The 144,179-nt window shown below is 42.4% G+C and overlaps 1 protein-coding gene across 1 annotated transcript; it reads left to right on the top strand.

Annotated features, from left to right (window-relative positions):
- Nucleotides 1-71,628: 71,628 nt before the first annotated feature.
- LOC116511777 (IQ motif and SEC7 domain-containing protein 3-like) lies at nucleotides 71,629-139,283 on the top strand. Its single transcript, XM_032221965.1, has 11 exons — nucleotides 71,629-72,719; nucleotides 82,873-83,034; nucleotides 108,195-108,317; nucleotides 110,627-110,793; nucleotides 116,051-116,190; nucleotides 120,781-120,906; nucleotides 125,048-125,147; nucleotides 133,384-133,545; nucleotides 137,584-137,676; nucleotides 139,082-139,125; nucleotides 139,209-139,283. The coding sequence occupies exons 1-11, from the start codon at nucleotides 71,629-71,631 to the stop codon at nucleotides 139,281-139,283; spliced, it is 2,283 nt and encodes a 760-aa protein (XP_032077856.1).
- The last annotated feature ends 4,896 nt before the right edge of the window (nucleotides 139,284-144,179 follow it).

The following is a 144,179-nucleotide window of genomic DNA, read 5'->3' as shown; positions in this document are numbered from 1 at the left end:
TCTTCCTTCCTTCCCTCCTTCCTTCCCTCCTTTCTTCTCTCCTACTCTCCTTCCCTCCCTCCTTCCTTCCCTCCCTCCTTCCCCCTTCCCTCCTTCCCTCCCCCTTTCTTCTCTCCTTCTCTCCTTCCCTCCTCCTTCCCTGCTTCCTTCCCTCCTTTCTTCTCTCCTCCTCTCCTTCCTTTCCCCCTTCCTTTCCTCCTACCTTCCCCCCTTCCTTCTCTCCTACATTATTCTCACAGTAACATCACTCTGCTTTTCAGTTCTCTCCTCTTTCCTTCTCAGCATCTCTTCAAGTTTAAATGTATGGCGTTTTGCCCGTGCACTTTGACTGTTACTTGCTAAACATCGAAGTGCTTCGCAGAGCTTTCTCCAGGCCGTTCCTGCGGAGGTGGGTGTCATTGGTCATATATTCACCCTGTTGCCTTGTTAAACAAATACAGGGCGAGCTGCTGTAAACTCAGCCATTACAACAAACTGTTATTGGGTTTAAGAGTAAGTGAATGAGATTTTGAGTAGCGCGTCTCATTAAAAACAGAAAAATCAATCAAATGTTGGGGTTTGTGTTTGATTGGAGTCCTTATTCCTCCTCCTTGTCTATCCTGGTGAAGTATATTTAATAAGGGAAGCAACAGCTTTAAGAGGAGCACTTCCCACCCACACCTATCATGCAAAATGTCAGGGGGAGGGTTGCTATAACACCTGCAATGTGTTATTGCTAAGAACAGAAAGAAGCAAAGGCAGGTTTTACACATTTTCTTGCTCACTTTCTGCACTAAAAGCTACATACCTATATAAGCTTGTAGGCATGCGGTACCTGTCCATCACACAGTCTAGCTGTCCAGCTTCAGTTGGAATTCCAGAACAATTAAGATAGGGAAGCTTTCAATTTGCTTGACAGCTTCAAAGGCTTGGCCAGGAAAGTAATACTTTTTCTCCTTCTTCTAAGTACCTTTTCCTTTTGAGGACCATTGCCTCATCCAGTTCAAATGGAGTTTACCGCTTGATTTGGGAATCATTTAATGTTTGGGGAATGATTTTTTTTTTTAAGTCTAAGAATCATATTTTGTTTCAAATTCCTAGAAGTGCTTAGTCTGGAATGTTTCTGCATGCTGCATAGGGTGAATCCTACTGCCTCTATGCCAGGGGTGGGTTTCAGGCGGTTCACGGCGGTCCCCGCGAACCGGTTGGTCGGCGAACCCGGAAGTAAGTAACTTCCGGGAACGCCGAAGGATCCACCCGCCCGCCCGCGTTTTTACCTGGTTTTGACGAGTTCTGCGCTTCCACGCATGCACAGAACACATACAGCGCCTGCGTGATCCTCCAGGAGCAGCTGGAGCATCGCACAGGTGCTAGTACGCATGCGTGCACTGCGCGCGTGCACGAGGACGCCGCCAGCCCCGTTCCAACCGAACCGGTTGGAACGGGGCTAGAAACCCACCCCTGCTCTATGCCATGCTTTGGGTGGGTCTCATAGTCTGTCTTTATATGTACGCGTGTGTACATACATGTCTACCGTCACATAAATACACGGAATACGAAATGTATATAGGAACCAAACAGATGCAAATCAGTATCTATGATATAACTGCATAGGAATACTTGCGGAGGCATGGCGTTTTCAAATGTGAAGTAGAAAACAGTTCCACTGTTTAGGCCAAGCACATCATTCATACTTTGGATCCAAAGACTGTACCTCTTTAAAGGGTGATGATCAAAGGTGTATGCTGCCCATTTGCCCCAGTTCAGGTGAACCAGTAGTGGCGGGGGTGCGAGGCCCCGCCCATCCACCCACCCACCCAGACATCATCAAGGACCTTCTGCGCATACGCAGAAGGATCTGTGCTTGCCCAGACATGCGCACTCCCACTACCGAACTGGTAGTGAAGAAAATAGAATACCATTACTGGTGATGATGTGGTGCCATGCCTAGAAAATTTTCCAGAAGTTAAAACGAACAGAAATAAATCTTTAAATGACTATAAGGAAGAGAATGGAGGGAGATATTCTGCCCTGGGGTTTTGCATGTGTTAACTTCCTTTTGAAGTTTAATTTTCTCATGTATGAAATGTTGCTTAGATCAGAGTTGAAACATGTTCAATGCAACTGGCAAGTGTTTGCTCTGTGATTATGGAGCAATTAAATTCCAACTCAATGCAGTTTAGGCATCATACAGCTGTACACTCATTTCTAAGTGCCCACTAGATTATTCATCTCAACAACAGACGGCTTGCCTGCTACCTCAGTACCAATTAGTGGTTGGGAAGCATAACCTAATCAATCTTTTGGGGCCTCATCCTTGAACTACTTCCACGTACAGTTTAGAGCTTCCTGAATATTGTTTTGGCCTGTGACATGCTTCTAATATGTGACTGCAAACCCATTCTCTTGTAGCTGGTGAAAGTTGGTTTTGATCCTTCAAGGAATTAGGAGTTACAAACGTCTATGGAGATTCTCAATCAACCAGGTTGTCCCAAAGGTGTTTTTCCCACAAGGCAGCTGGATTTTCTTGGGTTTTCCCCCCGCTTTGACAACATTTCGCTTCTCATCCAAGAAACCTCTTTAGTTCAATTCGGTTCTCTGAAGCTTCTTCGAAGAGAAGTGAAAGATTTTCAAAGAAAAGAACCAAGAAGGTCCAGTTGCTTTTTGGAAAAAGCACCTTTAGGATGTTGTTGGTGGTGTTAGTTGTGAAGTCGTGTCCAACCTATCACGACCCCATGGACAATGTTCCTCCATGCCTTCCTGTCCTCTACCATCCTCCGGAGTCCATTTTTTAAAACAAGATTTTTATTAACAAACATGTAAAGTACACACACACAAAAATTAGACGTACACCACATTTATACAATACACTACGAATAGGAACTTCCTGTTTTGTATAATAGCAATCATCAATCGATACCGCTCACCTTATATTATTTCCCCTTCTATTGTAGTTCATTTGGATTTCACCATTCTTAACCCTCTTATTTTACTCATAACTATTATTTTTGAGTTTCGTTATATTCTTTCATTGATTTTTGTTTCTTTCCTCCATCCACCTATACCGTTTATCCCATATCTGGTAGAATTCTGATTCTTCCTTTCCCTGGATTTCTTTAGTTAGTTTATCCACTTCGGCACAGTCCATAATCTTTCTTATTGTTTCATCTTCATTTGGGATTAATTTGTTTTTCCATTTCTGGGCAAAGGCAATCCTTGCCGCTGTAAGTATATGTAGTATTAAGTACTGGATTTCTTTTTTGTATTTCACCGACATAATTCCTAATAAAAAAACTTCAGGTTTCCATTCTATTTTAACCCCTGTTATTGCCTCCAGCCAATTTTTGATCCTTTTCCAAAAAATTTTTGCTTCCTCACAGGTCCACCATAAATGGTTCTGGAGTCCATTTAAGCTCACACCTACTGTTTCAGGGACTCCATCCAGCTGCCTCATTCTCTCTCGTCCCCTTTTCTTTTGCCCTCCATCTTTCCCAGCATTAGGCTCTTCTCCAGTGAGTCCTTCCTAAAGTGAGGGACTCTAGTGAGTCCTTCCTTTGAGTCCAGAGTCCGCTGGACCTGGACTCACAGAAAGGAGCTTTAGGATACAAGTCAATTAAAGGAGACACTTGAGGTGAGAAGCAAAAATAAAATATCAACAGATTCTCAGAAGAATAAGATGGATCTGAAATGCGCCCACCAGCACAACAGCAGGTTCATCTTTCATTAATGAGCTGAAAAGGAATTTCTACATTTGAAGGGGTTGAGCCCCTAAAACTGAATGGAAACTCCATTTTTATACATTCCATTTGGTTATATTTTAGTTGGAGGCAAATTATTTTTCCCCAATTAATTGAGAAGAGACCTCTTCCTGTCTCTTCCCTTGAGTATAATTTATAAAGTCCAGCACTGTATGTCAAAATTTCACTTTAACGGAGCAATAGTCATCAGCTCCCCTAAATTGTAGACTTCATCTCTTGCTGTACAGGGATGGAGAACAGTGGTGGGATGCTGCCAGTTTAACAACTGGTTTAATGAGTGCGTGCTTTGTGTGTGCACACAACATTAAAAATGGAGCATTTAGAAGCTCAGCTGCTAACCTTCCAAGTCAGCAACAGTAAGTAAAACAGTGAGGTGGGGAAAATCAGCTGTGCTGCGCGATTGAGATGAGCTAGAAAGCAGGAAATGAAGGATAAAGGAGGGATGGGTGGGTGGGGCCAATTGATTGTCGGAGCTACTGCTTCGCCTGAACCAGTCCGAACTGGCTGAATCCCACCTCTGATGGAGAAGGTAGATTTTAAACTTCGGGGTGAGAGAATAAAGATACTTAAGAGTATAAGGTAGCCCTTGACTTACAACCATTTGTTTAGTAACCTTTCAAAGTTACAAGAACACTGAAAAAAGTGATTTATAACCACTTTTCACACTTAACAACCATTGCAGCATCCCCATGGTCACATGATCAAAATTAGGATGCTTGGCAACTGATTCATACTTATGACGGTTGCAGTGTCCCGGGTCACGTGATCTCCTTTTCTTTTTCTTTTTTCTTTTTTTTCTTTTTTTTATTGAAAATTTTAAAGAAAAAAGTTTTACAAATATATACCTCCCCTCCCCCCCAAACTCGCCCCCAACCCCCCCTCCCAACCTCCCAGAGCAAATACAGGGTATAGACATTAACATCCATATTCTAAAATAAGCTAACAGACTTTAGCATCATCCCTCACTTGGGTTCACCGACAAAAGGGTGAACGACAAAACCGCGCCCGACTAAACCGCGGTGACAAAACCGCGTGTTCTAAAGTGCTCCAACGAATGAGCACTGAATCGCGGCAACAACAGCGCGGCAACAGAAGCGCGCTGTAAAACTAAACCTAACCCTAACCCTAAACCTAACCCTAAACGTAATGCTAAACGTAACCCTAACCCTAACCCTAACCCTTAAACTAACCCTTAACCTAACCCTAAACCTAACCCTAAACATAATGCTAAACGTAACTCTAAACCTAACCCTAACCCTAACCCTAAACCTAACCCTAAATGTAACGCTAACGCTAACCCTAACCCTAACCCTAAACCCAACCCTAAACCTAACCCTAAACCTAACCCTTGCCTTAACTTAAATCACCCCTTTGTTGACTGAAATCGCCCTTCTGTCTCCGCGCTGTTGTCACCGCGCTGTTGTCGCCGCGTTGATGACGTCGCAGTCTTAGCGACGCGGTTTAGTCGGGCGCGGTTTTGTCGTTTGCCCTTTTGTCGGGTCACGCCTCACTTGTACTTTAACTCCTCTTTTGTAAAGCTAACTTTAAGCAAATTCCTTGCTCATTCACTCATAAACTATCTGGAATTTCTTAGTCCCATATTTATTCTGAATATAATCAATCCATCTTCTCCATTCCAGCTTGTATTTCTCATCTGAATGGTCCTTAAGATATGCTGATATTTTAGCCATTTCTGCTAAGTTTGTTACATTTAGTCTCCATTCTTGAATAGTAGGTGATCTCCTTTTGAGACCTAACAATCAAAGTCAGTGGAGAACCAGATTCACTTAACAACTGTGTAGAGACTCACTTAACAACCGTGGCAAGAAAAGTCATAAAATGGCAAAACCCATTTAACAACTCTCTTGCTTAACAACATAAATTTTGGGCTGAATTGTGACCGAGGACTACCTGCATGACTCAGTGAAATTGCTTGGGGGAAGTCCTCAATGAGTCTTCTCTCATATCAGTGTCATTGTTTTTAAACCACCTGATAACACTGCTCTGCGTCCCCAAATCGATTCAATTTGATTCCTCCAACTGCCATGGTTATTGCCATTTTTATATATTTCTGCTGAGACAAAACATTGCCGCCACTTCGAAATCCCTTGCATTGAGTAATGGAAGAAATTAGTCTGGATGCTCACTTTTGGAAAGAGAATCTTCGGCTACTTTTTATGCAAGCTGCAATTCTTCCATTTCCTGGCTAGTGATATGTGATTGGCAGGACTTGGCAGCCAGCAAGCTCAATCTCTTAGCAGCTGGTGTGCCACCATATGTGCTCATTTTTGCAAGAGTCAGAGACAACTTGGGAACAGTGAAATGAAAACATGCTTCACGCTCTTTCACCGCTCAAGTAGGGACCGGCAAATAGGAAAGGGCAGTGAAGTGGACATTAATAGAGGCATACTACATACCAACATGTGTCCCACTTCTGTTGCGCCTTTCTCTTTCCACACTCATATGCTTGCAGTGCTCACAAAGTAACCAACAGCCTACTTCCGCCAACTTGGAGTGCATCTTTTGTGATTATTTATTGCTTCCCCCCCCCCTTTTTTTTGCAAGAGTACTTACTAAGTGCTTTACTGTACATTCATTACCAAGAATCTGTGACTAGTGAACTGTAAGCCTTGAGTCAGACTCAAAGGTTCTTTGTCTGGTAAATCAGCTGCAAGTTATTGAAGAGGCTGCCCCCCCCCCACCTCACTTTAGAATAATGCCTTCCCTCCCCGCCATTTCATGCATCATCGTACTGATGCTGTTTTAATTTTCTAATTCTCTGGTGGAAAATTGTACACTGGTTCTTCTTAAACCAATTACTACCTGCCTGTTTTCCATACAGTTTAGCTAAAGGCTATCAACATTTTTAACCAATTAAAACACAGTAGGGCACAAGATCTTTTTAAGACAAGTAATTCTGAACAGGCCTGCCTGGTTAATCCAGGGGTGGGCTGCTGGGGATTCGCAAGGGTTCGGGAGAACCTTTAGATAAGATTCTATGCAGTTTGGAGAACCCCCAAATCCCACTCCTGGCTGGCCCCGCCCACCCTCCCCCCCAGGAGTCCCCACACGGCCCATTTTTGATGCATCTAAGTGCAGGGAGTGCTCGGAGGCTTGGGTAGGATGAAAAACAGGCCTACTGGAAGACGGGAAGGGTCTCCGGAACCTGGGGAGGCCGTTTTCGTCCTCCTGGAGGCTCAAGGAAAGCCTTAGATCACACAGGGTAGGCGTCCTCCGGGTTCCGTCTACCAGCCAATGTCATCTGGCTATTACCTGGGGGAGGGCCTTCTCTGTGGCAGCTCCGGCCCTTTGGAACGATCTCCCCGCAGAGATTCGGACCCTCACCTCTCTCCAGGCCTTCCGAAAAGCCGTTAAAACCTGGCTGTGTCGGCAGGCCTGGGGTCGATGAGTTCCCTTCCCCTCTCGAATCGTGTGGCTGTTGGTTGTTTTTTAAATGCCCTGTACTTTTCTATTTTTTGTGTTTTTTCCCTTCCCCTCCTTCGGGTTTGTGCGCTGCCCTGAGTCCCGTAGGGAATAGGGCGGCATATAAATAAAATGAAACTCAAACTCAAACTTCTGGACCCAGGAAGGGCAAAAATGCCACCACCACCCCCAGCCATGGTGCAGGAGGCTGACTAGGCCATGCCCACCATGGCCATGCCCATCCAGCAACTGGGCAGAGAACCCCTTGCTAAAATTTTTGAAGCCCACCCGTGAGCAAATCCTTCACGACACTGCAGTTACTTCTTTTCAAAAGGCAAATACCCAATTGCTCTGGAGGTCATTTGCAGAGAGTGGCTTTGTTTTACTATAGCCTATGGCCCACCGAAGTATTTCCAAATATTACGAATAAACAGCCCAGGTCCCACAGCGTGTGTTGTGGCCCGGTTGCACAATCTTGATAAAAACCGCTCTTATTTTTTAATTATTATTTATGTATTTTATTTAATGTATATCCTGCCTTTTCTAATGTTTGAAATGACTTAAGGTGGCAAACACATTCAACACTTTTTCCTCCTCTTATTTTCCCCACAACAACAGTCCTGTGAGGTGGGTTGGGTGGAGAAGAAAAATGAGTGGCCCAAAGTCAACCAGCTGATTTTCCTGGCCATGATGGGACTTGAACTCATAGTCTCCCGCTTTCTAGCCTGGGGCCTCCTTAACCACTAGATCAGGGGTGTCAAACTCGATTTCATTGAGGGCCGCATCAGGGTTGTGTTTAACCTTGAGGGGGCAGAGTGCGTGTGGCCAGGGTGGGCATGGCCAGTTTCACGTCACTCGTGTCGGCCGGTGAGATCCCACAGGGTTGGCCTCCTTCAGATGCCGTCAGCCAGACAATGTCGGCTGGCGGCTCCCCGGAGGAGAGCCTTCTCTGTGGCTGCCCTGACTCTTTGGAACGAACTACCCCCAGAAATCCGGACCTCACCCACTCTCATGGCCTTCAGAAAAGCTGTCAAGACCTGGCTTTTCCGGCAGGCCTGGGGCTGTTGACCTCATTGTTGAGGTCCAGCCCCGATTGAAATGAATGTATCTGTGTCGTTTTAACTTGTCTTATTTTATTTTTATTTTCTTTTATTTTCTTTCTTTCCCTTCTGTAAGCCGCCCAGAGTCCTTCGGGATTGGGCGGCCTATAAATAAAATTAAACTTACAAACTTACAAACTTACTTACTCGTGTCGGGGGTGCCTGTGGTGCCCCAAGTGCTCTGCCTGAGAAAATGGGCTCCCGAGCTCCGTTTTTGGCTGCTATGACCTCCTGCAACCCTTTGACAGTGAAAACTGAGCTCAGGAGAGCCCAATGCTGCCTTCCCGAGGTCTGTTTTTGCTGTCAGAGGCACCACAGGCTAGTCCTTTGCTGTTTCCAGAGCAGCCCTGTGTGCCCCACAGGCCAGATCTGGCCTCCGGGCCCTGAGTTTGACAGTCCTGCTAGACCAAACTAGTTCTATTAGATCAAACTGGTTCTTAAAACAAGCATCTTTATTCCAGGCATGCTAAATGTTTTAGAAATAATATTTTCTGAAAAGAAAAATTCTCAATACCAAATGGTATTTCTCATTTCCCCTCCCTCCCTCCCTCCCTCCCTCCCTCCCTCCCTCCCTCCCTCCCTCCCTCCCTCTCTCTCTGTGCAATAAATTCATGTACTTAATGGTTGCTGCTGTAATGTTAAAGGATGGGATAAAATGTTGATGCAAGAAGTAAGGGCATGCTTAAGCACATATCCTGAATTCTCAGCTGAGCTGAAATTTAGTGTGAATCCCTCAAGACAAAGTTCAGCTCCTGAAAGAGATTTTTACAACAGGCGGATGTCTATTTTTTAATCTCTGAAGACACTGCCTTCTTTATAATGGCTGTTTAGTGTATCTACTGTATCTCATACAGATTACTATTAGGTTATAAATCACTAATATTCTTTAATTTTTCCTTGTAGGGATTCAAGACAAGAATTCGGAGGGGTGGCTATATCCTTATTACTGTTTAAGAGAGCCAAGATGTTATATCAATTCTGACAGGGGTGGGATCCGGATTCTTTTACTGCCGGTTGGCTCAGGGGTGCACTTTGGGCACACGTGTGCTTGATGCACGATATGTGCGCACGTACAGTAGTGAAAAAAACAAGATGGCGGCACCTATGATGCCGCCGATAGAACCAGTTCGGGGGCATGGTCCAAACTGGTCCAAACCAGTAGGAACCCACCTCTGAGTTCTGAATGTTTTTGTTTCTTCTATTGACTTTTTGCATGAGTTGTGTCTTAATATGTATACTTTAGATTTAATTGCTTATTGATTGATTGATTGATTGATTTTATTTCTTTAGTTTGTCAAACATGTACAAGATAACGGGGATAAATATAAACATGAACATGAACAAAAGAAATGAGTACAAATAAATGTGGAAAATAGGACAGGGACAGTAGCAGTAGTGGCGTCCTCCACATGAATGCACGTGGTGCATGCATGCATGCATGGCACGCCATGCATCTTACCTTCCAGTGACACCTCTGCAAGCCTCTGCAATGCTCCAGCTGCTCGGTGGAGCATTGCGCAGGTGCTGTACGCGCCATGCATGTCCATGGAAGCATCGAAGACTTTAAAGGACAGGTAAGGAATGAGGGCGGGCGGGTGGGCCCTCCAGAGTACCCAGTGCTCTGGGTAGGCTCCGGTACGCCTGTACCGGGGCGTACCATCTGCAACCCACCACTGGACAGTAGACACGTTGGTGCGCTTATGCACGCCCCCTTTCAGACCTCTTAGGAATGGGGTGAGGTCCACGGTAGATAGTTTAAGGTTAAAGCTGTGGGAGGTTGAGGATGTAACAACAGAGTCAGGTAGAGCATTTTAGGTGTTGTCCATTGGTATTTTCTGCAATCGAGTTTGGAGCGGTTAACCTTGAGTTTGTATGCATTGTTTGCTCGTGTATTATTGTGGTTGAAGCTGAAGAAGTCATTGACAGGTAGGATGTTGTAGCAGACAATTTTGTGTACTATACTTAGGTCAGACCATAGACGGTACAGTTCCAGATTGTCCAAGCCCAAAATTTCGAGCCTGGTGGCATAATATGGATAATATTATTCATATTATGAAGGATTTTGGAGGATGAAGGATGTTGCTTCTTCCCTGACCATTTTAAGCCACTTTTTATCCCCAAAGGTAGTTTGTTACATTTTGAAATCCCTACATATAGCCCACACATAAAATCTGTGGTCTTTCTGAAGCTTGATCTCATTGTGCTAATGAGAAACTCAGGAACCTAGCAAGCTGTTTTGGACCAAATTCTGGTTTCATTTCTATCTCTTTGTACTATTAAGGTAAAGGTTCCCATCACACATATGTGCTACTCGTTCCCGACTCTAGGGGGCGGTGCTCATCTTCGTTTCAAAGCCGAAGTGCCAGCGCTGAACGAAGACGTCTCCGTGGTCATGTGGCCGGCATGCCGAGGTGGTGCAGTGGTTAAATGCAGCACTGCAGGCTACTTCAGCTGACTACAGTTCTGCAGTTCGGCTGTTCAAATCTCACCGGCTCAGGGTTGACTCAGCCTTCCATCCTTCCGAGGTCGGTAAAATGAGGACCCGGATTGTTGTTAGGGGCAATATGCTGATTCTGTAAACCGCTTAGAGAGGGCTGAAAGCCCTATGAAGCGGTATATAAGTCTAGCTGCTATTGCTATTGCTATGACGAAATGCCGAAAGGTGGTTCCTATTTTTCTTCTTGCATTTTTACGTGCTTTCAAGCTGCTAGGCTGGGAGAAGTTGGGACAAGTAACAGGAGCTCAGTCTGTTACGCGGCACTAGGGATTCGAACCACCAAACTGCTGACCTTTCTGATTGACAAGCTCAGCATCTTAACCACTGAGCCACCACGCCCCTTTTTGTACTATTAGAGGTATTTTATTTTTTAAGAAGAGAGAATGTGGCATGTCACAAAGGAAAGCAACAAAAATGAGCTTTCCTAGAAAATAAAAATGGCAGATGCTTACAGATAGGTGGCAGGGGGCCTCCTACAATGGGAATTGGGCTAGGGGAGATGACAGTAACATGGTAGAACTTTTTGCTAGATCTTCCTCCCTTGGGAGCCAGTTTGCCAGAATTCCCGCAGCTGTTTCTAAATTCTACTAGTTTTCATTCCCCAAGATGCTTTCAGAGTCCAGCACTGCTCTCTGATTCCCATCTATTCCATCTTGATACTATCGGATGCAAAATTCAGCAGAAATCTGTTTTGCAAAGTTCTCCTTAATAAGGAGATTTAATTGTCCTGACTACTTTTTTCCCCCTGACCAGAAAGAGCTGAAATGACGTATTTATTTACCTACTCTTGTATTCTGCCACTTCTAGCAATTTCGGGCGGTTTACAATAAAGACAGCTAAAAACACCCATAAAATCATCATAAAAACAATCCACAATAAATAAACCCGTAAATACTCTTAATAAAAATGATTGCTGCCAGTTACGTTTATGTAAAAATCCCATCCAAAGTACATAATTTGTACTGATTGAAAGATTCAGCTTTTCTTGGTCTGAATGGGCTCCTTCAGAGAATGTTAAAAAATGATACATATAGCGCACTGGATATAAAACTCCTGCAGATGGCTAACCTGCAAATCGCTGTTTGATACGTTTCTACGGGAAGCTGTGAAACGGCTTTTCTTTCATGCAATAATAGGGAATGTATAAGTCCTCCAGATGTTGGACCTCGCCAACTGTACCTTTTCAATGATTTGGCTGGAGCTGCTGGAAATAGCTTTCACAGAACACCCAACTGAGCGTGCTTAAATGGTCTTTTGTGTTAGGGCGTTTAATGCATGTTTTGATCCTAGGCCTGGTTTCAAATAAAAAAATCTGCCAGCTAGCAAAAAAAGAAAGCAACCCCTCCCATTGGAAAAGAACAGAGCTTGAATAATTTCTCAAGGGATTCTGAAGCTTCAGAAAATTATTCTAAATTCGGGAACCTTTTCCTTTCATTGCCATAAGAGCTAATGAAGTTGTTGGCTTAAACGCATACGGTGTAAGAACATGGGTGCAACTCCTGCTGAGTCCCAGCTGGATCTGGTCTTTCTTTCAGCGCGCTTTGATTTCATCACCGCGGGTGAACCCAATACATGAAGGAATGGCATTCTTGCTCATCCTTGCGCTCTGGGAGGGTGGAGTAGATTTCCTTTCTATTTTCTCCTATAGGATCTCGTCGCTTGGCTCCATCAATTCCCTCGAGGGAAGACTAAAGACATGAAGTGAATTAATTGGATCACTGTTGTAGTGAAGCACGATCTGAATTGGAATCTGATGCTGAGGTCCTAGAACCATGACGGCAAACCTATGGCACATGTGATTGAAGTGGCACCCAGAGACATGTCGCCTGGCATGTGTTGCATCACCCATTCCTCTTCCGGGTTTCTGGCGCACATGCACAGGCGATGATCAGCTGGCCTTTGTACATGTGGCAGTGCCGGAAATCGGAAGAGCTGGTCTTATTTTTTCCTAGATTGATCTGCATTATTATATGTTCTTGGGTCCCAGAAATATTCATATAAATGAGGATAATGTCAGAATCTGGTACTTTGCTTTGCATTATGCCAGCATTTCATTTTTCTAATAGTTGGATGCAACCAGAAGACAAAGGCCAGGGGATATGATCCAGGATATTTTTTATGTCCATGGATACCTCATTACAGAGGGATAGAATCAAGATCATGTGAAGTGTTAATATCACTTTATAATGCCTTGGTAAGGCCACACTTGGAATACTGCATCCAGTTCTGGTTGCCACAATGTAAAAAAGATGTTGAGACTCTGGAAAGAGTGCAGAGAACAGCAACAAAGATGATTAGGGGACTGGAGGCTAAAACCTATGAAGAACGGTTGCAGGAACTGGGTATGTCTAGTTTGATGAAAAGAAGGACTAAGGAGACATGATAGCAGTGTTCCAATATCTCAGGGGTTGCCACAAAGAAGAGGGAGTCAAACTATTCTCCAAGGCACCTGAGTGTAGAACAAGAAGCAATGGGTTTAAACTAATCAAGGAGAGAAGTAACTTAGAACTGAGGAGAAATTTCCTGACAGTTAGAACAATTAATTCAGTGGAACAGCTTGCCTCCAGAAGTTGTGAATGCCCCAACACTGGAAATCTTTAAGAAGATGTTGGATAGCCATTTGTCTGAAACGATATAGGGTTTCCTGCCTAGGGAGGGGGTTGGACTAGAAGATCTCCAAGGTCCCTTCCAACTCTGCTATTGTATTGTATTGGATTCCCTACCTAAATGTACTGGATTCCATCACATAATGTCTGTGGGAAAGTTACTGTGGCTAATTTCCAGTTCAGTTTGCATCCATTAAGTGAATTCCCGTACCCACATTAGGACAAACACCCCTCAGGGCCCCCGTTCTGTTCTTTTAGGGAAAATATAGCTTGATGTTAATTTATCAAATAATAGCAAACATCAAAACACTGAAGTGGCACAAACAGGAGACAAGACAGGTAAAAGTAGGGAGAACAAAAGACACAATCAAGAGGCAAAAAAAATCTCGTTACTTATTTATGGTTCTATATGAAAAGGCACAGAATTTTCCAGCACCACTGCAAATAATACTGGATGGTATTGCATGCATACGATTGCCAGCATTGCAATCTGAGCATGGATGGTAGTTTTATATCAGGGGTATCAAACTGGATTTCTTCGAGGGATGGATCAGCATTATAGTTGTCCTCTGTGGGCCGGCTTGGGGGGGGGGGAGAAGATAGGACGGACGCTTTCTTCAGCACTTTCCTGGCCAAAATGGGCCACGGAGGGGCCATGTGACATCCCGGTGCCCCATTTTGCCAGCAGAGTGCTGCAGGAAGCCATCCTGGCTGAAAATTGGGCGTGGAGGGGCACACATGCTCCCCTATGCCCCATTTTGGCTGCCACAGGCACCATGGGCCAATCCTTTGCTATTTCCAGGGAGGTCCTGTGGGCCACATTTAAGCACCCCCATGGGCCAAATCCAGCCTGCAGGCCTTGAGTTTAACACCCCTGTTTTATGTACTTTTATAGAGGTATAAAGTAAGACTCCAGGCGGTGGTGCGTTGCAGGCGGTATGACCTGGTATGAGCGTACCGGAGCCTGCCCGGAGCAGTGGGTACCGTTCCTGTACCGCCCTCCTCCCCGGAGGGCCCACCCACCAATCCTCGCCCCTTACCTGTCTTTAAACTCTTCAGTGCTTCCGTGCACGTGCATGGCGCGAGGCTCTGCTGAGCAGCTGGAGTGTCACGGAGGCGTCGCTGGATGGTAAGACGCATGCACGCGCTGCGTGCCTTCATGTGGAGGACACCGGGCCCCGTTGCAACTGTACCTGTTGCAACGGGATCCGGAACCCACCACTGACTCCAGGTGACTCTTCCTGTATTCTGCCCCATAAGGAAGCCATTTAATGGCATAGTTGATACCTAGCCACCACACCCTCAAGGCCATTTTACTGTATTTTCTTTTGTGTGTCTCCCTTTGAGTCAGCTTTTCTGAAATAAATCAAGTTCGAAAGAGTGCCTAGGAGAGGAACCAATTATTTGAGGCTGGAGCAGCAGGGTACCCATGGAGCTGAGTAAGTCACTGAATCGTAACATATACAGCTTGATCACCACTGTGCCTCACCCAGCGATTTGCCGGTAGACACGATTGCCGGGAACTGATATTTCAGCACAATATTATGTAAGGAGCTTGCATCATCACATTCATATAAACAATTCCCTGAAGACAAGGCAGAGGATGCAGATTAGCGTGTTTCTCGGTTGCCATTAAATTAATGCGAACGCCATACATTTGCGTCTGCCCACGCACCCTCACCCACAGACCTACTTATTTCTGAAAGATTTCTGCTTTTGCTGCAAAGATACTCTTTGCAGATCTCGATTCTCAACTCTTTTGAGGCCATATGTCCAAAATACCAAAAAAAACCACTCCACTGTTGTTTTTAAGAAGTTTATCTTTTTAAAAATTATGCTTTCCTCATTCTTGCAGATGTCATAATCCCAAGGTTTTTTTTTCCAGTTTTGTTTTTTGTGTGTGCGTGCATTGGTGTCATTTGCACATCACCATAGGATCAACCCAGCAATTTATGAATTTTTCCCAATGCCAATTATGTACATTTTCCTGATGCCAAGGGAACGGGAATGTAAAACCTCAGTTAGGGCAATCTTTCTAGAACAAGGGTCTCCAACCTTGGCAACTTTAAGCCTGGCGGACTTCAACTCCCAGAATTCCCCAGCCAGTAGGCTGGGGAATTCTGGGAGTTGAAGTCCACCAGGCTTAAAGTTGCCAAGGTTGGAGACCCCTGTTCTACAGCCACAGGAGGCTGACCTATAATAGCTCAAACTGCCTGACCATTTTCCTTTCCCAATTACCTGCTACTTGACTGCCATCGTTGCAGATGTCAGAGAAGGATGCCTTGGTCTCTCTGCATGTAACTCAAATGCAATCGATCTTACATGGTGTGGGCTGCAGAACTTCCATTTGGTTGATCTGTTTGGTTGTCTCCTCGTTTTGTCATGATTCTTATGCTGCATTAATAGTATTACCAGCATAGTTGGTAATCTTTGGCATAGTTAAGGATGAAGGATGTTTAAACAACTGTAGTCAACTAAAAGTGGAGGTATGATGATGTTAATATGGTAAACATTTGAGTTAAGATATTTGAATTAATATGAATAAATGGAAGAGATGCACAAAAACTTGTTGTAACCAGCTGATATACTTTTTTATAACATATACCTGTGTTCTTTTTTTGGGGGGTTTTTTTCTCTGCCTTGTTTTTTGTTTTTCTTGTGTTTTGATTTTTTTTTCCCCACTGTTGTGGGCATGTGTTGTTTATGTAACAAAATAATAATTTTTTTTAAAAAAATAGTATTACCAGCAGTCTAAATCCATGGCTTATATGGGAAGTGTGGAGCCCTTGGTGGTCTCTGAGCTTGGTTGTTTTCCCACGGACATTTCATTACTCAACTAGATAACGTCATCAAGAACATCGGCAGAAAGATCTGCAAGGAAGCAATCGAGCTCTAAGACCACCAAGGATCCTACAGTTCAACCCTGAGCTACAAATATATTCTTTTCTATTGTTACTCGGGAAAGATGGATACTAATAGCATGCGGGAATATGTCCATCCTACTGGAATTTGTTCCACAGATTTAATGGATGAGTCTGAGATCTAATATTTTGAGCACATGAGCAAATTTTTTCATTAAGATTACCGTACTAGGCATTGTTTTATATACTTTGCATGCAGTGGTGACATTCAAATTATTTTTACTACCAGTTCTGTGGGCGTGGCTTGGTGGGCGTGGCTTGGTGGGCATGGCTTGGTGGGCGTTGCATTGCATGGCTTGGTGGGCGTGGCAGGGGAAGGATATTGCAAAATCTCCATTCCCTCCCCACTCCTGGGGCCAGCCAGAGGTGGTATTTGCCAGTTCTCTAAACTACTCAAAATTTCCGCTACCGGTTCTCCTGAAGCTGCTGAATTTCACCCCATTGGGATGTCTTTTCTTGGCCGCTTTTCATTCCAATCTATAATTCTGTTGTAGCCCCTAAAGCTTTTCCATCTTAGCCACTGAGCCACCTTCCCTACCGTTTTGCAATTGTAGGGGTGCGCATGTGTGGAAGGCTGAGCGCATGTGCGGACGGGTGGGCGCGCACACTTACATTTGCGAACTGGTAGGGAAGGTAGCTCAGGTTGTTGATCAGAAAGTTTGACAGTTTGGCGGTTTGAATCCCTAGCCCCACATAACAGAGTGAGCTCCTGTTACTTGTCCTAGCTTCTGCCAACCTAGCAGTTCAAAAACATGTAAAAATGCAAGTAGAAAAATAGGAACCACCTTTGGTGGGAAGGTAACATGGTGGGTTTCAAAAAATTTTCAAATCTTCTGTGGCTGTGGCCTCCTTTGTGGGAGTGGCTTGCCGGCCACGTGTTTTCTTTCTTTCTTTCTTTCTTTCTTTCTTTCTTTCTTTCTTTCTTTCTCTCTCTCTCTCTCTCTCTTTCCTTCCTTTTGTCTCTCTGTCCCTTTTTCCTTTTTCCTTTCATCTCTCTCTCACTTTTCTTTCTTTTCTTTCTTTCTTTCCTTTCTTTCTCTCTCTCTCTCTCTCTCTCTCTCTCTCTCTCTCTCTCTCTCTCTCTCTCTCTCTCTCTCTCTCTCTCTCTCTGTTTGTGTGTCAGTGTCACCTCTTCTGTAGGTGTGGCCTGCTTTCTGGTGGAACCTCTTCTAACTGGTTCAGTAGATTTGACGAACTGGTTCTACCGAACTGGTAGGAACCCACCTCTGGAAGGTAACAACGTTCTGTGTGCCTTTGGCATTGAGTCATACCAGCCACATGACCACTGAGGCATCTTTGGACAGTGCTGGCTCTTTGGCTTTGAAATGGAGATGAGCACTGCCCCCTAGAGTCAGGAATGACTAGCACATATGTGCGAAGGGAACCTTTGCCTTTAAGGAAGGTAAGTGAATACCACTCCTGCGAACAGCCATGTTACTGATGTATCAACTGCAGTGATTCACTTAAGAACTGAGGCAAAAAAAGGTTGTAAAAAACTCACTCAACCAATGTCTTACTTAGCAACAAAAATGTTGGGCTCCATTGAGAAAAGAGGTTGAAGACCACCTATATTTCCAAAAGTCCTGTTAACTAAGAGTAGTGGTAGGAAAATACTTCATTTGTCTGTCTGAAGATTAGGACTCCTGCACTCTGTTTGAGAGAGTCTGTACCTTTCCTGTTCCACTGCAGAAATAGTTGAAGCTATTTTCATCCAACCTGCTAAAGAATTCAGTGCCTGCCCTCGGGGAATAGAAAGCGGCTTGCGAACAAGCTAAGGAGTTTTCAACAGGAAAGGAAAAGAGAGAGGCTTGTCAACAACTGGTTGCAGGCAGAGTTCAGTTCTCTCCCACATTCTCAAAAGTGAAGCTGAGTTTCTTCCTGGTAAAAGAGACCAATTTCAAAGAGAGTCAGAACACATTTGTCTCTCCTAAGCAACTCAGGTCAAAAGCTGCAGGCTGATAAACCGAGAAAGAAAACATGTTGTGGCTTTGAATTTGATCCTTTTTCACTTCATTCCTTCTTTGCCTGGTTGAAGGTTTTAACATCTCTGTGCTCTAATTTGGGGGATCACCTGTTGTAGTCTTTCCCATCTCACAACTTCTATTTTATTTGGGTGCCGGCCAACTTGTCAGTCAAAATTTGTCTCTGTGCGTCATGAAGTTGTACATTATAGATGACAGACAAATAGATTGTCATGCCATTTGTTCTCTCTCTCTCTCTCTCTCTCTCTCTCTCTCTCTCTCTCTCTCTCTATCTATCTATCTATCTATCTATATCTATATCTATCTATCTATCTATCTATCTATCTATCTATCTATCTATCTATCTATCTATCTATCTATCTATCTATCTATCTCTATAGCTATCTAGCTATCTAGCTATCTAGCTATCTAGCAATCTAGCTATCTAGCTATCTAGCTATCTAGCTATCTAGCTATCTAGCTATCTAGCTATCTAGCTATCTAGCTATCTAGCTATCTAGCTATCTAGCTATCTAGCTATCTATCATCTATCTATCTATCTATCTCTATTTCTCTCTCTCCTACAACTTTTAAAAAACTATTCTGTGCTTTTAAGTTCTGTCCTGCATTTCTTTCAGAGCAGGGTTGCTCATGGTTTGGCTGAACCGGTAGTGGAATTCAGGCCTGGGGTGCAGAACCGGCAGCGACTCAAGCCTGCCACGCCCCTGAACTGGTTCCACCATGACCGCCATTTTGGTTTTTAGTAACTGCGTGTGCACAGTTCACTGTAAATTGAACAGTGCATGCACACACAGCACGCGGGTTGCGAACCTGCATTTCTTTCCATATCTTGAGAAACGTGTTCAGCAGTTGCCCCTCCCCACCCACTTCCTTTGATGGGGCAAATGTTGCTGACAGAAATTCTGGTTTCTAGTTACCAATGGGAGTACTGTTCTAAGTGGACCTGCATTCTCTAAAGCCAATATTCATATTCTCTCTCTCTCCCTCCCTCTCTCTTCTTCCTCCCTCCCTCCCTCCCCCTCTTCTCCCTCCCTCCCTCTTCTTCCTCCCTCCCTCTTCTCCCTCCCTCTCCTTTCCTCCCCCTCCCTCTCCCTCCCTCCTTCCTTCTCCTCCACCCCTCCTTCCTTCCCTTTCTTCTTCCATTCATCCCCCCCTCTCCCTCTCGTGTTATTTGTATAAAGGTCTACCCAATCCTTTAAAATAAGAGGAGAAAGAAGCAGAAATGCTGCTGCAGTGTGAACTGTTTAATCAGTTAGATTAATCCAATTAAATACAAATTGATAGAGTCTAAAAACAAGGTCAAGCTTCCTATTAGGATGGATGGACCTGTCAGCCTTAAGACCACATTACAGATATCTGAAAAGGAGCTGTTTGTGTGTGTGGGGGGGTTACTGCTAACATTTGAAGAAAAGAACATGTAATGGTTTATGCACCAAGTGACCAAATACCTTGGACAATATGCACATTGGTATCAATGGGAAGATGCCCTGTATCCTGTTTTGTTTCAGGCAGTAACATGGACACATTTTGGTCCAAAAAAAAAAGTGCTCATTAACTCATTGGCAACTTTTCCAACAATTTTAAATCGAAGAGCTGCAGATGAAGTTCAGGCAAATACAGGCAACGTGGTAGGTCGTAGATACTTTCTAAGAGCGAGTATCTTTACAGAGACTGTGAAATGCTTTCCCCAGAGAGACTCACCCGATACCCACATGGTTTTATTTCTGAGTATAATTTCTTTTCCTGAGGATATGGATTAGGCTTTGAAGGTTATTTCTCCATTAAGTATTGCAAGTACCCTTGTTGTCTGCAAACTGAGATTACTTTACCTGATTGTTTTCACTGCAGTAGAATTAATTTCTGTGGAGGTGCATGAAATGAATGAATATTTATTTCAGATAGGTATCATTTTATTTTATTCTAGTACCGGGTGCAGTAAGGAAAGGTAAAGGTTCCCCTCACACATATGTGCTAGTTCTTCCCGACTCTAGGAGGCAATGCTTATCTCCGTTTCAAAGCCGAAGAGCCAGCACTGTCCGAAGACGTCTCTTTGGTCATGTGGCCAGTATGACTCAACGCCGAAGGTGTACGGACCGCTGTTACCTTCCCACCAAAGGTGGTTCCTATTTTTCTTCTTGCATTTTTACGTGCTTTCTAACTGCTAGGTTGGCAGAAGCTGGGACAAATAAGGGGAGCTCACTCCGTTACATGACACTAGGGATTCAAACTGCTAACTGCCAATCTTTCTGATCGACAAGCTCAGCATCTTAGCCACTGAGCCACCAGTGCAGCAGGATAGTAAAATCTCTCCACAATCTCGCAGAGGCAAACAAATCAGGGTGTACAGATCTATAACTATGTGTGAAATGTGGCCAAGATCATTTAGACAGCTGTGAATGTCCCTTAAAAAAAAAACAACTCTCTTTTTCTCTTCTAGGCTTATCCGGAGGAAAAATAACTTGCAGAGATCATATCTAGAAACTCCCGTTTTGTATGCTTACAGTTCATTGCCAAGCTTTGGCATCTGTGTCTAAGGCCAAATTAAATTTAAATTTGGCATTAAATGAGTTATTAGGATGCTTTTCAGTTTTTTTCCCCTGAAAATTAAACGCAGATGAGCGTGGAGTGATTTTTATTAGACCACTTTGCTCAGCAAGAGGAAAGCTTCACTCGTCCCTTCTTATTCTCATTTCTGTTGAAAATGGCCCTTTGGGAGAAAAAGCTCTGATTGCCAACCTCAGTGGTCTGGGATTGGTGTGGCTGGTTAGAAAAGAGGGATTTGGCATTTCCTCTGATAAACTCCAGGTTTCTTCTCTGCACAATTAAAAAAAAAATCCAATTAAACTGAATCTTTTAAAAAAATAAATGCAAAGCAAAATGCTGCCGCTTAGGAGTTATAGGGAGCCATAGTTAGTGGCTCTTTAGGTGTATGCGCAGAGTAAAGTCCCGTGAATTTAGTTCTCCTCAGAGTCTTTGGTGTTTGCTTGGCACAAAATTTGAAGGCAGTTTTCCATGGCCTTCTAGAATATTGCTTCTAGTCCAAGAAATTACCTGAGATTTCTTGGGAGTCCATCATCCAAGTATCAACACAGGCCTGAGAGACTTATCTAGCTGAGTGGAGCCACAACCTTATCCTTGTGTCATTGGTTGTGGCTGGATGTGTGCTCATCTGCCACACGCACCACAAAATCAGAATCCTAAATGTGAGCCGAAGTGGTGAAATGCATCTGGGCTATTTCCCATGATAGCCATTCTGTAGGAATCTACACAGCGGCCCTCAGGACAGGTCTCCTCAGGTTGGACTGTGGATGTGGCTTGGGAAGAAAGTTTGTAACCCAACCTTTCTCCCCTCTGCACCTTGACCCCTCTCTTCCCTGTTGCTGTCTTGAATTTACCTTGAATGACTTCCTGGGAGGAGCTTACTGGTGGGGGCAGCAAAAAATCAGCTGCCTCCGAATTCCTGGCTACGTACCTGTTTAGAGGATCTTCCATCTGACGTCTTATCAGGTTTTCTTATCCTTCAGGCAAGAAGGAAAGAAGAAACTGTTTTGCTGGCAAATGCTCTTCGATTTTTGCAGCTTTTGTGCTTGCAAGGAAAGGGGGGCTAGCCCAAGGCAGAACGGCTGTCCGTGCTGGGAACTTCAAACTGCCTTGTGCAGGACAAAGTAGGTCTCTCCCACTCTGCTCTAAGTTTTGTTTGATTTATTCTTATCACGAGCTGAATCCGTTTACTGTGGACAATAATTGCTTATCAACATTTTAGCTTCTTTTCTTTTTCTCCTCCGAAAAATTATTTACTCAGAGGCTTCTAAAATGGCGCCGAGCAGGCTGGTTTCTCCGGTAATAACGAACACTTTTTGCTAAATCCTCACAAAAATTCAAAACAAAAGAGATTGCTTATCATTGTTTTGGTTTCACAATAGAAGAATTTTACTCCTTCATTAATCTTGCTTATTTGGAAGTTAAATGGTGATGAATCTGCTGAATGGTCTTGTTACAATGTTTACTCACTGAAAGTTTTGCCAAGCCTTAAACTTCAAAATAAAAGCCTCTTTACTTAAAGCTGCATATTCAGGCAATAGAGTTTCATTAACTGCAGGCAGATGAATTTTGAAATGGCTTCAAAACCAAATATTAACTTGAAGTCGTCACCCTCTACTTCCAGGGGCACATCTTCAGTGCCTGGCACAAAGCTGCAGCCTCCGCTTCCTACACCCCCTGCTGGGGATGTGTTAACGAAAGAATTTTTCCTGAGTAATCTAAGTGAGGCTCTTAATGCACAGACAATTAAAATGGAAGATAAGTTTAGAGATAATAGAGAGGTGGTAAAGCAGGAGAGAAAAGAGGAAATAAAAGAAATGAAAGAAGAAATTAAAAGTGAAATAAAAGGACTTAAACAGGAGTTGTATGAGAAATTTGATGCTAAGGTTGATAAAATTAGAGACGACATGCTGAGTCTTGTAACTGTATTAACAGAACATATTTCTGGAGTGGAAGATACTCTAGAGGTTCTTAATGATGCCAATGCTAACTTGACAGTGAAAACAGAGGTGGTGGAACAAAAAGTGGAAAATGCTGAAAAAGAAATTATTATGATACAGTACCGACAAATGGAGTTCACATTAAGAGTAAGGGGGCTGCGTGAGGAGAAACAGGAGAACCTGAAACAGATCCTATCGGAAGCTTTTGACCGCCTGATGGGAAGACCAGGGACCAATCAAGACTGGCAAATTGACAAAGCTTACCGCGTTAACTCCTGGCTGGCAAAGCAGAAGCAGCTTCCTCGAGACATCGTTATATACTTTACTACAAGAGAGCTTAGAAATATGGTACTGCAAGCATCTTATAACACTAAGCTTCAAATTGGCGGCCAAGACCTGGTTGTTTTGAAAGAGATACCACCTCAAATGTTAAGAGCCAGGAGAGACTACGCTTTTTTTGGTCGAAGAACTCAGAAATCGTCAGATACAGTATAGATGGGATGCACCATTTGGCATCATATTTACATTGGATAAGCAAAGGTACCGCCTCAACTCTGTATGGAAAGCCCGAGATTTTTATTATAATATATTGAAGGCCGGACACCCTGCACCATCTGGATCTAGAGAAAGACCACAAGAAGGACAGGATAGACAGCAAACTACACAACCACCAGATAAGATGGAGCATCTCTCTTCTTTAGAAGTGCAAGGTGCTATGGAACCAAGACCTAGCCGCATGACTACTAGACGTATGGAGAAACAAGCTAAAAAGCAACAGCATCAACAATCATCGGCCATCGATCAAGGATCTACAACAACAAATCTGGAAGCAATGGGAGGAGCTAGACCTAAGGTTAAACAGGCCGTGCAGGAAGCTCTAAAAATGCTTCAACCAACCAAAGATGACAACTAAGATTTTAACATGGAATGTCAACGGACTGAACTCTCCACAGAAGAGGAAGAAAATATTTCATTATCTCAAACAGTTTAAGAACGATGTAATTTGTTTGCAAGAAACTCATATCAAGTCAACTGATCAAAAATATTTGATCAACTCAAAACTTGGTCAACATTTTGCAGCTTCTGCTATGGAAAAGAAGAATGGTATAGTTGTATACTTAAGAAAAGATATGAAAGCTGAATTAATAGAAGCAGATCCCTTCGGAAGATATATTGCTTTAGACTTAATCTTAGAAGGGAAAAAGACATTACTTTTGGGAATTTATGCTCCCAATCAACAGCAAGATAGATTCTATAGAAATCTTCATGCTAAATTAGTACAGTGGGACTATAGTTCCTGTATACTATTGGGTGACTGGAATGGAGTGATAGACACTAAGAGAGATAAGAAGATTTCCCGCCTAAATACCAAGATGCGAGCAAAGTTACCCAAATCTTTCTTTGACATTATGGATGATTTTGAATTGAGAGATATTTGGCGAGAAAGAAATGCAGAGGAATGTGACTTCACTTTCTTCTCGGACAGGCATCAATCCCTCTCAAGGATTGATTTTATTCTAACCACTAATGATTTGCTTTCTAGGGTCAAGAAAACAAAGATTGCAGCTAGGGTCCTTTCGGACCATAACCCAGTTTGGATGGAGTTGGGAAGGGCAGTGCAGGCAAGGAGGTCTTGGAGATTGAATGAAAACTTATTTAGATATGAAAAGTATATTAATGATTGTAAAAAATTACTATCTGAATATTTTGTTTTGAATATGAATAAGGGTACATCTATGGAATTTGTATGGGACGCAAGCAAAGCGTATATGAGAGGAGTTTTGATGAATATAAATAAAACACATAGAAATAAGCAAGGGTTAAAACGAACAGAACTGGAAGAGGAAATTAAGAGAAAAGAGCTGGAGTTAACAATGAACCCAGACGATACAAAGGTCAAGGAAGCTATTAACATATTAAAATCTCAATTTGACATGTTGATCTCTGATCAGGTGGCTACTAATCTATTATATGCAAAACACAATACTTTTTGTAATGCAAACAAACCTGGCAGATGGTTAGCTTATCAGATTAGGAAAAAAAGGAAAACTCGAAATATATCTAAACTGATTTACAGAGGGAAGGAGGTGTTTCAACAGGAAGAGATTCAAAAGGCTTTCGGGGAATTTTTTACAGAACTGTATAAAGGGGATAAAATTAATGGTTTAGACATAGACAAATATTTAGACAAAGAGAAAATACCTTCAGTTAGAGAAGAACACAGGCAAAAATTGAATCAACCAATAACCTCGGGGGAAATCCTGCAGGTAATTAAGCAATTAAAGTCAGGGAAAGCACCAGGTACAGATGGCTTGACAGCGGTTTACTATAAAAACTTACAGTCAGAAATGGTAGAACCTCTTAGAGAATTATTTAATATGATTCAAACGGAAGGTAAAGTCCCTCCATCTTGGAAGACAGCGTTTATATCTTTGATACCCAAAGAAGATCAAGATACTACTCAACCCAAAAATTATAGACCTATTTCATTACTGAATGTAGATTATAAAATTTTCACTAAAATATTAGCAAATAGGTTAATGTTGGTCACTCAACAATTGATACATACGGACCAAACAGGTTTTATACAAGGGAGACAGATGAAAAGTAATGTTAGATTAATTATTAATGCATTAGAATATTTGGGAAAGAACAACCAGATCCCTGCTGCGTTTATATTTTTGGATGCTGAGAAGGCCTTTGATCGAGTTAACTGGCAATTTCTGTTGAAGATATTGCAAAAAATGCAGATAGGAGATAATTTTTTACAGTCAATTAAAGCAATATACCAACAGCAAACAGCACAAATCATAGTCAATGGAAGTTTAACAGACTCTTTTCAAATTGGAAAAGGTACAAGACAGGGCTGTCCTTTGTCCCCATTATTGTTTATTATAACTTTGGAAGTATTGTTGAATAAAATACGGGGCTTGGATGGTTTAAAAGGGATCAAGATTAGGCAGCAAGAATATAGAGTCCGCGCTTTTGCGGATGATTTGGTCATAATATTGGAACAACCGCAGGAATTCAGTATGGTTTTAATGAATACGATTAATCAATATGGTCAAGTGTCTGGCTTTAAAATAAACTTAGGAAAAACCAAAATATTAGCTATAAATATGAATATTAAACAAAAGGAAGAATTAGGATTGATGCTAGGATGTGAGGTAGTTAAAAAAGTCAAATATCTTGGAGTTAACATTTTAACTTCAAATGGGAAATTATATAAGCATAATTATGAACCACTTTGGCATAGCATACAGACAGAGATGAAAAAATGGGAGAAATTGCACTTATCTTTGCTGGGTAGGATAGCGGCAGTGAAAATGAACATTTTACCAAAATTTTTATTTCTCTTCCAAATGTTACCTATACTTAAAAAAGATGCGAACCTTTTAGAATGGCAGAAGGGTATCAACAAATTTGTGTGGGCAGGAAAGAAGCCGAGGGTAAAGATGAAAATAATGCAAGATGTACGTGAGAGAGGAGGATTGAAACTACCTAATTTAAAACTATATTATGATGCAGTGGCATTATCTGTAATTAGTGATTGGATTCACTTAACCAATGATAGAATATTGAACATTGAGGGACACGATCTGGTATTTGGTTGGCATGCTTACCTGTTATTCAACAAAAAATTGGATAAGAACTTTAAAAGTCATATTTTAAGAAATGCTTTATTGCGGGTCTGGAAGAAATACCAATATAAATTAAATGACAAGTTACCCATGTGGGCAATTCCTAGACACGCAATTGAAAATATGAATACAGCACAAAAACAGGACAGAATTACCTACAGACAGCTTCTTACCTCGGAAAGGGGGGTATTACAATTAAAATCCTTAGAGGTATTAAAAGAGGAGAAGGTAGTTCAAACATGGTTCCAGTATGGGCAATTACAGGCTAGGTGGAAAATAGATCAAAAAACTGGTTTTATTCAAGTTGAGGATAATCTGTTTAAACAAATAAGAGATCAAAGCTTAATGCATATAAAGAGGATATATAATGTATTAATACAGATGGATTCGGAAACAGAATTAGTTAAAGATTGTATGATAAAATGGGCTCAAAATATTGAGGAACCAATAATGTTGGATACATGGGAAAGAATCTGGGTAAGAAATGTGAAATTTACACAAGCTCAAAATCTGAGAGAAAACTTTTACAAGATGTTCTATAGATGGCATTTAGATCCTAAAAAGTTGGCTTCTATGTATCCGAATGTACAGCCTAAATGTTGGAGGTGTGGTTCTCTCGATGCTACATATTATCATATATGGTGGACCTGCCAAAAGGTTAAGGCATTTTGGATAAAAATATGGTGGGTCATGCAAAATGTTTTTCAGAATTTTCAGAATTTTATTAGAATTTGTAGGCCGCCCTTTTCCCTGAGGGGACTCAGGGCGGCTCACACAAAAACTGGGAAGGGGAAATACAGACATTAGGACAAACATGTAATAAAATAGCAAGCAACATCCTTTTAAAAGAAGGATAAAGTTTAGTCCTCAGTTATTTTTACTAGGTATATGTACTGACTTTACAGTGGTAGAGACCAATTTGACTCTGCACCTGATAACTGCAGCAAGACTGTTGGTGGCGCAATATTGGAAGAAGGAAGACTTGCCTACAATCCAAGAATGGACATTGAAAGTAACAAACTTAGCTGAAATGGCTAAAATATCGGCATATCTCAAAGATCATTCAAATGAGAGATATAAACGAGACTGGAAAAAATGGATTGACTATATACAAAATAAATACGGGACTAAGAAATTCCAGTTAGCCTATGCTTAAGATCAGAAATGATTTAAACTGTTAAAAGTCAGTTCAGTAAGAAGAAGCTAAGGTCAATCTAGAATGTTATTAATTTCTTTATTTCTTTTTTCTCAATAGATTTTAGACTGTGTTAGTTAAAAATCCATACCGTGTACGGGTTCTGGGAAGTCGAGGGGGGGGAAGGAGGAGGGGGGGGTGGGGGGGTGGAGGGAGGGAGGGGTACACACAACAAAAAAAATTGTACTTCAATGTCTTAATGATTGACAAATGATGACATATTTGTGTTTTTTTTTTTAAAGAAAAATAAAAAAGTTCTGTTCTTGAATTTACCTTGAATTAACACACACACACAGAGAGACAGACACAGAGACAGACAGACACAGAGACAGACAGACAGAGGGAGAAAGCGAGACAGAGAGAGACACAGGGAGAGAGAGAGAGAGACAGGCAGACAGAGAGAGAGAGAGACAGGCAGACAGAGAGAGACAGACAGACAGACAGAGAGTGAGAGACAGACAGGCAGACAGAGAGAGACAGAGGGAGACACACACACACACACACAGAGGGAGAGAGAGAGAGGGATAGGCAGACAGAGAGACAGACAGACAGAGAGTGACAGACAGACAGAGACAGAGTGGGACACACACAGAGAGAAAGAGGGAGAGAGAGGGACAGGCAGAGAGAGAGAGACAGACAGACAGACAGAGAGCAAGAGACAGAGAGAGAGACAGGCAGACAGAGAGAGACAGAGAGAGAGAGAGACACAGAGGGGGAGAGAGAGACAGGCAGACAGAGAGACACACACACACACACAGGGAGAGAGAGAGATAGACAGAGAGAGATAGACAGAGAGAGACACAGAGGTAGAGACAGACAGACAGACAGAAACAGACAGACACAGAGACAGAAAGAGAGACAGACAGTCAGACAGACAGACAGAAACAGACAGAAACAGACAGACAGACACAGAGACACACACACACACACACAGAGAGAGACAGACACACACACACAGTGGGAGAGAGAGAGAGGGACAAGCAGACACAGAGAGAGGGAGACAGACAGTCAGTCAGAGAGAGAGAGACAGAGAGAGAGACACAGAGCGGGAGAGAGAGGCAGACAGAGAGAGACACACAAACAGAGGGAGAGAGAGAGATAGACAGAGAGAGATAGACAGAGAGAGACACAGAGGTAGAGAGAGACAGACAGACAGTCAGACAGACAGACAGACAGAAACAGAGACAGAAACAGACAGACAGATACACACACAGTGGGAGAGAGAGAGAGGGACAAGCAGGCAGAGAGAGAGAGAGACAGACAGACAGACAGACAGAGAGAGAGAGAGAGACAGAGAGAGAGACAGAGGGGGAGAGAGAAACAGGCAGACAGAGAGAGAGACACACACAGAGGGAGAGGGAGAGATAGACAGTCAGAGAGAGACAGAGAGAGAGACACACACAGAGTGAGAGGGAGAGATAGACAGTCAGAGAGAGACAGAGAGAGACACATAGGGAGAGAGAGAGACAGACAGAGACAGACAGACAGACAGTCAGACAGAGAGAGATAGAAACAGAGACAGAGACAAACAGACAGAGAGACACTCTGGGCCAAGGTCATGTAGACTGTGCCTAAGGAAGGACTACAACTCATGGCCTCTGGTTTTCTAGCCTGTTTCCTTAACCATTAGAGGTAGTCCTCAACGTACAACCACAATTAAGCCAAAATTTCTGTTGCCAAGTGAAACATTTGTTAAGTGAGTTTTGCCCCATTCTATGACCTTTCTTGCCAGAATTGCTAGGGGAAGCCCTGCAGTTTGTCACCTTAGTAACAGATTTATTAAGTGAATCTGGCTTTCCCATTGATTTCGCTGGTCAGAAGGTCACAAAAGGTGATCACATGACCCCCCCGGGACGTTTCAACTGTCATAAATATGAATCAGTTGCCAAGGGGTTGAATTTTGTTCACATGATCATGAGGATGTTGCAAAGGTTATAAGTGAAAAATGGTCATAAGTCCCTTTTTCAGTGCTGTTGTAACTTTGAATGAACTGTCATAAGTCGAGGACTACCACGTACACCCAATATTGTGTGTAGCTTGATCTAAAAGAGCTGCGGTGGCACAGTGTTTAGAGTGCAGTACTGCAGGCTACTTCTGCCGACTGCCAGCTGCCTGCAATTTGGCAGTTCAAATCTCACCAGGCTCAAGGTTGACTCAGCCTTCCATCCTTCCAAGGTGGGTAAAATCAGGACCTGGATTGTTGGGGGCAAGAGGCTGACTCTGTAAACTGCTTAGAGAAAGCACTGTAAAGTGGTGTATAAGTCTAAGTTCTATTGCTATTGCTAAAAGAGACACATGGTGGCTCACAAATATATAACCTGCTACCATAGGAGGACAGTCTCTAATAGCCTTGGCTGATGCCACCAGAAAGCTCCATAACATTGATATCAACTGGCAATTTTTAATGGGATAGAAAATGATTAAATGCATGACTGAGGACTAATCACATTAACTCTCTTTAATTTTGATGAAATTTAAATGTAAATGAAGGGGAATTTAATTTAATTTTTGTCCTGCTCTTGTTACTTTTTCTTGGAACGCAGCCCATGGCATAGGCCAAATCTTTCACCCAGGAAAAGTTGAGCATTCCTGCAGTAAATAATATTTTTTTACAAAAATTAAAACCAATTAAAAAATTCAGGGCTAGATTCTTTTACAGACAAATATAAAGAGTAGCACTGAAGCATCTTCTCTTATTTTATGTTCATCTCAGTTACAGAAAGTCATTTCTATTTCCATTTATTGAATTTATAGGCCGCCCAATCCCGGAGGACTCAGGGCGGCTTACAGAAATAAGAAATATTAAAAAGGATTAAAACAGATAAGACACAACAAATTAAAAGAAACACAACATGCACCCAGTCTAAGCAGGGCTGGACCTCAATCAAGAGGTCAACAGCCCCAGGCTTGCCGGAAAAGCCAGGTTTTGATAGCTTTACGGAAGGCCATGAGAGTGGGTAGGGTCCGGATCTCTGGGAGTAGCTCATTCCATAGGGCCGGAGTGGCAACAGAGAAGGCCCTACTCCGAGGCGTCGCCAGCTGGCATTGTTCAGCTGATGGCACCTGGAGAAGGCCCATCCTGTGTGATCTTATCGGCCTAAGGGAGGTATGCGGCAGATCTCGTAGATATCCGGGTCCTATGCCATGTAGGGCTTTAAAGGTGATAACTAGCACCTTGCATCATGCTCAGAGACCAATGGAAAGCCAGTGCAGCTCGCGGAGGATAGGTGTGGTGTGGGTGTACCTTGGTACACCTAGTATCGCTCGCGTGGCTGCATTCTGGACTAATTGTAGTCTCCGAACACTTTTCAGGGGCAGCCCCAAGTAGAGCGCATTACAGAAAGCCAATTTCAGAAAGATTCAGTTTTCCCTAACTGAAAGCATTTCATTGATTATAGAAATTTATAACATGAAAAAGAACAATCTTCTTCTTCTTCTTCTTCTACTACTACTACTACTACTACTACTACTACTACTACTACTACTTCCTCCTCTTCTTCCTCCTCCTCCTTTTTCTTCTTCTTCCTCCTCCTCCTCTTCTTCCTCCTCTTCCTCTTCTTTTTTCTCCTCCTCCTCTTCTTTCCCCTCTTCATCTTCCTCCTCCTCCTTGTCCTCCTCCTCTTCCTCCACCTCCCTCTTTCGCCTCTTTTCCTCCTCCCTCTCCTCTAATTTATTATATACATAATATATATTATATATTAGAGAGCCAGTTTGGTGTAGTAACTAAGGTGTTGGCCTAGAAGCCAAGAGACTGTGAATTCTAGTGCCTAACTGACTGGGTGATGTTGGCCCAATTACTCACACTCACTCTCCCTCCCTCCCTCCCTCCCTCCCTCCCTCTCTCTCTGCCCAACCCATCTCACAGGATTGTTATTGCAGGGAAAATTAGAGAAGCAATATTAGGTATATTTGGCACCTTGAGTGGGATAAAAACAATCAAATAATACAAATCACACTACTACTACTAATAATTACTTTTTACTGAGCATTGAAAGGAAAAGAAGACATCCAGAAAACTAGATTTCTACTGAGGCCAGACAGTGCTAAGCTTCGAAAGAGCATATCTTCTTTTCCTAGCCTCCATTTTCTCTGTGAAATACAGAGTAGTAATAATGCTATGCGAAGGAGGTTGAGAAGTTCATTAAAACGGACCTTTGAAAGGGGTGATGTGTTTTAGATGTAAATATATCTCTTTGTCAGATTGAATATATTTCCTCCCTCATTTAGGTCTGGCTGCCCCACAGATTTCAGTTTTGCTCAGGGTAGCCATGATCCTGGCAGGCTTTGGTATCTCTGCAGCTTCACCAACCACAAGAACTGAGGTAAAGTGGCAGAAAGGTTCCTGCTGCAAATGCGAATTTTTCTTTCCCCGAGCAACTAGCAGGCGGTTAACATTAATTCGGGTTGCCATCTGTTTCTTCCTTCTGTGAAGGGTCTTGTTTACCAAACCAAGAAGAGGCAAGAAGAGTTTGGGGCTACAGGGAAAGCAATTAAAGCTCACAGCAAGGAAGAGATGGTCTTCCTCCTCTCCCTTACGTTTTGTTGGAAGGAAAGTTGAGTTGCAGTTCAGTGATAGGATTCAAACATTTTTTTACTACCGGTTCTGTGGGCATGGCTTGGTGGGCATAGCATGGCTTGGTGGGCATGGCAGGGGAAGGATACTGTAAACTCTCCATTCCCTCCCCACTCCAGGGAAGGATACTGTAAACTCTCCATTCCTTCCCCACTCCAGGGGAAGGATAATGTAAAATCCCCATTCCTTCCCCACTCCAGGGGAAGGATAATGTAAAATCCCCATTCCCTCCCCACTCCAGGGGAAGGATAACATAAAATCCCCATTCCCTCCCCACTCCAGGGGAAGGATACTATAAACTCTCCATTCCCTCCCCATTTCAGGGGAAGGATACTGTAAAATCTCCATTCCTTCCCACTCCAGGGGAAGGATACTGTAAACTCTCCATTCCCTCCCCACTCCAGGGGAAGGATACTGTAAAATCTCCATTCCCTCCCACTCCAGGGGAAGGATACTGTTAAATCCTCATTCCCTCCCCACTCCAGGAGAAAGATAATGTAAAATCCCCATTCCCTCCCCACTCCAGGGGAAGGATACTGTAAAATCTCCATTCCCTCCAACTTTTTCCCTCAAAAAAGAGGGTGAAAATCTGGGTGCATCTTATACACTGAATACAGTATTTTTTGTCTCCCAAAACCCTGCTGCCTTCACCAAAATGGCTGTGCATAGCCTTTAGGAGGCTTATAGAGTGCTCCTGGGGGCTGGGGAGGGCAGAAATGAGCAAAAAATGGGGCATTTTTGCCCCCAGCCCCCATGAGCACTATAAGCCTCGTAAAGGCTATGCATGCCCTCTTTTTTTTGACAAAAAATGGGCCCATTTTCCCAAAAACAGGCTGTTTTTGGGAGGTCTGCAGAGTGCAAAAACTTTTCCCCCCTAATTTGCCTCTTCAAAATCTTGGTGTATCTTATACTCCGAAAAATACTGTAGTTTAGTTCTTGCAAGCATTGTTTTTTCCATGCAATTAATGCAGCTTTTATTACGATGATTCCTCTACATTTCTGTGCATGAATAATCCAAGTAATGAAATCATGGTCTTAAGTGGTAAAAAAAGTAGATTCCTGTGGGCCGGCAGGAAAAAAAATATCTTAAGATCAGACTGACAGCAGAACTAGTTACTAAGGGAGATGGTGGGCTTCCCTTCCCTTCATGTCCTGAAACAAAAATAAGATAGATATCTACTGAGGAGGCTCAAATTTGAATTCCTATGCTAAGCAGACCTAAATGGCCCCTGGATTCTAAGTCTACAGAAGATCTAACACTCCTGCTGTCTCGCTAGGTGATATGAATTAATTATACAGAGGAAGTGACATCTAAATAGGTTTTCTTTCTCAGACTGGCAGTGTGTGTGTGTGGGGATCGGGGACCAAACAGGAAAACGTAGCCAGCTATGGATGGTAAATGAATGCAAACTGGGTGAGAGGGTGGCCTGCTGCATTCATAAAATTGGATTGCAAAGTCAGAAAGCACCGTTGATTTCTTAGCATTGTTCCCTACGTCTGTTTCTCATAAACGTGAAATATTCTCTCTGACAATGTGTAAATAATGCTGCCTAGATAAATCTATTTGAAATGAGCAATAGTTTTGTTATTTCAATACAGGGCTGGCTTGTTGCTTAATGGGTGCCATGGATTTTTAATAGCGCTGTGATTCAGTGATTTCTGCCAGCTGATTATCAGGCTTTTTCACAGAGCCGTTGATGGATTAGCTAATTGAAAGACATTTCTTAGTCTTGTGCAGGTCGCCTTTTCTTCTGACAAAGCTAGTCCTTGCTATTAACTGATAAATGTAGACACCTTGAAAAAACACTTCGAAGGTATGTACTCAAATCAAGAGGACTTCGTTCAGGGGTGAAATGCTACTGGTTCGGAGCAGTTCACCCAAACCGGTAGTAAAAAAAATGCTACCGGTTCGGATGAACCGGTATTTCCAACAATCAGCTGTGACGCACAATTGAGATTAGCTACACTCATCAGATTTGCTGTTTTCTAGCTAATCTAAATCGCCTGGCACAGCAGATTCCCCCCCCCTTCACTGTTCTACTTACCTTTGCAGGCATGCTCGGTAGTAGGCTCATCCCATTTTGACGCTCTGTGCATGCGCGGAAGGTGGTGCATGAAGCGCATGTGCATGTACACACTTGCATTTGCGAACCGGTAGCAAAGGTTAGTTGATTTCACCCCTGACTTTGTTCATTATTTGTGGTTATCTGTAATCATTCATGAAGATGATGGTTTAGATTTTCAAATGTTTGCTTTTAAAGTGAACATTGAAATCAGAGAAAACTTGAGAGTTGGTTCTAGAAGAAACATAATTTATACCTTGGGAAAAACAGGACTTCCCCCTTAGCAATGAACATAAATGGCAGATGGAGGAACACAGGTGCTTTCCTGACTGGTCCAGAAAATATAACATATACAGAAATAATATATAATATAATATAATAATATATAATATAATATAATAATAATTAAATATAATATAGTAATAATATAATAATGTAATATAAAATTACAATACAATATATATTATATGATATAAATAATACAATACAATACAATGATATGATAAATATAATATAATATAATATAATATATGAAAATAATGTTGAGGAATTGATGGAATTGCACTTAACTTTAAAAACGTATCATGAGTTAGAAGAATCTGTTCCATTTAAAAAAAAAAAAACCTTAGAATATTCCCACAATGCCTCTGAATGGAAAAACTACAAAGTCTTATGCTGTGGTGGGTTCCTACCGGCTCAGACCACTTCGACCAAACCGGTAGTAGTTAGGCAGCCTGGGTCTGGAACTGGCAGTAAGCCAGGCCTGCCACACTCCCGAACTGGTTCTCTGGTTTTTATTGTACCTATTTGTATTGTACTATGCATGCAGCACAGCACGCATCAAGTGCACGTATGGGTTGGGCAGCTACGAGCAAACTGGCAATAGTGACTGCCGGAACCAGTGGTGGGTTGCAGACGGTACGCCCCAGTACGGATGTACTGCTGCCTGCCCGGAACACCGGGTATCATTCCGGTACGGTGCTCCGGAGGGCCCACCCGCCCGCCCGAACTCCTTGCCTGTATTTGAGCTCTTAGGCGCTTCCGCGCATGTGCACGGAACACACAGGCTCTGTGTGATGCTCTGCCGAGCAGCTGGAGCATCATGGAGGCTCGCAGAGGCATCGCAAGAGGTAAGGACACACACGTGCGCTGTGCACATTCATGTAGTGGATGCTGGGTCCCGTTGCAACCATACCGGTTGCAACGGGATCCAGAATCCACCACTGGCCGGAACCCATCCCTGGTCTTATGGGAAATTAAGGGCCATCTTCCTTCAGAATATTAATGTTAGGTAATTTTGGAGGAAAAAGTGTTCCTTCTCCCAGAGTGAATTCAGCAGAGATGCCTCAGACATAGGAAGGTATATACTGTATACATCATAATATTGACTTTCATTTACCTGGCCTGGAGATTTTTGAGTCTCAGATTTTGCTTGAAAACAATTGTAGTAGATGTAGTTGACTTTTTTTGTCTTTGAAATTGATAGGTATCTTACTTTTTAAGGAAAGCAAGGACAAGCACTTGCAGCCTAGTTAGTTTTTTTTGGGGGGGGGGAAGAGCAGAAAATTGTATTCTCTTCTATGAACCAGGGATAAATGGATTCCTCTCTTCCAGAGAGAAAAATAATAATATATGGAATAATATATAGAACTGCATTATAACTACCTAGATTTATTCATTAGACAAAGAGGTCAACAATTCTGGGAAGCAGAGATTATGAAAGAATGCTGGAATTTAATTTAAAGAAAGGAAGAGAAAGCATACTCACTCACTCACTCACTCACTCACTCACTCACTCTGTCTATCATCTATCTATCTATCTATCTATCTATCTATCTATCTATCTATCTATCTATCATCTATCTATCATCTATCTATCTATCATCTATCTATCTCTCATCTCTCATCTCTCATCCATCATCCATCCATCCATCCATCCATCCATCCATCCATCCATCCATCATCTATCATCTATCTATCTATCATCTATCTCTCATCTCCCATCCATCCATCCATCCATCCATCCATCCATCCATCCATCCATCCATCCATCCATCCATCTATCTATCTATCTATCTATCTATCTATCTATCTATCTATCTATCTATCTATCTACACAGACACACACACATACTTTTTGGACAGAGGTGTTTGCAGTCTTTCAATATTGGAATATTAAATGAGTGATAGGGAAAAAAGAGCTTTTAGTATTTTTCAAATGAAATGCTGTATAGTTTTAGCTGCACTAAACTATTGTAAGTTTTATGCTATTTCAGTATCTCCAATAAAATATATATTTTAATGCAAGAACTCTTCAACTCACAATTTACATTAAGTTGAGTCACTTATCCAGCTTTATAGATAGACCTCCTTGGTAAGTAAAAAAGATTTATTGGACTTAGATTCCTAGAAGCAGACGTCTCCTCGCCAAATTTCCCCAACTGATTTAAAAGAAGAGTTCTGTATAGGGCTGGGGTATCCATAGTACCATGACAATCTTGATAAAGAATAATGGGGTATAGTAAATATGTTCCATGGGGCTGCAGTGCACTCTTCATATCCAGTATCTAGTTTCCAGTGATGGCCAGTTTATAAACTCTTTTTTTCAGCTTTCCCAGAAAATGTTAAAGAGATTTCAATTATTTCTCACGCCTGTCATAATTGATTCAACCTCATGCCGTTGAACTTCAAAATTATGCATTGTTGGGCAATGTTCACTCGATGCAGAATCAGCTGTCCTTCAGTATCACCACCTGCTTCTAATTTCATAAAAGGAGAAATAGAATGTGCACACCAATACATGCAAATACAGCCCATCCTCAACTTAGAACAGTTTGTTTAGTGACTGTTCAAAGTTACAAAGGGCACTGAAAAAAGTGTGATCGTTTTTCACACTTACAACCTCTGCAGCCTCCCCAGGGTCACATGACTTTCATTTGGATGCTTCACAGCTGGTTCATATTTATGACGGCTGCAGTGTCCCGGGGTCATGTAGTCATCTTTTGCGATGTTCTTGTCGATCAGAAAGATGGGCAGTTTGGCAGTTCGAATCTCTAGTGCCGCGTAACAGAGTGAGCTCCTGTTACTTGTTCCAGCTTCTGCCAACCTAGCAGTTCGAAAGCATTTAAAAATGCAAGTAGAAAAATAGGGACCGCCTTTGGTGAGAAGATAACAGCCTTTCGTGCACCTTCAACATTTAGTCATGCTGGCCACATGACCACGGAGACATCTTCGGATAGCGCTGGCTCTTTGGCTTTGAAACGCAGATGAGCACCGCCCCCTAGAGTCGGAAACGACTAGCACATATATATGAGGGGAACCTTTACCTTTAACAAGCAAAGTCAGCGGGGGAGCAAGATTCATTTAACAACCGTGTTATTAATTTAATGTCTTAGCAGTAGGACCTCCCATCTCTGTTGATGTTGCTCTCTATACTCCACCAAAGTTTAGGTTGTATTCCTACTGCTGATAACACTTAAGCAGCTTTCACAAGATGACTTCTCCAGATAAAATATAATCACCCTCTTATGACTTTCTCAGGTGTAATTCGGGAAAGCAAAATGAGCTCTTCCTTCACTAATCAGCAGATGCTCTGGCTGGATGCTTTCCGTCACTTGGGTTTCTGGATGCCACCTGTTGTGGTAGAAATATTTTGTACAGAGCCACCACTACAGTGGGCAGAAGATGGGACCTAGCAAATGAGGGGGCTTCAGCTCAAGTCTGTGCGGATTGCTAATACCCTTTGTCACATGAGTGCTAGAGCTAAAATGAGATATTAAAAAGAACCAGATGCTTACTGGGCAAACAGGAATCACATTTTGCTAGGATTCAAAGCAATGTATTTTGTTCTGTTCATGCCCTTACACCTTCTAAACTGTGTCTCTCAACCTTGTCCACTTTAAGATGTGTGGACTTCAACTCCCAGAATGTTCTCACATTCCCATGCTGATTGGAGAATTCTGGGAATGGAAATCCACGTATCTTAAAGTTGCCAAGGTTGAGAAGCACTGCCTAGTCACCAGGGATGAAATCCTCCCGGTTTGGCCTGGTTCAGCCAAACCGCTAGGGACAATTGTTGTTGGTTCTGCGAACCGGTAGTAAAAAAAAAAAGCTTCAGACAATCGCGTGGCTCAGCTGTGAATCGCGCAATCGGCGGAAGCATTCCCCCGCTTTTTAAAGAATTTTTGTCCTGCCTATTTGCCCGAACCAGCAGGAAAGAAATGCTTTAAAAAGTGTGTGTGTGGGGGGGGAAGGTTCCATGACAATCAGCTGTGCTGTGCGATCGTGGGAACCTTTGCCCCACACTTCTTAAAGCATTTTTTACTACCTGGCAAGAGTGTGTCAGAAACCAAGACAGAACTTCTGGCCGTCTTTGGATCAGTCGATACGCGGGGCACAGGCTGAGATTATGGAGCTTCCTGCACCTTACAAATAATAAGACCCCACACCCCAAATAAGGTCAAGTGCTTATTTCGGAGGTCAAAAGAAAATAAGACCCTATCTTATTTTGGGGAAAACATGGTATCAAATGCCACTGAAGGGTTAAGGAGAACTGGGATGGGACACTCCTGCTATCCAAGTCCTGACAGAGGTGATGCTGAAGGAAAATACAAGCATGAACCCATTCCTCACTTTGGACACTGCCTATGCAAAATCAAGGCTGAAGTGCATCTGGGTGGTTTCGCTTGAAAATGGAAGTGCATCACAATGGCCAAATGACAGGTCTTTCTGTCTATCCTTCCCTAAAAGGCCAACTTAGCAGAAGGTTGACTTAAGTCCTGGGATAGAAGAAAGATAACAATTGAATGGATGGGTGCTAGGTGGTAAGAAAAGCCATGTGGGAAGTCCTATACTTCCAGAATATGCTGTTGCTATCAGGTAGAGCAGTGGTTCGCAAACTTGGCAACTTTAAGACTTGTGGACTTCAACTCCCAGAATTCTCTGCTGGCTGGAGAATTCTGGGAGTTGAAGTCCACAAGACTTAAAGTTGCCAAGTTTGGGAACCACTGAGGTAGAGTATGAAGATGTTTATTGTCAGTGTCAAAACCAGAATCAGTTTCTAACCAGATTGCTTCTGTCTGTAGTGGAAGGGTTATCATTTCATTCTGTGTCTTTGGTAGCAAAGTGTCTATTGCAAGATGCAGCCGATCAAATATCAGGAGGGAGAAAATACATGTGTGTCTGTGGGAGATGAACGAATGGACCAACTGAACATATTTGCTAGGCCAGGGATCTCCAACCTTGGCAATTCTGGGAATTGAAGTCCACAAGTCTTAAAGTTGCCAAGATTGGAGTCCTATGTGCTAGGCAGTCTAGTAATTTGGAATGCCTGCGTGCATCATGTGCATTCATCTGTCAAATAATGATTCTTCTTATTCACTGGTTCAGGATGTCATAAACATATGTCTTCCCTAAAGCTTATGAAGGGACGAGATTGCTCAGTGGCTAAGACGCTGAGCTTGTTGATCAGAAAGGTCGGCAGTTTGGTGGTTCGAACCCCTAGTGCTGCATAACAGAGTGAGCTCCTGTTACTTGTCCCAGCTTCTGCCAACCTAGCAGTTCGAAAGCATGTAAAAAATGCAAGTACAAAAATAGGAACCACCTTTGGTGGGAATATAACAGTGTTCCATGCCCCTTTGGCATTTAGTCATGCCGGCCACATGACCACGGAGACGTCTTTGGACAGTGCTGGTTCTTCGGCTTTGAAACGGAGATGAGCACTGCTCCCTAGAGTCGGGAACGACTAACATATGTGCGAAGGGAACCTTTACATTTTTAAGGCTTATGAATGTGCAGCTTCTAGAAAATTCTGAATGAAAATCGCATCAGACGTCCCTTCTCCGCACTCTGCAAGGAATAATAGTATAGGATTTCCTCCCTATAATTCCTGTGCTAAATATAAATATCCCAACTATCCTCCAGTCATACAGAGACGTTGCAAGGGTTGGGGATTAGGAAGCTTAAATAACACCTACTGAAAAATGTCTCAGAGAGTAAGGTAAATAATTTCCCTCCCCTTGAAACTAATTAGTAAGGGAGGAGCATTCGTTCATTAGGATGTCCCAATAAAGTAGCAGCTGACAGTGGGAAATAAAAACGGATGCTCCTTACCCCAAACTGTAGGCTGAAATCTTCCAGGGTCTCAGTTGGTGCACTAAGTAATTAGAGAGAAAGTAGCATTAGGATTTGATTTGCATGTGCTCAAAGGAAGCCTTGGAATTTCTTTCAAAACTAGTTTTTCCCTGAGGCCTAATCACTACCTTGGACAGTTCCTTCCTCTACTCCATACCGGCTGAAGTTTAATCCTTCTCTTTAAGCCTAATACCTATACAGTATTTTCTTTGCTGCAGTGTATTTTAAATATATGATGTTAGGGGAGAGGGAAGTAGCTAAAAATGTAACATGGAGGGTGTATTCAAAACCCTGTCCCTTTTCTATATGTTTAGCATGGGGTAGCATCCTCCTAATTAAATCATTTACATATTTCTACATCAACATAAGTAAAAGGCTTGACAAATCTATTTGAACTACATATTAATCAAAGACAACTGGCGTTTTCCATTCCAGATAATTGACTTCAGCAGCTGCCTCTTTTTATATGCATAATCTAACACTTACTTAATCATTCATATCTCATCTTTGACAGTTATTTATGGGTATCTAACCTGCAAAAACATCACCTTCTCTCTCCAATTGTGAACTATTATTGTGTCAATTGGGGGAGGGGGGAGGTCTGTGAGTCCTCATTACTGCCTGGAAACTGCTTGGACTGGTTCCTGCAGTTTTCTTTTGGAAATGGTTTGCCCCTTGCCTCCTTCCTAGGGCTCAGAGAAATTGACTAGCCTAAGGTCACCCAACTGGCTTTCTGCCTAAGGTGGGACTAGAACTCGCAGTCTCCCGGTTTCTCCAATTTGTGGGACCCACCTTTTTCTGGTCTGCAGTCCAGTTTAAATGTGATTTTTCAGGATCTATCAAATTAGAGAAAAAGATACAGTATTTTTTGGAGTATAAGATGCACCTTTTTCCCTCAAAAAAAAAAGGGAGTGAAAATCTGGGTGTGTCTTATACACTGAAAACAGCATTTTTGGGCTCCCGAAACCCCGCCCCTTCACCAGAATGGCCGTACATAGCTTTTAGGAGGCTTCCAGGGTGCTCCTGGGGGCTGGGGAGGGCAGAAATAAGTGAAAAACGGGCCGGTTTTTGCTCTTTTTTGCCCACCCGGCCCCCAGGAGCATTCTACAAACCTCCTAAAGACTATGCATGCCCTCTTTTTTTGACAAAAATTGAGCCCATTTTTGTGAAAAATGGACCATTTTTTGCTCGTTTTGCCTCCCCCCCCCCCAGTCCCCAGGAGCCTCCTAAAGGCTATGCATGCCCGTTTTTTGACAAAAAATGGGTCCGTTTTTGGGAGATTTGCAGAGTACAAAAACTTTTTTTTAAGTTGCCTCTTCAAAATCTTGCTGCATCTTATACTCTGGTGTGTCTTATACTCCGAAAAATACGGTATATGCTGTTAAGACTAATTCCACACATATACATATTGGAATAAATTTTGTTTGCTTTTTTCTCTTCTCCTCTGAGTAAACATACATTTAGTAGGGTTTCATGCTGTGAGCCGTAGATAGAATATACAAGTAAACACTTGCTTGGGGATAAGCAATATATACAAAGACAGCATCAGCCTAATTTAGGATTAATTTCAAGTGGAAAATGAATTAGCAGATAGCAGCACTTCCCTCCTCCCCCCCCCTCTCTTTTTCTTTCTTTTTTCTCCATTCCTTTGAATCAGTATTGACTCTTTGGCAATTGTCTGGATTAGTCTCTGCAGTTTTGTTGGCAATATTTGAGAAGTGGTTAGCCATTTCTTTCTTCTCCCCAGGGCTGAAAGTTGAACCACAGCTTTCCATCAGCATTAAAGTTGTCCATAAAAATAAGAGTTCCCATCCAAAAGAAACAATAACCCGCTCTCCTCCCTCCCAAAACACCATCACCATCCATGCCATATCTTTCCCCACAAAGAAAGATACACAAATCCATTGATAACTCATACACTATACTCTTCTGGGCTAAGAGCAGTGGTGGGGTACGACCGGTACGCCCCAGTACGGGCGTAGCGGTGCCTGCTGGGAGCACCAGGTACCGTTCCAGTATGGTGCTCCAGAGGGCCCACCCGCCCACCTGCTCTCCTTACCTCTATTTGAGCCGACCGGGGCATTTGCGTATAACACGAGGCGTACGGCGCCTGCAGCTGGAGTGTCTGCCTGGCCGGAGGGGGGATTGTCCAGGGGGCTTATTTTTGGGGGTGGGCTTATATTTTTGCCCATGGGGCTCTGGAGGGCCCACCCACCCACCTACTCTCCTTACCTCTATTTGAGCCAACCGGGGCATTTGCGCATGCCACGGGGCGTACGGCGCCTGCAGCTGGAGTGTCTGCCTGGCCGGAGGGGGGATTGTCCAGGGGACTTATTTTCGGGGGTAGTCTTATATTTTTGCCCACGCAAGGCTTTAGTTTCAGGACAGGTCGTATTTTTGGGAAAACACGGTATTATATGTCTAAGGGACACAGTGGCTCAGTGGCTAATACCACTGAGGATCCCATCGCACATATGTCCCAGTCATTCCCGACTCTAGGGGGCGGTGCTCAACTCTGTTTCAAAGACAAAGAGCCAGTGCTGTCTGAAGATGTCTCTGTGGTCATATGGCCAGCATGACTAAATGCTGAAGGTGCACGGAATGCTGTTACCTTCCCACCAGAGGGCGTTCCTATTTTTCTACTTGCATTTTTACAAGCTTTCGAACTGCTAGGTTGGCAGAAGCTGGGACAAGTAACGGGAGCTCACTCTATTATGCAGCACTAGGGATTCGAACTGCTGCCGAACTGCCAACCTTCTGATCGACAAGCTCAGCATCTTAGCCATTGAGCCACTGCATCCCTCATTATACAAAGTAAAGTAAAGCAAAGCAAAGCACAGTATAGTACAGTATACAACCTATACAATACAAAGCTGACATTCATTTCACATGTTCTAGGACAGTGTTTCCCAACCTTGGCAACTTGAAGATGTCTGGACTTCAACTCCCAGAATTCCCCAGCCAGCATTCGCTGGCTGGGGAATTCTGGGAGTTGAAGTCCAGACATCTTCAAGTTGCCAAGGTTGAGAAACACTGTTCTAGGATATGTAATGGGATCCTCCTAATTCATAGCGAAAATAATTTGTGATCTATTTACCGATGTCTTTCTTACATGGAGGTCTTGTAGAACTCAAACAACCTTCAGTATCTGCATTTCCTGAAAAGGAGTAAGGGGGGGGGGGTAAATGTTAGCAAGCCAGTGCTTTATTGCCTTTGGCTCACTAAATTATAGGTTATGTCAATGTATTCTCATTCTGTAATCTGATTTGCCAAATCCAGGGTTCTGGAGATGAGTTAGAGTTCGATTTGCATAATTATCCGCTGACTTGGGATTTTAGAAATTGAACTCCAATAACTGTTGAGGGTAGTGGACTGGGAAGTTTGTTACAATGCCTTTGAAATGCCTTTAGTATAACCAGAAGCGGACAACTTTGATTTTATTGGAAATACAATTGTTTCTGGGGAGTTTGATCCTGGAATTCGAGACCCTGAGATGGTGATACCAATGAAGGAAGTGAGATAAGTTTCAACCATAATTTGAGGAGCTTGGGAGCTTTACTGCCCACTCAAAATCTTCTTAGAGGCTTAGCATGCCTGTTTTAAGTGTTTATGAAAAACTTGCATAAGTGCAAATCCACTGGTAAGAATCATAGTTTTGCTGCTGAATTTTGACAATGAACTTGGGGAGTCTCAAGAGCAGGGGTGGGCTTCAAAAATTTTAGCAAGGGGTTCTCTGCCCACTTGCTAGGTGGGCATGGCCATGGTGGGCATGGCCTAGTCGGCCTCCTGCACTATGGCAGGGTGTGTGTGTCATTTTTGCTCTCCCTGGGCTCTGGAGGCTTCCTCAAGCCTCAGAGAGGGCAAAAATGGCTTCCCCAGGCTCTGGAGGCCCTCTGGGGACCGGATACAGGCCCATTTCTGGCCTGCCCGAACTTCCGGTAGGCCCATTTTTCACCCTCCCCAAGCCTCTGTGTGCACCCTGCACCTACCTGCATCCAAAACGGGCCGTGTGGGGACTCCTGGGAGGGCAGAGTGGGGTGGGCAGGGCCAGCCAGTAGTGGGATTTGGGTGTTTCCCAAACTGCACATAATCTTAGCTAGAGGTTCTCCCGAACCCTTGCAAACCCCCAGCAGCCCACCCCTGCTCAGGAGGTAATTCCATGGAGGTTGGGGACTGTCGATGATTCGTCAGGCCTAGGTTGCTCCCTCCTGCCAGATTCTGGTGACCGTTGCCTTGGAGAGGCCTACAGTTTTGCCCTGCCTGACTCTCTCACGACAACAGATTCCCACTAACGGTTAACTTTCCCTCCACTTCCAGGAGCTTCCTAACACTTGCCCTATTATAGCCTGGGCTCCGTGGATTTTTGCAAAGCCGGTTTAGCTACGCAGAGCTAGAAAATTAAACCGACCAACCCACCCCCCAAAAAACAAAACAACAAGAACAAAAAACCAAATAAAAAAAGAGAAACGTTGCGTTTTGTTCACAGTGACGATCCCTGCGGTTCAGCCAGCAAGAAAACCGGGTGTGACGTGGAGGAACCGAAGGAGTCCGGCAGAGGCAGTGGCCAGGAAGGCAGGTCCGACACCTTGAAGTTAAAAGCCCAGCATGAGGAGCGGCAGGAAGCGCAGGGAGCGGGGTCCTCCCTTTTGGTGCAGAAGGCCAGCCTCCACCACACAGGTTCCCCCGTGAGAGGGCAGCGCAGCAAAGGGGCAGCTACCTGTTCCCATGCGGCTGCATCCAATTATGAGCTCTCCCTTGACTTAAAGAATAAACAGGTACGCCTGCTTCTCCTCATGCCTTGGGAGAGAGGGCTGGGGTGGGGTGGGGCCATTTCTCCATCCATCGTTTAGCTTAGTTCCTTTTTATGTTTCACACCCAGATTGCTGACCATCACCAGGGATGGGGGTGGGACTGGGCGAATATATTACGGGACGAACCATAGGGAATAGTTTGCATGAAGAGGTCACCTTCATCTTAAACCATCGGGCAGGAAGTGATGGGAAATATCTGTGTGTTGGGGTGAAGGGGCAGAGGTCTGGAAAGAACTGTTGCCTATCAGAATAGGCAACATTGACCAAGATAGAAAAATAGTCTGAATGGTGCATAAGGCAGACTTCCTGATGTACAACTTAGCCAGGGGCGAGAAAATGGTGATAGGAATGCCGAACCATCATAGAATAAATGTATATTTCTGTTATTTCGAGGGATCAGAGAGAAACGTCATTTATTTTTTTTAGATACAAGCTTATTGAATTCACACTCCCTGAATTTACACTTACCGTGCCAACGCGCGAGTGAAATCGCAAATATATCTCAAGAATCATACGTGCACAGTCACACATACACAATTTTCAATCTGTTTAGAAAAGGGACATATTAGGGAGAAGTGCACACAATATAGGAGGTATTTGTGAAAATAATGTAAAGAATACATTAGATCGACTGCAAATATATGAGTGTTAAGGAAACACTTATGTACAAGAAATATGGGTAGAAGAGAAAACACACACAAAAAATATTCACTGACGTTTATGCAATTATAAAGTGTAGCAAAACAAATGAATGAAACAAATTTAAGATTGGAAAAATGAGAAACCGAGTGAAACCAATAATTGACAATCCATGTTTTCTTAATTATTTTTGGTGCGCTGTATGCAATTAACACAAACCTTTCCATGTGCTCCAAGCCATATTATGCAAATGAAAACATTTTTTTTTCTAAATAAGGTAGGGTGCATGTATAGAATGTATCTAACATATGGACCCATAGAGAAAGTCAGTTTTGATAGACAATTTAGCATATACTATACATTAAATGTTCAAATGGTTTGCCATTTTCTCCTAAGCACTTCCTTATTTTTTAAACACATGACTGTTGAACATCCCTTAATTAATATAACAACATTTTCTCTGAAAAAGGAGAATAAAACATGTTGTGGTTAGCCTGACTTTTGGTATACACTGCATCTTGCCTCTTTGTCATTACTGTACCTGACACATTAAATTAGATGGCTGGCTGCAACAAAAATGCAACTTGAACATGACTTGTCCTTTGCATGCAACTCTTATATTCCCCTCTGCCTATGTCTTTAAGTAGGCATGTTAAATTTGGACTGCATGCATGCATACCAGAGGTGGTATTTAGCTGGTTCTCTCCAGTTTGGGCAAACCAGTAGCAGCGGCTGCGGGAGGCTCTGGCCACCCGCCCTGCCGTAATGCGCGAGCACTGTGCATGCGTAGAAGGCGGTGCGCATACACAGATGAGGTGCTTACGCTCACATTTGCAAACCAGTAGGGAAGGTGAATTATGCATTCTCTCTCTCTCTCTCTCTCTCTCCTCTCTCTCTCTCTCTCTCCTCTCTCTCTCTCTCTCTCTCCTCTCTCTCTCTCTCTCTCTCTCTCTCACACACACACACACACACACACACACACACACACACACTGATCAGTTGGTGGAGGCAAAGAGATGCAGAAGATTCTCTTTACTGCCATTTAGTGGTTCTCCGAGGTTTTGCAGCCCAGGTGTAGCACCTTGCTTTAACCACACCAAGGCTGAAATATTTCTTCCTGCAGGCAGGTCAGGGAATTCAGGCCCTTCTGCCTTTCTGAAAGAGTAGCTTCCTCGGTTTTGAAATTAGAAATTCCTAAATATATTAGTTTTTTTAAAAAAAATTAATGCCTGATTCCAATGGATGCAGAGATGGAGGGAATGGTGAAGAACTCTTAGAGCAAGGGCCTAAAACATAGTTTCTCAACTTCTAGTTCTAAGATGTGTCGACCTCAACTCCCAGAATTACCCCAGCAGGGAATTCTGGGAGTTTAAGTTCACACATCTTCAATTTGCCAAGGCTGAGAAACACTGGCAATTCAGCATTTGGCCTTTGATATGATGCCCTATTAAATCATGTATGGCTAGGGAAAAATAAAAATAAACAGCAATAGCAATAGACTTATATACAGCTCTACAGTGCTTTCCAGCCCTCTCTAAGCAGTATACAAAGTCAGCCAATTGCCTCCAACAATCCGGGCCCTCATTTTACCCACCTTGGAAGGATGGAAGGCTGAGTCATTAAAAGCAGTTTTGATTGATTCATCACAGGTGATGCTAATTCCTCCCTATGCAGTTAATAAATCCTTCCTTCTTTAATCTTTACATTTGGTAAGAACTTTTACAAAGACCTTCAAGATGATTTGGGGATCCTCTGGAATGGGAAGCATTGCAGATTCTCCATCTTAAAAACATGGGAGCTGCCTTATCTTTCAGTTTTGGTAGCTCTTGCTTTAATGAACCTGAAACAAAATTATGGTAAAATTAGTTATTGTACGAAATATCTTAGGCTATTTGCGTTCAGCTCCTGCAGCTTTTCTTTTCTTTTTTTTTGCTGGCATGTCACTCTTCTTTTTGTAACGTTCACCGTCTGCCACAAAATATTTGGCTCCAGATCTTGTTTCTTGTTTCACCATGTGTTTCTATGTGTGTTTTTATTCTTCACCCAGCTAAATATTTTCACTCCGAGGAGATAGGGAGATTTTTAGTATGCCGTTGAAGTTATAATATTTACCAATGTGCATTTCTCAGAAATGCATCAAAGGTATGAATCTACAGATGCACTGGGGGGAAAAATGCCCCAAATGTATGTTGGCTTTTCACCATATTTCTATTATATCAACCATCTTTGAACCAGCGGTGGGATTTAAAAATGTTAGCAACTGGTTCTCTGCCTGCTTGCTGGGTGGGCATGGCCAAGGTGGGCATGGCCTACTCGGCCTCCTGCACCACATTGGGGGGGGGGGAATTTTCACCCTCCCCAGGCTCTAGAGCAGGGGTAGGTTCCTGCCAGTTCTAACCTCTTCTATAGAAGAGGTTCCACAAATCTACAGTGCCATTTAGAACCGGTTCCATCTCCCTTCCCCCGCCCGTCTGCACATCATCAAGATAAAGAGCAAGAGGAGGAATTCTGGGAGTTGAAGTCCACAAGTCTTAAAACTGTCAAGTTTGAACACCCCTGGGTTTTTTTTTCTAAAGGGTTATGGGTGCAAGGGTCCTGTAACTTGACAGCTTTAAGACTTGCACACTTCAATGCCAGAGTTCCTGAGCCAACATGACTGGAGGAGGAATTCTGGAAGTTGAAGTCCACAAGTCTTAAAGCTGTCACGTTTGAACACCCCTGGGTTTTTTTCTCTCTAAAGGGTTAGGGGTGCAAGGGTCTTGTAACTTGACAGCTTTAAGACTTGTGTGCTTTAAATGCCAGAGTTTCTGAGCCAACATTTTGGTTGCTAAGTGAGTTTCACCACAAGTTGGCCATGCCTACCCAGTCACATGGCTGGCAAGCCACTCCTACTTGGTCACATGGCCCATAAAGCAGGCCACACCTGCAGAAGAGGTTCTAAAATTTTTTGAAACCCACCACTGCTCTAGAGGCTTTTCTCAAGCCTCCAGAAAGGTGAAAATGGCCTTCCCCGGGCTCTGGAAGCCATCCTGTCCTATCCTATCCTATCCTATCCTATCCCATCTTATCCTATCCTATCTATCCTATCCAATATGCTTCTAGTGCTGTCACTGTGATGCCACCATCCTGAAAAATGGTAGAAAAGATAGATATTTTTCCTGGCTATTAAGTTGCCTGTCTTTGCTAAACCTTTGAGGCAACAGAAAGTTTTGAATGACTTTACTCCGCAGAGTAAAGAACTCTATTGAAAATTGCAACCGAACAAAAGGAACTGATGGCAATATGCTTGCTTGATAGATGTGGAAAGAGAATAGTTGTACAGAGAGTTAGATATCAATGTATCAATGTAAGATCTCACAGATTGGGCCTCCTTCGGGTACCGTCGACCAGGCAATGCCGGTTGGCGGGAGGTCTTTCTCTGTAGCTGCTCCGGCCCTGTAGAATGAACTCCCCGCAGAGATCCGGACTCTTCCCACTCTCTCGGCCTTCCGTAAGGCCACTAAAACCTGGCTGTTCCGGCAGGCCTGGGGCTGTTGACCCTAAAATATGGGCCAGCCCCACTTGGAATGGAGTGCATGGTGTGTTTTTAAATCTATCTTTCCTTTTCTTCTATTCTTTTTGATTTATTTGTATTGTTAGAAATATAAGAGCCAAGGTGGCGCAGTGGTTAAATGCAGCACTGCAGGCTACTGCTAGATCAGCAGTTCAGCGGTTCAAATCTCACCGGCTCAGGGTTGACTCAGCCTTCCATCCTTCCGAGGTGGGTAAAATGAGGACCCAGATTGTTGGGGGCAATATGCTGACTCTCTGTAAACCGCTTAGAGAGGCCTGAAAGGCCTATGAAGCGGTATATAAGTCTACTGCTATTGTTAGCCGCCCGGAGTCCTACGGGATTGGGCGGCATACAAATGTTATTAACCTTTGAAACTTTGAAACTTTGTATCATAGATATCAACATAAGCCTGTCTAAAGTCTTTAAACAACTTTAAATTGATTTGCCTGTATCTAATATTTCAATATACAACCACCCCAAATTTTGTCATTTAAAGCCGCCTAAAGTCATCCTTGGCATGTATAAAGATTATTAAAAAATGTATTTTTTTCTTAGGAAGTAGCATCTGGCTTCCTTTTTCAAGTGATTCATATAATCCTTGACAACCTCTTAGTTGGATAAATCCAGTCATATGTTACATGAGGGCATAAGTAATCTGTTCCCCCTGCTTATATTATTTGAAGGCGATCTATTATTGTACTAATTTCTTGACACAAAAGCCCAAATTACATATTTTACTCTTGCGTTGCTTTTCAGTACATGGTGTTGGCACGAAGCATTTTTAGTCCCAGCACACCTGCATGTTAGATATTCCTGATTCCTGGTATCAATGTGCAGGTAACAGCTGCACCTTTTCAGACATTTACTGTATTTTTTCGGAGTATAAGACACAACTTTTTCTACCCTAAAAGAGGGTGAAAATTTGGGTGCGTCTTATACACTGAATGTAGCCCCACCTACCCACCAGCCCCCACCCTTTACCTCTTTGCAGCAAACAGAGGCTTCAATAAGCTATAGCAATCCCTGCAGCCCATAACAGCTGATGATCAGGAGAAATTGAAAGTGAAACTTGCTGATTGCTCCACCTGCCAAATTGCTGGGAGGCAGATTTTTTTTTCTTATGCTAATCAGATTGTTTGCTGCAAGGAGGTAAGTCAGCAACTATAAATGCCTATAGAATGTTCAAATCATTAGACTTATTTTTTAAATACTGCTTTATTTTTATTCTAGACAACTTCACAAAACGAAGAAGCTTTTTAAAATAAATGCTTGATCTGAAGAGGCCCTGTGCCATTTTTTTAAAAAGGGCTATTCTTTTAAATAGCAGAGAATAACTATACTCCCAGAAAGCACTTCAATTTTAACAGCATCTGTACAAGTATAGTCTGAAATATAACACTGCAAACAGTGTATATTGTCTGTACTGTTTGTTGCAAGGAGGCAAATTGTTGAGAGGCAGAGGCAGATATTTTTCCCTTGTTTTCCTCCCCCAAATCTAGGTGCGTCTTATACTTCGGAGCGTCTTATACTCGGAAAAATATGGTATTTTGCATATGCAAATGCCAGCAAGTGGGTCGGTACTGATGTAATGTTTCCACTCATCTTCAGGTAGAACATCTGAGTGGAACACCTAAATAAGGCTTACATAGAGAATTTCCATCACACAGAAACAATTGCTACGAAAGATGTAGGGCAGTGATGGCTAACCTTTTTGTCATTGTGTGCCAAAAGCGTGCACATGCACACATGCAACCATAATGCAATACATGTGTGACACCCCCCACCACGCTGCTCCCCCCTGCGATCCCCCCGTGCATGTGCATGCATTCCCCCCGTGGGCCATTTTGGGCCTAGTAGGCCTTTCTGCAGCTTCCTGGGAGAAAAAACGGGCCATTGGGGGAACCACCCGTACTCCCCCCATCCCCTGCGCATGGATGCCTGACTCCCCTCAGCGCATGGATGCACATCTCCCTCATCCTCCCACCCCCCCACATGCACGGTAGAGACCCGAAAATCAGCTGGCCAGCAGGAGGTGCACACGCATGCGCAGTGGAGCTGAGCTGGGGCGACGGTTCACGTGCCGGCAGAGAGAGCTCTGCATGCCATAGGTTCACCATCATGGATATAGGGTGTGGGGCTACCAGGGCTCCTCAACAAGCATTGGATTATCTTTTGTTCATGAATGGTCAACCTATAGCTCCAGAATTGTAGGCAGCCTTTAAATCCCATTTATTTGATTATTTACTCAGTTATTTACATACAGGTAGTCCTGTATGTAAACAGTTCATTTAGAGACTGTTCAAAGTTACAATGGGACTGAAAAGTGTGACTTATGACCGTTTTTCAAACTTATGACCATTGCAGCATCCCCATGGTCACATGATCAAAATACGAATGCTTGGCAACTCACCCATATTTATGACGATTGTGTCCCAGCGTCATGTGATCACCTTTTGTGACTTACTTACAAGCAAAGTCATAGGGGAAGCCAGATTCATTCAACAACTGTGCTACTAACTTAACAACTTGAGTGATTCACTTAGCAACTGTGGCAGGAAAAGTCATAAAATGGGGCAAAATTCACTTGGCAAATGTTTCACGTAGCAACAAAAAGTTTGGGCTCAATTGTGATCATAAGCCGAGAACTTCCTGCACTAACTATCAGCCAAAGACCTAAAATAATCTCTTTTTTGCAGTCCTTCAAACCTTCTTCTCCTCATCTGTTGAAAATTATTGATAAGTTCCCTGTCATTTTGAGATGGGACATAGAAGAAAACCATAGTATAGGCCCTAAAGCAGGGATGTGAAACTCGATTTCATTGAGGGCCACATCAGGGTTGTGTTTGACCTGGGGGGGGGGACAGGGTGGGTGTGGCCAGCTCGACCTCACTCACGGTAGGCCGAATGCTCTGCCAATGAAAATGGGTTCCTGAGCTCCGTTTTCGGCCGCAACAGCTTCCTGCAAACTTCTGCCAGTGAAAACAGAGCTCAGGAGGGCCATTTTTGCTGGCAGAGGCACCGCGGGCTGGTCCACTGTTCCCAGGGCAGCCCTGTGGGCCAGATCTAAGCACCCTGCAGGCCGGATCCAGCCCAGGGGCCTTGAGTTTGACACCCCTGCCCTAATGTAATCCAACCATGTCGACTCCTTTCCACAAATTCCTTCAGAAATTAATCTAACCGCCTATGTTTTGGGCAGCCCTCAGCCTACCTCTCCTCTGAGGGTGTCCATGCTAGCAGGGAGTTCTAAGCATTACAGTCTCATCTGCTCTGAAAATGTCAGTTTGGCAAGGGCTATTTTACAGGTTTAAGAATTGCCGGCATGATTCACTTTCCTGCCATTATTCATTAGACTCCATCTAAACCTTTTTTGAAAGCACTTGGGTCACTGATATGACAAATGTCTTCAAAGAGGCAGAATAGCCATTGGCATGCTGGCCTTGGTTTATGGAAGTTCAAGTCAAAACATGTCTAAAAAGAGGGAAAAATCACTCTTGGAGAGATCTAGATATATTTAATCCTTCCAGGTCCAGGTTCTTCTTGGAGTCAAATACCCAGAAGGTACAATAGCAGATAAAAAGGGGTAATAAAAGTCTTTAATAGGGGTACAGAACCTGGGGCACCACTCTGACATAAAAACACCACCTGTCCAACTCTCCTTTATATTCCTAACTAAGGTAATGCAGTTCTCAAGTGCATCGGTTTAATTGGCCAACGTGCAACTTGCCTTCTTATAAACTAATACAAGTCTCAGCAAGTTTAGAGGTTCCCCGTCTAGCAATCTTCTGGTGTGAGAAGGGAGGGACTGAGAAACATTCTTTTCATTTTGCTGTTGACCATGGTTTGCTGTGTCGTCTCAACATGAACAGAGGTTTGCACATTGTTTTAACCAGGTTCTGTCATACATACTGCACTGCAGTGGGTTAAGTTCATGTAATGCTAAACCAACGCTAAATCAAAAATCGTGGTTTACCAACCACAACGGCTGGGCTCATGCAATACACTAAGCTAAATTCAAATCGACCACATTTCTGAGACAATGTTGTGTATGAACTAGCCAGCCTTAATTGTGCTTAATAGAAAGAACTTGGCTCGAAGCACAGGTTATGAAGCTAATTTGTATTCACAAGCTATGTGTAAAATTTATTTAAGAAAATTCATATGGCTGCCCAACTCACTCTCAGTGACTCAGCAGTTTGCAAAGATAAAATCCCAATACAAAAACAATAACAAAAACAATACCCCCCCCCAATCCCGTTGGTGACAACAATCAAATTTGTTGTCACCAGCGGGTTTGGGGGATCCATCCCATTTGATGAGCTCCATTCCATTCTGAGATCCCCAAGGCCGTTGGCAAAACCAGGTTTTTAGGGCCTTGCGAAAGAGTATGAAAATGGGGGCTAATCTTATTTCTGCAGGGATGATGTTCTACAGAGAGGAGCTACCACAGAGAAGGCCATACTTCTTGAGCCCACTAGATCAGAGGTGTCAAACTCAAGACCTGGGGGGGGGAGATCTGACCCATGGGGTGCTTAGATCTGGCCCGCAGAGCTGCCCTGGAAACAGCGAAGGACTGGCCCGGGGTGCCTCTGTCAGCGAAAAGGGACTCCTGATCTTCGTTTCCAGCTACAATGGCCTCTTGCAACCTTTGAACTCTGTCTGTCCTGGGGCAGAGGATTGCAAGAGGCCATTGCAGATGGAAACAGAGCTTGGGAGAGTGCTTGGGCCACCACGATATGAGTGACGTCAAGTTGGCCATGCCCACTCTGGTCATGTCCATTCCCCCGAGGTCAAACACAACCCTAATGCAGCTCAGTGAAATTGCATTTGACACCCCTGTGCTAAATGGACTTCCTTAGGAGAGGAGACATGTAACATTCCCTACCTCCCTGCAGTGATGGGTTGGGTACATGTAAAATTAGCATTCTTAAGTTGCTGTAGTATCTAGCCAGCATACTAAACAGGAGAGACATCACCCTGAGGATGTCTATGAGACTTCACATCTGAAAACTGCATACCTTCACAAGTATTCTTAGGCAGTTATACCATAGATTATACCAATTTACATCTGTTTGGTTCCTATATACGTATCTTATTCTGTGTATTTATGTGAAGATAGACATGTCTGTCAGTCCTAGAGGAGATCAACCCTGACTGCTCTTTAGAAGGCCAGATCCTGAAGATGAAACTCAAATACTCTGGCCATCTAATGAGAAGGAAGGACTCCCTGGAGAAGAGCCTAATGCTGGGAAAGATTGAGGGCAAAAGAAGAAGGGGATGACAGAGAATGAGTTGGCTCGATGGAGTCACTGAAGCAGTAGGTGTGAGCTTAAATGGACTCCAGAGGATGGTAGAGGACAGGAAAGCCTGGAGTAACGTCCGTGGGGTTGCGATGGGTCGGACAGGACTTTGCAACTAACAACCACAAAGTTGCTGTAGATCTAAAAATGCAACGAGATAGTTTGGGTCTCTTCCAGCTTTGTAGAAGAAGAGGAGAAGTGAGAATCAGAAGGAGAATATGGCTTTGGTCTTACCGTTAGTATTGTATCTAAATCCAATCTCTGTGTTTTAAGTACTCTAGTGTAAGATACGATCTGGATTCAAATCGTAGTCTGGAGAGCCAATGAAATTTCTCCTTATGAAGGAAAAGTTTCTTTTTGAGAAAACCTCCTAGCCGAACAAAGGAAAAAATATATATCATTCTATCTCATTACCTTGTTATTAATTTTTCTCTGAGTGAGACATTTGTAAAAGTTCAAATGATTTCTTTTCCTCCAGAGAAAGGTAAAATATTGATACAAAGGATAGTTGGAAATATATTGCATGGAAATTAAATTAAGAAAACAGTGAAATCAAATAAACCCACTCTGAGTCCAGGAGAATACAATGCAATTAAATTTAGAGTAAGCAGGGAAAAAAACTAAAGCAATAACTGAACAATATTCCAATAGGCAACCATACACTGAAAATGATTAGCTCCCATATCTTTAGGTAGATTTGAAAAAAGTGCTGCATTTTTTTATCATATAATGGAGGTTATAATGTTTTGATTTAGTATGTTATGTAAATCCAGCCATTTCTGTTTACCAATAATGGTTTCTGTCTTTTAACTATGCGGTGGCTCAATGACTAAGACACTGAGCTTGTCAATCAGAAAGGTTGGAAGTTCGAATCCCTAGTACCGCATAATGGAGTGAGCTCCCGTTGCTTGTCCCAGCTTCTGCCAACTTAGCAGTTCGAAAGCATGTAAAAATGCAAGTAGAAAAATAGGAACCACCTTTGGTGGGAAGGTAACAGCGGTCCGTGCGGCTTCGGCATTTAGTCATGCCAGCCACATGACCATGGAGACGTCTTTGGACAGCGCTGGCTCTTTGGATTTGAAACGGAGATGAGCACTGCCCCCTAGAGTTGGGAACAAGTAGCACATATGTGCAAGGGGAACCTTTACCTTTATCTTAAACTCAGCCATTTGTGGTTTACTGAAAAAAATATAATTGAAAATCGTTTGGGGTGACATGGAAACCCAACCATTCAAATGGAACTTCTGAGTAGAGCAATCCTGGTATCAAGTTGATCTTCAAAAACCTTGTGGTTGTAACATGACAAGATTGAAATGTGACCAGAAGTAGAGAAGATATTTAGATTAAACAGGAGTGATGTGGAGGATTTAAGGTCCCAAGGGAGAAGGAAGGGAGACTGATCAAAAGGTCAATAAGAGTTGAAATAATAAAAAGGGCAAGAGATGATGGATAGATACAGAATAAATTTTGATATGGGATTTGTTTTACTAAAGATTAGGAAATAGAGCTAGAAACTAAAAACTGGGAAAGTGTTATTTTATATATATATTGTTATAAGATGGAAGTTATTATAGTTACTATGTACAAGTAAATGTTAAAAGTTAAGATTATTATTGTACAGTATATGTTTAAAAAGTAACAACTAAGAGATGATGGATAGAAGGCTTACTGAGATAGATAAGCAAATACTGCTATTATTATGTGATCATGATCAATGTTGTGAATATTATTACTATTACTTCTCAAAACTAATTGTACCTAGACAACACAGTTCACGTCAGGGGTGGGCTGCTGGGAGTTCACAGGGGTTCAGGAGAACCTCTAGCTAAGATTCTGTGCAGTTCGGAGAACCCCCAAATCTCACACCTGGCTGGTCTCGCCTACCCCACTCCTCCAAGGAGTCCCTACACAGCCTTTTTTGGATGCAGGTCAGTGCAGGCCAGGCGTGGAGGCTCGGGGAGGATGAAAAACGGGCCTATTGGAAGTTTGGGAAGGCTGGAAACTGGCCTGTTTCCAGCCTCCAGAAGGTCTCTGGAATCTGGGGAGGCCATTTTCGCCCTCCCGCAGACTCAGGGAAAGCCTCCAGAGTTCGGGGAGGGAAAAATGCCCCCACGCCATGGTGCAGGAGGCTGACTAGGCCATGCCCACAATGGCCAAGCTGACACAGCAACCGGGCAGAGAACCCCTTGCTAAAAATTTTGAAGCCCACCCTTGGTTCATGTAGACATTGATGTTTTATTTTTAAAAAAAATATAAAAAAAGTAATGTGACCAGAGGGATATTTCCATCTCCCCGTCCTCCCTGAATTTGGAAAGACTGTAGGGAAGTCTGTGATATTCTTTGGTTCATCAATTTATCCTGATTGGTCAATGCTAGCATGGCACCATTTTAGACCACCGTTGTTAAAAATATCTTCTGTGTCATCTCTCATCGTAGAAGGAAGTGCCTCTTCTGAGCAAGTGACAAAATGCACAGGCACAAACTTCCTTCAGCGCCATTGTTTTTATCCCTATGCCAACATATGCAAATCTATTCGACAGCTGCATATATTAAACAGCCCAAGCTTGTATGATTGATGGGCTTCTTTGACTCGGTTGACAGGCGTGCAAAGAAGGTAATTCCAAGCTTCCTTCCGAGGAAACATGGGATGGTGAAGTTTTGGCAGACAGCACGTGTCGAAGCCCCACTAAAATGATGAGAGACAATTCCCCCCACTTCTTCATAATTGTGATATCATTTTAGACTGCCCTCGTCAACTCATTGATAGCAACTGGGATAGAAGTTTCCTTCCTATAGCCGCACTTAACTTTATTTTGATTTAAAAGACATTCTTCCTGCTTTTCAATCCAGAAATCTTCAAGGTGGCTCACCGTGTAAATTAAAACAGTCAACGATGGATTAAACACTCAGTGTCTGTCATACATTTAACTGGGTCATGAGCAAGGTTAGTGTATTTTGCAAATACCATAAGCCCATCAGCAGCAAAGGATAGAGGAGATTAATTTTAGCTCAACATAGCTCTGGATCTCTTTGGGCTATATTAACCTCCCCCCAATTAGGTATATTATGCACAGAGGGACAAGAGGGGTAATGGAGTGTAAACCATGCTTTCCTGCTATTGGCAGGTAAATAACATCCTCAAGTAGCCTCCGAACTGAGAAAAATCATGTTTCCTATCACTCCAAACCTTATCTCTTTTAACTTCCATCTTAGCAACCCTTTAAAGGAAGAGGGATTAGATAGGCTGCGGCCCATTTGGAATCGGGCTGCACAAGCAGCTAGCGAGCATGAGAGCGCATGAAGCTGCATATGCACAAGTGATGCATGTAAAACCATCTCCTGTCTCCCCCCTCCCCCCGATGTCACTGTCGGTCCTCAGAGCTGAAAAAGTTTAGAAACCGCAGAAATATAGCAATTCCTCAGTTGGAATATTTGCAACAGATGTGAGCAGTTTTCCCAAGTGGCAGCTGGCTAGTCAACCATGTTGTTCAAATGCATCCAGTAATCAAATCAGAGTTGGCACCGAAGTTGGCATTGTTGACAACTGTAGAAGCTCAAACTTCAGCACAGTCATGCTATGGTGCTACTCCATTATTTTCAAAGGTGTTTTTCCAAAAAGCGACTGGACTTTTTTGGTTTCCCCCCGCTTGAATATGTTTTGCTTCTCATCCAGGAAGCTTCTTCAGAACTTTCATTTTCAAGGGAAAAAACCTCAAGGAAGTCCAATTGCCTTTTGGAAAAATACCTTTGGGACAACCATGACCTGGATGACTGAGAATCTTCATAGATATGGCTCCATGATTAGTTTTGTTCCTCTTGTCCTCTCCCAAACAAGGGAATAGTGGTACAACTAAAAAGAAGGTTTGACTCTCCTTGAACGTACAGATTATGCTTTGTGTTTCTCAACCTCAACAACTTTAAGATGTGTGGAGTTCATCTCCCAGAATTCCCCAGTCAACATGATGGGGAAACTAATTCAGGACATTTTTGACTGAAGAGTCTTGTAATTCTACAGCTGACATGAATTCTGAATCTTTTCTGATCTTGGAGTAGGTGGGTATCAATTCCCAAAATTCCCCACTTGGCAAGTTCATGAGGAGAATTCTAAGAACATAAACTGTTATAAGTTGTATTAAGCCCTGTTAAAGTGAAACTAATCTTTTGATGACCCTAATTGTTAACTCCAACTGTTTTGGAGGGAAACTTAGAACATTCATATTTGGGCGGGCTTTTTCAAGGATTGTGATTGGTTTAAGTCCCTGTGGACCCAGAGTATAAATTACAGGCATTGCCTGCCGTTCCTCAGTTAGAAGTATTCACTCAATAAATGCTGTTGTAGCTACTGTATGCTGGTTTGTTTCTTGCCTACTGAAACCCATTACACAATAGAAGTCATCTAAGTTTAAGGAATAGGGGACACGGTGGCTCAGTGGCTAAGACGCTGAGCTTGTCGATCTGAAAGGTCGGCAGTTCGGCGGTTCAAATCCCTAGCGCCACGTAACGGAGTGAGCTCCTGTTACTTGTCCCAGCTTCTGCCAACTTAGCAGTTCGAAAACGCAAGTAGAAAAATAGGAACCACCTTGGGTGGGAAGGTAAGAGGGTTCCGTGCACCTTCGGCATTTAATCATGCCAGCCACATGACCATGGAGACGTCTTTGGACAGCGCTGGCTCTTCGGCTTTGAAATGGAGATGAGCACCGCTTCCGAGAGACAGGAATGACTAGCACATATGTGCGAGGGGAACCTTTACCTATACCTTTAAGTATAAGGAAAGTGGCAATAAAACATAAAATAAGGTAAAATAAGAAGAGACAATATAACCCAAACAAGGTAGGAGTATAAGGGAGGCAAAGTTGAATAAAGTTGACAAGTGGAACTACTTGCCTAAATGCCAACAATCTAGGAAAGAGTATTCAATTATTTCGTTAGAAGACTCTATCTGATGCCCTTTCTATATAATGGCAGTGAAACATAAAATACAAACTCTAGTGATGAAAACAAAGGACAGATAAGTTGAAATGAAATGAAATGACATGAAATAAAACCTACATCCGAATTTGATATCCTTGCGTTAAACTGTAAGCAGTTCTGCTACATTCCATCTAGAACCTCGTAATTTTTCTTCTTGCTTTCAGAGTTAATGGGCATGCTTTTATATTTTAAGATATTTAAAATTTATTTACAGGGATCCAGGACTGGTGCTTCTTTTTTTTTTTTTCCTTCCGTTGGCCTGAATCTTTTATAACAACTTCTTGACAAAGTCTTTCATCTTAACTAGAGCGATTCCCCAGTCGCCTCCATTTTCTTTTAGACTTTCGAGTTGTCACATACGTAGCCTGTGTGTCGGGATGCAGAAATATATTGAGTTAATCATTATTTTCAGAAGAAAATTCCAGGACGGGGAGTTTTTAAGTAGTAGGCAATTACTTTCATTAGTCTGTTATTCAATTAGATGTCAGACATTTCAGTTTCCTTCCTTACAAAAATGGAAAAGGGGTTCTTCCAAATCAGGTCGGTGATCTAGGCTATTTTGTATACGGTATTCATTTTTTTTAAAAAAAGTACAGGAGAAACTATATATGTATGTATCAGGGGTGGGTTCCTGCCAGTTCTAACCTCTTCTGTAGAAGAGGTTCCAGAAATTTACAGTGCCGTTTAGAACCGGTTCCAGCTCCCTCCCCCCACCCGTCCGCACATCATCAAGATGAAGAGCTAGAGGAGGAATTCTGGGAGTTGAAGTCCACAAGTCTTAAAGCTGTCAAGTTTGAGCACCCCTGGGGTTTTTTTTTCTAATGGGTTAGGGGCGCAAGGGTCTTGTAACTTGACAGCTTTAAGACTTGCGTGCTTCAAATGCCAGAGTTTCTGAGCCAACATTTTGGTTGCTAAGTAAGAGCGTTGTTAAGTGAGTTTCACCACATTTTACAAGTTGGCCATGCCAACCCAGTCACATGACTGCCAAACCACTCCCACTCAGTCACATGGCTGGCAAGCCACTCCCACAAAGCAGGCCACATCTACAGAAGAGGTTCTAAATATTTTTGAAACCCACCACTGGTATGTATATATGTATGTATTTATGTATGTACATGTACATGTGTATATATGTATATATTTAAATGTCACTGCTCAGAGACATTCTTCCTAAATAAGTAAATGGGTTGATTGTTGCACAGTGGTTTATTTGGAATATACTCAATTGCCTATGAAAAGAGAAAGGCGAGAGGCTAGGGGTGGACACAGGTAAAAAATCTCCTGAGGAGCTAATGGGTGTGGGGAATAAAGTTCTTGGGGAAACGGGGGAGGGAGGGACAGTAGAATGTAGCTCTACCAATTTGGTTTGTGGTAAACTGGTGTGTGTGTGTGTGTGTGTGTGTGTGTGTGTGTGTGTGTGTGTATGTGTATGAGCTTTCTTACAAATCGGGGGTGTCAAACTTGATTTCATTGCGGGGCGCATCAGGGTTGTTTTTGACCTGGGGGGGGGGCAGGGTGGATGTGGCTAACTCGATGTCACTCATGTTGGGGGCTCCAGTGGTGGCCAAGTTCTAAGGCAGTACTTCCCTCAGGCCCTCCCTCCCTCTCATTATAATCTCCTTCCTTCCTTCCTTCCTTCCCTCCCTCCCTCCCTCCCTCCCTCCCTTCCTTCCTTCCCTCCCTCCCTCCCTCCCTCCCTCCTTCACTCCCTCTTCCTTCTCCTTTCTTCTTCTTTCTCCTCTTTCCTTATTTTTCCTTCCTTGCTCTTTTCCCATCTTTCCTTTGTTTTCTTTGTCCTTTCCCTTTCTCCTTTCCTGTTCCTTTTTGGATGTTCAGATGCAAAAGGGGAAACATTTCTCCTTTTGTTTTGCTTTTAGTTTGTTTTTCTGGCTCTCTGCCAGCAAAAATGGAACCGGGGGGGCAGATGTGCACCCCCCGGGCCCCATTTTCGGTTGTGACAACTTCCTGCAGTCCTCTGCCAGCAACAACGGAGCCCTCCCAAGCTCCATTTTCTCTGGCAGAGGCACTGCGACCCAGTCCTTTGCTGTTTCCAGGGCGGCCCGGTGGGCCAGATCTAAACACCCCGTGGGCTGTATCCAACCCATGGGCCATGAGTTTGGCACCTCTGTTATAAATAAGTAACCCAATTTTGTGAGACTATTGTCAAAAAATTCCAAAGCTACTCTGTGGCCTGAAAGGAATGCCTTTCTCTGCTATAAAGCAAAACAGACAAGATAATAGACTTCCATTGGTTTTCTTCTTCTTCTGATAGATTCTAAGAAGAATAAGATTCTGCTTGTTACGTGATAACTAGCCAGTCCAGTTCCACCTACTGGATCAAATTGGACTGGCAGTTGAATTTAATTGAAGCTGTGCAGTGTTCTAGTGCACCCAAAGACAATATGTTTAGAAAAAGGCGTAAGACAGGCCTTGAGAACTTAGGAATAAATTAGAGGACTGTCACCCCTTACCATCCCTCTTCTGCCTCCTCAGACAATTTCCCAGTTTGACTACCTAACGGTTGTTGTTGTTAGTTGCGAAGTCATGTCCGACCCATCGTGACTCTATGGACAATGTTCCTCCAGGCCTTCCTGTCCTTTACCGTCCTCTGGAGTCAATTTAAGCTCATGCCTATTGCTTCAATGACTCCATCCAGCCACCTCATTCCCTTTTGTCCCCTTCTTCTTTTGCCCTCAATGTTGTCAGTGCAAAGTCAGTGTTACATAAGTGTAAAATAGAAATAGGTGTAAAATAAAGAAGTGTTACATAAGTGTAAAGTCAGTGTTACATAATGGTAACACTGGCTTTAAACAAGAAAAGTTCAAAAATGAATTTTCAAGTAAGGTAGGAAGAGTAATACTGCAGGCTACTTCTGCTGATTGCTGGCTGCCTGCAATTTGGCAATTCAAATCTCTCCAGACTCAAAGTTGACTCAGCCTTCCATCCTTGGAGGTGGGTAAAATGAGAAGTCAGATTCTTGGGAGGAAAATGCTGACTCTGTAAACTGCTTAGAGAGGGCTGTAAAACACTATAAAGTGATATATAAGTACCATATTTTTCAGAGTATAAGATGCACTGGAGTATAAGACGCACCGGAGCATAAGATGCACCAAGATTTTGAAGAGACAAATTTTAAAAAATGTTTTTGCACTCTGCAGACCTCCCAAAAATGGCCCGTTTTTCATTAAAACGGGCCCAATTTTTTTCAAAAAAAGGGGGGGCATGAATAGCCTTTAGGAGACTTATAGAGTGCTCCTGGGGGCTGTGGGGGGAGGCAAAATTGAGCAAACAATGGCCCGGTTTTTGCTCATTTATGCCTCCCAGGAGCACCCTGAAAGCCTCCTAAAGGCTATGCATGGCCATTTTGGTGAAGGGGGTGGGGTTTTGGGAGGCAAAAAATGCTGTATTCAGTGTATAAGACGTAACCAGATTTTCAGCTTCTTTTTTGAGGGAAAAAGGTGCGTCTTATACTCCGAAAAATATGGTAAGTGCTATTGCTATTGCAATTGGTTGTTCCAAATGTTGGAAGAAACCTAAACCCGGAGGGATTCATGGACTGAGTAGGGTAAGGTTATAGACATGTGGTCCCCACTTTCTAGCTCCCAGCCGACTATATTCCACTGCCAAGCTTACCCCTGATCTTCTCAGCACCCAACCCTTCTCTCACAAACTGCACTCATGTCTTTGTCCTTTTTTTGTTTTCCGTCCCTGCCAAAACTGCTTTCACACCGAGTGCCTGTGCTTTGGTCCATTCCTAGAGCAAAACACCCCAGTTTCACACTGGATATGGATCAAAACAACTGGTTTTGTCCTTCACGCAAACTGTACAAAATAGGTATTCGTGCCCCCAAGCCATCTAGTTGTTATGAACAGATGCTCTACTGACTCAAACACCTTCCCACACAGCCTCAGGTCAGAGGTGGGATTCACCTACCTTCCCTATCGGTTCGCAAATGTGAGCGTGCTCGCTTCAATCGCACACGCCTTGTCTGTGAATGCACACTGCCTTCTGTGCATGCGCAGTGGTCATGCATTACGTTGGGGTGGGTGGGTGGAGCCTCCTGCAGCTGCCACTACCGGTTTGCCTGAACCGGAGAGAACCGGCTGAATACCCCCTCTGCCTCAGATACTCGAAATCTTTCCAGCTTTTGCCTTTAGCTTTGTGATTGTTGTGTGAAAATAAAATAACTAGGATGTTACACTACCAAGCCAAAATACACATAGATCTGTCTCCTCCCAAAGCCTTTTGAAATTTTATGTGCCAGAAGAGGAAAATTGTTAAATATATGGAGCATAATATTGCTAGATTGGATTATATTTGATTTAAATTAAATTGATTATAATTTTAGTTTTCACTCTTTTTCTCCTTGCCCTGCTTACTTCGGATAATATAATTCTTGGCATTCTACCAACATCAAGTATGCCTCATCCAGAATTGAGTAGTCACCCCTGCAATGAGCCAATAAAAGATTTCTTCCAGTTGAGTATATCAGGAAATGCCTTTAAGATTCGGTTTAGATTGCATCTAATCAAAGGAAACACACAGTGTGACAATAGCCTGCTTTTCAATCAATTTATTAGAATTCTTTCCTCAGCTTACATGGGGATCCCTCTTCATATTATCCCCCAATAACTATGTGAAGTAATTTAGACTGAGGGAGAGTGACTGTCAAAGCTAACGGTAGAATCACCCAATGAGGTTCTATGCATGCCAGAAGGCTTGAACCTGGATTTCCCAATCCTAGTATTTAGGTAGTTCTTGACGTATGACCACAATTGAGCCCAAAATTCCTGTTGCTAAGCAGGATGGTTGTTAAGTGAGTTTTACTCCATTTTACAACCTTTCTTACCGCAGTTGTTAAGTGAATCACTGCTGCTGTTAAATTAGTAAAGTGTGAAAAAACAGCAATAAATCATTTTTTTCAGTGCCACTGTAACGTTGAACCGTCAGTAAATTAAAGGTTGTAAATCAAGGACATAGAATAGACTAGAATTCTTTATTGGCTAAGTGTGATTGGACACACAAGGAATTTTTCTTTGGTGCAGATGCTCTCAGTATAAATAAAGAAAAATAAAGAGAGAATACATTCATCAAGAATCATAAGATACAACACTTAGTGATAGCCATAGGTTACTAATAAGCAATCAAATCATACTAGGAAACAAATAAAACAATATAAATTTTAAAGATACAAGCAACATGGTTATAGTCATAAGTGTAAAGAGATGGGTACTAGGAAGGAAGAGAAGAATAATGGTAATATAGTCTTAGTAAATAATTTGACAATGTTGTGGGAATTAGTTGTTTAGCAGAGTGATGGCATTCGGGGAAAAACTGTCCTTGTGTCTAGTTGTTCTGGTGCACAGTGCCCTATAGTGTCATTTTGAGGGTAGGAGTTGAAACAATTTATGTCCAGGATATGAGAGGTCTGCACTCTGTAGATATTTTCACAGCCCTCTTTTTGACTCGTGCTGCAGTATATAGGTCCTCAATGGAAGGCGGGTTGGTAGCCATTGTTTTTTCTGCAGTTCTAATTATCCGTTGAAGTCTGTATCTATCTTGTTTGGTTGCAGAGCCAAACCAGACAGTTACAGAGGTGCAGATGACAGACTCAATAATTGAATACTATCTGTAGTGTTAAGATTTTGTATTAGATCTGGGGAAATCCAGATCCCAATATGCCAGGCTGCGTAGAAGCTCACTGGGTGATTTTAAGGAAGTAATTTTCCTCACAGTAGGAGTTGGAGAAAGTAGTCTGAGGTAAGCCACTTTGATAAAGTGAGTCCTAAATCTAACAAATCATAATAACCTCAGTAACATGAGTTGTGGCTAATATAATGTGTGTTGCTTTCTTCTCCGCTGACAGACGTGGTTGATTCTGTAGAAAATAGCAAATGTTCTGTTAAGCCATTCTATTGGAAAAGTGTATGTCACAAGAGGTCATTGACTCTAATTCATCAACTTGCACTGCCAGGGTTGATAACTTGATTGGCAATTTTTGTGCTGCTTTTTATTTATTTATTAAAGGGCACTTTTTCTGTTCTTTCAAGTTAGCAATCACATCTTCCTAAGTCCAGCATGAGGGATTGAAAAATTCTGCACATACCTTCCCAGAAAGGATGTTGTTTCATTAGAAATCTCAGTTAATTACATAGGTGGCATTTCCTCTCAGTATTGTGAACACAGTGACATGATGATCTTTATTGACATCTGCCTATGAATTTTGTAAGAATAAAGCCCTCAAGTAGAACATTCAAAGCTATCCATTAAACTACTTGTGATATTAGGTCAAAGAAATGCATTGTAAATTGCACACTACAGTGTTCTAGGAAAATCATGTTTTGAACTCCGAACTACTATTTTAAGCTGCAAGTAAAGAGGTTTGGATCAGGATTCGTAGCAATTTTATCCTAAAATATAAATACCGGGTCAAATTAAATGTGTGACAGCTTGTTATGTTTCTTCAGGGTGTAACTCAAAAAATGTCCTGTGATCTGTTCCTCAAAATATTTTTAGAATACGGGAATCAGTAAGTCAAGTCAAGGCGATTTTATTGTCATTTTAACAATATACAGTACAGTACACACTGAAACGAAACATTTCCCCAGAATCAAGGTGCTACATCAGACACAGTAAGATGAACATGTGGAAAATTGTATATTGAACCACTTTAAGAACCCAATATAACTAAAAGAAAAATGCACTATATTAATTTCAGCATTTGTAAATGATTATAATTAATTCATAAAGCTATTATGTCAATCTCAAATGATGGAAGAAGGGAGCCCTCTTTGTGCTGTATAAGAACCCTGAGACTGTTTTGGCAGCTGCTTTTATCATAAACTAGCTGATAACCCGGCATTGCCCGGGTATTTATTTATCCCAATTCTATATTAGACAGGAATGGCGATGTCAAGTGGCAACGTAAGTGCAGAATGGACTGTCCTCCCTCCTTCCATGAACATTGTTGCAATTCCTGAAGAGGTGATGGCAAGAGCAACTTCTCCCTGAGCCCTGATTTCGGCGACAATTAAATTAGTTAAGAACGTTTTTCCCTGTGCCCTCAGAATCCCTAATGTTGGATTTTCCCCCTTACCAGAAGGAACCCCCTTGTGGAGTACTATGAAGCTGTCACCATGGCAATTCCACTGCGATGTATAGTAGAAGCCATTTTAACGCAGTACAGTAGAAGCCATTTAAAGGCACAACAAGCTGTATCTTAACAGAACACACACTGCAAGGGATGATAGGGGTGTCTTACCCCGACAGTATTTGTTTCCAGGGAGTAAGTCATCTGTGTACCAAGTTTGGTTAAATTGCTCAAGGAATTCCAGAGTTATGCTGGAAAACACACACACACACACACACACACATTTTATACAATTATGGGACAAAATCCTTGGCCCATCCCCATGCCTAAAAGCCTTCCCTTGGTCCAATTCTGGTGACCACAATACAAAAAAGAGGATGAGATTCTAGAAGGAGTGCAGAGAAGAGCAACTAAGATGATAAGGGGTTTGCAGGATGAATTGTATGAGGAAAGACTAAGAAAGCTAGGTATGTCCAATGTAATGAAGAAAAAAATGGGTGACATGATAGCTGTGTTCTGATACTTGAGGGGCTGCCAGAGAGAAGACAGGGTCCACTTATTCCCCAAAGCTCCTGAGAACAGGACAAAAAAAGAGCAATGGATGGAAGTTTATCAAAGAAAGATACAACCTAGAATTAAGGAGAAACTTCCTGACATTAACAATTAACCAATGGAACAACTTGCCTCCTGGAGTTGTGTGTGCACCATCCTTGGACGTTTTCAAGAAAAGACTGGGCAATCATTTGTCTGGGATGGTAGAAGGTCTGCCAAGGGCAAGGGGTTGGACTAGAAGACCTCCAAGATCCCTTCTAGCCATATGATTCAATGATTTGGCATCATTTCCCTGTTCACTGCAGGTCCCCACCAATAGTACTTTTGAAAACATAGCTTAATTTTTCTTGCAGATGAAATTTTTTTTTGCACATCTATCGTTTTCGTGTGTGTGTATGTTTGTGTTTATATTTGTGTGTTCATGCACAGAAGCAAATAACTGAGTCGGGATGGAGAAAGGCACACGAATCCCTCTGAAGTATTCCTTAAGAAAGCAAACTTAGGGCTCACAGAAGATTTTTATTTTTTATCTCAATAAAGATTTCAGTAAGGAGGTGATTAGTAAAGGTGGAGAGCAGCGCTCGCTCCTATTTCTGGAGGATCAATTCTATGCCTGCTTATTAATGCAAAGTTGACCTCTGTGGCTTGTATTTCCTTCTCCAATTTTCTTGCTTTACATTGTAATTTGGTGGGCAGCAGCTTCCATCAGAACTTGGAAGGAAAAAGCCCTTTTATCAGGAGAAGCAAGAAACAGCTCCAGTCTCAATAAACACAAGCTGTAAATCTCTAGGGGAATAATTAGTATTTATCCTTTCTGCTTTCTTCTCCATTGCTATCTATCCTTCATATCCCTACAGTCATCACCATTGTTACTTAATGAACATTTGGGGGACCAGTCCTGGGATGATATATGATGAGGGTAGAGAGATCCTTCATGTTTTCCTTTTTAAGCCTTTATCAACAAGATACAAAGAAAAGGACTATTTGTACAAAGATCCTTTAAGGCAGGGGTGTCAAACTCATAACCTGTGGGCCAGATGCGCCATGCACTGGCCACGTCCATGCCCGGTTTAGCAAAGAGGAAAAAAGTCACGATATATCACCTGACAACGCCATGATGACGTGAGTTTGACACCCCTGCTCTAAGGAATGAGGTAGGTACAATCAATTCTAATACAGTGGTACTTCAGTATTCATTGTTAATTGGTTCCAGGAGATGCGAAGAGTACCAAAAATGATGAATACCAAACAAAAATTTCCCTTAAGGAATAATGTAGTGAGTCACAAAGCAGCTGATTCCAAGTTCTAGCTTGTGCATTGGGTACCAAACAAATGATGAGTACCAGGACAAAATCTTCACGTCAAATATGTTGAGTACGATATTTGATGAGTTTCAATGCAGTTGAGTACCAAGATACCACTGTATAAGAAGTCTAGTTTGGTTGTTGTCACTGAGCAAGCGCCATTATCAGTCCAGTTATCGCCCTTTTATAGGCTTGGTCAACTTGAATGTCATGGTTTATCCTACTATTGGTTTGATGGTTCATATATTTTTTGGGGGGGGGGATTCCCCTTCCCCCCCCCCCCAATGGAAATTTATCCAGCATTGATGATTGTCTAGAAAAACAAATTATCCTGCAAGAGATGAAAAGGCTCTTTAGGACACTGTCAATCAAAATTCATGTTGGAATTGTGCCATCATTGGGAAATAACACTGTTTAACCCAGCCTTTCTCACTTAAATAATGTTGGTCTGCTGTATATATCTAGAGCAGAGGTTCCCAATCTTTTTTGGTCATGCCCCACCTAAGCATCTTTAAAATCCTGATGCCCCTTCTGTGACCTATAATTCTTACTTTACTCAAAAAGTGAACTCTACTCACACAGAGGAAGCCTAAAAGGCCATTAACTTGGTTTAAACAAGGTTCAAATTGCCCCCATTAAAAATCAAATTGGCCCTATGTTGGGAACCACTGATCTAGAGCTTTTGAAAAAAAATCTGGATATCCAGGAGATGGCAGCAAAGAATTTAGGTTTTCTGTGTCTTTTGGAGGTTGCCCATATCTTTGCAGCCCATATCTGATAGCCCAGTGATATTTTATTCTTAAGCAAACTTATCAGGGAATCACTGCCATTGACTATAGGGAGACAAAAAAGCTCAGAATTGTACTAATATGAAAATTACTGTCTCATTTTCGTTAATTATGGCCAGATAATACAACCTCTAAAACAGTTTTTATGTGTTCTGATGGCGGTCCTAAAACTTCTAAAAACATCGTATGCAGGCATACACAGTTCTTGAAATAACTCAGTCTTAGATCATTCAAACATTACTAGACCTAAGAACCTGATGGCTCCTTCAGTGATGAACCACATTGTTTTTAAATTACCATTTTTAGACATTAAGTCTATAAAAATAAAGTTCAAAATAAATTTCCTCTATACTATGAGTTTCGGATAACATTGTTTTAGAGACTTAATTCTCAGTTGTTGCTTTATAGAATATAATAGAAAAGAAAATAATAATAGAATAGAATAGAATAGAATAGAATAGAATAGAATAGAATTCTTTATTGGCCAAGTGTGATCGGACACACAAGGAATTTGTCTTTGGTGCATATACTCTCAGTGTACACAAAGAAAAATAAAATAGAATACATTCATCAAGAATCATAAAATACAACACTTAGTGATAGTCGCAGGTTACCAATAAGCAAATTATATTAGGAAACAAATAAAAAAATATAAAATTTAAAGATACAAGCAACATGGTTATAGCCATGTGAAAAGAGATAGGTACTAGGAAGGAAGAGAAGAATACAGTCTTAGTAGATAATTTGACAGTGTTGTGAGGATTGGTTGTTTAGCAGAGTGATGGCATTCAGGAAAAAGCTGTCCTTGTGTCTAGTTGTTCTGCTCTGCAGAATATAACATAATATATAATATAATAATTATTATAATCCTACAATAAGTAGATACTCTTCACTGAATAACCCTAGGTATTTTTAAAGCTGTGAGAACCACTTTGGTGTAGTGATTAAGCCACCAGGATAGAAACCAAGAGATGGTGAGTTGTAGTCCAATCCTAGGCACAAAGCCAGTGGGTGAATTGGAGCCAGACATTATCTCTCATCCCTAGGAAAATGGTAATGGCCAACCTCTTCTAAAAATTACAAGGACTAGTCCACGTAGTTGCCAGGGGTCAAAACTGATACTTAGGCATACATATATAAAGTGTTTGCAACATACAGACTTGCTTCATCTAACATTGTACAGTAGAAACTGTGATATTTCCCAGTTTTCAACATAAGCAAAGAAAAGTTTGCATATGTAATTCATGATGTACTAAACTATGATTGGTTAAATATCTGCCGGTTAGATTTTTTTAATTTAACATTTCATTTTTTTAAAAAAAACAATTAGTTTGATTTTTCATATTTTTCGGAGTATAAGACGCTCCGAAGTATAAGGCACACCTAGATTTTGGGGAGGAAAACCAAAGGGAAAAGTATCTGTCTCTGCCTCCCAGCAATTTGCCTCCTTGCAACAAACAGTGCTGATAATATACACTGTTGTAGTGTTATATTTCACACTATATTTGTACAGATGCTGTTAATATTGATGTGCTTTCTGGAAGTATAGTTATTCTCTGCTATTTAAAAGAATAGCACTTTTTAAAACAATAACACTGGGCCTCTTCAGATCAAGCATTTATTTTAAAAAGCTTCTTCATTTTGTGAAGTTGTCTAGAATAATAATGAAGCAGTTTTTTAAAAATAAGTCTAATAATTTGAACATTCTATAGGCATTAATAGTTGTTGACTTGCCTCCTTGCAGCAAACAGCAAACAGCCTGATTAGCACAAGAAAAAAAATCTGCCTCTGCCTCACAGCAATTTGCCTTGTGAAGCAAACAGCAAGTTTCACTTTCAATTTCTCCTGATCATCAGCTGTTTGAGGCTGCAGGGGTTACTATAGCTTATTGAAGCCTCTACAAGCCCCCGTTTGCTGCAAAGAGGTAAATTGCTGCCAAAGGCCAAAGGGTTGGGGCCGGTGAGTGGGTGGGGCTACATTCAGTGTATAAGACGCACCCACATTTTCACCCTCTTTTAGGGGGAAAAGGTGCATCTTATACTCCAAAAATATGGTAATTTATGTAGTCAGACATCATATTTATATAGCCAACCATCTCATAAACATGACTCTGGGCACTGTACTATTAAAAAAAGAAGAACTGTACCAAAAGCATTCCACAATTAGAAGAATATCAATATTATTCAAAGACCAGGAGTGTTTTAGAAAGTAGCCAATGCAAACTCTTCGCAAATCAATTTTCAAAATCTTGTTTGTGTGTTTCAGATCGAAATGCTAGAGCACAAATATGGGGGCCACTTGGTCTCTCGGAGAGCAGCCTGCACGATTCAGACTGCCTTCCGCCAGTACCAGCTCAGCAAAAACTTTGAGAAGATCCGGAACTCTCTACTGGAGAGCCGCATGCCCCGGCGGATTTCCTTGAGGAAACTCCGAGTCCAGAACTCTGAAAATTTCTCTGCTGAGAAAGCTCTAGTGGAAGGCTATAACTTTGTTGGCATCCCCTTGGTAAGATCTCCCTCTTTGCCAGTAACTATTAGCGGGGCACTGACCGAACTGGAAGATTCCTTCACCGAGCAAGTTCAATCTCTGGCCAAATCGATTGACGACGCGCTGAGCACGTGGAGCCTGAAAACGATGTGCTCCCTTCAAGACGGCAGTTCCTATCAGATAAGAGAGACCTTCAGTACGAGCGCCATGCAACCAAACCAAGACTTGGACATGGAACTGAAGGAGCAAGAGGAGGAGGAAGGGCTGCTACCAGACACATTACCAAAGAGCAGCAGCACGCTCATGATGGCCTTCAGGGACGTCACTGTCCAAATAGACAACAAGAATATCTCGGTCTCCTCATCTACCTCGGTGTCGATGGCAAACTGCCTGGCTAACAGTAGCCAGGCTGGAATTTCTCCAGCTGCCACAATCGAAGAAATCCCAGTGGAAGGCGGGGAGAAAGAGGATAAGGAGCTTCAAGTGGTTTCGGAAGGCCAGCCTGATGCTGGAGCCCTCCAGAATAGTCACCCAATCACCGAGGGGAACCTCAACACCAATGGTTTGGAGAAAGGGGAGGCTGAGCAAGACCAAATGGCGATGCCAAAACTTGACTTTGACTCTGAAAACGGGACTGGGCAGCACAAGGGATCAGAAGCTGAAAATGTAGACAATTTGGAACAACTGAGCAGTAGCAGTACGTCCACCTCCGCGAAGTCTGCTTCAGAGTTATCCTCTAAGGAAGCCCTGCAAGCCATGATTTTGAGCCTGCCACGGTACCACTGCGAGAATCCAGCCGTCTGCAAATCCCCCACGCTCTCTACGGACACCATGAGGAAACGGCTGTACCGCATTGGGCTGAATCTCTTCAACATGTAAGTGACTTGACAAGAACATCTCTTTAAAATCTCTTGTAGCTTTCCTGAGTTCATCCAAACAAGATGCTACCAGAAACAATTAGGTTAGCTGTGGCTTATCCCAGCAGTATCATTTTCTGGTTTAGAGGTTCAGCCTTTGAAGGACTGAGGGTTGTTCATGGACTTAAGGAGAAGTAATGGCTTTACTATAATCTGCTCTTGACTAGACCCAGCCTAGAATAATTGTGCCACTTCTGAAAACCATGCTTAAAAAGAATTTAAACAAGCTGAATTCAAGGCTAGAGTCTAGAAATAAGGGATACAGGCAGTGATGGGATTCAATTTTTTTTTACTACCGGTTCTGTGGGTTTGGCTTGGTGGGGTATGGCATGGCTTGGTGGGCATGGCAGGGGAAGAATACTGTAAAATCCCCATTCCCTTCCCACTCCAGGGAAAGGATACTGCAAAATCCCCATTTCCTCCCCACTCCAGGGGAAGGATATTGCAAAATCCACATTTCCTCTCCACTCCAGGGGGAGGATACTGCAAAATCCACATTTCCTCTCCACTCCAGGGGAAGGATACTGCAAAATCCACATTTCTTCTACACTCCGGGGGAAGGATACTGCAAAATCCACATTTCCTCCTGATCAGCTGGGACTCGGGAGGCAGAGAATAGATGGGGGCGGGGCCAGTCAGAGGTGGTATTTACCAGTTCTCCCAACTATTCAAAATTTCCGCTACCGGTTCTCCAGAACTGGTCAGAACCTGCTGAATACCACCTCTGGATACAGGTAGCCCTCAACATATGATCACAATTGAGCCCAAAATTTATGTTGCTAAGTGAGAAATTTGTAAGTGAGTTATGCCCCATTTTATGACTTTTTTTGCCCCATTTGTTAAGTGAATCACTGCAGTTGTTAAATTAGTTACACAGTTGTTAAATTAATCTGGTTTCCTTGTTGATTTTGCTTGTCAGAAGTTTGCAAAAGGAGATCACATGACTCCGGGGCATTGCAACTATCATAAATGTGAGTCTCTTGTCAATCATTTGAATGTAAATCATGAGACCAAGGGGATGCTGCAGCAGTCATAAGTGAGAAAAATGGTCATAAGTCACTTTTCCCAGTGCTGTTGTAACTTCAAATGGTCACCAAACAAACTGTTGTAAGTCGAGGACTACCTCTACCAATAGAAATGGATGGAACTTTGAATCTTTAGCTCAGAGTCGAGAAAAGGAATAACGACAGCTGTCTTCGTGCAAAAATCTGGCCCACATAAGATATCACCTAGAGAGTCAGGATTTAGAATACTGTTTTTTAAATTACAGAATGGTAGATTTCAAGGAAATGTTTGGGGGGGAGAATCTTGTTAGACCAATTTAAGAGTCGACCCAGTTATTCAGAGAATTGTTGGAGTTTTCTTCACTGAAAAGATTCAAGTTTATGACATTGACCTTGAGTCTTTCTTGATTAGCCTTGGGCCATATCAAAGTGCAAAGTTCTAGAAACAAATCATGACTAAAATTTGATAGAAGCAATTTAAAATGGAATTGGAATAAAATAGAGTCTAAAATGAAATTGGAATAGAGTACAATAATTTAAGATCTAGATAAAATATGATAAAATTATATTTTGGTGTCACCCCCTGCATTCTACCCCAAATCAGTCCCAAATATGCAGATCTCATCCAAACCATTTTGTTTAAGTACTGCGCTGTGTTAAATGTTATTTTCCAGTTCTGGCCGCACATAAGGTAAGTTGTTTCGATATGGGGATCCCAATGGACCATTCATTTGGTATATAGGCCAAGGTATCTGTCTCAAACCCCCTTATACAAGCAGCAATCAGATACGTTGTGAGCCAGGTCTTCTACCTCTGCCACTCCACAAATGCAGAGATGCTCATTGTAGGGTATAGAGTGGAATCTCCCATATCAGACCAACAAGGGATCACATTAAAGACTTAAAGAGCCTTCTAAAATAAAGATGTGAAGTCCAAAATACCTGGGCATCTCATATCGTCTACCCTTGACCTTCTACCAAAGACAATACGTATTGTGTTAAGTATCACCATCGTGGCTACTTTTTGAACTGACTAAAGAGCCACCAGTATTGGGCAGCATTGAGTTTCAGGGTTGAGTGACCATGGTTAGATAACAGATTTACTGAAGTTTTGCTTGCAACTGTGGCTGGTATCTTCAGAGACAAGGCAGTCTGCTAATATCTCTTATAACACTTTCTTAATGAGATGTTATTTTGCATGCCCAATAACTCTACAGGGATGCTTTGAAGAATTTGAATGAATGACTGGATGAATAAATAAATAAATGACCTACTTACTTGTTTAATGGGCTTAGGTGCAAATTCATCTTTGCTCATTGTTTAATATCCCTTTAAAGAGCCACCTTAAGAAAGAAGCCATTCAGAATGCCGCGGCTAGAATAATCAGCAATAATACCCATTTGTTCCTATTTAAAATCCTATATATAATCCCTTTAATTTAGTTTAGTCACCAGTGACTTGACCTATGACTTACGCATGCTGAGGCACATAATGAATTTACGGTAAATGTTTAGAACTGGTAATATCCCACTACTTTTTCACCATATGGGCATATTCCTTTTTTTTTTTAAATCGCAATGGCAGTCTGTATTTTCTCCTGCTTTCCCATTGGAATTAATTACCTCTTGTGCAATACCCTTGGTGATAATAATAATTTTTTTAAAAAAAGACTTCTGGTTGCCAAACGGTTCTAATGCGATTCCTTTCCTCCATAAGGCTGCATGCATGAGGTTTTAGTTAATAGGAACTGCTCCCTACAGAGCAACAAACTTTATTGCTTTCACTAATAAATGGGAATATGTGGGGTGATATAAAACTTCCCGACAGGATCTCATAAAACCAGTGGCTTACCTACAGTAGATATTCCCAAGGGAGAGCCTTCCCAATATGTAGAATTCAGCTCCTAGAATTCCTAGGCATTATGGATGGGAATGATAGGTGTCTCCCTCCAGATCTAGTGAGCTTCAGGTTGCAGAAGGTTGACAGGTAGTCCTAACTTACAATAGTTCATTTAGTGACCGTTCAGAGTTACAACAGCACTGTGATTTATGACCATTTTTAACACGGCCATTGCTGCATCCCCATGGTCATGCGATCAAAATTTGAATGCTTGGCACCGCAATCGTTATAAAAACTTGACTCATGTTTATGATGATTGCTGTGTCCCAGGGTCATGTGATCACCTTTTGCCATCTCCTGACAAGCAAAGTCAATGGGGAAGCCAGTGTTGTGGCCCGCCTGTGGCCAGCAGAGCTGTCAGCAGAGTCGGACAGTGAGGAGGTTGGGGAGGAACATGGGCCAGTCCTGGAGGCTGGGGAAGGCTCTGACGAGGGCTGTGCGTCGGAGGCAGAGAGGAGGCCAGGGCCGTCTGACAGTTGTCAGTTGCCTTCAGAGTCAGACATCAGCGAGGCAGAGGAACAGCTGGAGCCTGTTCCCAGTGTGCGCATGCGCAGAGCTGCCAGAAGAAAAAAACAGCTCAGAAATCAGGGTCGGCTTGGGAGTAAAGTGATAAAGGTGGAAGGGGATTGGCCCCTCCCATAAGAAATAAAAGAGGAGCAAAAGGGGAATGGGCTTTTGCAGGAAACCATTCATTCATTTAGTTGTTAGATTCGTTTCAGGAGTGTGAAAATCCGTCTGTGAATCTCAGAAACTCTGTGCCAAGTCTTTCCTTGCACAGCCCTGCGTTTGGAAAATATTTACATGGCAGCTTTCCAAGCTAGATAAGGCCTGTGGTCATAAATTCACCTTTGAAAGACTGTTTACCAGGCCTTTGCTGAATGTGAATGAGAGGAATTCACATTCGTTTAATAAAAGGGGTTTTGTCGGGACCAGGACTCTGCCTCGTGCTTTTGGAGGAAGCCTAGGCCAGAACAGCTATATTCATTTAACAACCATGTTACAAACTTAACAACTGCAGTGATTCCCTTAACCACAGTGGCAAGAACCGTGGCAAGGTCTCACAAGGGGCCAAAATTCACTCAGCAATCGTTTCGCTTAGCAACAGAAGCTTGGAGCTCCATTGCGGTCCTAACTTGAGAATTACCTGTATATTATAAGGCTGATTTGGTCCCTGATCTTTTGTATGGCCAAGTGCTCGGTTGTGTAATTCCCATATGAGAAATTACTGGGTAATATTCTGAATTGTGGCAGCCTCCTGCGCATGGGTTGAATGCACTTCAAACAGCAGCAATAGATGCCTTGGCGAACGGGTGGAATCCCTGGAACAGAGAAAGCCTCATTATGCAGCGTAGCTTTAATAGTGGCAATGTGTGGGCGGCCATCTCTGTAGGCAGAGGGGGAAGCCAGGAGAAGGGAAGAAATTCCACAGCATAACAACCAACTTGCTCAACTTCTCAGGGGAAAAAAAAATGGGGTGGGGGGGGGAGGAGAAAAGCTGCCAAGTTAAATCTAGAAGCAACACCGGCTGCTGATTGCTATTCCTATCACAGCATAATGCTGCAGGAATGCTGGGGCCACATTGCCATGTGGCAACCTACCAATAGCTACTGCACATTCGCCACGTTAAGACTAGCCAAGTAAATACCACCACGAACAAATGCTTCAAGGGACAATCATCTAATAACAATCAAGTGAAGCCTTCAGCTACAATCCACCAGGAATATAAATTAGGACCTATCACATTTTAAGAGTCATTATTCTGTGGAATGAACACGTTGAATCAACATAATGGTTGCCAATTTTGTCAGCATTCTTGGGTTGGTTTGGCTAGGAGAGAGAGGGTGGGAGGGAGGGAGGGAGGAAGGAAGGAAGGAAGGAAGGAAGGAAGGGATAGATAGATAATACAGACAGACAGACAGACAGAGCTACATTTCTATTCCACCTTTCCATCAAGCTAACTTATTATGGTAATTTATAGTTTAAAACAGGAAGGGTAAGGAAAAAACAAGCAAATGGGTGAGAAATGAATTTCATTTCATAGACCAGAGGTCAGCAACCCGCAGCTCTGGAGCCGCATGTGGCTCTTTCATCCCTCTGCTGCGGCTCCCTGTCTCCAGTCAGCACCACAATTTTGAGAGGAGCTTCCAGTTGGGTGTGTGTGTGGGGGGGGAAGCAGGGTGTGCCAGGAGGAGACTCTACGGCAAGGGACGGGTTTTCCGGTCGGCTCCAGAGTTAAAAGGGGGGGAGGGCTTCTGGTTAGGACTTTTGTGGCTCTTTCAGTGTTTAAGGTTGCTGACCCCTGTCATAGATCATTATAGCATCAAGGTATTTGATGGAATAACGATGGTAACAGGCCTTTTGAGATGAGGAAGAATAATTTCAGCTACAACCTATGGCAAACTTTTACTCATTCATCTCTTGTTCAGAAGCAATCGAAGTGCAAGTAGCCCTTGTTTAGCCCCTGTCTTGTTTAGCAACCGTTCACATTTCCAAAGGCGATGAAAAAGTAACTTTTATGGCCAGTCCTCGTATTTACAACTTTCACAGGTTGTAAAACAAAGGTAAACTGTAAGATTGCAAACCCAGTTTTGATTTCACTTGGCCACCACTTTGTTAAACAAAGGAGTGGTCACTAAATGAGGACTACCTGTACATAATGGAGTTATTTAAGAAAAGAAGGAGATCAAAAGTGATTTATCTCAGCCAGAGCAGACTAATATCAATTTCCTTGTTTCTTTAAGACATTGGAACATGTTAACAGAATTGGAAAGGACCTTGGAGGTCTTCTAGTCCAACCTCCTGCTCAAGCAGGAGATCCTATACCATTTCAGACAAATGACTGTCCAGTCTCTTCTTAAAAGCCTCCAATGATGGATCAAATAGATAAATACATGAAAAATACATGAAATAGATAAATATATGATCTTAGTGAAGTTGTCATAGATTGTGTGTGAGTAAAGGCTGCATAAACAGAGGGAGAGAATCAAGATCACTTGAAGTGTTAATACCACTTTATAATGCCCTGGTAAGGCCACCCTTGGAATACTGTGTTCAGTTTTGGTTGTCACAATGTAAAAAAGATGTGGAGACTCTAGAAAAAGTGCAGACAAGAGCAACGAAGATGATTAAGGGACTGGAGGCTAAAACATGAAGAACGGTTGCAGGAACTGAGTATGTTTAGTTTAATGGAAAGAAGGACTCGGGGAGACATGATAACAGTGTTCCAATATCTCAGGGGTTGCACAAAGAAGAGGGAGTCAAACTATTCTCCAAAGCACCTGAGAGTAGAACAAGAAGCAATGGGTGGAAACTAATCAAGGAGAGAGGCAACTTAGAACTAAGGAGAAATTTCCTGACAGTTAGAACAATTAATCAATGGACCCACTTGCTTCCAGAAGTTGTGAATGCTCCAACACTGGACATTTTTAAGACGTTGTTGGATATCCATTTGTCTGAAGTGGTATAGGGTTTCCTGCCTAAGCAGCAGGTTAGACTAAAAGACCTCCAAGGTCCCTTCCAATTCTGTTATTCTTATTCTATTCTATTCTATATTATTCTTTTCTATTCTCCTAAAGAGGACAATAATCCTGCCAAAGTCACATGGCTCAGCCATTTAATTTTTTTATCCCTCACAGCATATTTGGCCTTGAAATCACTGGGTTTCATTTTAAAAGCCGTTAGAAATTGATGGCAGCAGAAGAGAATGCTAGAAACCACACGCAAAATGTTTCGGAGGAGGATCACAAATAGCTTTCCAACTGCAGCTGATCCCCCACATTTAGCCAAAACTCAGATGCTTGTTAGCACCTTTTCCAAGTAATAAATTTTACTGAAAGGCATATTTTTGTGTGTGTGAGCTTGTAGCTCATTCATCCGAAACGTCTCATGATCAACTGTAGCTCACGTTTATGCCTTTTTATAAAGCACATTAGGTGCCAGACTCCTGAGTATGAGAATAAAAGGGAAGAGAAATCTGCAAGAATTAAATCATTGTACCTCTTCAGCATGGGACCCGGTGGCTCAGTGGATAAGATGCTGAGCTTGTCGATCAGAAGGTCGGCAGTTCAACTATTTGACTCCCTAGCGCCGCGTAATGGAGTGAGCTCCTGTTACTTGTCCCAGCTTCTGCCAACCTAGCAGTTCGAAAGCACGTTAAAAATACAAGTAGAAAAATAGGGACCACCTTTGGTGGGAAGGTAACAGCGTTCTTTGAGCCTTTAGTCATGCTGGCCACATGACCCTGGAGACGTCTTTGGACAGCGCTGCCTCTTCGGCTTTGAAACAGAGATGAGCATCGCCCCCTAGTGTCAGGAACGACTAGTACATATGTGTGAGGGGAACCTTTACCTTACCTCTTCAGTAAGAAATTATTACTTTGATTACCCTGCTACCTTTCAGCCTGGGGAACTGCAAATAAGTACTTCCTAAAGCAGAAGAGACTGTATCAGGTTTTTCCCCCCATCAGTGAATTTTCTAGTATTTGTTCTTTTTGCCTAACCTTATGACACTTCCAGATGTTCTGATTTCGGAACTGAAATGAAGCAAGGCTTCAGTGGGCTTTTTCTCACCATTAGTTCTCCATCTACTACAGGTATTGTACTTCTTACTCTGACTTAGACATCTATAATGCTTGCTGAAATCTGACAGCAGGTTAGAACAAACTCCATCTGCCCAACCTGTGAGGAGTGATGTCAGTGCCAGGCTATTGATGAGTTATTGAGTGCCTCACTCTACCCCTCTAATAAAAATACGTATGAATGTGAGCTCCTTTTCATCTCCTACCGTGTTTCCCTGAAAATACGACCTACCCTGAAAGTAAGCCCTAGCTTAAGTTTTACATGTGCTCCCAGTATAAGTCCTACCCTCCCAAAATAAGCCCTAATTAAGGCCTGTCCACTCCAGGGTGCACAGGTAAAAATTAAGCTAGGGTGGGTGTTTGGCCCAGCAGGAGCTGTTGGAGCTGCCGATGGACTCCGATAGCGAGGAACCCTATGAGTCTGCCGTGGAAGATGTGGAGGACCCTGGGCAGGGTTCAGACTTTAAAGCTGGGACCAGAGAGGCTGGTTGGCTACCAGAAAGCGCCTGAGGCATGGAGCAGTGGGGAAGATCAAAGGGAGTTTGCCCCTGACGCCAGGCAACGGAGGGCGGAGAAACGGAGGCAGCAGTTACAGAGACAGACTCATAAGAGATAATCAGGCCCAGGTGGTTGTGGCTTGGCCCCTCCCAAGAGAGTATATATGAAGAGACTTTGAGAGGAATCCTTTTGCAGGACACAACCATTCGTAATAATCTGGAGAACTCCTTGTCTAGTCTGCCTTGTGTTCCCATGGCTGTTGGAGTCTGGGTTGCTGCCAACTTCTTGCCAGTGAGTCGTGTCTGGGCTTTCAGCCAACAGGATTATAATTGCTGTGAATAAAGAGTGGCAAACAGCTAAACCTGTGTCTGCGTTCATTACCAGATGGAGGGGGGCCAGAACAGGTGGGGATGGGGATGGTGGAGCTGCCCTACTATTTACCTTTGGACAGTTGCAGCCAGGCCTCATGTCAATTCATAAAGCATTTGCATGTCTGTTACAAGTTGCCATGGTGAGGAAAGGGGGAGAAGCGCATTCCATGCATAACTTAGGCTAGAATCAGATCTCAGATTATTACAGCAGGCTTGTGGGGTGTGCACTTCATTGGAGAATGTGATTTATGACACAGACTGAGGGGAGGGAAGAAACGGGGGGGAAAGTTTAGCCACAATTTAAATGAGGTCAGAGCTGACTGTAATGGGTTATTGCTGAAATGGTGTTCCAAATAAATGACTGGATTTTTTTTTTTGAAACTTGGCTCGAGGCTCATGAATTAATTAGGGCATCTTTTGGAAACTTGACACTTCGCACAATCCAACACCTGCCTTGCTGGCTCATTTCTTCTGCAGCCAGCAAGGCCTGCAAGCTTTTCCTAAAGGCCTCTGTAGCTGATAACAGAGCTCCTGAGCTCGGTTATCGGCTGCCAAGGCCTTCAAGAAAGCCTTGCCGGTCTCAGAAGAAATTCCTGAAGGCCCCTGACAGCAAAAAAAAAGGAGTAAGGTGAGTCTGTGGTCAACCTCCTCCTCCCAAAAATAAGATCTGGTGCCTTTTTTGGTGGCAAAAAAATTAAAATAAGACAGGATCTTATTTTGGGGGAAAGACGGTAAGTAAGAGAGAGTTAGCTGAATCTCCTCTGCTCACCAAGATGGCGTACTTCCAGCCGAGACCATTCTGTATTTTAGCTCTCAGTCCTGCCTCCTCAACATTATGTCAAGAAGCCAAAATCAGGGCATGCCAGTTGTCTTGCTCCCGTGGTTGCACTGGCCACACACACTGTTCCATGCTGGCAACCAAAGTTCCCTATTTGCAAAAAAGAAAAGAAAAGAAAATGACACCTTCCTTACAACTGGAGCAAAAGGAAGATGGGACCAAGGATACTGGAAAGGATGTAGCAATTGCTGAGAGGTTTCAGTCCATTCCATGAGTGGATTGGAATCCATGGGTGGCATTGCCATCTATTGTACAGCTGTAGAAAAAACCAGGAAAGGTTTCCATGGACTTGTCAGAAGAGTAATTTGGGGGTGGGGTGGGAGTGGCGCAAGGCTAAATAAAAATGAGATCCAGACAGTTGTGAGGAAAGAAGAAATACTTATTCCTAAAAGCAAAGAGTTTGCCTTTAGGGGCATCTGCAGAGAAATGGGATACGGCGACACAGTTATATAAGGGAACTTGTCCTGGATGTGGGATGTCTAGGATGTCTAGGATGACACTTGAAGGGCATCTCTCTCTCTCTCTCTCTCTCCACCCCCCGTGTGTGCTTGTGTATTCTTGTGAACCTGCAGTTCTGCTGGGAGATCTAATTTAATTAACTCTCCTTGTGTTTACAGACCTTATCCTTTGGTATGTGGATTAGGTCTGGATAATGGGGTTTGAGGAAGTTTAAGTAAAAAGATTTTCTCCCGTTAGCTATTTTTACTTGATTAATTTACTTTCAGCTTGACGGTCAATTATCTAGTGGAGACTCTGATTCTCAGCCCGTTGCGGATTCTGTTCATGTTTTAAGGGGAGATGGAAACAGTATGAAGAGTAAAGTATGTTTTGATATAGAACTGCTCACAACCTCTTCTTAGACAAGAATTGTGTTCTAAGCAAAATTGTGAGGATCCGTCTCACCTTTATTTCCCTGCCCTTTGCAGAAATCCAGACAAGGGGATCCAGTTCCTGATCTCCCGAGGCTTCATCCCTGATACACCGATTGGCGTGGCCCATTTCCTGCTGCAGCGTAAGGGGCTCAGCCGACAAATGATCGGGGAGTTTCTGGGAAACAGCAAGAAACAATTCAACAGAGATGTCCTGGAGTAAGTGTCCATCACCTGATTCCTCTACCCATCACCAGCCACACTTTCTGCTATTAACCATGGTTAAGAATGTTCCTATAGATTAGATCTGGGTATTTTGTTCCCCCTGAAGCCATCCCTGTCTGGCCTGCATGAAGTTAATTGGAAATCACCATATTTTTGGAGTATAAGATGCACCTTTCCCCCTCTAAAAGAGGGTGAAAATTTGGGTGCATCTTATACACTGAATGCAGTCCCACCGTCCCCCACCCTTTGGCCTCTGCCTCCCAGCAATTTACCTCCTTGCAGCAAACGGGGAAAATGGGGCTTGCGGAGGCTGCAATAGGCTGTAGCAATCCCTGCAGCCTGAAACAGCTGATGATCGGGAGGGTGCTTAAACTGAAAGTGAAACTTGATGTTTGCTCCACCAGGCAACTGGCTGGGAGGCAGAAGCAGATTTTTTCCCCCTTGTTTTCCTCTACAAAAGTTAGGTGCGTCTTATACTTCACAGTGTCTTATACTCTGAAAAATACAGTAGAAATCAAATGTAACTAACTTTGTGCCGTGCACACAATATACGTTGCTTTTATTTTGAAGGCAACAGCTCTCCCCCCCACAATTTACGTACATGCGTGAATGTGTACTTTTTTTATTTTATTTATTTAGTTTGTCAAACATGTACAAGACAACAGGTATACGTATAAACATGAACAAAGGAAATGAGTACAAATAAATGGGGACAGGGACAATAGGCACACTGGTGCGCTTATGCACGCCCCCTTTACAGACCTCTTAGGAATGGGGTGAGGTCCACAGTAGACAGTTTAAGGTTGAAGCAGTGAGGGTTTGAAGCTGTAACAACAGTCAGGTGGAGCATTCCAGGCATTGACCCCTCTGTTGCTGAAGTCGTATTTTCTGCAACCGAGTTTGGAGTGGTTTACCTTGAGTTTGTATCTATTGTTTGCCCATGTATTATTGAGGTTGAAGCTGAAGTAGTCGTTGACTTGTAGGAGGTTGTAGCAGATAATTTTGTGTACTATGCTTAGGTCAGACCGTAGGCGGTGAAGTTCAAGGTTGTCCAAGCCCAAAATTTTGAGCCTGTGGCATAGGGAGGTCTATTGTGAATAGAGGAGTGGGGTACTCTTCTCGTGAAATACCTCTGGACCCGTTCAATTGTATTGTAAGGTTCCAGCAGTTTCCCTGAGTCACTGAAATGCCCAAGAGAGTGAGACTTGAGACGAGGCTTGCAAAAAATATCAGCTTTTATTTATGGCCATAGCAAAAGCTGGGTGATAAAACTATCTCCAAAACATACAAACAAATGCATGTAAGGAATAGCCACACCCTGCAAGAGGAGCTCAGAGTATTATATACATTTTTTTAGGCAGATAGAAACAAAGTTTATCCAATGAGAGATTCATTACTAACGTGATCTTTAAAGCGTTCTTTTGTTCAAGCTCCTCTCTCTGTCTACCTTATCTAGGGAGGATTCCTATAGCCTTGTGTAGGGCAGTGGTTCCCAAACTTGGCAACTTTAAGACTTGTGGACTTCAACTCCCAGAATTCTCCTGGCTGGAGAATTCTGGGAATTGAAGTCCACAAGTCTTAAAGTTGCCAAGTTTGGGAACCACTGGTGTAGGGGTGGCAGCCCCCCCTTTGCTGAGTTGTTATTCGGCAGAATGCTTTAAGGATTTATGAGCCAGGAAAACTCCCTAGTTTGGTTCTTTTATCTGTGGGGCCTGATATTCTCGCGTAACAATTTCTTCCATATTTTCAAGAATGTCCCTAGCTTTGAAGCCAAGAATAGAAGCGAGACGCAGCAGTGAGATAACATTTGCAGTAATGCCATCCAGTATTAAGGTTACAATTTGCTAGGCTAGAAAACAACTAATTTCTGACAGTATCCAATAATATAAGCAGAAGCCAATATCAAAGCTTAATTCTGAATAAATGATTTCTAGCAGTATATCATATCAGGAAGCAAACAGCAGATATTGGTTTAATCAGTAACAATTATATAGTAACATAAGCAATTCATAATAAAAGCAAATAGCCAATACTGATTCATAGACTCCTGCAGTATTAATGTATTAATACAATTGTATTGATTATTTAATTATTGAGCTTTACAGCCCTATTGGTTCGGCCCTCCATAACAGTCCCAGATTTTCCTGTGGCCCCTATGAAAAATGAATTGTTGTTGTTTATTGTTGTTTGTTTAATTTATTTGTATGCCGCCCTTTTCCCTGAAGGGACTCAGGGCGGCTCACAACTCAAAAAGGGAGGGGAAATACAAACAGAGTTACAAAAACATAGAAACCATACATAGTTAAAAGCACAACAATCATACCATTCGAAGTGGGGCAGCGAGTCTTTAGCCCCAGGCCTGTCGGAACAGCCAGGTTTTAAGGGCTATGCGGAAGGCCTGGAGGGTGGTGAGGGTATGAATCTCCATGGGGAGTTCGTTCCAGAGGGTCAGAGCAGCCACAGAGAAGGCTCTCCTCCAGGTAGTTGCCAGTCGACACTGGCCAGCTGATGGAATTGCCCACCCCTGCTATAGATACACACTTCAGTTGCTATCCGCTTTCCTATTAGCTCCCGTTTTTTCCAGAAACCTCGTAAGATCTGCTGCTGGTTTTCGTGCGGGGAACAATCCAACTGAATCAGCACTGCAGAAAGAATACGAGAGCAGCTCATCACCGGGAGAAATAAGCTGGCTGTACAGTTTGTTTTACAAAAATGAATTAAGGGAGGCACATCAAGGGAGGGGGGGAGGGGGAGGAAGGATGTGTGCTTGCCGCAGGACAGTGAACAGGCTGCTCGGTTGTCCTCTTGCAAAAGTCTACTCCAAAATTTATTATGGAGTTTGGAGCATTTTAGTCCACAAGTTAAATAAGGATTCAGTGCTGGTAAATCACATACTTAAGAGGAGCGATGGCATCGCAGAGAAGGGAAACACTGTGAAGGGTTGAAATCCGGGGTCGTTGTGGTTCTGTTTACAAGCTTGGTGCCTTATAATAGTAAACTGAATCTTTATCCTCCTTCTTTTTTGTCTGTATTGTTGGAAGAAATGTCCTTCTGGGTTCAGTTCCAAGTGGGGGGAAAGACACTGGAAACCTGCAGGCTGCTTGGAAAGATGGTTTAATGGTGGACAGGATCACATGGCTTGAGCTCCTGAACAGAAAAGGGGGATCACATGCTTCCAGATGTTGGGTGAAGAAGAAGAAAAAAAAGAAGGGGCTTGCTGAGAGTCCCTGAGTTTTTTATACTCTCTGTTCGGCCCCACCTCTCTGTTTCCTGTTCCTGTGTTACAAATGTATTCTGATTGGTTGTCAGACTCCTGGGGATGGGGGGTGGGGGTGTCTTAGCTAGCTTTGTAGGTTGTGTGTCTTTTGAGTCCCAAGCTTGATTGAGTTCCCAGATTCCACATGGTAAATTTCTGTTGCAGGCTAATCCTACTTTTGTTATGTAGAATAGATTGGCTCAGGCATTTTAAGGGCCCATTGACAAAGGTGAGGGCTATTAAGAATGAGTTTATTTCCTGCATAAAACATGTTTCTCCATTTCTTATCCAGGGAAATATAATATTCTGCCTTTTCAATATTTCCTAGCATATTTCATTCTTCTAGGAGAGGGGCGAGTGCTAACTTCCTACACTATATTGATCTGCATCAAGCCAGAGGACATCGCCCTAGTGATATTCTTTTGTGTGTGTGTGTGTGTGTCTGTGTGTGTGTATATATGTTATATTTGTGCTGATAAATAAATAAAGGGAGACTAGTATAGATCTATTTCAAGCTATTTAGCTCTCATCAGCTAGCCATACCCTTACTGGGATTCGAACCCGGTATGGCTAGCTGATGAGAGCTAAATAGCTTGAAATAGATCTATACTAGTCTCCCTTTATTTATTTATCAGCACAAATATAACACAAATATAACAAAGGCAACAGTAAAAATATTGGGTTTCTGTCGTGATGGACTCCTGTGATGACCCGATTGACAGACAATGGAAGCAGTTAGCTTCCTCCCATAATTGGGGCATACCAGGGGTTGTGACACTAAATGTATGTATGTATGTATGTATGTATGTATGTATATATGCATATATGCATATATATGTATGTATGTATGTATGTATATATATGACTTTATATATATATATATATATATATATATATATATATATATATATATGACTTTAAATATATATATATATGACTTTAAATATATGTATATGTATATGTGTGTGTATATATATGTATATGTATATATATGTATGTATATGTATATATATATATATATGTATATATATGTATGTATATGTATATGTATGTATGTATGTGTATATATGTATGTGGACTTCCTCCCATATTTGGGCATACCAGGGGTTGTAACTCTAAATTATAATATATATTAGCATTGTTAATCATTTATTTGACTATAACTATTATTACTTCATTTTATGCATTTTATGCATAATATTCTAAATTTAACTAAATTTAAATTAGTTTTTATTATAACATTTCATTACATCATCCTGTATCTTTCCAATAGTAGTGCAATCTTATATCGCTTGCCATTTGTAGCATTTGTGTTCTGATTGCTTTCTTGGTAAATCTTATATGGGCTTCTCTTGGCAACTTGTTTCTCATTGCATATCTTGTAAAGAGTCGAAAAATAGGGACCACCTTTGGTGGGAAGGTAACAGCGTTCCGCACCTTCAGCATTTAGTCATGCTGGCCACATGACCACGGAGATGTCTTGGGACAGTGCTGGCTCTTTGGCTTTGAAATGGAGATGAGCACCGCCCCCTAGAGTCTGGAATGACTAGCACAAAAGTGCAAGGGGAATATTTACCGTTACCTTAGACTCTAAGCAGCTATAACAAGTTTCACCTGTTTTCCATCAAACACATGGCTGTGCTCAATTGCTCTGTGATTAACAAAGCAAAAGGAAGGAGCGAAGTGTCCCTTGGTGGCTCCGGGCAGCACGGATCTTTAAGCAAGGAGAACATCAGCTCATTGTCAACAGGTTATAAATGGCCATTAGCAGCCTGTTTGCCTGACATTGTCAAACTGATCTTCTTCCTCTTGTCATTTTTTTTCTCCACTTCATTGCTACCTGCAAGATTAGTATAAGGCTGGAGACAAAAAGATTGCTCAGCCCTGGGTCCTTATGGGGAAAAGGTTTTACTTCCTTTGCTCTCCTCCTGGGGTGGATGTGCCTGCATTGAGTCTAAGATTTCTTGTTTGAGCTTTCCCTTGCTTTTCTCTCTTCCTTTCCCTCTAACTAGGTTCTTGCATGGATTCCCCCTAAGCCCGGATATGGTGGGTCTGTTGTTTGCTTAGTGTATGTGGTTTGTAAACCAGGGTTATGGCTTAACATATTACATGATTCTGATCAGCTGGGGCTAATTCAACAAACCATGATGAATATAATTGAAGTTTATCCCAGGATATGAAATTAGTCTCCACTCTCTTTTCCATTTCTTTCTTTCTTTCTTTCTGAGTGAGAGGAGTAAAGTTTGTATTATTTAGTAGACCTGCAAGAAGCGAAGATTTAGTACATGGCATGCTTCAGTCTTGCCTCCAGCTGTTCTGCTTGTCATAACATAGCTATTATTTTCCTCCATGGTGAAGACAGTCTGGTTCAAAATGAGCAACATTTGAATTAATTTCTTTTTTTTTTATGATAACTAAGATATGGGTTCTACCAGTCCTAGGTAGAACCTCAGTTGCACAGAAAAAAATGGAAGGTATTAAAACAGTGATGTATGTATATATTTCATTTTAAATACTGACCTTTGATAGCTTAATAGCATTCAGTTTGGGAAGTCCGTAATTTAATAGAGTAAAGTAGAGTGGAGTAGAGTAGAATAAGGATAGGATGGGATGGGATGGAGTGGAGTAGAATGGAGTGGAATAGAATTAGAATAGGATAGGATAGGATAGGATAGGATAGGATAGGATAGGATAGGATGGGATGGGATGGGATGGGATGGGATGGGATGGAGTGGAATAGAATTAGAATAGGATAGGAAAGGATGGGATAGGATAGAATACTTTATTGGCCAACTGTGATTGGACACACAAGGAATTTGTCTCTGGTGCAGAAGCTCTCAGTGTGAATGCAAAGCAACTGAGTAACAAAAATCATAATAATGATACCAATAAGGGAGGGGGGGGGTTAGTAGAGAAAATGAGAAGGGTAATAATAATACTACAGCCATACAACCTGCACAAATATACTTACATATAAGACAATACTGTGATAATTTCCTCTTATGGTATTCCAATACAATCAAACCTAAAGACCTAAGGTAGGGTAAAGGGTCTAATTACCATGCTTAGGAGCAGTATATAATACTTACAATTCCAAAAGAGAACCAGAATTTTTTTTTAAATCACAGTTTGTTAGGAAGTAGGAGGAGGAGGAAACACATATAACAGTAAGCCAAAATAACAAGGGATCACAGTTTATAAAGAATGGGTTAGCGGATTGCACTAAAAACATACAAGCCACCATTGCATTGAATGTTACATGTGTATACCACACTTCAACGTCATAACAGAAGAGAAAAGAAATATGTGTTAGAGAAGAAGACAGTGGCATGCAAACTCCTTTGAAGCTTTTTTTTTTAGAAATAATGATTGTGACAAGAGCGGCATCATTATGTCTGCCTCTGCTATCTTTATCTCTTTATCCCCTTCCTTTCGACCTCTTGTTTGTCCTTGTGTGTCATCATTTTGCCCTGATTCCATTCAACTATCGTCCCTTTCATTATGTCCTGAAAGTGTCCTATTCTTTGCATTCATTCATAAACTGTAAGGAGTGGACGATTCATGCCACAGACGGAGCTGGTAACCATGAACGGGGTGGGTTGTTTGTTCTGCTAGCAAAGAGACTCCGGGAAGGTCAGATGCAACTGTCTGCTTCGATTTCTATTCAGCGTAGGGTTATTTTTTCAAATGCAAGAGACATTCTGGTTAATGGGAGCAGGCTGCTTCTCAGACTGGGGCAATCTTTTCTGATGGTTTTTCCTGGAGGATTGGTCCACTCATCATCTGGAATTTGTAACTCCTCTGGAAAATTGGCTGAAAGCAGTCAATCTGGTTTACAGAAAATGGCCCCGAATCTTGCTGTTTATGTGTGGGAAGAAGGCAGGTCAACTTAAAAAGCAGGTACAGGGTGTTCATTCTCAGAACATCATAATCACAACACTAGGGTGCACTTTGTGTCTCTAGCTATTAAGCTTTACCGCTCACGCTTGTCGGCAGTGCCTTGCCTAAATTGGTTGAGTTGCATCGAGTTGAACATGAACTCATCAGGTTTCCTATTTTCAAACACACACACAAACACACACCCATATACCCACACAGAGAAAGAGAGAGAGAGAGCAAGAGAGGACTTTGTTCTCCCTTTAAATTCACACATCCAACTTTACGATGCCCTTTGCTAATCAAAACAAGTGGCTTTTAAGGAGAAAACTACAAAATCTCCTACTTAGGGGAAATGGTTTGTAAATCTTCCACCATAGCACTTAGCAGTAGCTCTTAGATTTATATACCACTTCATAGTGCTTTTACAGCCCTCTTTAAAGCAGTTTACAGAGTCAGCCTATTGCCCCCAACAATCTCATTTTACCCACCTCGGAAGGATGGAAGACTGAGTCAACCTTGAGTCAGTGAGAATTGAACTGCTGAGCTGCAGCTAGCAGTCAGCTGAAGTAACCTGCAGTACTGCACTCTAACCACTGCACCACCTTGCCTTTTAATGGACTTATGACCATGAACAAAATGGCAAAATGATATGAACATTGAGGCGGGGGGGGGCGCGCAATCAAAAACTTTATTCTAAATCTTATAGACTTTAAAAAAAAAATCAGAATGGAAGGAAAAAGGTAACAGAAAAATAAAAAAGTAAGAGCAATAAAAATGTTGCATTCACAAAAATGAGAGGCTGCAGGAAATGTTTTACACCTGGGCAGGAAAAACCAAAGGTACAAGTACAGATTAGGTGAAACCTGGCTCAAAAACAGTAATCATGAAAGGATCCTTGGAGTCCTAGTGGAGGATCACTTAAACAGGAGCCAGCAGTGTGTGGCAGCAGCCAAAAAAGCTAATATAATCCTTGGTTGTATAAACAAAGGAATAGAATCATTACTAAACGATTATTACATAAACCGAGGGATAGAATCAAGATTACCTGAAATATTAGTACCACTTTATAAAGCTTTAGTAAGACTGCACCTGGAATACTGCTCCAGTTTTGGCCATCATATTACAAAAAAGATGTTGAGACTTTGGCAAAAAATACAAAGAAGAGCAACTAAGATGATTAAAGGCCTGGAGATTAAAACACATGAAGAATGGTTGCAAGATTTGGGTTTGGCTAGTCTAGAAAAAAGGCCTGGGGGGCGGGCATGATAACAGTATTCCAGTATTTGAGGCTGCCATCAAGAGGAGGGATCAATTAATCTTCCAAAGCACCAGAGGGCAGAACAAGAAACAATGGATGGAAACTAATCAAGGAGAGCAGCAACCTGCTAACAGTGGGGACAATTAACCAGTGGAACAGCTTGCCTTCAGAAGGTGTGGGTGCTTCATCACTGCAAGTTTTTAAGAGACTGGACAGTCACTCATCTGAAATGCTATAGAATCTCCTGCTTGAATAGGGGGCTGGACTAGAAGACCTCCAAGGTCCCTTCCAGTTCTATTCTGATTCGGAAAGGGAAGTGGGTAAATTCCCCTCATTCCTGCAGCATTTCAACTTTCTCCAAACTATACATGCAAAATTGATGCCAGTACAGTATGGAGGATTTTCTAAATGCAAAGTCTATGTTCCACTCCTGAGCAAATGCTTTCTTTAGAAAGCCAATCCTATTTATTAATTAAATTATTATAGCCAACCATCTCACACTTGTGGCTCTAGGTGGTACACACAATTAAATAACAAACCCCCCCACAACAGTGAGGGTCTTGAATTGGACCCAAAAACAAACTAGCAACCAATGCAGTTCTTATTTTTAATCTCAGAATGTTGAAACTGTCAGAAGCTTAGCTGCTTGCCTGTCTATCTGTCTACCTGTCCGTCTATTGAAAATTGAGAAATTTCAGCATCAATAATTTGCTGTAAAATTTTTTACAGTATGGTCTCTTGGACTCCAGGGGCCACAGAAATGCAAGTGGGAAGTTATGGATTTGGGAACAGTTTGACGAAGAAAATGAGACTAGGGATTAAGAACCAGATCAATATGAGGGATGGTCAGCTACAGATAATTTACTGTGCTTTCCTCCAGTCTGTGGAAGTGTCATATGAGTATTCTGATTTGATTTGATCTGTATTTTCTGACAGCTGGTCCTTCTTCTGCTTTAGTGACAAGACTGAGAGTGGTGCCATTCTGACAGATTCAATGCAGGAGAAGCTCAGGGAAGTGATAGGTTGGATGATTTCTCCTCCTACCAACATCCCCCGTTTTTATTTCCTAGCATTCGTCTTTCATCAGAAGTTATTAAGTAGTCATGCTCTTATTTACAGTCCTATTGAAAACTGAATAAATGCCACTTTTAAGTTACCCAGGTGACAGTCTGCTGGTGCCTAGGAGCTGTGTGATGGTGAGCTCTCACTTTGGAGTGTGTTGAACAGAGGTGGGTTCCTACCAGTTCGCACCAGTTCAGTAGAACCGGTTCGTCAAATCTACCAAACAGGTTAGAAGAGGTTCCACTAGAAAGCAGGCCACACCTACAGAAGTGGTTCCTCAAATTTTTTTGAAACCCACCACTAACACACCCATCCACCCACCCACCCACCCACCCACCCACAGATTCACACAGAGAGAGAAAGAGAAAGAAAGGAAGAAAGAAATAAAGAAAAAAGAAAGAAAAAGTGAGAGAGATGAAAGAAAAAAAGGAAAAAGGGACAGAGAGACAAAAGGAAGGAGAGAGAGAGAGAGAGAGAGAGAGAGAGAGAGAGAGAGAGAAAACACATGGCCGGCAAGCCACTCCTACCAGGTCACATGGCTGGCAAGCCACTCCCACAAAGGAGGCCACACCCACAGAGTAGGTTCGAAAACTTTTTGAAACCCACCACTGGTGTTGAACATGTGTAGTGTTATTTAGAAGAGAGGTACAGAGGTGTCTGCAAGGAAAGCCATGTTCATTGGTCAGGGATGTAGTGGGAGGGTGTGAGACAAAGCCAGTGGTGCCGGTTTAACAACCTGTTTGGTGATTGCGTGCTTCGTTTGCGTGCAGATTTAACTGGACAAAGTCAAATGGAGCACAGGGACAGTATTAGCTGAGCTCCCTCCCAGGTCATCCTAAACATGTCTTTTTTTGACACACAACAAAGATCACCAGCAAGATTGTTACAAAGGGTTTTTTTGGGGGAAGTAAAGTTTTTTATTTATTTATTGTTACCAAGTTTAAATTCTTTTTGTAAACAAAGTATTGTTCGGGTTTTCCCCCTTTTACATTCTCTCCTATGCATAGTTCATTTCACATCATATTACCATTTCCAATTTCAGCCATATTAATTTTTAAGTTCCCATATTTCCATCTCAAACTTAATTTTTCTTAACACATAAACAATATCATTTTTTTTGCCCCTTCGGAAATAAACCAAATTCATCATTTCATTTTCCATTGGTTATTCTATTTTCTATAGGTAGCATATATCCTCAAATTCAATTGTAATATAACATTTTACTGAATTAGTTATCCACAATTAACAATATTACTATAGTTCCCTCACCTCATATTTAGCTGTATATCATCAACAGTATTAACACGTTTCATTTTATTCTACTAATATATCCTTTCTTTCCCTTCCTCCTTTTTTAACCATTTTCTCTTCGCTCGTCTCTTACTTTCTTTAATGTTCCACTTTTCATCAATTTTCTGGTGGTTCTTTTGTCCCATACTCTTAAATTCCCTTGTTGGAGATTGTTACAAAGATTGATGTCCATCATTGCTCATCCTGTACTTAACCAGAGTGGTGGTAGAGCGTGATCTTCATAGTGATGTTGTTGATCTTTATGGTGTATCTAAGTAGGGTTTCCAGTGAGTTGTGCTGTTGGGGAGAGAGAGGACCCAGGAAGTCAGAATGGCAGCATTCATAGGGGATGGTGGAGCCACTAAAGCTGGAATGCAAAAGTCCAGACAGTGAATGACCAATAAATGTGAGTGCTGGTCAAAATGGCGTCTCCAACCCAACCCAAAGCAGTCTGCCATTTGCATTGCCAAAAGCAGTGCCTTCCCCAGGGAAAGGGATCTGCATTGCAAGCTACTCGTGCTTTTTAAAATTGTATGAATCGGTGGTGATGTGGGGGAAGAATATGTGTGTAGTCAAGGAGAGTTCTAGCTCTCTCTTGCTTGACATGCACTTCGAAAGAGGCACTGATAAGGACCTCATATGTGCCAGGCATTTATATATATTTTCGTAGATTAGGTATGCAGGTCTTGGCGTATTCGGGTCTTTTCCGGTGTAAGATTGAGATTATCTTGGCGACATTTTGACGAGCTCCCACTTGCCATCTTCAGGCTAGTACCTTTGGCTTCGTGCTTGTACATACATACACACACACACACACACACACACACACACACACACACCAGCGGTGGGTTTCAAAAATATTTAGAACCTCTTGTGTAGGTGTGGCCTGCTTTGTGGAAGTGGCTTGCCTGCCATGTGACCGGGGGTGGGAGTGGCTTGCCAGCCATATGACCGAGTGGGAGTAGCTTGGCAGTCATGTGACTGGGTGGGCGTGGCCAACTTGTAAAATGTGGTGAAACTCACTTAACAATGCTCTTGCTTAGCAATCAAAATGTTGGCTCAGAAACTCTGCCATTTGAAGCACGCAAGTCTTAAAGCTGTCAAGTTATAAGACCCTTCCACCCCTAACCCTTTAGAGAGAAAAACCCAGGGGTGTTCAAACTTGACAGCTTTAAGACTTGTGGACTTCAACTCCCAGAATTCCTCCTCCAGTCATATTGGTTCAGAAACTCTGGCATTTGAAGCACGCAAGTCTTAAAGCTGTCAAGTTACAAGACCCTTGCACCCCTAACCCTGTAGAAAAAAAAACAAGGGTGTTCAAACTTGACAGCTTTAAGACTTGTGGACTTCAACTCTCAGAATTCTTCCTCCAGTCATGTTGGCTCAGGAACTCTGGCAGTGAAGTGTGCAAGTCTTAAAGCTGTCAAGTTACAAGACCCTTGCACCCCTAACCCTTTAGAAAATAACCCCAAGGGATGTTCAAACTTGACAGCTTTAAGACTTTAAGGTTTAGATAGGACTTTTAGAGGCGGGCGGGGCGATTGGTGAGCCAGCTGATCAGTGAGCGGTGGGCGGGGCAAGCAGGGTGCAGATGGGTGGGGAGAGGGAGCTGGAACCAGTTCTAAAGGGCACTGTAGATTTCTGGAACCTCTTCTATAGAAGAGGTTAGAACTGGCAGGAATCCACCCCCCCTCTCTCTCACACACACACACACCACACACACACACACACACAAACAATTTGTGAAAAGAATACAATGACAATCAATGTCAATGCATCCTGGTTTTTTACATTTTAAAAAAACAACTAACTAAAAATAATGAAGATAAGGAATATAAAAATTATAAAGGAAGGGAGGGAAGAGAAAGAAACAGGAGTGTATCTTTAGTTTTCTTTGTCCTGCTTCTGTCCAATACTTTGAGATAACTCGCTCGGATCCTTTTTTTTTACACCCATTTCTTTGATTCTGCAACATTTTATATAAGGAGAGTAACATGCATGATCAAAGTGATTGGTGAACGTCAAACAGTGCTTAAATTGTCGGTATTCCCTCGGGGGGATTGGTTGGTGAGTAGGGATTTGACAAATGGGAGCACTTCTTCACATCTTTTCTCTTGACCCCCCCCCCCCACTCTTGCTCTCTGGAGAGAAGAAACTGCTACTTATTAATATGCTTGTGTCTTGTGGTTTTAAGAATTTCCACCTGGTTGCCTCCTCCTCTGTTCTCTCCCCGAGCGTGGGCTGCAAGTTCATTACAGATGCTTTTAGTTGGAAGACGTCTCCCGCTGCATTGTCACCTGAGTGGAAAAAGCTTGAAAATAGGTCACTCCACTTGGCTGAGCAGATCTTCCATCCATATGAATACAGCTGCTTCCTGCCTTCTTCAAACCGTTTTGCCTTTCAGTCTCCGGTGCGGGGATGAACCTGGCTCTCGGTCAGTGTTTCTCAACCTTGGCGACTTTAAGTCCTGTGGACTTCAACTCCCAGAATTCCCCAGCCAGCTATGCTGTACTTAACCAGAGTAATGGTAGAGCGTGATCTTCATAGTGATGTTGTTGATTTTTATGGTGTATCTAAGTAGGGTTTCCAGTGAGTTGTGCTGTTGGGGAGAGAGAGGACCCAGGAAGTCAGAATGGCAGCATTCATAGGGGATGGTGGAGCCACTAAAGCTGGAATGCAAAAGTCCAGACAGTGAATGACCAATAAATGTGTGTGCTAGTCAAAATGGTGTAACCAAACCAACCCAAAGCAGTTTGCCATTTGCATTGCCAAAAGCAGTGCCTTCCCCAGGGAAAGGGATCTGCATTGCAAGCTACTCGTGCTTTTTAAAAATTGTCTGTATCGGTGGTGATGTGGGGGAACAATATGTGTGTAATCAAGGAGAGTTCTAGCTCTCTTTTGCTGAACATGCACTTTGAAACAGGCACTGATAAGGACCTCATATGTGCCAGGCATTTATATGCTGGCTGGGGGATTCTGGGAGTTGAAGTCCACAGACTTAAAGTCGCCAAGGTTGAGAAACACTGCTCTAGGTGCTTTGTGACGGAAGAGATAGCAGGAGGGTGATTTTTTTTTTTGCTGACGGGACGAAAGTTCTCCCTGCTTGCACCATCAGTGCGCACAAGGGGCAGGAGCTGAAACTGCAGGAAAAAGTGGCCTCAGGAAGACAGTTCTGGATCCCATTCCTCTTCAAAAGGAATACGTCTTTGGGTGTCCTTTCATTATTATTATTATTTTTTTGCATTCTCAGAACGTTAAAGAGATATTATTCCAGAGGTGGGTTCCTACCAGTTCGGACTGGTTCGGACGAGTAGGTAGTAAGTAACTCAGCCGGACATGTGCCCAAACCGTTTCTATCGGCGGTGCCTGTGGTGCCGCCATCTTGTTTTTTTGCTTCTGAGCATGCACGGAAGCTATTTTTTTTACTTCTGCGCATAGCACACACCAAGCATGCATGCGCCCGATGCATGTCCCTGAGCAAACCAGTAGTAGAAGAAGCCGGAGCCCACCCCTGTATCATTCTGAATTTAAAAGACATCTTCTCAAAGTTATTGTAAGGGAGCTTCAACCATCAGCCAACTGTTATCAGAACACAGGTGCTTTTCTAATGGTGAACATCCTATGTATAAAATTCCACAGCAGTCACGCTGTTCCTGTGACAAGCAAAGTCAATGGGGAGAGCCAGATTCATTTTGCTCTGACTTAGGCTTCCCAAGAGCATCTTCGTCCCAATAAAACCTCTTATATTTAGGTTAAAGGGGATTCCTCTCCAGCAAAGTCCTGACAAACAATAGAAAGCGAATACAAACTATATCTATATCTATATCTATATCTATATCTATATCTATCTATATCTATATCTATCTATATCTATATCTATATCTATATCTATATCTATATCTATATCTATATCTATATCTATATCTATATCTATATCTATATCTATATCATCTATATCTATATCATCTATATCTATATCTATATCTATATCTATATCTATATCTATCTATCTATCATCTATCTCTCTATCTCTATCTATCTATCTATCTATCTATCTATCTATCTATCTATCTATCTATCTATCTATCTATCTATCTATCTATGTAGTCTTCCATTAGATTTCACAACTACAGACCTTCATCAGGCTTGGAGAGTTGCCAGGCCAATATCTTCCAAACGCCATGCTGTAGCAGCAATTACTTGGCAAGAATGAATTGAACTCATTGTCTCCTGCAAACTCCCCTTCCCTTTCACTCCTCTTTATTCCCTGTAGGAGGGGCCACCTGTGCCTTTACTCCCAAGCCAGCCCTTGTTCCTTAACTGCTCCCTTCTCCTGGCAGCTCTGCATATGAGCACATAGGGAACAGGCTCCAGCTGTTCTTCTGCCTCACTGATGTCTGACTCCAAAGGCCGCTTATAACTGACATACGGCTCTGGCCCCCTCTCTGCCTCTGACACAGACCCCTCATCAGAGCCTTCCCCAGATTCCAGGACTGGCCCATGTTCCTCCCCAAGCTCCTTGCTGTCTGAGTCTGCCACCAGCTCTGCTGGCTGCTGGTGGGCCACAACACATTTAAAGACCACATGATTCACTTAACAACTCAGTGATTTGTTAACAAGTTTGGCAAAAAAATGGCAACATGGAACAAGTTTCATTTAACTACTGCCTCGTTTATCAATCTATATCTATATATCTATATCTATATCTATATCTATATCTATATCTATATCTATACCTATACCTATACCTATACCTATACCTATACCTATACCTATACCTATACCTCTATCTCTATCTCTATATCTATATCTGTATCTATATCATCTATATCATCTATATAAACTAAGGAAAAGTAAAGATTTTTTTTAAGTGAAAAGAGGTAGAAAAAAAGAAAAACAAAATGAAAATATATAAAAGATGATTTCCCACTCCCTCCAGATGAGTATAAACAATTTGGACACATTAAAAGCTTCTTTACTACTACATTTTTTTTTTTAAAAAACCTTCTTCCCAGATCTTATCTCTTATCAATAATCAAACTGCAAAAACACACCACTCAGTCCTAATCAGCAAAGGTCTATTAAGAGCTACCAGAAATATTAACATACATACATACATACATACATACATACATACATACATACATACATACATACATACATATATATATATATATATATATATATATATATATATATCTTAAATTTAAAAAATCAATATTATATTCCAAAAAAAGCAAAAGAAATTTCTTTAAAGTCTCATCATTCGGTCCCTAGTCAAAAGCAGATCCCATTTATAGTTTCCAGAAACCACAACACATATATTTTAACCTTAACTCCTAACAGCCTTAATCTTTACTTCACTCAAATGTTGTAGGATTTGATTTCTGCTTTGTCCCATCACACAGAGTTCTTCAAGGCTTTTAACAAGCCTCTTTTGTAAATCCAGTAGGAAAAAATTATCCAGGTCACTCTCTTGGTTTGTCATTTGTATTTCCCTTTTAAATTTAAAACCTCAGCCAATTTCTTTTGTAGGCACAGTGAAGCATCCTTTTCTAAATCATTCTCCTGGCCTGTCAGTTGTAAATCCACTTTCGATACCATCTCTATCTTGTCAGATAAAATTTGTTCTATATCTGACATTTCTTCAATAACATCTTTTGGACATAGGCTGCCCACGGAGGCAGATATTATAACTGACATATACTTGCAGCTCTTTGCAACTTCTTTCTTTTTCTCTTTCCTCTTTCAAACCGTGGGAGACTCCTATGGCCCACTCACTGGCATCTTTCAGATATTGGCCAATTAATAGATTTAACAGATTAACAGAGTTGGAAGGGACCTTGTAGGTCATCTAGTCCAACCCTGCCCAAACAAGAAACCCCCTACTACACCATTTCTGATAAGATGGCAGCCCAGTCTCTTCTTGAAAGCCTCTAGTGATGAAGTTCCCATAACTTCTGAAAGCAACTTCTGTTCCATTGGTTGATAGTTCCCACTGTGAGAAAATGTCCTTATTTCTAGGTTGAGTCTCTTGATCAGTTTCAATTCGTTATTCCTTGGCTGGCCTTCGGGTGCTTTGGAAAATAGCTTGACCATTTGGTACTGTGTCACATAATATAAGATGATTAGATTAGACAAACAATTTTATTTCCAGTACAAGAGAACAAATTATATACACGATATTCAGCATAGCAATAGCAATAGCAGTTAGACTTATATATCGCTTCATAGGGCTTTCAGCCCTCTCTAAGCGGTTTACAGAGTCGGCATATCGCCCCCAACAACAATCCGGGTCCTCATTTTACCCACCTCGGAAGGATGGAAGGCTGAGTCAACCCTGAGCCGGTGAGATTTGAACAGCCGAACTGCAGAACTGCAGTCAGCTGAAGTAGCCTGCAGTGCTGCATTTAACCACTGCGCCACCTCGCATCCTTTGTGTTCTATTCCAGCCATATCCCCAAGTTTAATTTGTCCTTGCCTTTCATGCAGATAATATCTGCTGCAAATCAACCTCAATTCCTGGTTACTGCAGACATATTCACATGGCTTTCCTGACAACTGAAGGGATTTGACCTATTTTTTTTTCAACTTTCCAGTCTATTCTTTAGCTGTAGGCTTTTCCCGTTAATCTCCCATCCAGATGTAAAGCAGATTTAACCTGCTTAACTTTTTTCCAAGTTTAGCCAAGTTCGGCTACATGCAGTCTCTGTGGTCATGTGGCCAGTATGGTTATACGCCGAGGCGCGTGGACTGCAGTGATACCTATTTATCTACTTGCACTTGCATGCTTTAGAACTGCAAGGTTTGCAGGAGCTGGGGCAAGTAACAGGAGCTCACCTTGTTGCACAGTGCATGTCAAGTCTTGAACCCGGGATGTCAGCCTTCCAGGTGACTATCTCAGCAACTTTAACTGCTGTGCCATCGTGCCCCCTTCATAAAGATCCTCAGAGGAAAGTAATGGAGCAAAGCAATAGTTTACCTTTTCTCCCAGACTTAAATGCTTCTGTGGTGTCTGCCATGACGAAATGGGTATTGATTAAGCAGAAAATGTTTTGCTGTTGTCAAAGCTAAGCAAAGAAAATCCTTGATTTGGCCCCCTGGAATTAAGAAATGCATATATTAGTAAATTAAAAATAACCCGGGAGAAAGGAGGGGAAAGGGAAGAGCATCTTCAGTTCAGTTTTTCTCCTTCTGCAAAATCCTCTAGTCTGCCCTTTAAAGTGAGCGAGAGAGAAAATAACAACTGCCTTGGGAGACCAGTCAGATTAATTTTTCTCACTTTAATCTTGAGTCCGGTACAAATGGTTCCTCCGCCAGATGACATGGATTATATCTCCTTTCCCTCCCCAGAATTAGTATGGGTTTGAAAGACGGAGAGCTATTTTGGATGGTTGCGTTTATCCTGCTTATCCTTAGGTTAAAATATTCACACGTAGGAGACCGAGGCATCGTCCAATGTTAATGTCACACTGGAGATAACACTGAGAGGAGACTAAGTGGAGGACATTCACAATGTGAACTTCTGGCTGAGCCCAGAAATTTATCATCCCCTGCATCCTGCATCACCACACACAAATCTGGATAATCTCTATGCACACACCCTTCCACAACAAATCACTCCCATCCAACCGCAGCCCTAAATGATTATCCAACCCTAACTATGTCCTTCCAACATTGTTGTTTCAGAGGAACAAAGTGTGCTTTGGATGTGATCTGGCACAAATCACTGATGATATGGTTGCTGATGTCATCAGGGACAAGGATCTGCCTTGCTCATCTATATTAACTATTTTAAGTTGCTGTGAACAATCCCTCTCTTAGCTGCCGGGCACGATTCTTCAAGGCCATTATGACTTGGGTTGCAGAAGACACTAGATGGGGGCGTCAAACTGGAAGCCTGTTGTGGCCCACCAGCGACCAGCAGAGCTGGCAGCAGATTCGGACAGTGAGGAGGTTGGGGAGGAACATGGGTCAGTCCTGGAGTCTGGGGAAGGCTCTGACAAGGGCTCTGCATTGGAGGCAGAGATGGGGCCAGGGCCATCTGACAGTTATCAGCTGCCTTTGGAGTCAGACATCAGTGAGGCAGATGAACAGCTGGAGCCTGTTCCCAGTGTGCGCATACACAGAGTTGCCAGATGAAGGGAACAGCTAAGGAACAAGGGTCGACTTGGGAGTAAGGCTACAGGTGGACAGTGAATGGCCCCTCCCAGAGGGAATAAAAGAGGAGCAAAAGGGGAGTGGAGTTTTCAGGAGACAATTAGTTCATTCCTGCATTCTTGCCAAGTATTGTGGCATCTGAAAGTTATCAGCCTGGCCACTCTCCAAGCCTGATAAAGGTCGGTAATTGTGAACTATCTTGAAAGGCTGTGGGAGAGGAAAGACTTTGCTGGAGAGGAATTCACTGTAAATTAAATAAAAGAGGTTTATCGGACTGAGGACTTGGCTTCGTGCTGCTGGGGAAGCCTAGGTCAGAACAAGGCCTGCAGGCCAGATCCGACCCACAGTGCCTCTGCCAGCCAAAACGGGCTGCATGGAGGCCCCTGCATGGCCCGTTTCTGGCCAGCAGAGTGGCGCTGGAGACCATCCAGGCCAAAAACAGGGTGCGGGCCCCCCCCACACTCCATTTTGGCCAGCAGGGTCCTGCAGGAGGCGTCCGTCCCATCTTCCCCCGTCTCCCCACCCCCATCAGCCAGCAGAGAAGCACTGCAATGATGATCCGGCCCTCAAAGAAATCCAGTTTGACACCCCTGTACTAGATCCTTGTCTTCCCCAGAGGCATAATGTCTGACATTTTCCAAATAATTCTAAAAGAGCTCTCAACCTTTCCCCCCACCCAAACGGAATTTAATCCTTTTGAGGAAAAAAAAATACTATTCTGTGTTGCACAAAATGTCACTTTAAGCCAGGAAACGAGTGGAGTTTCTGTCAGCTATGTGCTGCTAGTTCTGTCATCTCTGTATACACTACAGATTTTCTGCTACTTCTGCTGTTCATAAGGTGGCCAGATGTCCAGCAGAAGGAGAACCTGTCCTCCTCTTCGTGCTCATGTCCTCCATCTGGCAGGCATAGCTGTATAATCCAATATTGTCCTGCTTTTTCTCTTATTTTTAATTACTATTAGGCTGTTTTCATAACAGTCATAATTGAAACATCATGTATTTAAGACCTTGTCAATTGTTTCTGCACACTCCTCATGCAACCTATGAACTGAGGAATTTGATTGGTGGCTAATTTGAGATTCTAAGCAGCCTCTGGGTTCACCCAAGTCCATCCCATCCCAAGTGAGGGGGAGGGATGGGTGTTTTCCCACAGGCGGGTGGGAAGAAAAAGGAATCTGGTGGAAACCACTAATTCTTTAACTAGGCCTACGATAGGCGCATGAGAACAGTTGCTTTTGCCAGGCTCGCTAATGCTGTATAATAGGGAGCTTGCTTTATGCCAACATACTTTCCTGAGTAGCCTTTTACATTTCCCATCTTCAACAGCCATAAGATAAAGAGGAAGGATCTAAAAATAGAATGGAATAGAATTCTTTATTGGCCAAATGTGATTGGACGCACAAGAAATCTGTCTTTGGTGCATATGCTCTCAGTGAACATAAAAGGACAAGATACATTCGTCAAGAATCACAAGGTACAGCACTTAATGATAGTCATAGGGTACAAGTAAGCAATCAGGAAACAATCAATATCAATATAAATCATAAGGACACAAGCAACAAAGTTACAGTCATGCAGTCATAAGTGGGAGGAGGTGGGTGATAGGATAAGATATCTCAAATAATAGGGGCCTTCAAAAGAGTGACTGGAATTAATGGAAAGAATGAAAATGTTTCAAATGAAAATAGAGATTTATCTGGAAATGATAGTGATACATCAGGGAGCAGAATTGAAACAAACTTTGTCTTAGTGCCTAAGAAAAAATGAGGGAAGTGATAAATACAGTGGGAATATCAAAGCTACAAGTGAAGATTACATAACACAGTATTTTCCAAACCTGGCACTTTTAAGTTGTGTGGACTTCAATTCTGGCTGGGGAATGTTGGAGTTGAAGTCCACATGTCTTAACGTTGCCAAGTTTGAAAAACTGGAGGAAAGTATGTGACTATAATCTGCTTCGGAATTTGCAATGTAAACTTGTTGACTGTCTATAAGGCCCCATCTATGTTTGAAATGGTAAGAATATTATTACTTTTCTCCTATGAAAAGGGAATGGCAGCAAGAGCGAATGCAAAATTTAAAGGATAATTAATTTTTTTCTGTGTGACTTGGAATGGCAAAATTGTGGCTAAAAGGGTAGAATAGGCGACCCTGAGCAAATTCAACTTTATGGCAGGCAGGCAGCATACACAATAAGCTAAGCTTTTGCTTTTCAAGAGTTTATTGAAAAAATGTGAGAAAGTAAGCTTATTGTACATTTTTTGATTTTTTTGAAAAAGCATGTGATAAAGTGAGCGTGTTTGGGTTATGATTGTTTTGTGCAAATGCAGAATTAAAGTTTGGTTGCTGATTTGGTGTATGACAGAAATAAAGCACCTATGGGAATAAAGGGAATGATTAGCAAATGGTTCAACATTGAACAAGGATGGGTGATGTCATAAGTTTGTTGGAGTTGATCCAAGACATGGTAGAACACATTCCTTGTGATCTTTTTTTCAAAAAAAAAAAAATCTCTTTGATTAAGACCTCCAACAGCATTTACTTCCAACTTTTACAGCCATTTGGGACCAGAGTTATTTACAGTTAGATGCCCATATTCCATTCTCTGCTTGACTGATCACCACTATAACTTGAGTTTTAAAATGCATCGTGAAGTGGGCATTTGCCTCTTTTGAATATTATGAAGCCTTAAGTGTTCGGTACCTGTGCATTCATGCATTCTGTAATATTCGCTTACTGTATAAGTACGCTGTATGGTTTTTCTAAACCCTACCTATACTTTCTACTTAGATGTAAGTAATGGGCTAAGAATACTGGCTGGCATTCCCCGGGAGACAAAAAAAAAAACTTTCTGCATGTCTGATAGAACCTTCTAATTGCCGTCACTTCAGCCTTCCCCAGATGCTTCTAGCTGTGAAGGATGGCGAAAAAAGGCTTGTAGTCTTCTTTCTCCTTGTCTTTGGAGTGTCTTCCCTGGATCTCACACAGCTCCACTTGGGAATGTTATCTAACCATCAATCTTTCACTGCCTAGACCAGTGATGGCTAACCTTTTCCGGACCGAGTACCCACCGTGTGGCCGAACCCCCAAAATGCAATGTGCGCGTGGCCCCCTCCATGCACCACACCCCTGCACATGCACATGTGGGTCTCCTGCACATGCCCACACCTGCATGCACATGGCCCCGTGCAAGCCCCAGCACCCACACACATGTGCGTGCCCTTCCACGCATACACGGCAGAGACCCAACAACCAGCTGGCTGGACATGTGCACGTGCGTGGTAGAGCTGAACTGAGGTGCCCACTCATGTGCCCACAGAGAGGGTGCTGCGTGCCACCTGTGGCACGTGTGCCATAGGTTCGCCATCATGGGCCTAGACCATCTCAAGATCACCAATTATCAAGGTTCTTTACTAAAGCCAATAATAAATCTTTAGCAGCCAACCCGGTTGAGACCTATTTGTGGTTGAGAGCTAACACAGTTCTAAAAATTCTCTTTCTCAAGCACCGTTTTTATTTTTCAAGTTCTCTGTCACCTTAGCAGTTCTGCAACTATTCCTTCCTTTTCCTAGAGGTTTCCTATTTTACCTGTGGGAAAATACCTCACCTTTCCTACTCTAAACTTCAACTACGAAAAAACAAAGTCTATTTAGCTTCTTCAATGCATATGTGACAAACGTAACAGGAAAGCATTAACTCTTGCCCATTGTCACAGTCCCTTTGGTTGCTTAAGGTATTTATAGATAAAAATGTATAAGGAATCCAAGTGGTTACGGTAAGAATTGCGTTGCTTGAGAATGTGAATGATGTATGTCATGTTGTTGGCTGAGAACCCCAACGATTTACAGCAATGGTTCTCAACCTGTGGGTCGGTACCCCTTTGGGAGTCGAACGACCCTTTCACAGGGGTCATCTAAGACCATTGGAAAACACATATTTTCAAAAAAAATATGGAAAACATAAAATAATTTTATGGTTGGGGGTCACCACAACATGAGGAACTGTATTAAAGGGTCGCGGCATTAGGGAGGTTGAAACCCAATGATTTACAGGAATACTAGGCATATGGATCTGAAAATTAATGTACCAAAAGACTAAGGATCTTATGATTGATTGGGAAAATATATTGAATAATGATAGAATAGAATAGAATAGAATAGAATAGAATAGTTGGAAGGGACCTTGGAGGTCTTCTAGTCCAACCCCCTGCTTAGGCAGGAAACCCTACATCATTTCAGACAAATGGTTATCCAATCTCTTCTTAAAAACTTCCAGTGTTGGAGCATTCACAACTTCTGGAGGCAAATCATTCCACTGATTAATTGTTCTGTCAGGAAATTTCTCCTTAGGTTGCTTCAACTCCTTGATTAATTTCCACCCATTGCTTCTTGTCCTGCCCTCAGGTGCCTTGGAGAATAGCTTGACTCCCTCTTCTTTATGGCGGCCCCTGATATATTGGAACACTGCTATCATGTCACCCTAGTCTTTCTTTTCATCAAACTAGTTATACATAGAAGAAGCAAAAGAGTAAATCATTGTGCACCGCTAGAACAGTGAATGTTTACGAAAGATTGGAAAATGGATGGAGAGGTTTTAATATTTGCAAATGTTGATTCAAACTTAGTGGAAAGTGGTTTTCTTGAGAGGAATATCTGTTAAAAGAAATGGTAATGGTTGTGTCTAAGTAGGGACCAAAGTCAAACACTAGGAACCCAAGATCAGACAACAGCAATCCACAGATATCACTCTCCATCCACTAGCCCACCTATGGAGAAGTAACTATCTTTCAGGCTGTTAGGCTGCACAGATGAAGAGCAGAGATATAGACTTTGAAGCCACAAAGTTATGAGCCATGTCCTTGAATCTCTGTCTGCCAGCTTCTGAGGATGAGTAATGAATTGGGTATAGCCTGGCAAAAGACTGTGCTTTCCCCACTATTTTATGGAAGTGAAAGTTGGGTCTGTCAAGCAAAGTATGAGTGAGATAAATGCAGTGGTAATAGGCAAGAGGTCTGTGTACTTGAACAAGAAGATGTAGGGTGAATAACGAATGGATCTGAAGGAATACATGAATGCCCCAACAGAAGTGCTGTACACACAGGTGGCTCCGTTGAGGATGAATAACGGTGGGATTGCAAAGCAAATATACGAAGGGCGAGTGAATGGGTTGAGAAGAATGGAAAGTTACGGTTGGGTGGAGTTGATGAGATCCTCAAGAAGAAAGAGATGACACCCAACAGGTACTATATGAAGAGCCACGTTCCCATTGTAAAATGAAGAATAGTTAGCATGGGTAGAAATGCAGGGAAGGTTACATTGACTGATAGTGATATATACTAGATTATGTACATTTCTTTTTCTCTCCCCCCCCCCATCCCTTACCTTGTATTTATTTGACTTACTATTTTGTTTCCTTTTCTTTGCATAATTCTGCTTATCCAGAAAAGATATATTGTGATGACTATGAATTCACAAATGCATATCTGTATGTCTGTATTGATCCTCTACTTCTACTTCCTATTTTCCCTGGGATTTTGGTGGCTTCGTTGCTCTTTTAGAAAGAGAATTAGAGGAAGTAAGCCTCTCATTTCAAGGGGCTGAGCTCCAAAGTGTTTCTCCTGAGAGATTATGACATGTGAGGTGGTATTCAGCCGGTTCGGATTGGTTCAAACGAACCAGTAGCAGAAATTTTGAGTAGTTCAGAAAACCGGCAAATACTACCTCTAGTTGGCCCCACCCTCCCGCCCCATGGTTCCCGGTCCTATATTCCCTTGTTTTTTAGCACAGCTGATTTGCATGGTAGAGCAGATTGCCACGTCACACCTGAGCTAAAAAACAGCTCAGCTCACCATCGCCGACACCGAGGGCAGTCTTTGAGTGCTGTGCATGCGCGCAAAGCATGAGCACATGCGCAAAGCGCGCTATCATAGAACCAGTGGGAAAAGATTTGGAATCCCACCACTGGATAACATGTGGCAATTGCAGATCATATACACAGCTGTGAACTCAATGGAGGAAAGCTGAGATGAAATATACAGTAAGCAGTACATCTAAATAAGTCAGATATTCCAAAACAGAAAAAGTGCTTATGAATCTAGAAAGATGCAAGTTGGGTAGCATTGAAGATCTTGCTTGATTGGGAAAATAAAATAAATGGATATATTTGGCTTATTTCTCCCTTATGTTTCTTGATACATTCCTCTCCATAGGCCTGATAGTCAAGAAATTCATTTTCTTTTTCTTTTTAGCTGTGTAGTAGATGAGATGGACTTCTCTGGCATGGAGCTTGATGAAGCTTTGCGGAAATTTCAGGCCCATATCCGGGTGCAGGGAGAAGCCCAGAAAGTGGAAAGACTAATTGAAGCCTTCAGGTAAACATTGTGCTGATGTGAAGCTACTTTGTCAATTTCTTCATTCAGTGTAGGGTAAGAAGAAGGAGAAGAAGGGACGAAATGGTGAAGCAAATAAGAAAGCACCTAAAAATAAGTTAACTAGGGTTTGTTGTCTTCTAAATGTTCTTTCATTACAACTTGCATAACTCTTTGTCAACTCGCAAAGCATTCCTGGCCTGCTCTTGAGTTGCCATAGGCAAGGGGAATGGAAAACTGATGAAGCAGCACAGCAGCTACAAACAGAAGCACATTCCAAGGATATCTTTCTCAAGGCTGTCTCCCAGGTTACCAACAGCAGCCGGAGGGGAGTGATCTCTGCAGCCTGCGAAAGTGCTCCTTTGACAAATGTGATTTATGACACACCCCGGGGTGGGGGAGGGGAAACAGGTTCACAATTGGACCATAAATTACGTTGGGTCCGAATTTGCTTCATTTGAGTACATGCCAACATGTTGCTCCTAATAAATAACTGGATTTCTTTTGAAGCTTGGCTCGAGGTTCATGATTTAATTAGGGCATCCAGAGCCCTGACACTCTTATTATTGCATGTGCTGGCAAAGACTAATAGAGATTCTAATAACATCTTAAGGATCACATTGTTCTGACCCAGCCTTCGCAAGTAGTGATAAGACGTTGACTCGTGAGTAAAACAACCCCAGCCTTTTATTCACAGGGACAAACAAAAAATCGAACGTAATTGGTTCCAACAAACTTGAATTAATCCAAGAAATCTGAATGGCTTGTTGTATACTAGAAATGAACGATTTCCAACCACTTCCAAACCTCTCTATTTATTTCCTACCCAGGGAGGGGCTAGCTGTCATCTGCGTCTGCCTCTCCCTGAGAGCCGGCTTATTGCTTTCCTTTGCTCTCCTCTCTTTTCCTCTCTGCGCATACGGGCATCTGGGATGGGCCCATCTGTTCCTCCCCCTCACTCAGCTCAGGCCCCGAAGACAGCTGCCTCTCCACCTGGGGGAGGATGGAAGGCTTTGACTCGTCCTCTGTCTCTGATGCTGTTTCCTTATCAGAGCTTCCAAAGGCTCTGGAACTGGCCCAGGCTCTCCTTCCACTTCCTCCTCGCCTGACTTGGCAGCTAGCTCTGCTGGCAGCCAATAGGCCACCACAACACACATTTGCACACTTTATTTTTTTTAAAAGAAAACACACTTCTTTGGGGATAATTAAAAGTTATTTACACAGCAACGCAAGCTGAAGCACATAAGTCAGGGGTCCTCAACCTCTGGTCTGTGGACTAACACAGGGCCACAACATGCCAACAACCAGGCCATGCAAACAAGCAAATCCTCATCCGCGGGAAGCAGGCAGTATGAAAAGCCATTCCTCCTTCGGTCCCTGGAAAAGCTTTCACCATGGAACTAGTCTCTGGTGCCCAAAATGCTGATGTAGAACATACTTCTTTAAGTTTGGGCAAAACTCAGCAGCACTTTTTCATGCGGCTGTTGATAAAAATAGGGTCACCAACATGATCGCCAATGTCCGATGATGGATGTGGCAGAAGAAGGAGAGCGAGGAAGAGGAAGAGGAGGAGGAGGAGGAGGAGAATCAGGAGGGAGGAGGAGGAGAAGAAGAAGAAGAGGAAGAGGAGGAGGAGGAAGAGAAGGGAGGAGGAGAAGAGGAAGAGGAAGAGGAAGAAGAAGAAGAAGAAGAAACAGTTTTGAAATAATTAAAATGAATAAAATTGAAATTACCAACAGCCAAAGATGTTTCAAAAGATGACCAGCAACAAGATGAATGGATTCATGCATAGTGGCAATGAGTGCAGCTCTTGAAGACTTGACACAAATCTGATACATAATTCATTCAATCAAGGCATTTCTCTTACAATTTGTCCAATTTTGTGTTGTAATCTTCCTTAATTATGCACCCATTTTTACTTATTCCTTATCCACTCTAAGAACAGCACTGAATAAAATCAAAATATAGTTTGTTTGAGAATTGCAAATTCAATAGGTTTGCATTGACAAAAATTTCCCAACCCTTTTTGTGAAAAAGTACATGTTCTCTCAGGTTTGATGGTGCATCTATTCTTTATGATGTCCTCTCCATAATATCTGTGACACAATTGGAAACATAGTTCTTCGACCTTGGAAGATTATTTCTTAAATGGATTCAGACAATGAATTAATTTATACAACTGTGGTATTATCCTAGTGAAATGTGAGTGTAAATAAGTTTAACACCTGTAAAACTGGGGTGGAGTCATTTAGTAATGGACACATTTTAAATTTCCCTGATTATATATTGACTTTGTCTCCCTCCCTCTGCAGCCAGAGGTACTGCATGTGTAATCCAGATGTAGTCCAACAGTTCCATAATCCAGATACCATTTTCATCTTGGCTTTTGCCATCATCCTTCTTAATACGGATATGTACAGTCCTAACATTAAACCTGACCGGAAGATGATGCTGGAGGACTTCATTCGGAACCTGAGAGGTGAGGGCATTGCTTGGCTATATTGTTCCTTATTCCAAATCCTGAACAAAGTGGTATTCAAATAAATAATGTTGCTGATGACATTGAAAGAGCTAAAATATATGCTGGTTGTGACATTTGAGCTAATAGATTAATCGTGAAAATGGAATAAAACTTTTAACAACATCAGATAAAGCATGTTTGCAGATGTTAGTGGATGTTAGATCAGAGTTGCCAAACTTGATTTCACCGAGGGCCGCATCAGGGTTGTGTTTGACCTTGAGGGATCCAGGTGTGCGGGTGTGGCTAGGGTGGGTGTGACAAGCTCAACATCACTCGTGTTGGGGGGCGCCTATGGTGGCCCAAGCTCTTTGCCAGCAAAAACAGGCTCCCAAGCTCCGTTTCCGGCTGCGATGGTCTCCTGCAACCCTCGGCCAGTGAAATGGATCTCGGGAGGGCCACATGCAGCCCCCTGAGCTTTATTTTCACTGGCAGAGGCACCACAGGCCAGTCTTTCACTGTTTCCAGAGTGGCCCCACAAGCCAGATCTAAGCACCCTGTGGGCCGGATCCCTGAGTTTGACACCTCTGATCTAGACCAAAAACAGGCAATTGTCTGATATACTGTGTGTTGCGTTTTCGGGCTGAGTTGAAGGGCACAGAAAATAGGAGAATAAAGCAAAGGGAGTGAGACCATCAAGCTTTTGCCCTGGGGTTGCTTTTTATTGCAGCTAAGCCTATTTTAGGATTCACACCCCAATTTTCAATTATATTTTGATTATAGAACAGCTGTACAAACAATTATATTTTGCGATTTCAAATTAAGAATATTGTACACACACATGCATGTGTCTGTAGAATATGCCATTTACATCTTTGGCTGTAGTCTGTCATGTAGATAGCAGACTGCTTGTTTGCATTGTTAACAGTATTTTATAAAATCATACCATACAGAAAAAATCTATACTCCTCTCCTATTTTCTTGAACTGGTTTCAGGTCCATTCCTGAACTTCCGGTTTGTGTGTTGGGTTGTTTTCCGCCCTCCGGAGGCTTCAGGAGGTTTCCCTGAAGCCTCCAGAGCGTGAAGAACGGCCTACGGGCAAACTGGAATTCCATTCCTGAAGTTCTGGGTTGCCCATAGGGCTATTTTTCACCCTCCAGAGGCTTCAGGGAAGCGTCCTGAAGCCTCCAAAGGGCCTCTGGAGGGGGGGAGGCTCTTTTCGCCCTCCCCAGGCTCCTAGAAAGCCTCTGGAGGCTGGGGAAGGAAAAAAATGGGTCAATCATTCGCCAAAAGTGAGGGGGAGGGGAATTGTGCACGCAGCATTATGGGTGTGGGCACACCTGCGCATGACCCCCCCCTGTGCTTCCCCCACTTTTGGCATACGATGGGAAAAAGATTTCAGACAAATCATTGTCCAATCTCTTCTTAGAAACCTCCAGTGATGAAGCACCTACAATGTGTGAAGGCAAGCTGTTCCACTGGTTAATTGTCCACTGTTAGGAAGTTTCTCCTTAATTCTAGGTTGCTTCTCTCCTTGATTAATTTCCATCCATTGTCTCCCTCCTAAATATGCTATATCTCTCATTTTAAAGTAAGTAATTAATGCAATTTTATGAAATATTTTATTCCCAAATTTAGTAACTATGGAATATGAGTGCAGAGAAGAGCAACAAAGATGATTAGGGGACTGGAGACTAAAACATATTAAGAATGGTTGCAGGAATTGGGTATGTCTAGTTTAATGAAAAGAAGGACTAGGGGAGACATGATAGCTGTGTTCCAGTATCTCAGGGGTTGCCACAAAGAAGAGGGAGTCAAACTATTCTCCAAAGCACCTGAGGCTAGAACAAGAAGCAGCAGGAAACTAATCAAGGAGAGAAGCAACTTAGAACTGGGGAGAAATTTCCTGACAGTTAGAACAATTAATCAATGGAACCACTTGCCTCCAGAAGTTGTGAATGCTCCAACACTGCAAGTCTTTAAGAAGATGTTGGATAACCATTTGTATGAAGTGGTTTAGGGTTTCCTGCCTAAGCAGGGGTTGGACTAGAAGACCTCCAAGGCCCCTTCCAATTCTGTTATTCTTATTCTTTTCTTATTCTTTTCTTATTCTATTCTATTCTTATTCTTATTCTTATTCTTACTCTTACTCTTACTCTTACTCTTACTCTTACTCTTATTCTTATTCTTATTCTTATTCTTATTCTTATTCTATTCTAGTCTGTTCTATGGATAACCATTTGTCTGAAACAGTATAGGCTTTCCTGCCTAGGCAGGGGGTTGGACTAGAAGACCTCCAAGGTCCCTTCCAATTCTGCTATTGTATTGTATTGTATGACTCAAAATGGTAACATCACTGCAATCACTTGGAGATTAATTCTTTTTATTCTTTATGACATTTTAACTGGGGTAAGTTGCCAACAATATAAAATCTTGTGTTTCCTACAAAGATTTTGAATGGATTTTTCCATATTTGCTTCCCTCCCTCCCCCAGATATTCTAATACATATTCAGGATCTAATCTCTATTATGTCCTTTAAAGATGTTGTATCTCTGATTTCAGATTATATTCAAAATTTGCATTGTTAATACAACAATTTAGCCCATTTAACAAATGTAAATTTTTGAAGAATATCTTTCTGTACCATTAAAATACATACTAAGCAAGTTTTCAACAGGCTCTTGACTTGGATAAAAACCCTGATTTTTTTAAAAAAGAAAAATCTCACTCAGCTTGCATTGCAAAGAATTTAATTCAGTTCCTAAGTTCTGTCATAACTTTAATAAAAAATGAATTGATCTAGAAACATTTTTATATTTTTATATTTCCAGCCAACATTGTTTCATTCTCTGTGTGTTAAAAAATAGAGGATTAATTAATATACCACCAAGGAGCCTTAAAAGAGCCTTATTTGACTTCCATGTCACTTAATGTATTTAATACGTGACCATTTTCTGCCTTAAGGTGATAGGAAACCATGAGCCAAGGTGGCGCAGTGGTTAAATGCAGCACTGCAGGCTACTGCTAGATCAGCAGGTCAGCGGTTCAAATCTCACCGGCTCAGGGTTGACTCAGCCTTCCATCCTTCCGAGGTGGGTAAAATGAGGACCCAGATTGTTGGGGGCAATATGCTGACTCTCTGTAAACCGCTTAGAGAGGCCTGAAAGGCCTATGAAGCGGTATATAAGTCTACTGCTATTGCTATTGCTATAATTCCAATCTTCGTCCAGTCTTAAGATTCTCGAAGAGCCAAGTCAAGGTCTGGGGCAACAGGCAGCATTCGAGTTGCTAACCTCTAAATTAAACCAAATCTAAGTGTAAACCCAAGTGTATCCTGAAGTAGAAATTATTGTTGTCTGTAATTATGGCCAATTATGGCTGTAACTTGGAAATCTCCAGTGTGGAATTTGCTGCAGCCAATGGTCCCAGTTGCATGCTTACCTCAATTTTTTTTACATTTTTCAGCTCTTGTTTTTGTATATATGCACTCAAACCTACTTTTAAAGCACAGAACAAAGTTTAATAGGAAGCTGGGACGATAAAAGCAAAACATTACCTTCAGCTTTGCTCCTAAGGATGATTTTTGGCCCTACATGTATTTCAGGCCTAGAAGCCATCTTTTGCATTGGGCCTTTTGGTCTGCCACATTTACTGCTGTGGGAAAATGGGAGAGGGGATTATATGGAGTATGAGAGATTTATAGTCAAAATAACATTGCTTTCTCAGAAAGTCAAGGACACGTTGCCCTGCACCTGGAAGGGTGTGACTAGAAGGCATCTCCAGTTTGGGACGGTGCCTGATTGGGCCATGTTTGAGGGACTTCCAACCTCGGAGTCTTCTTTTGTTGGGGTTGTTACTTGGAACCCTTAAATTTAAGACTGAAAAATGGTGTTGGAAACAGCTAAACACTTTGCTTGAAAAATGTGTCCACTTGTCCATAGAAAAAAAAAATGTCAATCTGGAACCTCTGTAAAGCCAGAGAGGAGGGCAAGGAGCCATTTCAACATTTCTGATCAATTTGTGATTGGTCCCATCCAGGTTATAGTTATTTGATGAAGGGTAACTCCTCCAAGGGCATCCATTATCTTTTCTCAAAATTTTAGGGGCATTAACTGACCACAAATGGTAGGAAATTATTTGTACAGGTCCATAACCTCTGGAGGGGGAAAAGGGATGTAAGCTGTTATTTTGTATTTTTATTATTTATTTATTTATTTATTTTATTTTATTATTTGTTTTATTGTTTTATTGTTTTATTGTTTTATTGTTTTATTGTTTTATTGTTTTATTGTTTTATTGTTTTATTGGTGTATTGGTGTATTGGTGTATTGGTGTATTGGTGTATTGGTGTATTGGTGTATTGGTGTATTGTTTTATTGGTGTATTGTTTTATTGTTTTATTGTTTTATTGCTGTATTGCTGTATTGTTTTATTGTTTATTTTATTATTTATTTTATGATTTTATTATTTATTTTGTCAATTATGTATTAGATAACATATATAAGTATAAACATGATCTTGGATATATGAAATGGATACGAATGAAAAGAAACATTAGGGCAGGGATGGTAGGCAGGTTGGTGTGCTTCTACACACCCCTTACAGACTTCTTAGGAATGGGGTGAGGTCAACAGTAGACAGGCTAAGGTTGAAGTTGTGGGGGTTTGAGGATGTAACAACAGAGTCAGGTAGTGCATTCCAGGCATTGACCATTCTGTTGCTGAAGTCATATTTTCTGCAATTGAGTTTGGAGCGGTTTACCTTAAGTTTGTATCTATTGTGAGCTCATGTATTGTTATGGTAGAAGCTGAAGTAGTCATTGACAGGTACGACGTTGTAGCAGACAATTTAATGCATTGCACTTAGGCCAGACTGAAGTCGGCATAGTTCTAAGTTGTCTAAGGCCAAAACTTCAAGTCTGGTGGAATAAGGTATTCTGTTGCAAGCAGAGGAGCAGAGGATGCTTCTTGTGAAATATCTCTGGACTTGCTCAATTGTATTAATGTCCGACATGCAGTGCGGGTTCCAAACAGATGAGCTGTACTCAAGAATTGGTCTAGCAAATGTTTTGTATTCTCTGGTTAGCATTACAATATTACCAAAGAAGAAGCTACACAAGATTAGGTTAACTATTCTTAATGCCTTTTGGGCAATATTATTACAGTGGGCTCTGGCACTTAGATCATTAGATATGAGTATTCCAAGGTCCTTGACAGAGTTCTTGAAGAATGATGATTGAATAAAAAAAGAATGTTTATATTGTTTTGACTTAACAGGAGTGGATGATGGAGCGGACATTCCCCGCGACTTGGTGGTGGGAATTTATGAAAGGATTCAGCAGAGAGAGCTCAAATCCAATGAGGACCATGTCACTTATGTCACCAAAGTAGAAAAATCGATTGTGGGAATGAAAACGGTGAGCCTTTGCACATCATTAGTCAACATCTATTGTATTATGCGGATGAAAACTGTAGTTTTCTGCGGTTACTTTTATTTAAGAAGAAAGGATAGTATCTTAATATTGTCTATTTCGGCAGCAATTCTAACGAATTTAGCAGCAAGTCTCAGAGTTCTCACAGGGCATGGACAAAGAAGTCAAGATGGAAGTTCCAATGGTGTTATCAAAGTTGTGCTTCTTTTCTTTGTGTTCCGTCTTGACATGTTTTTAACCATAAATGGGGATTCCCCTGCCTCTAGCCAAGAAGGTCTTTTTCATTGTTCATTGAATCCAGTGGTGGGATTTAGCCAGTTCGCACCGATTCGCGAGAACCGGTTGTTAACTTTCTAAGCAGTTCAGAGAACCGGTTGTTGGAAGAAATCGCCTTTTGGTTTTTTCCACTCTATAGGACTAGTCCTCTAAGGAAGTCAGGAAGGAGACATTCTAGTGTTGTTTCCAACCTAATCTTTATTGCCCTGCTTACAGAAACTGCCTCTCTGGTTAACCCTTATTACATTGTAACAGCTAAGGCAAAGCGCCCATTGACCTGAGTGACATTGAGTTGGCCTTGCCCACCCAGTCACATGACCACCTACCCATCTGGTCATTAGGGCAGAGAACCGGTTGTTAAATTATTTGAATCCCACCACTGATTGAATCCTACCTGATTGCAGATGCCATCAAAGGACGAACCTGGGAAAATCACCATGGAAACCAATTACTTTGTCACAAAGGAAATCATAGCTTTTACTTTAGATTAGGGGTCTCCAAACATGGCAACTTTGACACTTGTGGGCTTCAACTTCCAGAATTCCCCATTCTAGCTGGGAAATTCTGGGAGTTGAAGTCCACAAGTTTTAAAGTTGCCAAGTTTGGAGACCCCTGCATTAGATCAGTGTTATTCCAATGTGAAAACTTTAAGATGTATGGACTTCAACTCCCAGAATTCCGTAACCAACATGGGAGTTGAAATCCATACATCTTAAAGTTACCATGTTTGAAAAACACTGCAGTAGACTTTCTTGTGCTGCTTACGTCCTATTTTCTTTTCTTCTTCATTTTTATCTAATATTCCTATCTATGTCAATCTGCTTTTTTTTGATCCCACCTCCTATTGTATTTTTAATATAAATATTTTGCTCATGAAGTTGGATGAATGGATATGTTTGATTCCCCCCCCCCCCAGCAATGATGAGGGACATGGTGGCTCAATGAACTTGTCGATCAGAAAGTTTGGCAGTTCAAATCCCTTTCGCCACATAACAGAGTGAGCTCCCGTTACTTGTCCCAGCTTCTGCCAACCTAGGAGTTCAAAAGCATGTAAAAAATGCAAGTAGAAAAATAGGAACCACCTTTGGTGGGAAGGTAACAGCGTTCTGTGCTCCTTCGGTGTTTAGTCATGCTGGCCATATGACCACGGAGACGTCTTCGGACAGCGCTGGCTCTTCAGCTTTGAAACGGAGATGAGCACCATCCCCTAGAGTCAGGAACGACTAGCACATACGTGCGAGGAGAACCTTTACCCTTACCTTATTACTTGGGAACATATGCTTTGTGGCCCTAAATGGAAAACAGAGTTCCAAAGTAAAAGAAAGTTACATTTGAGTTTTTTTCATGTTCACCTTTACTAGAAGCAAGCCCAAGATACAACTTTGTTTCCAAATTATATTTTTCACTTCCCTTTGCAAATTTTTGTGTCCTTCCAAGGCTTTCTCCCACTGAAATGTGGTCAGGTAGGAGTGTCCACAGGGAGAAAGGATCAAAACGTCAAAATTATGGCCTCAAGCATGCGGTCAATGTCCCTTTCCTTTTCGATATGCATTATGACGTGCGTGGTTGACATTTTGACTCTTTTGAGTCATCCCTGGGGTGCCTTAAATTCCTCCAGATGTGCCTGTAATGGAATTCCATAATGTGAAGTTCAAATAATAAGTGCTTAACTCTAACAAAAGTACCCACACAGAAAGACAGAATATTCTTTAAAAAGGTCCCCAGAACATGGGCTATTTAAACAATCCTATGAGAACAAAATGACCCAGTAATTCTGGAAGAATCAGTGTCCATTGGAAAAGAAATATCCGGCTGTTAAAATGACTGCAGTGCACTGCTTAAAAGGAATCTGGTGGCAGAAAGCCTCATCCGGACACTCCTTTTTACAAGAGATGCTGCAATATTTTCTTGCAGATCTCAAGACAACAACGTGTCCTTTTGCTGTTCTCCATCGTTTGAATTAGCAATTTCCAGATTCTCCCCAGAAATACACTTCGTAGCTTTAGGCCTTAGGCCTGCATAGCTATATATTCCATAATTGTGGTTATATCTGCAGATTCTTATGCCTTCTGTTCTGATTAGGCAGGATAAAGAGAATTGATGAACAGAGAAAATCCTGACATAGTTTCCCTTGTGACTCTCATAGCTGCCAGAAAATAACTTGATATATTCCATGTTATAACAAGTTTGTGGTGGAGTGTACACATGATATAGGTGAAAACCTGCCGATTCCTTTCTGTAACACTGCTGTAATATTCCTAAACTGCTGTTGTGGAGATAAGCAGTGATGGAATTCATCTGGTTCACACCAGTTCAGGTGAACCGGTTCTTAAATTACACCCCCCCCCCAAGCTATCAAAGTGGATCCTGGGTGCTGCACTGTGCTACAATGGAGAAGCGGGCAATGGAGCAGCCGATGCGAGGGAAGGAGAAGGCTGATCCTCCTTCTTCCCTCGTGCCAGCCGCTGCATTTCCCATTTCTCCATTGCAGTGCAGCGCCCAGGATCCACTTCGATAGCGGGAGGGGGGGTAATTTAACAACCGGTTTGCCCAGGGTCAGGTTGGCCATTGCAGGAGGTTCATCCCACATGTGTGGCGGAACTGGAGGAAAGGGATGGGCCACGCGTCCCATGATGGCCAATCTGACCCTGGGCAAACCAGTTATTACATTCTTTGAATCCCACCAATGGAGCTAAGTATAGACCACCATAGTGGTGGGTTTCTGCCAGGGTTACTGCCGGTTCATTGCACATGCATGCACAGTTGCCATTAAATAGATCTGTGCAAGCACAGAACATTAAAAATGTCCAAAAAATCCCATGCTGCGGTGACTGGGGAGCTGGTTCGGGGGCGTAGCGAGTCTGCCATCCCTATTGGTTCAGTGACCCAGTTACCATTTCCACTACCGTTTTACCCAAATTGGTGCAAACCGATAACAACCCAGCTCTGAACCACCAGCCATTTTATGCCAGAGAAAGTTTTCTAGATTTATCAGGGAAGAAATAAGTGATACCCCCTTCCTTCTGCAGCCTGATGCATTGGAGAAGCATGAGTTAAAGACTAAGCTTGTTTCCCATAATGAGCACCACAGGTTTACTTAAAAATTTACCGTATTTTTCTGAGTATAAAATGCACCGGAGTATAAGGCGCACCAAGATTTTGAAGAGGCAAATTAAAAAAAAGAAAGTTTTTGCACTCTGCAGACCTCCCCAAAATGGCCCGTTTTTCACAAAAAGGGCCTAGTTTTTTTTTCAAAAAAAGGGCATGAATAGCCTTTAGGAGGCTTGCAGAGTGCTCCTGGGGTGTGGCCCTCCCAAAACAAGCAAAAAACAGCCCGTTTTTCATGAAAACGGGCCCCTCCCTCCTAAATGGCACGCATAGCCTTTAGGAGGCTTATAGAGTGCTCCTGGGGGCTGGGGGGGCACAATTTAGCAAAAAACGGCCCATTTGTTGCTCATTTCTGCCCTCCCCAGTCTCCAGGAACAGTCTGAAAGCCTCCTAGAGGCACTGCATGACCATTTTGGTGAAGGGGCAGAGTTTCTGGAGGCAAACAAATGCTGTATTCAGTGTATAAGACGCACTCAGATTTTCAGCCTCTTTTTTGAGGGAAAAAGGTGCGTCTTATACTCCGAAAAATACGGTAAATCTTTATTACATCCAGCCAGGTCAGGGCCCTAGAAGAAAGCTGAAAAGGAAAGAGAGGAAAAGAAACAAACAGTTGCTTCCCAAAGAGATTGATCTTGGTCAGTTCTTCCCTCTGTCAGGCTTTCACACAAAGAACTACCCACAAGGATAAATGTCCATATTATACATTGCAGTTAGTTTCACTGATCCTAGCCACAGCATTTGCAGTGGGAAACAAAAGAACCAAGATAGTGGTTGTGGAATGGTGACCAAAGCCCTCATTCTTTGTATGTGCATTTGTTTTTCTTGGGGTTCTACTTTCTCCATCCATTTCTGGCTGGATAGGCCAGCTGGTTTTCCTTGCCGAATCTGGAATAGAAGGTCCCTATCTTCACAACATCTAACAAGTTGAACATCCAACAATTGAAAGAAGCTGCGTTTGACAGGGTAGCATGGAGGGCACTTGCCTATCAAGTCGCCAAGCGTCGGATGCGACTAAATGGTTAAAACAACAGTATCTTCGCAACAGACTTCAAAACGGAACATCTCATGATGAAATTATACGTTCTAGGGCCGCTGAAGTTGCCCAAAGGTCTTGAAACTGCATGGGATCATAAATGTGTGTTGCAATTGTGGTTGTGGAGGAAACCTTCCCACTCAGTCTCTTTCTTGCAGGTGCTGTCTGTGCCTCATCGCCGGTTGGTCTGTTGCAGCCGCCTTTATGAAGTGACAGATGTGAACAAAGTGCAGAAACACGCTGCCCACCAGAGAGAAGTTTTTCTCTTCAATGACCTGCTGGTGGTAAGTCAAAGTTAAATCTTTGACTTAAGAATTCAGTGCAGTTTAGAAAAAGGTCAGAGGACCCCTGTCCTAGGATCTGGATTTTAAATGCACCTCTCCTTACGGAATTCCCTCTGAGTCAAAAGCTAGCACAGCCGGAAGAACATTATGCTTTCATTCCCATTCATAGGATCCAAAGTCCTGTTGGATCCAGGGGAGGGTTCCGGCAGAGACTACTGCCAGTTCACTCAAGGACGTGACCTTCTTGCACGTGTGCTTGAGGCGCGCTGTACGTGCATGCACAGTACAACTAAATTTGCTCTGTGCATGTGCAGAAGCAAAAAACAAGATGGCGGTGACTACAGTGCCACCGAGAGAACCTTTTTGGGAATGTGGCAGACCTGGGTCGCTGCCGGTTCCAGCAACCTAGGCCGCCAAGCTACTACTGGTTCAGCTGAACCGGTCCGAACCGGTAGGACCCCACCACTGATTGGATCTGGGCGAAGGAAGTTCAGGAGACCAGTCCTGTAACTTCCCACACATATTCAGACAAGTATGCAATTGTTTGCAGCTGCCTAATATTTTATGTGGCATAATACCTCAGAGCTTTCATGGCTGTACTGAGGCCAAACACCATTTGGCAGCCAGTGAAGTTGATTGAGATGTGGAGTGATGTTCCAAGCCGTTCCTCTCTTGTTGAATAGTTGCAGCTATGCGCTAAGCGAGCCAAACATTTCTCAGAAGCAGCCCTGTGTAGGTTTTTCCTTCACTTGCATACAACCGTATTCCCACACCAGAACAGCCTATTTTTGTGGTATTTCCTTATAGCTTTTTGACATTTCCTTATAATCCCTTACTAGCACTGATGATGTTACCTGGTCTGAGTAATGAAATGTCTGTAAGAAAACAAGCAAGCTCAGAGAGCACCAAGGACCCCTTATAATGTGGCCTTCTTCTCATCTCTAACTGGAGGCCACTGAAAGTTCTCCTTAGCTATGCCAATGTTAAAGCCATACTTTCTCGTTTGGGCAGGCAACAAGGCATGATGGTTTTATCACAGGTGGAGTCTGATGTTCTTTAGTTATCATGTGGTGGATGCCATGGTCAGGTGACTGTGGCACATTGGCCTAGTGGTGAAGATGTTCACCTCCCACTCAGAAGGTTGAGAGTTCAATCCTAGAGAGCTGCTGATTTGATGGTGTGCATCGTCACCACTGGGGGTGGGGATTGTTGTTTTTCATTTTCTATTTTCTATACTGTGTTTTTACTGCTTCTAAGCCGCCTAGAGTCACTGTGAGCAAGTAGGCGGCCATATAAATTACCCAAATATGAATACTGAAGAATGAGTGAAGATAAACAGATTAAGAAATGGGAAATACCATTCTACATCAGCATAAAATGGACAAACTTGGCACTTTGATCTGTCCTCAGTTAACTTTGATGCCATACTAGACATTGTTTTGTAGAGCGTAGTCTAAGCCAGAGACACTGAAATACTGTTTGTAACACTCCCTGCTTCGGGGAGCCTAATGGTGTTTCTAATGAGTTGTTCACATATTATGGCCAATCTATAATTACTGCTGAGCTTGGTTTGTTTGTTTTCCTAATGAAATCTGAGAATTGGGTATTCTAAGACACAGTTTGTATCAATTCCCAAAATTCAGCTATTACTGTACATTGGAAGTTGCAGGTTTGTTGACCGAAAATGGTCACGTTTGCTCCCATTAGGGAGAAAGCATCTTGTCTGAGCAGATTAATTACCACCCAATTAAGAAGCCTTTGGAGAGTGGGATAATAAGTGCATACAGATTTAGAATCTGAGTGGGTAGAATCCCCCTCAGCACTGCTCTGAGACAGGATGTTGATACCTAAAGCCAAGGCCTTAAACATACAACAGCAGTAGTGGTGGGATCCTACCGGTTTAACAACCAGTATGGTAATCATGTGTTTCGCTGCATGTGCGTGCACAGTTTTACCAAAACTTGCCTTCCACGTTACTTCTTGGGGAGTAACACAGCTGAGGCATGGCAGTCTGCTCTGGCGTGCTAATCAGCTGAGTGGATATAGGCACCGTATTTTTCGGAGTATAGGACGCACCTTTTTTCCCCAAAAAAAGAGGGTGAAAATCTGGGTATGTCTTATACACTGAATACAGCATTTTTGGCCTCTCAGAACCCCACCCCTGTGCATCCCGTTTTTTGCAAATAAGGACGTGCAGAGGGTTTGAGAGGCCTGCAAAGTGTTCCTGGGGGCTGGAGAGGGCAAAATCAAGCAAAAATGGCCTGGTTTTGCTTGTTTTTGCCCCCCCCCCCAGCTCCCAGGAGCACTCTACAAGCCTTGCAAAACTTATGCATATCCTGTTTTTTGCAAAACACAGACACGTGAAAAACGGGCCGTTTTTTTGCTCATTTTTGCCCCTTCAGCCCCTAGGAGCACTTTGCAGGCCTCTCAAACTCTCTGCATGCCCTGTTTTTCACAAAAAATGAGGCATGCAGAGGGTTTGGGAGGCCTGGAGAGTGCAAAAACTTTTTTAAAAAAAATTACTTCTTCAAAATCTTGGTGCGTCTTATACTCCAGTGCGTCTTATAGTCCAAAAAACCAGGTAAGTAAAGCACAAGGGCGGGCAGGCCAACCTGATCATTGGAGTGAACTGGTTCACTCTCAACTGGTTGTCAGAGCTACCGGTTCACCCAAACCGGTCCGAACTGGCTGAATACCACGCCTGAATGCCAGCTGTTAATCAAGCCAGAGAAACCCAGGAAAGCAAAATACTACCTTTTGCTCATGCATTGCTCCTTGTATCCTCCAAAGTGTAAGGAAAGAGTGAGTGGATCAAGCCCTGAAAATACCAATTTTTACTGCCAAACTGGGTGGCTTCAGTGGCCTGAAAGGGACTGCAGAGGATGCACCCTTGTTTCATGAAAGAGGAATGCAGGGAAACTGCTAAGCAAAACATCTGAGCAATTGACAAGTGTGATTTGACAGGAGTCCCTCTGGAGGAGATAATAGAAATCCACTCTTCAGCATGGTTTTCACTCACTTCTCTACTCTCAGTCACAAGACTGTAAGCTAAACAATTTCTTCCAGGCAAGATGAACATAAAGTTGTTGTGCAATTTGCATCTGTGTGAATGTTTGAGATTTTTTTTAAAAAAGAACTTATATCTATGACATAACCCAGGCAGAAGGAAGGATAAGGGGACTGACTCTTGAACTCCCAGATTGCAATCCTTCTCCACATGGATTGTCCTATTTTCCATCACCCCCAACACTTTGCCTGACACTTACATTGGAAGGAACTCTTCCAATTCACATCCTCCTTCCAGTGCAAGGAGCTGATAGGGGATTAGTGGTGATGTGATATAGCTTGAAAAACACAATTAGCCAAAAGAGTACCATCCCCTTCTCATAGCAGGACTCCTAACCAGATTAGTCCCGTGCAATTCCTATGTCTTTATTTCTAGATTTTAAAAATGCACGCAGATTGCTTGCACTACAACAGGGGTGCCCATCCTAGGCAATTTTAAGACTGTGGACTTCAGCTCCCAGAATTCTGGTAGAAGGTACAAAGTCTGGGAGTTGAAGTCCATCAGTCTTAAAGTTGCCTAGGTGTGGACAGCCCTGTGCTACAACAAGGGGTGTGAAGGGTGACACATCTAAATAATTTAGACTAGGGGTGTGCAATGTAAAGCCCGGGAGTTTCATTGATCTTAGATTTGGATGTGCAACCCAATGTCCCTTCAGATTTTATCATCAAACTAAAGGCCCAATCAGAATTGATGGACTGTGTTGATTCATTTAGACCCAGCATGTGATAATACTTAGCTGATCTGGCTGATCTTCACAATTTAAGTAGGATCAGACCTGATTATTGCTTGGACTGGATCCCGCAAGGCATGTTTTTCAGCTTTACTCTTTTCTTTCACCATGCCCCATCTTTTTGGGGTATGTCCCCTCACACCACTCATAACCCCATTGGGATCTCATTCTGATGACCATACTGTAGTTGAATGGTATTATTTGGACCTTAAACCTTCCTGTTTTCTTTTGCTGATCTGAATGAAAGACTTTCTGTCTCTGTCTGTCTGTCTGTCTATCTGTCTCTCTCTCTCTCTCTGTGTCTTTGTATCTCTCTTTCTCTCTTCATCTGTGTCCTTTAACAGATTCTCAAGCTTTGCCCCAAGAAGAAAAGCTCTTCAACCTACACATTTTGCAAGTCAGTCGGCCTCTTAGGAATGCAGTTCCATCTGTTTGAGAATGAATGTAAGTTTATCACAGTCTACTTGGCTCTCTGCCTGATGACACTGGAGGGGATAAATGCGCCGTCTTTCATGGGTTATGGAAAGAGGCTCATTCAAGAGAAAGAGCAAAAGTAGTGTTCTGGTTATGGTGAATGTTAGCATTTAGAATCTGAACTGGGGAGCCCCCCCCCCCCCCCGTGTTAATTCAAACTGAGCCATGGTGACTTTGGGCCACTCCTTCTCTCCAGTCCAATCGAATACATAGAGTTGTTGATGGATAAACAATAAGAGAAGGGAGTGTAGCGTATGCTACCTTACATTCCTAGGGAAACATGAGAGACAAATGTCTATGGAGATTCTCAGTCATCCAGGTCATGGTTGTCCCAAAGATGCTTTTTTCAAAAGGCAACTGGACATTCTGGTTTTTCTTTGAAGACGTTTCACTTCTTATCCAAGAAGCTTTTTCAGCTCTCAACTCCTCAGAACTGAAGAAGCTTCTTGGGTGAGAAGCGAAACGTCTTCAAAGAAAAAACAAGACAGGCTAGTTGCCTCTTGAAAAAAGCACCTTTGGGATGAGATACAAATGAATGAATAAAAAATGCTTGAAGAAAAGTTGGTTTGTCTACCTCAGAGTCTTGACTGGTTAAACTCCCTTAAACCATGATTCCAACTCAGGCAGTCCTCAACCTACGACCACAACATGAACCCCAAATTCATGTTGCTAAGTGAAACAGAAGTTAGGTGAATTTTGCCCCATTCTACCACCTTTCTTGCCACTGTGGTTAAGTGAGTCCCTGCAGCTCTTAAAGTAGTAACATGGTTGTTAAGTGAATCTGCTCCCCCATTGATGTTGCTTGTCAGAAGGTCTCAAAAGGGGTTCGCAGGACCCCAGAACACTGGAACTGTTATAAACAGGACTCAGTTGTCAATCATCTGAATTTTGATCCTGTGACAATGGGGAGGAAGCAATGCTCGTAAGTGTTAAAAATGGTCATAAGTCACTTTTTCCAGTGCCGTTGTAACTTTGAACTGTCACTAAATGAACTCTTGCGAGTCGAGGGGCTACTTGTACTTCCATTACTTCCATAATTCCATACCGTATAAATTCATTCAATTTGACAAACAAGCAAAATAAAATAAAACCCCACCCCAAACAGACAAAGCTTTGTAAAATCATATAATAACTTAAATAAAAATCTTCAGTAGACCTGAAGAGACATACAGTGCAGTGGTGAAATTCAATATTTTTTTACTACCGATTCTGTGGGCGTGGTTTTGTGGATGTGGCAGGGGAAGGATATTGCAAAATCTCCATTCCCACTCCACTCTGTTGGGCCAGCCGGAGGTGGTATTTGCCTGTTCGCCGAACTACTCAAAATTTCCGCTACCGATTCTCCAGAACCTGTCAGAACCTGCTGAATTTCACCCTTGTTACAGCGGCTGTGGAATTCTGAATGGCTGGGTGAGATGAAAAGGTAAACCAGGAGAATATTCAGAAAAGAAAGCATGCCTGACAATATTTTGTTGGAAACCTCAGTTATAGGCTTAAATCAGGGGTGTCAAACTCAAGGCCCAGGGGCCGGATCCAGCCTGTGGGGTGCTTAGATCTGGCCTGAGCGGACACCCAGGAAACAGTGAAGGAGTAGCCCGTGGTGACTGTGCCAAAGAAAACTGAGCTCAGGAGGGCCATCACAGCGGAAAATGGAGCTTGCAATAGCCACATGTGGCTCTCCTGAGCTCCGTTTTTGCTGGCAGAGGGTTGCCGGAGGCCATCACAGCCGAAATTGGAGCTTGTGAGCCCATTTTTGCTGGCTGAGCATTCGGGCCACCACAGGCACCCCCGACACGAGTGATGTCAAGCTGACCAACCTGGCCACGGCCACCCGGGCCCCCAGAGGTCAAACACTGATGCAGCTCTCAATGAAATCGAGTTTGACACCCCGGCCTAAATGAACAACAAACAGAAATGAAGAATCATCGGACAATCATAGAATCCTAGGGCTGGAAGGGAATTTAGAGATCATCTAATCCAACCCCCTGCCCAGGGCAGGAATCTGCCGACCCTCCCAAAAAAATAGCCTCCACACTTTTGGTTGAAAACCTCCGGGGAAGACTCTGAAAAGTAGGCTGTTCTCCTTCTGTACTTAGTAACACACACAACCAAATTTCAGCTTCTTTCATGTTTGGAAAAAAAATCTAAACCCCTGGATCATTTATCACTGTCTTCTTTTTCAATATTTTTGGCCTCTCAATCTAACCCAGAGATTTCCCCATCCAAGTAGCCTGATGAGAATGTCCTACACTTATATGTGTGTGTGTGTGTGTGTGTGTGCGTGCGTGCGTACGTACGTACATACATACATACATACATACATACATACATACATACATACATATATATATATATATATATATATATATATATATATATATATATATAGTGTAGGACATTCTCACCAGGCTACTTGGATGGAGAAATCTCTGGGTTAGATTGGGAGGCCAAAAATATTGAAAAAGAAGACAGAGCCGAGGTGGCGCAGTGGTTAAATGCAGCACTGCAGACTACTTCAGCTGACTGCAGTTCTGCAGTTCGGCGGTTCAAATCTCACTGGCTCAGGTTGACTCAGCCTTCCATCCTTCCGAGGTGGGTAAAATGAGGACCCGGATTGTTGTTGGGGGCAATATGCTGACTCTGTAAACCGCTTAGAGAGGGCTGAAAGCCCTATGAAGCGGTATATAAGTCTAACTGCTATTGCTATTGCTATATATATATATATATATACACATATACACATATACACATATACACATATACATATACATATACATATACATATACATATACATATACATATACATATACATATACATATACATATACATATACATATACATATACATATACATATACATATACATATACATATACATATACATATACATATACATATACATATACATATACATATACATATACATATACATATATATATATATATATATATATATATATATATATTCCTCAGTTCCTTTAAAAACAAAATCTTCCGCAGTTTGACTGTGTCTTGTTTTGTATTTCCAGTTTTATATGGAGCTCTCTGATTGATTTCAGGATTGTTGCATAAGTGGCTTTGCCTTTATTTATTTGTTTTTCTCTGCATAAATTAACATATGCAAGCCACTGTGTATTGCAAACTAAAAATGCACAAAGAACGGAAGGCTGTGACTGAGGCGTATAAAAACATGATGGAGTTGGACACTGCGATGGACATGGGGACACGCTCAAATTCTGCATGAAGTGAAAGCTGACTGCCTTAATGTTTTCAAACAATGCAGAGCTGTAGGAGTCAAAATGCCTGTGTCTAGTATCTTATGTACTGCCTGCGCGGTGGAATGTGAACCTGGAGAATCGGTGGAGAGAAATTTTGGCAATCCAGAGATTTCCCATGGAAGCAGTAGAAAATCTCATCAGAGGGAGGCGCTGGTTAAGAGATTGCACAGTCCTGAGTTAGATGGAAGAGTAGCGAAGTTGTTCAGGATAGCCACACCCTAGAATCCCTCCGGATATGGCAATAGCAATAGCATTTAAACTTACATACTGCTTCACAGTGCTTTACAGCGCTTTCTAAGTGGTTTAGAGCAGTGGTTCCCAAACTTGGCAACTTTAAAACTTGTGGACTTCAATTCCCAGAATTCTCCAGCCAGCTCTGTCTTAAAGTCTTAAAGTTGCCAAGTTTGGGAACCACTGGTTTAGAGAATCAGCATGTTGCCCCCCAACAATCTGGGTCATTTCACCAACCTCAGGAGGATGGAAGGCTGAGTCAATCTTGAACTACTAAGGATCGAACTGCTGGCAGTGAGCTGAATTAGTCTGCAATACCTCATTCCAGCCACTGCGCCACTGTGGCTCCTGTTTTATCTAGAAGGTTGTGGCTTTAGTGTGCTCTGATTCTATCATTAGGTTTAAGCAAATAAAGGATTGGACTCGATCAGATTTTGTGGAGTTGTCTTTGGGTTTGAGCCTGCCAATATGTGATTTTCTCTGAGACTGGTTGAGCTGGCAACTTGCATATAGAATTCTCTATTCCTTGTTAGGAAAGCAATGAGGAGAAGACTACATTTAGATCAAGCCAAGAGAGATCCTCTGATGATAGCAATAGCACGTAGACTTGTATACTGCTTCACGTGCTTTACAGCCCTCTCTAAGCAGTTTGCAGAGTCAGCCTATTGATCCCAACAATCTGGTTCCACCTGGGAAGGATGGAAGGCTGAGTCAACTTGAGCCTGGAGAGATTCGATCTGCCAAACTGCTAGCACCCGGTGATCAGCAGAAGCAGCTGATCTATTAAAAAAACACGCTGTTAGAAATAATGGAGAAATACAGGTGATGCTTGTATGATGCTTGCACTGAAGGGAGCCGAGGTGGTGCAGTGATTAGAGTGGAACCCTGCAGGCTGCTTGAGCTGACTGCTAGCTGCAGTTCAGCAGTTCAAATCTCATCAGGCTCAAGGTTGACTCATCCTTCCATCCTTCTGAAGTGGGTAAAATGAGGTCCCAGATTGTTGGGGGCAATAGGCTGACTCTGTAAACCGCTTAGAGAGGGCTGTAAACCACTATGAAACAGTATATCAGTCTAAGTGCTGTTGCTATTTTGAACCATGGGATTCTCATTATGCTTTTATTGGAATCCATAAAGTGTAGGGAGACGATGGAATGTATTTTGCATTTTTGTCTACGTATGTCAGCACTTGAGTGATTTCATAAAACAAGCTGAAGATGGAGTAGATACAAATTACACTTTTTGAATGAATACAGGGCTCAGCCTTCCATCCTTCCGAGGTGGGTCAAATGAGGACTCAGGATTGTTGGGGGGGCAATAGGCTGACTCTGCAAACCATTTAGAGAGGGCTGTAAAAGCACTATGAAGAGGTATATAAGTCTAAGTGATATTGCTATATTACAGTAATGAAAAGACTGCAAGCAAACAATGAAAAGTCAGAGAGCACCAAGGACTCCACAACTTCATCTCTTCTGTTATGGGCTTACATTATAGTAGTTGAAACTCCTTTCCTAATACTGCTACCCTGATGGAAGTATGCACACACACACACTCACACACTCCTTCTTCACACACTTGCATAACCCCACACCGCACAGCTCCCGTTTCTAATGAAAAAGACATCCAGGTTCCAAACATAGAACTCCGTGTCAGGACTTATTTGATTCTTACAGCGAACAGCAGAAAGCAGTGAAAGAATAAGAGTCGCAAGAATTACTGTGTTTTTCGGAGTATTTTCCCCTCAGAAAAGAGGGTGAAAATCTGGGTGCATCTTATACACTGAATACAGCATTTTTTGCCTCCCGAAACCCCGCCCTCTTCACCAAAATGGCTGTGCAGAGCCTTTAGGAGGCTTCCAGAGTGCTTCCGTGGGTTGGGGAGGGCATAAATGAATGAAAAACGGGCTGTTTTTTACTCGTTTTTGTACCCCCCCAGACCTCAGGAGCACTCTATAAGCCTCCTAAAGGCTATGCATGCCCCTTTTTTTAATGAAAAACGGACTGTTTTGGGGAGGTCTGCAGAGCGCAAAAACTTTTTTTATTTGCCTCTTCAAATGGTGCGTCTTATACTCCGGTGTGTCTTATACTCCGAAAAATACGGTCGTTTAATGCACAGTGACATCCCCCAAGTCTTGAAATGGAGGGCCAATCATGGCCCATGATTCTTGAACTCGATGACCCGAACGAGGTAATCTGAAATCACAGGATGTGCAAGACGTCCGGAACAAAAGCTGTTTCTCAGAAGTTGTTTGGCATAAACGAGGCCATATCTGTCTCTGTGTATTAGGCTAAGTGCAGAAAGAAGTTCTGCAAGGCAACATTTCCTTTCTTCTCCTTAAATCTCATTGTATACTTACCGCAAAGTGTCTTGTTACAGACACAAGCTCCCTGCCTTCACCAAAATCCAAATCGGTTCTTTGTTCTCTGCTATTTATAGAAGATCCTTAAATCCTTGATTTTTTAAAAAAAAATGGGAATCTAATGTACCCATTAAATGTGCTTACGATCATACTAACTGGAGGATCACCAGTGACTCTGGAGGATGATAAGACAACTTGCCTTAATCTAGGACAAATGAATTATCTAGCATTGTTTACTCTGGCAATGGCTTTTTTTTCCAGGTCACAGCAGAGATATCGCCTAGTACCTGCCTTTCTATCTAGAAAACGACAGGGAATATCTTGCAAGGAGACAATAGAAATAACAGACTGGATTTTTTTAAAAAAATACTAGTTGCAACCACATAACATATTAAAATGGGATCACTTTAAGTGATTATGATTATGTTCGCCTTTCAAGGTAGACCAGACTAGGAAACTAAAGTTGTTAATTGTTGTGGCCAGTTGACTGCCAGCCCCTCCAGCAGCTGAATCAAATGAGGAGGAGGCGTGGGAGTCAGGGTCAGCACCAAGGCAACCTGAGAGCTCCGAGGAGGAAGAGGGAATGCAGCTGGCAGAGAGAGAGAGACAGAAGCGGAACCTGGGCCATCCATCAGCCCTCAGATGGAGAGTCAACAGCCCCAAGGTCTGGAGGGGGCTGATGAGGAAGAGGAGGAACAGCTGGGTCTAGTGCATGATGTGCAGAAGGCAGAGGAGAGGAGAGCAGTGGAAATCTATGGGCTGATCCTTGGGACGGAAGAGCCACCGCTGCTAACAAAGGCCCATCCTAGCTCTGGGGATAAAAGGCAGGGGGCGGAGATGAAGAGATGTGGCAGACAACTATTCATCTTCCTGCCGGACAGACTTGTTAGCCTGCTGTGTGTGTTTGTGTGTGTGTGTTTGTGTGTGTGTGTGAGAGAGAAACTTTTTGCCAGGGCTGCTGGCGCTCCTAATAAAGGGAATATTTGTTTAACTACAGAGGGTTCGTCATATTGGTTAGAGCATAAATGCTAATATTGTACAGGGAGCTCTCGACTTCCAACCGCTCCTTTGGCAACTGTTACAGAATTACAGTGGAAACTGGAAAAAAGTGATTTATGGCTGGTCCACACACTTACGATGGTTGCAGCATCCCCGTGGTCACATGATCAAAATTTGAGCACGTGGAAACTGGCATGTATGTATGAGGGTTGCAACATCGCAGGGGCCACGCGATTGTCATCTGCAAACGTCCCAGCTGGCTTCCCACAAGCTAAGTCAAGGGGGAAGCCAGATTCACTTACTGATCATGTGAGTCACTTAACATCTGCAGTGATTCACTTAACAACCATGGCAAAAAGGTCACAAAATCAGGCATGTCTCACTTAACAACTGCCTTGCTTAGCAACAGAAATTCTGGCCCAAAGTACCCTAAATTGAGGACTACTTTTACTATAGGATTACTGTAACAGATCTTAAGGAGCCTGAATACGCTTCCCCCCTCCTTCCTGTTACCATTGGTGGAACTATTGAGCATCATGTCTGACATGCTTTCCCAAATTAGATTTCTGCTCTACACTCGGATTTCATTGATCTGACCATTTCCTTGGATGTGGCTCCTTCTCCTATTCCTCAAGATTGTTCCTACTACTTTATAATGCCTTGCTAAGGCCACACTGGGAATACTGCATCCAGTTTTGGTTGCCATAACATAAAATAGATGTTTAGACTCTAGAAAGAGTGCACAGATGAGCAACAAAGATGATTAGGGGACTGGAGGCTAAAACATATGAAGAATGGTTACTGGAATTGGGTATGCCTAGTTTGATTAAAAGAAGGACCAGGGGTAATATTATAGCAGTGTTCCAATATCTCAGTGGATGCCCCCAAGAAGAGGGAGTCAAGCTCTTCTCCAAAGCCCTAAAAGGCAGGACAAGAGGCAATGGGTGGAAACTAATTAAGGAGAGAAGCAAATTAGAACTAAGGAGAAATTTCCTGACAGTTAGAACAATTAATCAATGGAACAGCTTTCCTCCAGAAGTTGTTAATGCCCCAACACTGCAAGTTTTTAAGAAAAGATTGGATAATCATTTGTCTGAAGTGGTGTAGGGTTTCCTGCCTAAGCAGGGGATTGGACTAGAAGACCTCCAAGATCCCTTCCAACTCTGTTATTCTATTCTAAGATGCTCATTGCATGTGATGGTGATGATGAAGGAGGATTTATTATTGGCCATTCACTCCAGTCAATTTTCTAATCCCTCCCAGACATATGTTTTTTTAAAAAAAATATGAAGCCAATACTAATATTTTCAGAGGTTTTTTTTTCCCTCTCCTTTTTCATAGACTATCCCTATGGTATCACTTTGGTGATTCCAGTTTCAGGCTCAGAGAAGAAACAGGTGCTTCATTTCTGTGCCCTAAACGCTGAAGAAATGCAAAAGTTTGTGGAAGACCTCAAAGAATCAATAGCTGAGGTGATGGAGCTAGAACAGATTCGAATTGAATGTAAGACTCCCAGCGTGTTCCAGACTCCATGCAGTCATTCTGTCTGTATGTACATATGTCCGTGTCTTCTGTATTTTTTATGCTTATCATTGATAGAGACGCCATTTCAGATTTTTTTTAAAAAATGGGCTGGGGGAAACATTTCCAGGAAGGCAGAAATATCATTGTTTTAAATTGTATTCATTCAACTGCAGACATGCATGATTTAAGAGTGTTCGTTATAATTTCTAAGCCTCTCTTCTCTCCTCTCTCTTCTCTCTCCTCTCTCTTCTCTCCTCTCTTCTTACTTCTCTCCTTTCTCCTTTTTCCTCTCTCCTTTCTCTCTCCTTTCTCTCTCTTTTCTCTTCATAATAAATATAGGAACATAGGAACATTATTATCTGGGGTAATCGCTTTCCCCACTATAAACAAAAAAGTTATTACGAGTTACTGAATCCACATCCCAAGTTCAAACTTTGGTCTAAGCTATTATTTGTTTTAGCTGTGGTTTATACACAATGCTAAGTTGTAAATCGCCATTTACGAATCACAGTGGTTGAATTCAAACGCCATGTTAAAAGAGAATCCACCCTTATTATGAACTTAGGTGGTATACAAGCAAATGTAAGGTACTGAATCATTGAGCTTGTCAGAGATTCAATGTTCCTATGTTCCTATCAATAATTGCACAGGGAACCAGTAAACAAATTACTCCCTTGGTTCTGGAAATGGGTAAGATGGATAAGAAAATAATGAGAATATTTGAAAACAAATGTACACTGGATTAGTTCATATGAGTCCAGTATGCCCACACAATAACATCCAGGGCTTATGTGTATCAGAAAAACTTGGCATCATTTTTGGAATGCTATATGGATTATGTGCTCCTAATGGGACTGCTAATTAATTGCTTGGCTGCACAATCCTGCAAGTTCCTCTTCTTTCATTACTTACTGAATAATACTTCCCCTCACATACAAAAAAATATCCCTTCTCCATTTACTGTTGTATCCATTCAGTTGAAGAGCTCTCTAGCTACGGCTACAGTGATTCATCGTGGGCTAAACCTAAATTTGCAGAATCAAAATTCATCATGGAAACAGATATTTGCAAATTCAGGGAAGTAGCCCTTCTGGGTTTGTCATTCCCTGCTTTTTGGCTCAAGGAGCACACACCAAATCCAGGGGAAGAAATATGTGTCATTGCCCTGATTGGGGGAATTTTACCCAATCTACCCACCCATTTGTGATATCTTAGCCTAAAATGTAGATAGTTTTCCTAGAATTCTTGATGTTTTGTCAAAGCATAAGTAGAGGCGGCCCAAACTTTCATTTGTGTTTGTGTGTGTGCACCCACACGTACATGCACTCGGGTGGTATATTTTTCTATCTTTCCCAACTGGGTGTTTTCTCACTGTGGTAGACTATAGCTTCCTCCTACCTAGCCGCTGTGTCAGAAGATGCCTGCTAGCACCTTTTCCAACCACCAAATTTTAATAAAACCTTTCATGAGATGGAGCTCACTTCAACAGATGCCCGGAGTGGCTGGGCTGATGGAGAATTTAAATTGTGGGGGAGGAGAAGAAGGGAGGGGAACACAGATTGGTTATGCAGATGCATGTTATAAATACTCCTGTCAATTAACAATTGTACTAAAAAAACCTATTGTGTTTGTGGAGGCCTTCTGAGATGGCTTGAAATCTATTGTTGGATGTGAGTCCAACAGTATCTTCCCCCAGTGGTGTTGTTAAAGTTTTATTTTTTTCCCAAAAGGGCTCGTTTAAATTCTGTAATGAATTATCCTGGGAGACTGAAATGCTCTGATATTGCTTTGTCCTTGTCTTGAGAGCTGATGTCAAACTTGTGTCCATTAATTCTTTTGCACAAAGTTTGTCTGAGAGGTACTGAATCCAGAGGGACATTGCTGGCAGAGGATGGCATATATCACACTGGAGGAAGAGCAAGGGAAGGGCACCTTTAACCTTGTAGGTGAAGAGTTTTGGAGCCTGTGATACCAGTGCTGTTGAAATGAATATGGGGCCAAACATCTGCTTCCCATCTTAATATCATTTTCTCCTTGTGTCTGAATACCGAGGAGAATCTGCTTCAGGTTGGATGGCTTATATGCAAGTCTGGAACTGCTACACCAGAGTTCCCCAACTTTTTCGGCTTTGCAGACCGGCTAGGGGGGAGAATGTATGGTTCTGTATGAGTGGTGGGCAAGTGCATGTGGCTCCATTGGCGCAAGCACCAAGCATGCACACCCTCTGCTCGCTGTCAGGGTTCCAAGTAATGACTCCATAGCAAGACAGACTCCGAGGCAGGTAGATTCCTCAAAGAATACTTTTATTGGAATGATTCATATTGGCACATAGCTGGTGAAAACCGACTCTGAAGGTTCCTGCAGTTTTCACGTAATTAAAAGTAAACGTTTTTATACTTTTTCAAAACACACAGTCACATGGTCCAATTGCGGTGCTGGCTGGCCACTAGGTGGCATCATTCCGGCTTCCTCTGACCAGGTGTGAGAATGTCCTTGGTTCCCAAGAGAAAGTATGTTGTTTTGGCTACAGATTCCCCTCTATCTCAATTCCACCCTCCCTGTCCCTCAGCTCCAAGGTGGCAACGCTGAAGTGATGAAAATGGCTTCAATCAGGTCAGCTTCAGGGTTGACACTCGTGTAAGTGGAGGTGTGCATGCACATATGCATGCTCGCACGCTACTTCCGCATCCCAGTTCCACAAGGCTCAAGGCATGGTAGTGGACTATGGCTCAAGGGTACTACACACTTCCTGAAAAAGCTGTCCAGCATTGGTTGTAATTTACCAGTATAAATAATGTTGTTTACCAATAATCTGTTTGAGTGACTTGAACTATGACAACCACTGGAATTCTGTTCTGTTTTTGTGATCTATCATTTAACAGAACTGGGAATTGATCTGGCTCTGTTGATTTCTCTGTTGATGTAGGTGAGTGGGTTTCAGTCTCCTGAATGGCTGGCTTAATTTCATCGAACAAGCATCTCTTATCCAATGAATTAGAACAAATACAATTATAGCTCAGAGATGATAGCTAGAGATGATAGATTTAAGAGTGTGTGGTGGGTAGAAACCTGAAACATTTAAGCACACAGAGGTAATCTGTAGGCTTCATGTGTAATGTGATGTTCTGTATCTCCATTCTGCATTGTTACTAGGACATCAAGTAAATGGACTTGTTCTTCAAGGGCACTGCTGCTAAAGTTGCTAGTGAGCTGGAAGTTATTGAAAGCTTTGATAACATTTGATGAGCATTTTTTTCCATAGGTCCGTGTAGTCAAAATATCATCAGTGAATCTCAAGTAAAGGAGAGGTTTCAGGAGGCGAGGACTGAGGAAGCATTATTCTAGATTGGGATGGAGAATTTGGCATCTGACTTGAGTGTTCATGCTGTGATGCTCATCTGCAAGTCTATGTTGTTGCCAAAGTTTAAGGAGTCAAGGGTGAAGGCCAGGTCATACAATGGTACTTATAATCCAGAGGTGGGTTGCTCCTGGTTCGGCCTGGATTGGGCGAACTGGTAGTAGCGGTAACAGCGGGATGCTCCGCCCACCTGCCCAGATGCTTCTGTGCATGCGCAGAAGCATTGCGCGCATGCACCCAAATCAGTAGTAAAAAAATTGGCAACCCATCACTGTTAGAATCTGTCTCTCATCTGCCCTGCATTTCCATAACCACCCTTCTTCCCTTCTTTCTTCTACTTCTCTCAACCCAATTTAAAACCTACATGAGTTTAGCCACTTTGTGCATTAGAGGAAGTGAGCTGCAGCTCAGGAAAACTTATGGCTTTTAATAAAATAGGTACGACAGAAAAGTGCTTCCAGATTCCTCCTGATTATTTGCCACCGTAGACTAACATGACTCTCCTCCTACAATATCTAGCAAACATGATTGCTCTTTTTTTCTTTGTCACGTCCCTCTGTTTTTATTGCTGTTTTCTTTTGTTTTCATCTTTCTTTTTCTTTCTCTCCATTATATATCTGTACCTTCCTCCTCTTACCCCCATTCCCATGTCTTCTTAGGGGAGCTGGAGAAACAGCATGGGGCAAAGAATCTTTCCTTAAAAACCAATGGGGCTCAGATGGAAATGCAATTCAAGCAAGGATCTCCAGCAGGTTAGAATTTTCCCGGGTTCTTCACTTCCTACCTAGTACAACAGTCTGTCCTTCTTTGCTCACCTCATAACAACAAGGAAGAGAATAGAGAAAGGAAAGACAAAGCAACTTTCAGCAATAACATAACAGATCTTATCCTTGAAATGTCCCCAAGCTGATGTCATTTCAAAATAACTATGTTTCTCAAAGAACCAATTCCATATGCCATGCCATTTCCCCACAATTGGGGATTTTCCAGATCAGAATTAAAAGCTTATCATCTCACCTTTTAGTTACCTGTTAATCGGAGGGGGGAACCAAACCTGCAGAGCTCATGCTGATTTCTATGAATAGAATTGAGTTAATAGCCAATAGAAGCTCATTCTTTGAGCTATCAAGACATTTGCGAGTGTACATCTGATTTCATAATGCTGATGTTCCCCAAACTAGGTCATCCCTGAGAAGGGGAGAAGCAAAAAGGATAAACCTTATAGTAAACCAGGTGGACTGGTTTGTAGTAAAGGACTTTTCACCAGTCTGGAAGTGCTACCATATAGTCATTAAATTATAGAACTAGGCAGGATATATGAAGACATCGGTTTTAGACTAAAAAAACGAAGGTTCTTAAACAGATTCCGTAATCATTCAATTGTTCTTTTTGGAAAGGCAGAATAGGGAAATTATACTATCTTTACCAAACCATAGTTGGAGGAGGAGAGCTGAAAGTTAAATTAGTATATACCCAGTTGATCTATATCCTGGATAAGTCAGTACTCAACATATTTTATTTTCTCTCCCTCAAAATTATCTTTTCAGTTCCAGGAAGCAATTTTGAATTTGAATTTGAAATTTTCCTTTTAAAATTTGACTAGGATAGGAAGGATAGAAGCAGTACATATGGGATCAGGCCTAAATGAACCAATATTGGTTAAAATGATAGAGAGTGGAGAAACCCAGGTTGAACTCAACCTCCCATCTTGGAAGCTCACGAAATGACTAGCTACTAAGTAGCTAGTTACTCAATCGTAGTTCAACGTATCTCACGGGGGTTCTGTCATAGGACACAAATGGAGGTGGAATGTTTGGGTATGAGCTCCAAATAAATAAGAAAATGGTGGTAAGTAGAAGACGACACCTCTGTCAGGGATGTCATGAGGTTGATGTGACACAGCCAATAACTGAAGGCGAATTATTTTATTATTGCATTTTTGTTGCCAGGAAAGTGAACTTGTGGGTTTTTCTGCCTAGGGTGCCAAAAATATCTGACTTGACTTGACTATGATGTAGATTGATGGAAGATGGGCAGGGAGTGAAGCTTAGCAAGCCTAAAAAGTCTGGCCCAGTGTAGAATACCAACAGTTGTCCTAACTTATGGCGCAAAGAGTAGGTTGCACCACTGAAGGAAAGTCCTCTTTTATTTTCAAAGGCAAAAAAGATTTAGGAGAAAAAGGCCCGGAGAACACAGTGGAGGTAAGTAGAATGTGCAGCTGTGGAGGTAAGTAATTCTCCCCCAGTTCAGCCCTTCTTACATTCTCTGTTGTTTCTTTTCTCAGGTTTTAATCAATGCCTCCCCTGCCAGACTGACAATTTTACCAATTTCCAGAGATACAATAAAAAGTTACTGCTAGGACGGGTAATACAACTTTCAAATCCAGATTAAAGTTCAAAGCATTTTTTTTTTCAAGCCGTTTCTCTAATTGTTAACACATCCTTCATGGAGCCAGCGGCCGAACTCTGGAAACTAACCTGCTCCTTCCTCATCCCCACCCAGCACCCTTTCAGGAGAAATCAGAGACAGAGCCGAGATGAATCCCCTGGCAGCTCAATATCATGGCAGAATCTCCCCGATCCTCACTGCTCACCTGATCTTTCCCTCATAGCTCTTCTGCCCAAGAAACTGATGCCACGTTGGTGGCAGGCTGGGCAAGATTCCCCAGGGGGGGGCTGTGTTCTGATCGAGGCTTCCCAAGAGCATGAAACAAACTCCCGGTCCCAACAAAAAACCTCTTTTATTAATTTATTGTGAATTCTACTCATTCACAGCCAGCAAAGTCTTTCAAAGGAGGATTTACAGTCACAGACCTTATCTGGCTTGGAGATCTGACAGGCCGATATCTGCAGAACTTGGCAAGGTGTCTCGGAGAGTCACGAACCAATTAAGCGAACTAATTGCCTCCTGCAAATTCCATTCCCCCTCCTCTTTTATTTCCTCTGGGAGGGGGCTATTCATAATCTGGCCTTACTCCCAAGTCGACCCCTGTTCTTTAGTTATTCCCTTCATCTGGCAACTCTGCACATGCACACACTGGGAGCAGGCTCCAGCTGTTTGTCTGCCTCACTGACTCTGAAGGCAACTGATGGCTGGCTTACGGCTCTGGCCCCCTCTCTGCCTCCGACACAGAGGCCTCATCAGAGCTTTCCCCAGACTCCATGTTCCTCCCCAACCTCCTCACTGTCCGAATCTGCTGCCAGCTGCACTGGCCACTGGCAGGCCACAACAGGTTGGAAGATTAGACCAGATCTTCCCCATCCTGGGAGGGATTGCTAGGCAATATGGTTTTGTTATTCCATATATGGAAATGGATCTCCACAGTAAGATCCCTTCCAAGGGCTCCCATTCACCAGGAAAACTCTCCAAAGACTCATTCAGCAGCATCTCCCTCTCTCTCGAGATGCCACAACTACCTCTCAGGGCAGGGAATCCATTTATCCACTGACCTCTTAACCGACACCAAGCTCCATCACCTTATAATCAGTTGGTTTGGGCCTTATTATCCAAGTTCTGCCCTTCAGCTTTCTCTTCTGCAGCCTTTGAGAAAACAGCCCCCCTGGGTATACTTGTTGCTCCTCCTAATGTGCTTCATAAAAACTAACTCATTACTCTGTCAGCATGGCTACTAATGCCCTACAGGAACAGGCATCTACATTTTGAGTCACAGAACAGACACTTCTTCGTGGAGAAATATTCACTTCAGGATCCCAAGGGAAGCCGTTCATGAAGCTTTATCCTGTTTGGGATTCCAGAATTAGACAGATAGGGCACCCTACCTGCCAGTGCTCCTCCCCAAAAGGGACCCCCTTCTCCAACTCCTTGTCGGCCCTTACTCTCCCAAGTCTACTGGGTAGCCGTGCTTCTTTGAAACTCTTTTCTCTTCACTTTTATCTGTAGATTCTCTAGATTCCTTCCATAGGGAACTCCAGTCCATCTTAGTTGCTCTTTGCAAATGGAACTTGAGGGATTCCTTGGGGTTCTTCTCACTTCAAGAGACTTCAAGCTTTCTTCCTTCCCTTCCCCTCCCTGGCAGGAACAAGCATCTCCATTTTCTCTGAGATTTACCTGATCTGCTGCCATTTCATCAGATTTCTTTTCTTTTTTAAACCATTGTGCAAACTTGGATGGATATCTTTTTTTTTCCTTTTCCTTTTGGGGGCCAAATTATTATTTTTTTTAAAAAAAAACATTTCCTTTCACTTGCCAATCATTGAGTGGATCAGAGCGAGCTGCGAGTTTGCTGAAAGATGTTAGATTTGTGCTTGGTTTATTATTATTTTTTACCCCCTTTCCCTTTTTAATTTTCTCCTTTTGTAAACAGAGTAGTGAGTCATGCGTGCCACTTCCCTGCTCAGAAAGACACGAGCCAGGAAGAGCTCAAGTCTTTCCTTGAATGCCAGCAAATCTCATCTCCTGCCCGCCCCTCCTCCCCACAACGATGTACAACCTCAATTATCCTTCCTTCTTTCTGCCTTGTTAGCCTATGGACTGCAAGATGATGTAAGAGTTTCTGAGCACGCCAGTCATAAAGCGCAGCTCATCTGAAAATACGCCTGCATTAAGCAGAATTTGCAAAGACTTTATTCCCAGTTGCCTTTCTTCCAAGCAAAAGACAAATAGGGGCATTAAACAAAAATAAATCTAAAAAGCGAACATTTAAAACTTTTGAGTAACAAGATGGCTTTTTTTTTTGATTGCATGAAAGGCGGTGGGCTCATGCCTCCAGCAGTATAATACGTGAAGCTTATGTCTTTCATCCCACTTGTTCTGGGTGCCCCTTGTATTGACTCCATCTGGATGGTTGAGGTTGTGCTATCTGTGGACATAGCATTACTGCCTTCGCTGGGATGAGGCTCAAGGAGGAAGCCTGGGGAAGACGTGCCTGTGGGAGTGGGGTGGGAATGAGAGGTCAATGGAGGGGTGGGAGATTTTGGAGCAACGCTTAAGCTGGGCTATGGCTGTTGGAGAGGAACCTGGCAGTGGGGGGTTGGGGGGTTGAAGGGTAGCCGGCAGAAGCAGCTGGGAAAAAAATGTCTTGTAACATTTAATGCTTCTTTGACTGTTTCTAAACTAGGTGTCAATTCACAACAGGCTTCAAACGTACCAGCACAACTCTCTCCCGGGGCTCGAGAGTGGAGTGGAGCCCAGCACACTTCCTAATGTGGCGCGGGAAAGGCTGGAGGCAGCATTGGCGCCCTCTTACCCTGCCTCGGCGGGGACCCTTGTACAGTGTCAGCAGATTGTCAAAGTTATAGTCTTGGACAAGCCTTGCCTTGCTCGAATGGAGCCGGCCCTCAACCAGACTTTGACGCGCTACGTGTCCTCCGATTCCTGCAACTCTACGCCCTTGCACTGTCGAGGCAGCGGGCTCCAAGGGACCCCGGTGAAAATCATCCATCAGCCCCCGCTTCCACCTCCGCCGCCGCCCTACAACCACCCGCACCAAACCTGCCCCCCCAGTTCCTTGCTTCACAGACGCAGATGCTCCAATGGCTCACGGAGTCTAGTGTAGCAGCCCTACCAGCAGTAGCCAATCAGCACAGACCTAGCCTGGGACTCTCTTTTTTTCTGTCTTCAGAAAAAAAATATCTAGTTTGTAATTTATTTTTAGTAAAATGAGAGAGAGAGTGTGCGCATGGGGAGGAAGAGGAAGAAAGAAGAGGAAGAAAGAAGAGGAAGAAGAAAAAGAAGAAGAAGAGGAGGAGAAGGAGGAGGAGGACAGATTGTGATAAAAACACACAAAATCCTTAGTTCTTTTATTACCTCTTCTAAACTGATTCTATTTTGAATGAGCCCTATGTAGAAACTGAGAGCTTCAGAAGATTTTTCCTTTGTAGCCTCTTCCCCATTCTGTTCCAAACACATTTTCTGTCCTCTCTGCACTCCATCCTACTTCTGAGAGCTTCATTGCCTTCCTCTTTATTCTGCTTTCACTTGCCCTCCTGTCTCCCACTCCTCACCTTTTCCGATAGGACATTTTCTCACCAATACTGAATTTCGTATGTTTCTGACCAAAACAGACCTATCTATTGGGGGTGCTGGTATTGACTTTCCTAGCCCGTTTTGTTGAGGTTGAAGAACTGTAGCTGCTGTTATCAACGCTGTTGCCTCATCACCGCAGCTTGCTAAGTTGGAGCTGAAAATCTGTGCCACTCACCGTGCTTTCTTCTTCACACTGTCTTCACCAGAGGAATGGAAGAGGAAGCGGAAGATGGCGGACGCTCCATCTTCCACCCCCACCCTGCTGCTAAACACAAATCCAGACTCATTTTTGGACAAGAAAAAAAAGTTTTCATTGTAATGAGAGAGAGCTTTGTAAATACACACCTTGATAGCTGAATGTGGGTGGATCCTGCCTCACCTGTTGGTGGAAATTGGAGGAAAAGACAGAGGCATGGCCACTTTCTGAAAGTATTGGACAATATGAAAGGCTCTTCAGATTTTTATTGAATTATTTTATACCCTGCTTTTCAGTCTGCTCCAGATTTTTAAAAAGTCATTCGATTCTGAAAGAAGGGGGTAATTTCAGCTTTGAAACACCCTGTTTTAGCCCCCCCAGTCAAGATAATGTTTTCTTCATGTAAGGCAGAGGTGGGGAATGATGGCCTCTTTATGACTTGTGGATGGCAACTACCAGAAATCCTGAGCCAGCATGGCTGACTCATGAATTCTCAGAATTGAAGTCCATGAATCACAAAAGGGCCATTGTTCCCCACCCCTGATGTATGGTAAGAAAATGCACCTCAAGTTATAATATAGGCTAAAGATTGCATTTTTTTAAGTTGATGGGCAGAAGTGAAATGTTGAAAACATGTGGTGGGTGTTCTTAAAAAAAAAAGCTGATGGAAGGAATTTCAAATCAATCCATCAATTTTACTTCGTACACCAGCACAAAACCAATAACACAATAATTACACTAAATCATGTCATCTTGATAGAATAAAATAAGGCAAAGATAAAATTATTTTGGTAAAATTACTGAGCAAAGGTATTAAAATTTAAAAGAATCCTATAAATTTTGCAATTTTACAATGAATAGTCTAAATTCTATAAATAATCAGGACAGATAATTATAAAGGGCCATAAATGATACCATAAAACATTACGAGAATGTAGAGCTATGCTAATTTATATTAAGTCTGATACCTGCTGAAGCTCTGCTAGGATTAATCGGGATTAACACTATTATGCTCCAAGCAATAATAACAAAGAAATCACAAAATAAAACATAAAATGATATGCTTATATTTAA

Source organism: Thamnophis elegans, chromosome 7 (assembly GCF_009769535.1).
Source record: "Thamnophis elegans isolate rThaEle1 chromosome 7, rThaEle1.pri, whole genome shotgun sequence".
NCBI classification, from domain to species: domain Eukaryota; kingdom Metazoa; phylum Chordata; class Lepidosauria; order Squamata; family Colubridae; genus Thamnophis; species Thamnophis elegans.
The sequence above is the reverse complement of the archived record's forward strand: the minus strand, read 5'-3'. Positions and strand labels throughout refer to the sequence as shown.

Bases quoted from the DNA above. Each gene is read 5' to 3' on its own strand.
- LOC116511777 (XM_032221965.1), top strand. From the start codon at position 71,629: ATGCTAGAGCACAAATATGGGGGCCACTTGGTCTCTCGGAGAGCAGCC. The intron at 110,794-116,050 runs GTGAGGGCATTG...TTGACTTAACAG, and splicing joins CTTCATTCGGAACCTGAGAG to GAGTGGATGATGGAGCGGAC. The intron at 116,191-120,780 runs GTGAGCCTTTGC...TCTTTCTTGCAG, and splicing joins CGATTGTGGGAATGAAAACG to GTGCTGTCTGTGCCTCATCG.